The 103,275-nt window shown below is 46.0% G+C and overlaps 2 protein-coding genes and 1 pseudogene across 4 annotated transcripts; all 3 read left to right on the plus strand.

Moving 5' to 3' along the window:
- Positions 1-18,552: 18,552 nt before the first annotated feature.
- On the plus strand, positions 18,553-49,022 carry LOC100086252 (E3 ubiquitin-protein ligase TRIM21-like). 3 transcript variants are annotated; one of them, XM_029070066.2, is made up of 5 exons: positions 18,553-18,696; positions 39,438-39,533; positions 40,436-40,666; positions 44,350-44,372; positions 48,408-49,022. In XM_029070066.2, exons 1-5 carry the CDS (start codon positions 18,604-18,606, stop codon positions 48,415-48,417), a joined length of 453 nt encoding a protein of 150 aa, XP_028925899.1. In that variant the 5' UTR covers positions 18,553-18,603; the 3' UTR covers positions 48,418-49,022. The 3 variants fall into 3 exon arrangements, with proteins under 3 accessions (XP_028925899.1, XP_028925900.1, XP_028925901.1); XM_029070067.2 differs by having other exon boundaries at positions 48,418-49,022; XM_029070068.2 differs by lacking the exon at positions 44,350-44,372 and having other exon boundaries at positions 48,418-49,022.
- Positions 49,023-76,340: 27,318 nt separating this feature from the next.
- ORNANAV1R3189 (vomeronasal 1 receptor ornAnaV1R3189) lies at positions 76,341-77,300 on the plus strand. The gene has a single exon (NM_001253581.1). It carries the CDS (start codon positions 76,341-76,343, stop codon positions 77,298-77,300), a length of 960 nt encoding a protein of 319 aa, NP_001240510.1.
- On the plus strand, positions 97,906-98,775 carry ORNANAV1R-PS3100 (vomeronasal 1 receptor ornAnaV1R-ps3100 pseudogene; annotated as a pseudogene).

Raw genomic sequence — 103,275 nt, forward strand, 5'->3', positions numbered from 1 at the left:
TCTCTGTTGCCGAATTGTACATTCCAAGCGCTTAGTACAGTGCTATGAACATAGTAAGCGCTCAATAAATACTATTGAATGAATGAATGAATGAATGGAAAGAAAGTGTTAGAGGAAAGGGGGCTGGGGGAAGAAGCAGAGAGCAGAGAGTGCCAGCAGTGGGCTGAGTGGGAGATGCCCTCTTTTTTCTGGCAGGGCTCTCATGAGACTGAAAGCAGCTTAGCTTCTGGGACACCTGGTAGGCTGGCCCCAAGATGGGCAGGGGGGCAGAGTGAGTGGTGTCTGAGGGGTAGGTTGGGGGGGCAAAGTCCCTCTGGGTGGTCAGTGCATCCCAGTGGGCAGCTTGATAATGAGGGTGATGGGAGCTGGGCTGGAGAAGGACGCTGTGCCAGGAGGCCAAAGGGCACAATGGAGAGTAGTGGGCATGGCTACCTCTCCCTTTCACTCATTCATTCATTTAATCATATTTATTGAGCACTTACTGTGTGAAAAACATTGTACTAAGCACTTAGGAGAGTACAATACAACAATGTACAGACACATTCCCTGCCCACAGTGAGCTCACAGTCTAGAGGGGGAGACAGACATTAATACACCTAAGTGAATGAATAAATTAAAGATATATATATAAGTGCTGTGGGGCTGGGAAGGGGAATGAATAAAAAGAGGAAGTCAGGGCAATGCAGAAGAGTCAGGACAATGCACAGTCAGGAGTCCCCGCCGCCCAGGGGCAGGTCCCTGCTAGGGCAGCTCAGTGTGTGTGGCACATCCCCAAATGGGCAGTCCTTGGGCCTGCCTCAGTGCCGGGGTGAGTGTTGAGAAGACCCTTCCTGTAACTGCTCAGTGGTGGTAGTGCAGCAGCAGCAGGGTTGAGGGGTTGGCAAGAGAGGTATGGGATGGACCTCTTACGTTTCATTCATTCATTCAATTGTATTTATTGAGCACTTACTGTGTGCAGAACACTCTACTAAGCACTTGGAAAGTACAATTCGACAACAGATAGAGACAATCCCTACACAATGGGCTCAGTCTAGAAGAGGGAGACAGCCAAAAAACAAGTAGACAGTCTTCAATACCATCAAAATAGATAAATAGAATCCTAGATATATACACATCATTAATAAAATAGAGTAATAAATATGTACAAATATGCACAAGTGCTGTGGGGAGGGGAAAAGGGTAGAGCAGAGGGAGGGAGTCAGGGCGACGAGGAGGGGAGGAGAAGCAGAGGGAAAGGGAGAGCTCAGTCTGGAAAGACCTCTTCTCCAACTCAAGATGATGTGACCCTCCCCTGGCACCCTTTCCCCTCCTAACAGAGTCCCATTGAGAGCCCATCTATTGGGGTGGGTGGGTCTCAGTTCTGCTGTGCCCTTTCCCTCCTCCAGTCTCTGTGGCCGCTACTCTGACTCTGGCCCTGGGCACCGCCCCTACCTCCTCTCTGCCACCCCCTTGGGACATCACACTCCCCACTGGAAGTTCAGAGCACTGCCTCTACTCCCACCTCTGAGCACAGAGCCCATTCTCCGACCACAGCCCAGAGCCCCACCTTTAATCAGGTAACGTCCAAGGCAGAGGGAGTAAGGCCCAGAAAAAAGTGTAATCATTGTGGTGCCCCGAGGAAAGGCACAGGGCTACCTGTTCAATGTTCAGCTGGTCCCTGGAGAACTGGGCAACTGGGAGGTTACTATGGGTCATTCCTCTTGCTTGGAGGCTGACAGAATAAATCTCTTCTCTTTTAGACTCTTGCACTTGCTTGCAGCCTTAGCACAATCCCTAAGGGCCTCTGCCCTCTTGGGAGGCCCACTGTTCTCTCCCTGGTGCCTGGTTGTCCCATGTGGAGGATAGGCAAGGGCTGACTCTGGCCCCACCGCCCTCCTCTCCCACCCATCATGGCAGGGCTTATTGCCATTGTTCTTGTCTGCCTGTCTCCCCCGATTAGACTGTAAGCCCATCAAAGGGCAGGGACTGTCTCTATCTGTTACCGATTTGTACATTCCAAGCGTTTAGTATAGTGCTCTGCACATAGTAAGCGCTCAATAAATACTACTGAATGAATGAATGAATAAGAGGATTCTGGGAAGCTGAGATGAGGCTAGGCTAGAGCAGCCACTCTAGAGCAGCTAGGTGGAGGAGAGGAATGCCTAAATTTCCATGTCCTTTGCTCATCCACCTTTGAGTTGGCTCAGCTGGCGATAGGGCCAGGATCCAGGGGCAGCCTATCTTGAGACTGGAAGAGGTGAGGGGCACAGGGAAAAGAAGAGGTGTGGGAGAAAGAGAGGCCAGAGAGATGGAATCCTGGGGAGGGACTGGGCCCCACAATCTCCACCATCCTCCACTCAATCCCTTGCCCTCTCCTCCCTTCATCTGTGTTATACCACCAACCCCCCCCCCCCCCAAGTCCCTGGGTAACCCCTAGAGTCCAATTCCTTCACTTTCAGCCCTGAACAACAAAAGAAGCTGGCTGTGTTCTCGGCTCTGGGATGGCTTCTGACATTGCAAATTTGCTGTGTCCTCCAGTAACTCAGTTATCTCCTTTGCTCTACAGCTCTTCTATTTCTGTCTCACTAAGTCCTTTGCCCACAGCCCCTTTCAACTTCTCCAAACTTTTAACTCTCTCCTGGAGTCCTCAGAGGCAGGAAAGTCATTGATGAGACTGATGCAGTAGTCAAAGTGGGATACAATGAGCACTTGATCAATGTGATGGAGTTTGGATGGAAAGAAAAGGGCAGATTCTGGAGATTTGTTTTTTTAATGATATTTATTAAGCACTTACTATGTCCCAGGCACTGTACAAAGCAGTGCGATAGGTACAAGATAATTGGGTTGAACACAGTCCCTGTCTCACCTGTCGCTCCCAGTCATTTTACAGATGAGGCAACCAAGGCACAGAGAAGTGAAGTGATTTGTTCATGGTCATGCAACAGGATTAGAACTCAGGTCCTCTGTCTTCCAGGTCTGGGCTCTATCCACCAGGCCATGATGCTTCTCATTAGGTCACACTGCTTTTGTGGAGGACATTTAGGAGGAAGGATTTGGTGACAGCAGCCAGTGCAAACAACCCATGCTAGGAATTTGTACAAGCATGGTAAGAGGGAGATGGGATGGTAACTGTAGATGCCACCGGGTCAAGGGAGAGTTTCCTGTAGAATACGGGAGACATGGCAATGTTTGAAGTGAGAGAGGAATAAATCATCAGAGACCGTGTGACTGAAGACGGCGGTCAGGGAGGGGAGAAGGATGTGGGCAAGTATTTTTAGAAGGGGAATAGAGATGGGGGTCAGCGGCATAATAATAATTATAGTACTTGTTAAGCGCTTACTATGTGCCAAGCACTGTCCTAAGCACTGAGGTAGTACAAGTTAATTAGGTTGGACACAGTCCCTGTTCCACATTGGGCTCACACTCTTTATCCCCGTTTTTTACAGATGACGTAACAGGGGTATAGAGAAGTGAAGTGACTTGCCCAAGGTCATACAGCAGACATGGGGAAGAGTCATGAGAAGAAGCATGGCCTAATGGAAAGAGCCCGGGACTAGGATTCTGAGTTTCAATTACGGCTCTACCACTTACCTGCCATATGACCCTGGACAAGTCACTTCATTTCTCTGTTCCTCAGTTAGTTACCTCACCTGTAAAATAGAGATTAAATTCTCCTCTTTTGACTTAGACTGTGAGCTCCATGTGGGAAAGGGATTGTGTCCACCACGATGATCCTATATCTATTTGTACCTATGATATGTAGTAAATGCTAAACAAGTACCGTGAAAAAAGTGGTATAGTGGAAGGAATAGCTTTTGGAAGCAGATGAGATATCTCTTGAGAGATGACTGAGGATGAGAGTGAATGGGGGATAAACGAAAGCTGGGAAAGTGAGGGGAGAGATCAGTGGGAGTTCACATCTTACAGTTTTGACTTTGTCAACTAAGCAGTTGTGAGGTCATCAGGGCAAGAGAGAGGGGAGGTTTAAGGAATAATTTATTCGAGCAATGGACATGGGAGTCAGCATGGCTGTAGGGGATGTTGTGCCCTGCCTCTGACCCACCAGAGTTTCAAGGCCAAGGCTGTGTTTTCGTGGTTATGGTATGCACCCTGGACATGCGCAGATCGAGCTGGTAAACACCTTATCTAAGCTGTTTTGCTTTTGTAGTGATGTCATGTGGCATATGAAGGGGTGGCTCTAGTTAGGCGGGGCATGGTGTGTCTCCTGTGCCCCGCCGCCACCCAGGGCTGTCCTGTAAGTAACTTCCCCAAATAAACCACTTTTATATAGATCTCACTAAGCCTGACTGGTGTGGTCTGCTTCCTTTTCCAGAATCTGGGCAACTCGACGGCATGTGCCGTTACAATTGGCATAGTCAGCAGGATTCCGGAAAAGGAAGCATGGGGAAAGGGACGTTGCCAGGGAGAGTCCCGGAATGGCTGGCCACTTCGATGTGGACGAAGGCAGCCCAACTGATTGATGGGTGGGGCCCCCCACGGGAGGATGGGGAGGGCCCTAAGATCCCCGTTAGGTTAGTAAATCTCTTGACGGAGGGGGCGGGGATGGTGCCAGCGAAGGAATGGCACCGAGGGGCCGAGGCCAAGGCCTGGCTTCTCTTGTGGGCTGTCAGACTAATTGCGGAGGCACAAATGCGGGCGGAGGTCTGCATTACTGCACTAGAAAGTGAAATAGCTCAGAGACAAACAAATTAGCCCAGGAACGGGATGTGAGTACAACTACCCCCGGCTAACCTCTGAGTCATTGGAAAAGTTGGAGGAGCAGGGGAGAAAACTAAGGGATTTAGCATGTAGGTTTGTGTGGGCCGAAGCCCGGATGATTGCACTAGAAAGTGAAATAGCTCAGAGACGAGACGAATTAGCATGGGAACGGGATGTGAGTACGTCTACTACCCTGCTAGCCTCTGAGTTATTGAAGAGGCTGGAGGAGCAGGGGAGAAAACTAGGGAACTTAGCATGTAGGTTTGTGCGGTTAGGAGGCTGCAGGATGCCCCACCCATGGGTGCGCACGATTATTGCGCCCCCGGGGTGGGATGCAAAGGCCTGGAAGCCTTGGGAGGCGGACAGTGAGGATGGAGGAAGAAGAAGTGAGAGTAACTGGGGAGGGTGACCGACCCTGCCCTGGTCTGTGCCCGCCGATGGCATGCCTCATCGAGATGTGCAGATCTGAGGGACAGCGCGTTGCTGAAAATGGGGGTAGGGATCGGAATAGGATGGAGGGGAATGTAACCGCTTGGGATTACTCCCCGTCAGAGCTGATAGAGCTTGCCTCTCTGTTCCAACAGAAGGGGCGAGAGACTCTAGCTGCCTGGCTAGTGAGTGCGCCAGCGAGATTGTGGGGTGGATCTAGGTGAGGTGGAGCGGACAGGAGGAGAGCCGGGACGGTCATGTCCACGGGATAGACCGACAGGTCCCAGGACCTACCCCAAAGCGGGAACGAGCAGGGGTGCCGTGAGGGTCAGCCCTACACAGAGGTGGAGCGATCTCCTTCGTGTGGGTACCCTGCGAGAAAGGATTGATCAACAAACTAATGTAGTCACAGTGAGCTGGTCGAGACGGCTAGGCCCGCCACAGCATTGTCTACCCGTAGATTAGGATTCATTCATTCATTCAATAGTATTTATTGAGCGCTTACTATGTGCAGAGCACTGTACTAAGCGCTTGGAATGAACAAGTCGGCAACAGATAGACAGTCCCTGCCGTTTGACGGGCTTACAATCTAATCGGGGGAGACAGACAGACAAGAACAATGGCAATAAATAGAGTCAAGGGGAAGAACATCTCGTAAAAACAATGGCAACTAAATAGAATTAAGGAGATGTACATTTCATTAACAAAATAAATAGGGTAATGAAAATATATACAGTTGAGCAGACGAGTACAGTGCTGAGGGGATGGGAAGGTAGAGGGGGAGAAACAGAGGGAAATGGGGGGAAAAGAGGGTTAAGCTGTGGAGAGGTGAAGAGGGGGAGGTAGAGGGAGTAGAGGGAGAAGGGGAGCTCAGTCTGGGAAGGCCTCTTGGAGGAGGTGAGTTTTAAGTAGGGTTTTGAAGAGGGGAAGAGAATTAGTTTGGCGGAGGTGAGGAGGGAGGGCATTCCATGACTGCAGGAGGATGTGGCCCAGGGGTCGACGCCGGGATAGGCGAGACCGAGGGACGATGAAGAGGTGGGCGGTGGAGGAGCGGAGCAGAGTGTGGGGTGGGCAGTAGAAAGAGAGAAGGGAGGAGAGGTAGGAAGGGGCAAGGTGATGTAGAGCCTTGAAGCCTAGAGTGAGGAGTTTTTGTTTGGAGTGGAGGTTGATAGGCATCCACTGGAGGTATTTAAGAAGGGGAGTGACATGCCCAGATCGTTTCTGCAGGAAGATGAGCCGGGCAGCGGAGTGAAGAATAGACTGGAGCGGGGCGAGAGAGGAGGAAGGGAGGTCAGAGAGAAGGCTGACACAGTAGTCTAGCCGGGATAGTAAGGTACCGTTTGGATGGAGAGGAAGGGGCCGATCTTGGCGATATTTTAAAGGTGAAACCAGCAGGTCTTGGTAACGGTTAGGATGTGTGGGGTGAACGAGAGAGACAAGTCAAGGATGACACCGAGATTGTGGGCCTGAGAGACAGGAAGGATGGTCGTGCCATGATGATGATGTTGGTATTTGTTAAGCGCTTACTAGGTGCAGAGCACTGTTCTAAGCGCTGGGGTAGACACAGGGGAATCAGGTTGTCCCACGTGGGGCTCACAGTCTTCATCCCCATTTGACAGATGAGGGAACTGAGGCCCAGAGAAGTGAAGTGACTCGCCCACAGTCACACAGCTGACAAGGGGCAGAGCTGGGATTCGAACTCATGACCTCTGACTCCAAAGCCCGTGCTCTTTCCACTGAGCCATGCTGCTTCTCCACAGTGATAGGGAAGTCTGGGAGAGGACCGGGCTTGGGAGGGAAGATGAGGAGCTCAGTCTTGCTCATGTTGAGTTTTAGGTGGCGGGCTGACATCCAGGTGGAGACATCCTGGAGGCAGGAGGAGATGCGAGCCTGAAGGGAGGGGGAGAGGACAGGGGCGGAGATGTAGATTTGTGTGTCATCTGCGTAGAGATGGTAGTCAAAGCCGTGAGAGCGAATGAGTTCACCAAGGGAGGGAGTGTAAATGGAGAACAGAAGAGAGCCAAGAACTGACCCTTGAGGAACTCCAACAGTTAAAGGATGGGAGGGGGAGGAGGTGCCTGCGAAGGAGACCGAGAATGACCGGCCAGAGAGATAAGAGGAGAACCAGGAGATTCTAGGATTGATCAACAACCTAATGTAGTCATAGTGAGCTGGGCACAATGGCTAGGCCCTCCACAACAGTTGTTGACCCTTAGATTCTGCCCAGCCCCGGCTCCTCCCCATCTCCCGCGATGGTAGGAAAGGGGGAGGTGGCTGAGGAGGGCTCATTCTCACCCCAGCCCCTCTCCTGGGGATGGAGGCGGAGGAGGGCTGGTTCTTAGCCCAGCCCCTCCGCTAGGGGTGGACCCATGGTCTTTCCCCAAGTGCAGGCCCTGGTGGGAGACCTGAGGCTCCCATGCAGAGATGGTGATTTACTGGCCCCGCACCACTAAGCAGCGGGTCCTAGCCCTGGTGGACACTGGGGCAGAATGTACCTTAATCCATGGTAATGTGTTTTGTTTTCCACTGAACCCAGCACAGGCGTACCCTTAGACCCCAGGTTTCAGGACCAGTTTGCCTTCACGTGGGAAGGGTGACAATGGACTTTCCAAGTTCTCTCCCAAAGATATGTCCATAGCCCCACCATTTGCTGTAAATTGGTGGCCAGAAATTTGGAAAGGTTCCCATTCCATAGTGACGCACCCTGGGTGCGTTATACTGTGGACATCATGCTAACTGCGGACAGCACTTTTGTGTTTACAGGATGTATCGAGCGCCCTCGCGGCACACCTGCGAACTCAAGGACAGGAGGTAAAACCTGGACCAAATCCAGGGGCCCAGAACATCGGTCAAGTTTCTGGGGGTTGTCTGGTCGGGTAAGATGCAGGTGATGCCATGGACTGTCATTGATAAAATACAACAATATCCGATCCCTACAACTGTCAAAGAGGTATAAATGTTCTTAGACTTAGTGGGATTCTGATGGAGCTTTGTCCCTCATCTAGAGCAAACCTCCCACCCCTTGTATCGACTGGCAAAGAGGGGAGCCCAATGGGACTGGGAGACTACACAACAGCAAGCATTTGAGAAAGTTGAAGTGCCAGTAGTGTAAGTACAGGCCTTAGGCACCTGTATGCCTGGAGTCCCATTCTCTCTGGATGACCATGTCGATGATGCTGGCATGGGCTGGGCCCTATCGTATACTGTCCCGGAGGGCCATATCCCCTTGGGTTCTGGTCACAGGTATGGAAGGGGACCGAGGGACGGTAAACTGCCATTGAGAAGCAGTTGAATGCCATATACCTGGCCTTACAACATGTAGAGTCCTTGACTGGGGCTACTGAAGTCACCGTGCGCACAACCTACCCCATAGCTGGGTGGGTGCATGCCTTATTTGGATGTCTTTCATCAACCATAACTCAGGCACAGACGCTGTTAAAATGGCATGCATATTTAGAATAAAGAGGACAATTATCACGCAGCCCCCTCTCCATGGAATTACAACACCTACTGGGGCCCGTGCGGTTTGTAGACCCGGAGGTGCCACCCACTCCAGGGGATATAGAACCTCCACCTCGGGTCCATGAGGGTATAGGGACTATTCCTGAGATGGCATGGTATACTGATGGGTCATGTAGAGGTAACCCCCCGCGTTGGTCAGCTGTAGCCATACAACCCTGCTCTGATATCGTGTGGTTGGAATAGGGGGATGGTAAGAGTAGTCAGGCTGAGTTGCATGCTGCCGGGCTGGTTCTTACCCATGAGCCATTACCCTTATCTCTTTGTACGGATGGCTGGGCAGTGTATCGAGGTCTTACTATGTGGATGGAACAGTGGAAGCGTGAGGCATGGTCGATCGGGAGTAAGCCCTTGTGGGGAGCAGATATGTGGAGCGACATTTGGGCCCTGATAGCCGCTGCTGCAGATGATCTCATGGTATATCATGTCCCGGTACACGGTAATACAATGTCCCCTGGTAATCAGGAGGCAGATGCTACTGCCCAGATGCGCATTATAGTGCCCTCTAGCCAGACAGAAATGGCAGACTGGGTCCACCATTGTAGTGGACATAGAGGAGCCAAAGCGGGATGGCGGATTGCACAGGCTTACCGCTCACTCTCGGTGCGCTGGAAGAAGCGGTTGCGCAATGTCCGGTGTACTCTAGCCTGAGACCTAGAGCTGTCCCCAGGGGCTTGGTCCATATCTACTGCTGTGATACACCTACTCAGGCCTGGCAAGTTGATTACATAGGGCCCCTGCCAATTAGTGAATGGCAGAAATATGCCTTTACTTGTGTGGACACAGCCACTGGACTTCTACAGGCATTCCCTTGTGGGAAAGCTAATCAAAATGCTACCATTCCGAGTCTCTGTTGGATCACCCCTCACTCAAGGGGTGGACCAAAGTGTTGCCCAAAGCACTGCAGGTCATCAATATGGCCCCTAAGGGGGACGTCAGCATATGCCTTGTTGCACCAGTCAGCTCCCCCCGTGGACATGGCAATCAAAGCAATTCCGACAACAAGTCCCTGAGAGACGGGGAAGACTGTCCTACTCGGGTTCCGCCTAACATGTTGTCTTTTTGCCCTTAAGCTTAGCACTCCTTGTGGCTTGGCTTGTGCCAGCTACAGGGAACGTCTTCCTTCAATGGGTGAGCACCCATGGCCTCTGCGATGAACCAATCTGATTGCTGGGTGTATGCCCACCTGCCAGTGTCCAGTGTGTCAGGTATCCCGTGGTGGGTATCTCAGGTATCCCGTGGTGGGAATCCCCTCTGCGTGGGACCCACTGGACTGCGGTGCAAGCCTGGGATGGAGTGGTGGCCGCCAGCCTGTAGCCAGTGGAGAGCCAAGGACCTGGACACAATCGCACCTTCAGCAGTGGCCAAACCTGTTCCGAGGCCCAGCTGTGAGCCCGAGACCTGCTCAACACCACTCAGAATTCGGATACTTACCAACTCTGGATGGGTCGGATGTGGGTGACAGTGGGATCCGGGCAATTAGCGCTTCTGCCATGCTCTGTTGAGAACAGCAGGAGGACCTGGTATGGTGCTTAAGTGTAGCAGGGTCACCCCGTTGCCCCATGCCTCCCTTAGGGGTGGGTTGGAGCCCCCAGGTGCTGTGCAACTACACCTGGCAGGTGAATGGTGCATATTGGCCAGGCTCAAAGAACATGTCTGAGTCGACTTTGGTCCAGTTGGCCCCAAACGGGACACAGTGGAGCTGCGGACCGTATCTATGGCCATGGCTACCTGCAGGTTGGGTAGGCCGATGCACCATAGGATATGTTTTTTTCCCAAGGGCACGTACATAGGCACCTGCCAGCTGCAGTTTCAAACCTGACCCTTGTACGGGCTCATTGGACCAGGGAGGTATTCCACTGGTATCACCAACTCCTAAACGTATTTACTCCCAGGATAGGTCTAGAATTAGTAATGACGCAAGTAGAAGCTTTGAACGCTTTTACGCAAGCTGCTATAAATGGTAGTTACCACGGTCTGTTCCTCCTTAACATCGAGGTGGCACATATGCGAAAGGTAGTGTTACAGAACCGCATGGGCCTTGACATTCTAACTGCTGCCCAAGGGGCAACTTGTGCTATAGTAATAATAATAATGTTGACATTTGTTAAGCGCTTACTATGTGCCGAGCACTGTTCTAAGCGCTGGGGTAGACATAGGGTTATCAGGTTGTCCCACGTGGGGCTCACAGTCTTAATCCCCATTTTACAGATGAGGGAACTGAGGCACAGAGAAGTTAAGTGACTTGCCCACAGTGACACAGCCAACAAGTGGCAGAGCTGGGATTTGAACTCATGAACCCTGACTCCAAAGCCCGTGCTCTTTCCACTGAGCCACGCTGCTTCTCTAGTACGTACCACATACTGTGTATACATTCCAGATGAAGAGGGTAATGTGACTCATTATTTAGAGCTCATGCGGCAGGAAATAGAGCACTTTCTGCTCCCCAGGACAAGATTGACAAGTGACTGCAGGCGTGGGGAGTGGGCTGGAGTCGTTACATGCTTTATGTCCTCTGTGCGGGAGGTATCTGCTCCTCACTTGCATGGGTATATATTGTTGTTGTGGTATATACCTCCAGTGTGTCAACTTTTGTGGGGCACAAATCGCCTCCCTGATGGTGAAGCCCCTTGTGAACCGCTCAGGGACCTCCGTGGAAGATTATCGGGCTAAGATTGTATGAGCGGGTCAGAAGGGGTGGAGTGTAGGGGATGTTGTGCCCCGCCTCTGACCCACCAGAGTTTCAAGGCCAAGGCTGTGTTTTCATGGTTATGGTATGCACCCTGGACATGCGCAGATCGAGCTGGTAACCTTATCTAAGCTGTTTTGCTTTTGTAGTGATGTCATGCGGCATATAAAGGGGTGGCTCTAGTTAGGCGGGGCGTGGTGTGTCTCCTGTGCCCTGCCGCCACCCAGGGCTGTCCCATAAGTAACTTCCCCAAATAAACCACTTTTATATTGATCTCACTAAGCCTGACTGGCGTGGTCTGCTTCTTTTTCTGGAGTCTGGACAACTTGATGGCATGTGCCGTTACAATGGCTTAAGTGGAAAGAACATGGGCCTGTGAGTCAGAAAGTCATGGGTTCTAATCCCGCTCTGCCACATGTCTGCTGTGTAACCTTGGACAAGTCACTTCACTTCTCTGGGCCTCAGTTACTTCATCTGTAAAGTGGGGATTAAGGGTGTGAACCATATTAGGGACAGGGACAACAGGGATTGTGTCCAACCTGTATTCATGCACTTAGTACAGTGCTCTGCACACAGTAAGCACTTAATAAATACGATTGAATGAATGAATGAGTTAATATGAGAGAAGTAGTGTTGTTGGGCAAAGGAAGGGGCAGAGTTAAAGCAGGTGAGGATTAAGATAGACGGATTGAGTCAGCCTGGTGTCTGAATTTCCACCAGCAACACTCCACAGCTCGAACACTGCAGAGAAGGAAGCATATTGTGGAGGAGTTCCAGGACTGCAGGTTGGTGGTGCAAGATTGGCAGAGGGATGGGAAGCAAGGGAGTTGAGTTTGGCCGAGAGGGTGTTGAAGGCATTGATTTCAATGTCGAGAGAAGGGAAACTGGGTAGGGAGGTGTCTTGAAATAGGGGCCGCAAGACCTTGGGTTATTTGGATTCTGCAGTACTGTTTGTGAGAAACAGCATAGCCTAGTGGATAGAGCATGGGCCTGGAAATCAGAAGGACCTGGGTTCTAGTCCCGGTTCTGCCACTGTCTGCTGTGTGGCCTTGGGTAAATCACTTAACTTCTCTGTGCCTCAGTTACCTCATCTGGACAATGGGGATGAAGACTGTGAGCCCCATGTGGGACATGTACTATGTCCAACCTGATTACCTTGTACCTACCCCAGTGCTTAGAACAGTGCCTAGAACATAGTAAACGCTTAACAAATACCATAAAAAAAAGAGATGCAAAGATCATAATATACAAAATACAGTTAATAAGACAAGTCTTTAACTTTATAGTACTAGACTCCAGGGCTGCAAGAGGGATTTATTAGGATAACTGCAGCTCATCCCTATACACATAGGAGAATAGGTCATAAAGACATAAGTGTAAAGTAGGAATAATATCATAGCAGCATCCTTCTGGCTTGAGGGAGCTCCAGGTTCTCAAGCAGATCTCTGCTCTCACATTGTTTCACTCTGTCAGGCAATCGAGTATTTGTTGAGTGCTTACTGTATGCAGAACACTGCTCTAAGCACTTAGGGCAGTACATTAAAATAATAGACTCATTCCTGGCCCACAGTGAGCTTACAGTCTAGAAAGGGAGACAGACGTTAATATGAATGAATAAATTACAATTATGTACATATAAGTTCTGTGGGGCTGGGAGTGGGGTTGAATAAAAGGAGCAGGTCAGGGTGACCCAGAAGAAAGTGCAAAAAGGGAAAGGAGAGTTTAGCCAGGAGAAGCCTCTTGGATAAGATGTCCCTTCAATAAGACTTTGAAGCAGGGAGAGTAATTGTCTATTGGATACAAGGAGGGAGTTCCAGGCCAGAGGCAGGATGCGGGGGAGAGGTCCACGGATATGAGGAGAGAGGTGCAGGCGGGAGGCAGGATGTAGGGGAGTGATATAGCTGAGATTGAGGTACAATGAGAAGGTTAGAATCAAAAGAGCAAAGTGTGCAGGCTGGGTTGTAGTAGGAGACTAGCAAGGTGACGTAGGAGGGGGCAATGTGATTGAGGGCTTTAAAGCCAATGGTGAAGAGTTTCTGTTTGGGGAGGAGTTCTGGTTTGATGCGGAAGTTTCTGCTTAATGGGGAAGTTTCTGTTAAATGGGGAAGTGTCTGTTTGATGTGGAAGTTTCGGGTTGCCTGTTGTTAGCTGCAGCATTTCTGGACCTAAGGCTCACTAAATCTTTCCATGGTCTTATATACCATATGACTGTCCAGTTTATCCAGGAGGCTGGGCCTCCAAGACTTATCAATTGATTCACATCTCTTCCTGCCCAGGGCCCATTGACTGTGTGCAGGACTGGTAAGTGTTTTTCTGTAAGGCCACAAATCAAAGTGTTTATGTAAATTGTGTGTTGGGCCCCCCAGGATGTGTGGTCAGCTCTCATGCACAATACCTCACATTCCTCTGGCTAACCCTATTTTTTCCTACTCTTGAGGAAAGTACATTGTTCTAGCACTAGGCTGACAACAATATAGAAGAGATTTTTTTTTAGTATTTTGTAGGTATGGTATTTGTTAATCTCTATGTGCCAGGCACTGTACTAGGCACTGGGGTGACCCAAGCTAATCAGATTGGATAAACCTGGGTTCTAATCCCAACTCTGCCATTTGCTGTGTGACCATGGTCAAATCACTTCATTTCAGGTTGAAGAAATAAATTATTATTATCATTATTGTATTTAAGTTTTAATATCGTTCAAGTACTGTTCTAATTAACGGGGTAGATATAAGTCATTCAGCTCAGACACGGTCCCTGTCCCTCATGGGGCTCACAGTCTAAGTAAATCAGTATCAATCAATTAATCTATCAGTGGTATTTATTGAGCTCTTCCTGTATGCAAAGCACTGTATACACTCTTTTTAAAATGTTTTATGGTATCTGTTAAGCACTTACTGTGTGCCAGGTAATATACTAAGAACTGTGATAGACAAGAGTTAATCAGGTTGGATAAAACTGGGTTCTAATCCCGGCTTTGCCACTTGCCTGCTGTGTGACCTTGGTCAAATCACTTTATTTCCAGTGGAATAAATAAATTATTCTTATGATTATGGTATTTGTTAAGTTCATTCATTCAATAGTATTTATTGAGCGCTTACTATGTGCAGAGCACTGTACTAAGCGCTTGGGATGAACAAGTCGGCAACAGATAGAGACAGTCCCTGCCGTTTGACGGGCTTACTTCTTACTATGGTTCAAGTGTTATTCTAAGCATTGTTCAGAGCACTGTACTAAGCTCTTTTTAATGTTTTTTTATGGTATTTGTTAGGCGCTTAAAATGTTCCAAGCATGTTCTAAGCACTGGGTTAGATAAAAAATAATCAGGTTGGACACAGTCCATGTCTCACATGGGGTTCATAGTCTTAACCCCAATTTTCCAGATGAGGTAACTGAGACAAAGAGGAGTTAAGTGACTTACCCAAGGTCACATTGCCCAAGGTCACACTCTTGGGACAGTACAGTACAACAGAGAATTGGTAGACACACTGCCTTCCCACAACAATCTTATACTCTAGAAGGGGAAATAGATATTAATGAAAAGAAATAAATTATGGATCTGTGCAAAAGTGCTGTGGGATGGAGGGTGGAGTAAATATCAAGTACTAAAAGGGTGCAGATTGAGGTATTTGCATAGTAATATTAATGATAATAATTATTGTCTTTATTAAGTGCTTACTGTGTGCCAGGCACTACACTAAGCACTGGGGTGGGTACAAACAAATCGGGTTCGACACAGTCCCTGTTCCACATGGGGCTCAAAATCTCAATCACCATGTTACAGATGAGGTAACTGAGGACCAGGGAAGTGAAATGACTTGCCCAAGGTCACACAGCAGACAAGTGGCAGAACGGGGATTAGAACTCATGACCTCCTGACTCCCAGGCCCATGTTGTATTCATTATGCTATGCTTCTTATTATTATGTACCAGTCATTGTACTAAATGCTAAAGTAGATACAAGATAATCTGATTGGACACAGTCCCTGTTCCACACTGGGCTCACAGTTTCAATCCCATTTTAGACATGAGGTAAGGGAGGCACAGAAAAGTTAAGTGACTTGTCCAAGGTCATGCAGCTCACGAATGTGGAGCTGGGATTAGAACCCAGTTCCTATGCTCTTTACATTAGGCCTTGGCACTCCTCAGCCTGATTAATTGCATCTACCTCAGTGCTTGACACATAGTAAGTGCTTAATATCATAATAATAATTTAACCCATTAGGAATTAAACATGTCTGAAGGGGGCCTGCTCTTCAGGTCCATGGGGACAATAATAATAAAATTATAGTATTTGTGAAGCGCTTACTATGTGCCAAGCACTGCTCTAAGCACTGGGATACATACAAGGTAATCAGGTTGTCCCTTGTGGGGCTCACACTTTTAACCCCCATTTTACAGATGAGGAAACTGAGGCTCAGAGAAGTGAAGTGACTTGCTCAAGGTCACATGGCAGACAAGTGGCAGAGCTGGGATTAGAATCCATGCCCTCTGACTCCCAAGTCCGTGCTCTTTCCACTAACCCACGCTGCTTCTCTGGATGGCGTCCAGAGTGTGAAGGATCTAGGCCTCACTCCAGGGAAGGAAATAGAAACCATGGACTCTCCTGTTAGCCAGGTTTCACCCCCGACCGTGCCCTCCAAACCTGGGAAAACAGGCTGGGAAACGTACCTGCCCAAGGCATCCCTCACAACCTGTGGAGAAAGAAAAATATGGTGAGACCGCAGAAGACTCAGAAGGGCCCAGGGGCTCTGACCTTGGCAGCTGAGGGCAACACCAGGGAGCTACAGGTCAATCAATCAAACAATCAGTGGTATTTATTGAGCATTTATTGTGGGCAGAGCACACAATTGTGTTCTTGGGCATATCATTTAACTTCTCCAGGCCTCAGTTACCTCACCTGTAAAATGAGGATTGAGACTGTGAGCTCTAAGTAGGACAGCGACTGTGTCCAACCTGATTTGCATGTATCCATCCCAGGGCAAGTACAGTGCCTGGCACATAGGAAGCACTTAACAAATACCATAATTATTAATTATTCAACGCTTGAGAAAGTACAATATAACAGATTTAGTAGACATGTTCCCTGTGGATCTAACCCAGATGCATGGTGGAGAGCATCTGTGGGGACTATCAGAATGGGAGTAAATCCCCATTCTGTCCACGAATGCCTCTTTAAGCAGCTGTGATTGACATGAGGGCTTCTGGGATCTGAGACACCCCTCACCCCCCAAAACTGTGTCAGAATCAACCAAATTCTTGAGCACTGACTGTGGGTAAAGCACTATATGGGTGACTACAGCCTGCAGAGTGCTACACATTGGTGTAATAATTCATGCTTAATAAGCACTAATGCTTATTAAGGGATTTGGAATTACCAAAAAGGAAGCGACACATTCCCTGTCTACAAGGAATTTATACTCTAATGTGGGAGAAAAGCATGAAATTAGAGGGGAGTTTACAGTTTAGCCACACAAACTCTGTCCTCCCTGTCTTTCTCATCACTGTAGATACCACCACACTCCTTCTGTGTCACAAGCCTGTAAACTTGGCATTATCCTCAATTAATCTCTCTCATTCAACACACATATTCAATCTGTCAACAAAGCCAGACAATTATATATTCATAACATGTCTAAAATCTGCCCTTCTGTAGGGTATAATGGGGAGTTTGGCTTATTTTTTATGACTTGGTTAGGATCTTACTATGTGTCAAATACTATTCTAAGCACTGATGCAGGGGCAAGTTAGGTTGGACACAGTTACTGTCCATATGGAGCTCACAGTCTAAGTAGGAGGGACAACAGTATTTAATCCCCATTTTACAGTTGAGGAAACTGAGGCACAGAGAAATTAAATGATTTGCCCAAGTTCACACAGAATGCAATTGGCAGAACAGGGTTTAGAACCCAGGCCTTTTCCATTAGGCCATGCTGTTTGCTCATGGTTTTCCTTCTATTCTCTTCCAACTATTGTTAATATGATGGAGTTGTTTATTACATATCAGTTATGATGTCTCTTGATTAAAATGGTCCTTTAAAGTTGAGATACTGAGAATTTTAGGTAGTTCTATTAAGGATTACAGACAAGAAACTAAAGCGTACACCTTTCCAAATTGGGGCAGGTGCAGGGGCAGGGGCAGGAATGTATGATGAATCTACCAATTAATCAATCATCAAATCTGTTGCATTGTACTCTCCTAAACACTTAATACAGTGATCTGCACACAGTAAGCCCTTAATAAATTCTATTGATGATGATGATTTAATAAGTGCTGCATGCAGAACCCCCTCTCAGGGTGGCAGCTGGAGAGTTTCCAGTTCTCTACCAGTCTCAACAACAGGAGGGATAGTCACGCGTGGGCATATTCATTCCATTCCTAGTTTGGCTAGTGAGTGGAAGGCAATCCGCTACAAATCAGTACTCACCTGTGCTGGCAGCAGCATGGGAGAGAGTTGAGAGTCATGTTTACTGTGCAGAAGTAGGCAAAATGCTAAACCACTTCTGTATTTTTGTCAAGAAAACTCCACTGATAAACTACCAGAACAATTGCAGATGGAGGTGGGGCATTCTGGGAGAGATGTATTCATGGCATCACTATGGGCTGGAGATGACTCGACAGCATAAAACAAGACAAATATGCAGAACACTGTAGTGAGCACTTGGTAGAGTCCAATACAACAGGGTTGGTAGACATTCTACCAACAGAGAAGCAGCATGTTTCAGTGGAAAGAGCACGGGTTTAGGAGTCATAGGTCATGGGTTCTAATCCCGGCTCCGCCACCTGTCAGCTGTGTGACTGTGGGCAAGTCACTTCTCGGTGCCTCAGTGACCTCATCTGTAAAATGGGGGTTAAGACTGTGAGCTTCATGTGGGGCAACCTGATTACCCTGTATCTACCCCAGTGCTAAGAACAGTGCTCAGCACATAGTAAGCGCTTAACAAATACCAACATTATTATTATTTCCTGTCCACAAGGAGATCACAGTGCAGAGGATCAGTGTTTGGGGCATGTTATTCCAACATGACTGACTCCATTTTAAAGAGAGGCCCCTATTTCAGAACCCTCAGGCTAGTAAACCACTTACCCATGCAGTTAAACATCTTGTTCCTGTGGTTTCTGAGTTCCTCAAAAATAGGGGGCCAACTTCGGTAGCCAACCAATCAAAAGCTACCACAACTTTTGGCTCTAGATGATCCACTCCCCCCACAAATCTGGTTCCTGCAGACTCATGCTGAGGATGATCTTGGGTCACCCCATAGCTGAGTGAATGGTTGATTTGACTCTCGTGGACATGTTGGGGGACTCCATGATGAATGCAGGAGCTGCAGAAACACTGGCTCATTGTTTTCTGGTGATTTCTGTGAGTATTCCCCTTCCCCTTCCCTGAACTGCAGTTAGATTTTGCTTAAGGTTTTGTGGTTTCCTGTGGTTAGATGCACCCCTTCAGTTAGATCCCCCTAATGAACTGCCCCACTTCCATGCTAATCAGGAGGTCCTGGTGATCAATCTGTAGATCCTTGATCAATTAATTTAGTACTGCTTTTCTTTGTTGCAACTTTTAGAATAAACCTCATTGGCAGACACTCATGGGTTTCCATCATCCTGACTCCTGATTATCTTGATCTCGATACCCAGATGAACCCTACTCTGGATGCGAGAGGAAACCAGGAAAAATCGTAGACACAAGAAGCTGTGTGAGCCTTTCGTGGTGATTTTGAAGCAGTGTGGCTTAGTGGAAAGAGGACCGGCTTGGGAGTCAGAGGTTATGGGTTCTAATCCTGGCTCTGTCACTTGTCAGCTGTGTGACTTTGGGCAAGTCACTTAACTTCTCTGTGCCTCAGTTACCTCATCTGAAAATGGGGATTAAGACTGTGAGCCCCACGTGGGCCAATCTTATATCTAACCCAGTGCTTAGAACAGTCCTTGACATATAATAAGTGCTTAAAAAATATTAGTAGTAGTATGAAGTGCACCCTGGTGTGCAGGCTAGTGTTCTATACATATTAGTGCTCAGTCGAGTGACCTGTGGCAGCTACCACACCAGGGACGGGGGCTAATATTTTGGGGTGGTGATCAAAGTAAGTGAGGATGATTTAAAAAAATAAGTGTTGGGGGCATAGTCTGGCTATCTCTCTCCTTGTAAAGCTGAGTTGGCAATTTAATAATAATAATAACAACAACAATGTAAAATTTGTTAAACGCTTACTATGTGCCAAGTATTGTGGTAGATACAAGCTAATCAGGTCCCACAGGTCCCACAGTCTAACTAGGAATGAGAACACATTGAATCCCCACTTTGTAGATGGCAAAGGCAAAAAGAAGTGACTTGTCCAAGGTCACAGGGAAGGTAAGTGTGGAGGTAGAATTAGAACCCAGGTACTCTGATGCCCAGGCCAATACTGTTTCCAGTAGGCCATGCTGATTCTCTCATACACTTCTGTGAGCAGTTATTAAGTATCACAAGGACAGAACTGTATTAAATTTTACTGATTATGTCTGGGTGCCCAATCCAGCTGGTACCGATCAGTCTAACAATTATATCAATCAATGGTATTTACTGGGCACTTACTGTGTGCTGAGGACTGTTACTAAGTGAGTTTGCGAGTAAAGAAAGTAACAGAGTTGATAGACATGTTCCCTGCCTGCAAGGAGCTTACAGTCTACTAGAGGAGGAGCTTAGAATGTTCGTGTATTTCGAAGATGACATAGATTTTGTCCAAGATGCCAGGTGGGATATACGCACATTAACGTGCCATACAGACCTAGAGAAGTGAGCATCGCTCAGCTGCTGCCTGGGGAGCTGGACTTGGTGTGAACTGTGATGTGGAAACTGCAGAAAAGGGGCTGGTACTAGTAGCCCACCCCGGACCAGGGGGAATGGACATCACCACTATCTGGATGAAGATAAGGACTTCAGGAACAAAAGGACATTTTGACATTGTTGTTTTAAATCCCATCCTCCCCCTCTCTTAGAGACTTAGAGACTTCGGCTCTAATCCCGCTCTGCCACTTGTCTTCTGTTTGATTTTAGGAAAGTCACTTCACTTCTCAGGGTCTAAGTTGCCTCATCTGTAAAATGGGGTTAAAAACCAAGCCCCACTTGGGACATGGATTGTGTCAAACATGATTAGCTAAACCCCAGCGTTTAGTACAGCCTCTAGCTCATAGTAAGGACTTCACAAATACCACTGAAAAGATAGAAGCTGAAGGGAAGGAATCCATGGAATAATCAGTCTCCTCTTTATCTCTTCCTTCCCCCCTTTCCTCTAGGCTGTAAGCTCCTTTTGGGCAGGGAACGTATCTACCAACTCTGTTGTAGTGTACTCTCCCATGTGCTTAAATCAATGTTTAGCACACAGTAAGCCCCCAGGACATACCATTGATTGATTGATTTCCACTCCCAGTTATCCCTTCAGTGCGGGCTCCTTTCCTGTGCACTGGGCTCCTTGGAGCCCCCTGCTCCACTTGGGTCACAGGAAACTCCTTAAGGGGAGGGGGCCCTAACACGGAGAGGGTTGGGGAATGAATCTGGGGTGGGAATCTAACACCCCATACCACAAGGTGGCGCTGGGGAGCAGGACTATTGAACAGGGTGGACAAGTAGCCCAGTAGCCCAGTTCCTGGAACTAGCCCACAGGAAACACTTGGAAAAAGGAATAGTGCTTTAGTCAGGACTTTGTCCTTCCCTAGAGGATCTGCCCAGCAGGACTGGATCAGAGCAGTGCAGTTCCCCAGGGCTGGCCTGCCTAGGGCCGTGACACCAAGTGGCTGTCTGTGGGTTGTTCCCCACTGGGGCAGTGGGTCCCCAGACCTGCCTGCCTGACCACCTGCCCTTCTGATACCCAAGATGAGATCAAGTGCTGTTACCTGGATCGATCAATCTCTCTCTCTGATCTCCCTTCCTCCTCTTTCTGCCCGCTCCAATCTATTCTTCGCTCCTCTGCCCGGCTCATCTTTCTGCAGAAACGCTCTGGGCATGTCACTCTCCTTCTTAAAAACCTCCAGTGGCTGCCTATCAACCTCCGCACGAAACAAAAACTTCTCACTCTAGGCTTCAAGGCTCCCCATCACATTGCCCCTCCTAGGACTCCTCCCTTCTCTCTTTCTACTGCCCACTCCGCACTCTCTGCTGCTCTGCAGCCCACCTCCTCACCGTCCCCCGTTCTCGCCTATCCCACCGTCGACCCCTGGATCACGTCCTCCCGCGGTCCTGGAGCGCCCTCACTCCTCACCTCCGCCAAACTAATTCTCTTCCCCTCTTCAAAACCCTATTTAAAGCTAACCTCCTCCAAGAGGCCTTCCCATATTGAGCTCCCCTTTTCCCTCTGCTCCCTCTCCTCCCCCTCTACCCCCTCTTCACCTCTCCTCAGCTAAGCCCTCTTTTCCCCTCTTTCCCTCTGCTCCTCCCCCTCTCCCTTCCCCTCCCCTCAGCACTGTACTCGTCCGCTCAACTGTATATATTTTCATTACCTTATTTATTTAGTTAATGAGATGTACATCACCTTGATTCTATTTATTTGCTATTGTTTTATTGAGATGTTCATCCCCTTGATTCTATTTATTGCTATTGTTCTTGTCTATCTCTCCCTATTAGATTGTAAACCCGTCAAAGGGCAGGGACTGTCCCTATCTGTTACCGATTTGTACATTCCAAGAGCTTAGTACAGTGCCCTGCACATAGTAAGCGCTCAATAAATACTATTGAATGAATGAATGAATCAATCAATCAATCATTATCTAGATCTTATTGTGTGCAGAGAACTGTACAAGCGCTTGGGAGGGTACAGTATAACAAAGTTAGTAGACACATTTCCAGCCCACAATGAGCTTACAGTTTAGAGGGGGAGACCGACATTAATGAAAATATATAAATTACAGATATTCATTCATTCATTCGTCGTATTTATTGAGCGCTTATTATGTGCAGAGCACTGTACTAAGCGCTTGGAATGTACAATTTGGCAACAGAGACAATCCCTGCCCAACAATGGGCTCATAGTCTAAACGGGGGAGACAGACAACAAAACAAAACAAAACAAGTAGTCTGGCGTGAATATCACCAAGATAAATAGAATCATAGATATATACACATCATTAAGAAAATAAATAGAGTCACAAATAATATATACAAATATGCACAAGTGTTGTGGGGAGGGGAAGGGCAGAGGGAGAGAGTGGGGGGAAGGGGGGGAGGGAGGGAAAGGGAGGGCTCATTCTGGGAAGGCCTGGAGGAGGTGAGCTCTCAGTAGGGCTTTGAAGAGGGGAAGATATAGACAGAAGTGCTGTGGGGCTTAGGGAGGGGCAAATAAAGGATGAAAATGCAAGTTCAAGGGCACAGAAGGGAATGGGAGAAGAGAAATTGAGGGATTAATAATATTAATAACAATAATAATATTTGGTATTTATTAAGCATGTACTATGTGCCAGGCACTGAACTAAGCACTGTGGTGGATACAAGAAAATTGAGTTGAACACTGTCCCATTGTCACATGAGGCTCACAGTCTCAAACCCCATTTTATAGAAGAGGTAACTGAGGCACAGAAAAGTTAAGTGACTTGCCCTAAGTTACAAAGCAGACAAGAGGCAGAGCTGGAATTAGAACCCAGGTCCATCTGTCTCCCAGGCCCGTGTTCTATCTGCTAGGTCATGCTGCTTCTTTTAATCGGGCTTAGTCAGAGAAGGCCTCTATCAATCTCCTGTTAAGAGAGGGGTCAACATCTGGAACTCATCCGGTGAGTTAAGGTCCAAACAAAAACTCCTCACTCTAGGCTTCAAGGCTCTCCATCACCTTGCCCCTTCCTACCTCTCCTCCCTTCTCTCTTTCTACCGCCCACCCCGCACGCTCCGCTCCTCTGCCGCCCACCTCCTCACCGTCCCTCGGTCTCGCCTATCCTGCCGTCGACCCCTGGGTCACGTCCTCCCGCGGTCCTGGAACGCCCTCCCTCCTCACCTCCGCCAAACTGATTCTCTTTCCCTCTTCAAAACCTTACTTAAAAATCACCTCCTCCAAGAGGCGTTCCCAGACTGAGCTCCTCTTCCCCCTCTACTCCCTCTGCCATCCCCCCTTTACGTCTCCGCAGCTAAAGCCTCATTTTCCCCTTTTCCCTCTGCTCCTCCACCTCTCCCTTCCCATCCCCACAGCACTGTACTTGTCCGCTCAACTGTATATATTTTCGTTACCCTATTTATTTTGTTAATGAATTGTACATCGCCTTGATTCTATTTAGTTGCCATTGTTTTTACGAGATGTTCTTCCCCTTGACGCTGTTTAGTGCCATTGTTCTTGTCTGTCCGTCTCCCCCGATTAGACTGTAAGCCCGTCAAACGGCAGGGACTGTCTCTATCTGTTGCCGACTTGTTCATCCCAAGCGCTTAGTACAGTGCTCTGCACATAGTAAGCGCTCAATAAATACTATTGAATGAATGAATGAATGAATGGAATCAATCAATCAATTTATCTGTAATATTTAGTCAGCACCTACTGTACTATACTACAGGGATGGTGATTGTCTGACTCTCCCACTACTGTTCATTCATTTATTCAATAGTATTCATTGAGCGCTTACTATGTGCAGAGCACTGTACTAAGCGCTTGGAATGTACAATTCAGCAACAGATAGAGACAATCCCTGCCCATCGACGGGCTTACAGTCTAATCAGGGGAGACAGATGGACAAAAACAGGACAACTTAATCGCAATAAATAGAATCAAGGGAATGTACACCTCATTAACAAAATAAATAGGGTAATAAAAATATATACAAATGAGCACAGTGCTGAGGGGAGGGGAAGGGAGAGGGGGAGGAGCAGAGGGAAAGGGGGGAAAGGGGGCTTAGCTGAGGGGAGGTGAAGGGGGGGCAGAGAGGGAACAGAGGGAGCAGAGGGAAAAGGGGAAGTTCAGTCTGGGAAGGCCTCTTGGAGGAGGTGAGCTCTCAGTAGGGCTTTGAAGAGGGGAAGAGTGTTAATTAAAAATATGGAACGCTTCACGAATTTGCATGTCATCCTTGCGCAGGGTTACCTTTGCTGCCCTATCCTCCAGTTCAGAAACTGCCCCTGCCCCTCAGTCCTGTCCTAGACCCCACCCTTATCCCCCAATCCACTTTTTGCTATGTGGCAGCAGCTTCTGCAAGACATTTCTCCCCTGTGTTCCTGAGCAGCAGTCCCCATGGCAGGAGAGGTTTCAGCAGCCCTGGGCACTGCCACTCCAGGACCTCTCCTGCTGTGGGCACCATCAATTGCCAACCTGAGGACTGGGGATGAAGACAGGACAATGGAGGCTGCAGAGGGACCCCCACCCCTAGCTGAGCAGAGGGGAAAGGAGTGAGGAGAGAAGAAGGGGTGTGGTCCCAAGGGGAGGGCAGTGGGAAGGATGAACTTTGTGGAAGAGGCAGGGATAGCTGGTGATGCAATGGAAGCAGCATGACATAAGGGAAAGAGTCCGGTCCCCCCAGGTCCAGGCTCAGAGGATGTGGGTTCCAATTCTGGCTCTGCCACAATTCTGCTGTGTGACCTTGGGCAAGTCACTCAATACCTCTGGGCCTCAGTTACCTCATCTGTAAAATGGGGATTAAGATGTGAGCCCCATATAAGACATGCACTGTATCCAAACCGATTAGTTTGTATCCACCCCAGTGCGTAGTACAGTTGTGTGGTACATGGTAAGCACTCAACATATTGTTTTATCTTAGAAAAATGAAAAAGCAAGGAGTGGGGCCTGTGCTAGAGGCATGGCCTGCACAGGAAGTGGGGGCCATGCAGTGGGTGGGGCCTGTTCAGAGTGCTGGGGCTGTGCAGTAGGTGAGGCTCACACTATGGGTGGGGCCTGTGCAGGGGGCCGGGCCCGTTGCCAAGGTCCGACTGTACTGGAGAGATTTCCTCTCCTTGTGCTCCTGTGGCAGCTTCAGTGGTCCAAGTTCTGTGTACAGGTTGTTGGTACTCTACAGCGTCTGCTTGCCTTGTTCCTGGATGTCCAGATGGAACCTGGGGGAGGACCCAGGGTCAGCCCCTGGGAGATGGGAGGTTGGGTACACACACACAAGCACCAACCCCTCTCCCCGCTCTCCACTTGAGCCTTTCCTGCCACTGTGTCACTTGTTCCTCCTCCAGTCAGTGTAGATGTATAGACTGATCTCCTCAGACTTGACCTTCTCTGAATGCAGCTTCGAGGAAAATTAGGATTAGCCTGGTCAGGGCCATTCAGAACTCCCAGGATCCTCTATTCCCCATCCCTCATTCCCCTTCTGCCCTGCTCACCTTTTCCACATCAAAAGGAAACTCCTTACCATCAGCTTTGAGGCACTCAATCAGCTTGCCCCCTCCTACCCTACCTCACTGGTCTCCTACTACAGCCCAGCTCACACACTTCACTCAAACGCAAACCTACTCAGTGCATCTCGATCTCATCTATCTTCATACCAACCCCTTTCCCGCATCCTCCTTCTGGCTAGGCCCCCTTCCTATGCAACAGATCAGCATTCTCCTCATTTTCAAGGACCTCCTAAAATCACATCTTCTCTAAGAGGTCTTCCCTGACTAAGCCCTCATTTCTACCCCCAGTTCACTCTACCTTGTGCATCGCCTCTGGATTTGGCTGTGTAACCCTGAAGTACTTTGATACTACTACTAATAATTGTGGTATTCTTGAAGTGTTTCCTTTGTGCCAGGCACTGTACTAAACACTGGGGTGGATCCAAGAAAATCGGGTTGGACACAGTCCCTGTTCCACACTGAGCTCACAGTCTCAATCCCCATTTTACAGATGAGGTAACTGAGGCACAGAGAAGTTAAGTGACTTGCCCAAGATCACACAGCAGACAAATTGCAGAGCCAGGATTAGAACCATGACCTTCTGACTCCCAGGCCCTTGCTCTATCCACTATGCCATGGTATTGACCTCACCGCCATCCCATGGCACTATGTACTTATTCAATGATGTTTTACCAAACTGTAATTAATTTAAATAGCTATCTCCCCTCTCTAGACTGCAAGCTCTTAGTGGGCAGGGATCATATCTACCAACTCTACTGCATGAGCTAATGGATAGAGCACAAGCCTGGGAGCCAGAAGATAATGGGTTTTAACCCCTGCTCTGCCATGTATCTGCTGTGTGACCTTGGACAAGTCTCTTACCTTCTCTGTGCCTCAGTTCCCTCATCTGTAAAATGAGGATTAAGACTGAGCCCTATGTGGGATAGGGGCCGTGTCCAACCCAATTATCTTGTACCTACCCCCAGTGCTTAGTAGAGTGCCTGGCACATAGTAAATGATTAACAAATGACATAATAATAATTATTATTACTCTCCCAAGCACTTTGTACTAAGCTCTGTGCACAATGAGCACACGATACAAAAAAATGATTGATTAATTGCTGAACATCTCCACCGTTGGCTGGTGCTGAAAAAGGTGGGCTCCATCTCTGCCTCCCAGTCACACCCATCAGTCACAGACCCAGTTTTAGCCACAGCCAGTCATAACCACAGTCTCAACTACAGACTCAGTCTGAGTCACAACTCCACCTAAGTCTCAGCCATAGATACAGTCACAGCCTCAGCTGCAGCCTCAGCCTCAGGCACAGCCCCAGCCCCCTCAGTCGCAGCCATATTCACAACCTCAGCTTCAATATCAACTCTACCTCAGCCTCAACCTCAACCTCAGTCTCAGTGGCAGCCACTGCTGCATCATTTCAGCTCTACCTCAGTGTGTGCTCTCAGGTGGGTTCCAAAAATAGTGTTCCACTTGAAAGATCTAAACAGTAGGTTTACAATAGGAAATCATGTTTTAAGGAAATATCTTCTGCCTGGAAGGAGGAGTAACAACTGCACTTTGACTCCCTCCTGCCCCATCTGTTTCTTCATTTCCTCTTCCTCCTCCAGATGTCCTACCCTTTGTCCTCTCCCTCATTTACATTCTTCTCTGCTTCCTTCAGCCTGACAGGGCCCCGCTGAGATTTAGGGGCAGGGAGTACTGAGGGGCAGCTAGCACAACTGGAGGCATCAGGAGAGAAGCAGCCATGGCCTCGGAATTCCTAGTAGAATCACTTTGTGACCAAGTTACCTGCCCATCTGCCTGGACTACCTGAAAGAGCCTGTGAACATCAACTGCGGCCACAGCTTCTGCCTTAGCTGCATCTCTGAAGTCTTGGAGAAATTGGAAGGAAACCCCCCGGCTGAGAGTTATTCCTGTCCCCAGTGCCAGGCCAGCTTCCAGCGGGAGAACATTCAGCCCAATAGGCAGCTGGGTAACGTGGCGGACACTCTCAGGACCCTGGGGATTGAGCCGGGAGCCAGCCTCCGGCAGAACTTGTGTCAGCTGCACAAGGAGAGCCTGAAGCTTTTCTGTGAGGAGGATGGGAAGACCATTTGTGTGGTTTGTGATAAATCCCAGGAGCATCGCAGGCACAACACTATCCTTATTAAGGAGGCTACGCTGACATTCAAGGTAGAAAATCTCGGCCTAGACACTGAAAGGAAAGGAAGTCTCTAGCAGAGACAGGGACAAGAATAGATTTTTTTCTACTTTGGTTGGGGTCACCAGGGACATATTTTGGCCACATTCCATGACCCCTTCTCCAGTCCCACTCATCTATATTTGGGTTGGCACACACTCTCTTCTTCAGTTGTTCTAGACTTAACTTCCTGTGGGCAGAGAATGTGTCTAACAACTCTCTTGTGTTGGACTTTCCCCAAGCAGGTGGTTCACTGCTCTACATGTGGTAAGGACTCAATAAATACTATTGATTGTTTCAGTTTTCTGCTCCCTTTACACCATCTCTCCCACCCTGCTCCCGAGCAGCATGAGATATGAGTAGCAAGGTGAATAATCACCTGCAAGACTGGGAGATTTGCTGAGCTTTCTTTTCTGGGCAAGGACACAGGTAGTTGAGGGAGAAGCTATGGCCTAATCAATCAATGGTATTTATTGAGCACTTACTATGTGCAGAGCTCTGTACTAAGCACTTGGGAGAGTCCAATGTAATGGAGTTGGTTTGTTCATTCATTCATTCAATCGTATTTATTGAGTGCTTGCTGTGTGCAGTACATTGTACTAGGCTCTTGCAAAGTATAATTCGTGACACCAACCCTGTCCAAATATAACATCATCCTGTATGGCTTGGTTCTCCAGAAGTTCCAGCCCTTAGTGGGCTTGCATCTGGGTCTTTAGCCATCCCACTGGGTGTATTGGCCCAAAAGAGCCTCTGCCCCAACTGACACTCATTCTGGCCTCTGTTGGAAAGATACCCCTCTCTCCTAGTTCTCCTAACTGTGATCGCTCCTACTCTATCTCCCCTAATCATCAAACACTCTATCAAACAATCAATGGTATTTATTGATTATCTACCTTGTTACTTCATTCATTCATTCATTCATTCATTCATTCAATCAATCATATTTATTGAGCACTTACTGTGTGCAGAGCTCTGTACTAAGCATTTGGAATGTACAATTCGGCAACAGAGACAATCCCTGCTCAACAATGGGCTATCAGTCCAAAAGGGGAGACAGCCAGCAAAACAAAACAAGTAGTCAGGCATCAATACCATCAAATAGAGTTATAAATAATATACAAATATACACAAGTGCTGTGGGGAGGGGAAGGGAGTAGAGCAGAGGGAGGGAGGAGGGGAATAGGGAGGGAGGAGAGGAGGGGCAGAGGAAAAGGGAGGGCTCAGTCTGGCGAGACCTGCTGGAGGAGGTGAGGTCTCAGTAGGACTTTGAAGAGGGAAAGAGAGTTAGTTTGGCGGATGTGAGGAGGGAGAGCATTCCAGGCCAGTGGTAGGATGTGGGCCAGGGGTTGACAGCGGGATAGGCAAGAACGAGGCATCATGAGGAAATTAGCACCAGAGGAGTAGAGTGTACGGGGTGGGCTGTAGAAGAAGAGAAGGGAGGTGAGTAGGAGGGGGCCAGGTGATGGAGAGCATTGAAGCCAAGAGTGAGAAGTTTTTGCTTCATGTGAAGGTTGATAGGCAACCACTGGAGGTTTTTGAAGAGGGGAATAACATGCCCAGAGTGTTTCTGTAGAAAGACAATCTGGGCAACGGAATGAAGTATAGACTGAAGTGGGAAGAGACAGAAGGATGGGAGGTCAGAGAGTAGGCTGATGCAATAATCCAGTCGGGTTATTATGAGAGATTGTACCAGCAAGGTAGCAGTTTGGATGAAGAGGAAAAGGTGGATCTTGGCGCTGTTATGAAGGTGAGACTGGCAGGTTTTGTTGACAGATTGGATGTGTAGTGTGATAGAGAGAGCAGAGTCAAGGATGACATCAAGGTTGTGGGCTTGTGAGATGGAAAGTTTGGCAGTGCTGTCCATAGTGTTGGGAAAGTCAGGGAGAGGACAGGGTTTGAGAGGGAAGATAAGGAACTCAGTCTTGGACATGTTGAGTTTTAGGTGGGGGGCAGACATCTGGGTGGAGATGTCCTGAAGGCAGGAGGCGATGTGAGTCTTGAGGGAGGGAGAGACAACAGAGGAGGAGATGGAGATATGGGTGTCATCTGCTTAGAGATGATAGTTGAAGCCATGGGAGAGAATGAGTTCACCAAGGGAGTGAGTATAGATGGTACAGCATTCACACACAGTGCTTACTTACTGTCTTGAAGCGCTACAGTAGGTACAAGATAATCAGGTTGGATATAATCCCTGTCCCACATGGGACTCACTCTCAGTCTAAGTGGATAAAGTAGGATTTAATCCTTATTTTATAGATGGAGAAACTGAGACACTGAAAAGTGAAAGGACTTGCCCTAGGGCTTAAGCAGTCAGGTGGAGGAGCAGGGATTAGAACCCATTTCCTCTGACTCTCAGGCCCTGTTTCTTTCCACTAGGTCACACTACTTCCCACAAGGAGCTTACAGTGTGGAAAGGAACCCCTGTTCTCTGCCCACAAGGAAGTTACATTCTAGAGAAGAGCTGTAGACTGTAGGCTTAAGGTCACTGTTCCTTTCTGCCCCCCCAAAGTGGGGGACACAAAGGGCTCAGACTTCACCCGTCTACGTTCTTGCTTAAGGGAGTTCACCTGGTCACAGAGTCCAGTAACTCTCAATCCATCAGTCAGTGGTATGTATTGAGTGCCTTTTCTGGGTAGGACACTGTTCTAAGCACTTGTGAGAGTCAATACAATACAGATGGGGATAAGTTCCCTGCCCACAGGAAGCTGTCAGTTTGAAAAGGAAGAAAGGGGAGAAAAATCCACCCTTTTCTTTCCATACAAATTGCTACCTTACTGATCCAAGAATTTATCTTATCCTGACTTAACTCACAACATCAGCCTCTTCACTGACCTCCCTGCCTCTTGTCTCTCCCGGCTCCAGTCCATACTTCATTCTACTGCTCAGATCATTTTTCTACAGAACTGTTCAGTATGTTTCCCCACTCCTCAAGAACCTGCACTTGGTGCCCATCCTTACCGATATCTTTAAAGCCCTCAACCAGTTTTCCCCTTCCTAGATCCTATCTAGAGAAGCAGCATGGCTAGAGAAGCAGCATGGCTCATTGGAAAGAGCCTGGGCTTGGGAGTCAGAGGTCATGGGTTCTAATCCTGGCTCTGCCACTTGTCAGCTATGTGACTTTGGGCAGGTCACTTCACTTCTCTGTGCCTTAGTTACCTCATCAGTAAAATGGGGATGAAGACTGTGAGCCCCTCATGGGACAACCTGATCAACTCCTCCCACTGCTTAGAACAGTGCTTTGCACATAGTAAGCACTTAACCAATACCTTCATTATTATTATCTCACCTCACTGTCCTTCTATAGCCCAGGACACACACTTTGCTCCCTTAATGCCAGTTTCTTCACTGTACCCTGATCTCATCTATCTCACTGCCTACTCCTTTCGCAAGTCTTCCCTCTGATTTGGAACTCCCTCTCCCTCAATATCCACCAGATCACCCACTCTCCCCACCTTCAAAATCTTATTAAGGTTACATCTCTTCCAAGAGGCCTTTCCCAATTAAGCCCTCTCTCCCCCTACTCCCTCGACCTTCTGTGTTCTTTATGCACTTGGATCTGTGACCTTTGGCTTTTTGGTATTCACCACACCCTTGGCTTCATAGCATATATGTATATATCTGTATATTATTTATTTATATTAGTGTCTGTCTCCCCCTTGGGACTGTAAACTTGGAGTCGATACAAGCAAATCAGGTTGGACACAGTTCCTGTCCCATATGGGCTCACAGCCTTAATCTCCCACCCCAAGTCAAAACCTTTCCCATGCCCACACCTGTGCTCTTCCTCTTCCTCCCCTGCCCCCCTGAACTATGGTCTCTCCACAGATGGGGCTTGGGAACCCTCAGAAGGAGGAGCGGGGGGCATAGGAAAGCAGTGTGGTGTAATGGATAGAACCCAGGCCTGGGAGCCAGAAGGACCTGGGTTCTAATCCTGCCTCTGCCACGTATCTGCTGTGTGACCTTGGGCAAGCCACTTCACTTCCCTGGGCCTCAGTTACCTCATCTATAAAATGGAGCTTAAGATTGTGAGCCCCATGTAGGACAGGGACTGTGTCCAACCTGATTAACTTGTATCTATCCTATTGCTTAGAACTGTGCTTGGCATCTTTAAGCACTTAACAAGTACAATAAAAATAATAATGATGAGGTAATTGAGGCACAGAGAAGTGAAATTTTATTCTGTTTGTTTTGTTCTGTTTTGCTTTGCTATCTCCCCTGATATTGGGCAGGAATTGTCTCCATCTGTTGCTGAATTGTACATTCCAAGTGCTTAGTACAGTGCGCTGCACATAGTAAGTGCTCAATAAATACAACTGAACGAATGAATGAAGTGACTTGCCCAAGGTCCCCAGCAGACATGTGGCAGAGCTAGTGCCCGGCCTCCACCATCACTTGTTCTTGATGACTGTGCCAACTAATTTGTTGACAAAATAGAAGGCATCAAGTCTGGGCTCCCCAACATCTCTGCTTCACCTCCCAATTCATACCCATCCCACATCCCTCCTCTCTTTCAAGATGAAATTGCCCACCTGCCTTTTAAATACTCCTTCTCTATCTATGCCTCTGACCCCTGTCTTCTCACCTCCCACAGACTTTTATGCCCAGTCCCCTTCCATCCCAGACCACTGTCTTCAACTACCTGCTCACAGATGGACTCTTCCCCTCTGCCTTCAAACCTCCTCACCACTCCATTCCACTAAAAAACCTCTTCTCTGGATCCCTCAGTTCCCTCTAGCTACTATGCCACCCCCCTGCAGTCTGGCTTAGTGGAAAAAGCAAGGCCTGGGATTCAGAGGACCTGAATTCTAATATTGGCTCCAACACTTAACTGCTGTGTGAACTTGGGCAAATCACCTCACTTCTCTGTGCTTCAGTTCCCTCATTTGCAAAATGGGGATTCAATGCCTGTTCTCCTTCCTACTTAAAATTTGATCTGCATGTGGTACCTGAATATCTTTCACCTACTCCAGCCTTAGTACAGTGCTTGGTATATAGAAAGCACTTAACAAATACCACAGTTAGTATTGTTATTATTCCTGTCCAAACTCCTCAGTTAGATTTTATACACCTACTGCTTCCAATTCCTATAACTCCTAGTCTCATCTTGACCCTCCACTCTGTTTTTGGACCCTTTCAGTCCACTGGGACCTCTTAAGGTCACCATTGACTTCCTGCTTGACAAAGCAGTGTGGTATAGCAGAAAGAACATTGGCCTGGGAGTCAGAGGATCTGGGTTCTAATCTCCCCTATGACACTGTCTGCTGTATGACCTTGGGCAAGTCACTTAACTTCTCTGTGCGTCAGTTTCCTCATCTATAAAATGGTGACTAAGAATGTGAGCCCCACTTGGGACATGGACTGTGTCCAATCTTGTTTTTACCCCAGTGCTTCATAGAGTTCCTGGATTTTACTAAGAGCTGAGAAAATGCCATTTAAAAAATGGGCTTTCATATCCTTTATAATATTTCATTTCCTCTTGCCCCCAGTATATAATGATAATAATCAATCAGTGGCATTTACTGAGGACTTCTTTGTGCAGAGCACTGTACTAAGTGCTTGGAAGAATCCAATACAACAGAAATGGTAGATACGCTCTCTACCCACAAGAAGTGTATAGTTTATAATCATTTATTAAAGCATTTGTTAAATCTTAACTCAGTGCCAAATACTGAGGTAGATATAAAATTTTCAGACCAGTCACAGTCCATTTCCCACATGGGGTTCAAAGTCTGAGAGGAAGGGAGAACAAGTATTTCATCTCCATTTTACATGTAAATAAATGGAGGCAGAAAGTTTAAGTGACTTGGCCAAGATATACAAGCAGGGAGTGGTAGACCTAAGATTGTATTTCATGGTTCCTAGGTCTATGATTTCTTTTTTTTATGATATTTGTAAACACTTGCTATGTGTCAAGCTCTGTTCTAAGACCTGGGGTAGATACACATTAATTAGGTCAACTATCGTTCCTGTCCCATATGAGACTTGCAGTTTAAGGGGGAGGGAGAACAGGTATTTTATTGCTATTTTACAGTTGAGGGAATTGAGGCCCAGAGAAGTTAAATGACTTGCTGAAGGTCACATAAAAAACAAGTGGTGGAGCTGGGGTTAGAAGCCAGATCCTTTGGCTCCCAGGCCCAAACTCTTTCCACTAAGCCATGCTGCTTCTTAGCTTTGCTCCCAAATGCTCTCTTCCACCTAACTTCCCCTTCGCAATTGACGACACCAAAATCCTCCCTATTTTTGAGCCTGCAACCTCATCATCATTTCTGATTCTTTTCATTCTTTCTACTTTTATATTAAATCTGCCACTAAATCATGTTTCCTTCCACATCCTTTCCCAGACTTGTAAGCCCTTGTGGGTAGGGAGTGTTCCTACTGTATTGGAATTTTTGTAACAGGAAATGAGTCGCAAAACCCTGGGTTACTTGGATTCTGAAGTACTGTATGTGTGAAATGGAAATGCAAAGATCACAGTATACACAGTACAATCGAGGAAGCATTTGACTTTATAATACTACTGCTATAGGGATGCAAGAGGGATTCTTTAGGGTAATTGCAGTCAAATCGTATTCAGATAGGAGAATAAGACACAGAGAGCTAGAAATCAAAGATATCATAAATATAAAAGATACCATAGCAGCATCCTTTTGGCTTGAGGGAGCCCCGGGTTCTCAAGTGGACCTTCTGCTTTTGCACTGTTCTGCGTTGCCTGGCATCAGCTGTAGTATTTCTGGACCCAAGGCTAAGGCTCAACTTCCTAGATCTTGCGGTATTTCAAGCATACATTTGCAGATGGGACTCCAAAGCTTATCAGTCTCAAGACACATCACCTGATAAACATCACTTTAGTGAGTACTGGGTTAGATACAAGTTTCTCAGGTTGGACATAATCCAAGTCCCACATGAGGCTCAAAGTCTTAATCCCCATTTTACAGATGAGGTAACAGAGGCCCAGAGAAGTGAAATTCACTGAAGTGGCGTTCACAGCAGACAAGTGGTGGAGCTGGGATTAGAATCCAGGTTCTTCTGCCTACCAGGCTTGTGTTCTATCATTCATTCATTCATTAAATTGTATTTATTAAGCACTTACTATGTGCAGAGCACTGTACTAAGTACTTGGGAAAGTACAATGCAACAATAAAGAGTGATAATCCCTACCCAGACAGACATCAATACAAATAAACAGACAGCATACAAATAAATAAAATTACAGATATATACATAAGTGCTGTGGGGCTGGGAGAGGGGGGAAGAGCAAAGGGAGCAAGTCAGGGTGATGCAGAAGGGAGTGGGAGATGAGGAAAATTGCGGCTTAGTCTGGGAAGGCCTCTTGGAGGAGATGTGTCTTCAGTAAGGTTTTGAAGTGGAGGAGAGTAATTGGTGAATTTGAGGAGGGAGGGCATTCGAGGTGAGAGAAGCACTTGGGCTGGAGGTTGGGGGTGAAACAGGTGAGATCGATCCACAGTGAGAAGGTTAGCACTAGAGGAGCAAAGTATGAGGGCTGGATTGTAGAAAGAGAGAAGCAAGGAGATGTAGAAGAGGGCAAGGTGATGGAGTGCTTTAAAGCCAATGTTGAGGAATTTTTGTTTGATATGAAGGTGGTTAGGCAACCACTAGAAATTTTTGAGGAAGTGGGGTGAAATGTCCTGAATGTTTCTGTAGAAAGATGATCCAGGCAGCAGAGTGAAATATGGACTAGCGTAGGGAGTACATGTCCAAGATTGAGATCCTTATATTCTCTCCCAAACTCTGTCCTCTCCCTGACTTTCCCATCACTGTGGATGGCACTACCATCCTTCCCGTCTCACAAGCCTGCCTCCTTGGTGTCATTCTTGACTCTGCTCTCTCATTCACCCCACACATCCAGTCCGTCATCAAAACCTACCAGTCTCACCTTCACAAAATCACCAAGAACCGCCCTTTCCTCTCCATCCAAACTCTCATAATCTCCCAACTGGATTATTGCATCAGCCTCCTCTCTGATCTCTTACCATCCAGTCTCTCCCTGCTTCCAACTATACTTCACTCCGCTGCCCAGATTATCTTTCTACAGAAACGTTCTGGACATGTCACTCCCTTCCTCAAAAACCTGGCACCCTCCCACCTCATCTCCCTTCTCTCCTTCTACAGCCCAACCTGTACACTCTGTTCCTCTGCTGTTAGCCTCCTCATGATGCCTCGTTCTCACCTGTCCTGCCATTGACAATTGGCCCACATCCTACCACTGGCCTGGAATGCCTTCCCTCCTCACATCTGCCAAACTAACTCTTTTCCCCTCTTCAAAGCCCTACTGAGAGCTCACCTCCTCCAGGAGGCCTTCCCAGACTGACCCCTTCCTTTTAAAAATAATAATGTTGGTATTTCTTAATAATAATAATAATAATAATAATAACAATAATGTTGGTATTTGTTAAGCACTTACTATGTGCCGAGCACTGTTCTAAGCGCTGGAGTAGACATGGGGAATCAGGTTGTCCCACGTGGGGCTCACAGTCTTAATCCCCATTTTACAGATGAGGGAACTGAGGCACAGAGAAGTTAAGTGACTTGCCCACAGTCACACAGCCGACAAGTGGCAGAGCTGGGATTCGAACTCATGAGCCCTGACTCCAAAGCCCATGCTCTTTCCACTGAGCCACGCTGCTTACTATGTGTGGAGCACTGTTCTAAGCGCTTGGGGGGGTACAAGGTAATCAGGTTGTCCCACATGAGGCTCGCAGTCTTCATCCCCATTTTACAGATGAGGCAACTGAGGCCCAGAGAAGTTAAGTGACTTGCCCATAGTCACACAGCTGACAAGTGGCAGAGTTGGGATTTGAACCCATGACCTCTGACTCCCAAGACCAGGCTTTTCCCACTGAGCCACGTCCCATTCTCTCTACTCCTTTCCCCTGCTCTATCCCCTTCCCCTCCCCACAGCACTTGTATGTATTTGTATATATTTCTATTACTCCATTTTATTAATGATGTGCTTAATTATATGATTCTGTTTATCTATTTTGATGATATTGATGCCTGTCTACTTGTTTTGTTTTGCTGTCTCTCTCCCCATTTTAGACTATGAACCCGTTGTTGGGCAGGGATTATCTCTGTTGCCAAATTGTACATTCCAATCGCTTAGTACAGTGTTCTACATACAGTAAGCACACAATAAACACAACTGAATGAATGAATGAATAGGGAGAGGCAGGAAGTTGGGAGGTCAGCAAGGAGGCTGATGCAGTAATATAGGTGGGATAGAATGGAGTAGGATAGAATGAGTATTAACATGGTAGCAGTGTGGATGGAGAGGAAAGGGTGGATTTTACCCATGTTGTGAAGGTGGGACTGACAGGATTTGATGATGGATTGAATATGTAGGTTGAATGAAAGAAAGAAGTCAAGGATAATGTCAAGGTTATGGGCTTGTGAGACCGGAAGCACGGTGGTGCGGTCTACAGTGTTGGGAAAGTTCAGGAGAGGAGACAGCTTGGGAGGTAAGATAAGGAGCTCTGTTTTGGACTTGTTAAGTTTGAGGTGAAGGGAGGACATCCAAGTAGAGATGTCTTGAAGGCAGGAGGAGATGCGAGCCTGGAGAGGGAGAGGGAGATTAGGGGAGGAGATGAAGATTTGGGTATCATCTGCATAGTTGAAGTCGTGGGAATGAATGAGTTCTCCACGGAGATCAGTGTAGATGGAGAATAGAAGGGAATCCAGAACTGAACCTTGAGGGTTAGTAGGTTAGTGGGTTAGTGGTTTAGTGGGTTAGAGTGTGTGGGTGGGAGGCAGAGGAAGAGCCCGTGAAGGAGAGTGAGAATGAACGGCCAGAGAGATAAGAGGAGAATTAGGAGAGATCAGAGTCAGTGAAACCAAGGTTGGATAATGTTTCCAGGAGAAGGGGGTGGTTCATAGTGTCAAAGACAGCTGAGAGGTAGAGGAGGATTAGAATGGAGAAGAAGCCATTTGATATGGCAAAAGGAGATCATTGGTGACCTTTGAGAGGGCAATTTCAGTGCAGTGAAGGGGACGGAAGTCAGATTGGAGGGGGTCTAGGAGAGAATTGGAGGAGAGGAATTTGAGACAGTGGGTGTAGATGACTTCCTCAAGGAATTTGGAGAGGAATGGTAAGATGGGGTGATAACTGGAGGGAGCTGTGAAGTCCAAGGAGGGTTTTTTTAGGATGGGGAGACATGGGCATGTTTGAAGGCAGTGGGGAAGAAACCGTTGGAAAATGAGTGGTTGAAGATGGCTGTTAGGGAAGGAGGGAGGGGGCCAGAGCTTTTATAAGTTGCGAAGGAATGGGGTTCAATTTACATGTGGAGGGAGTGGCATTTGAGAGGAAGCAGGATATCGCCTCTGAAGATACTGCTGGGAAGGATGGGAAAGTTGAAGGGGGGCCAGGAGGGATTGAGGAGATGAAGGGGTGAATTTAGGGAGCTCACACCTGATGGTGTTGATTTTCTTGATAAAGTAGATGACCAGGTCACTGGGGATGAGGGATAGGAGAAGTGGGGTGACAGAGGGCCTGAGGAGGGAATTAGATGTCTGGAACAATGTCTGGAAATGTCTATCCACTAGGCCAAGCTTCTTCTCTGTGTCCTGGGCCTGTCTGACTGTCTGCAGGACTGCTAACTGCTTTTGTGTAAGGCCAAATATCGAAGTGTTATGTAAACCGTGTGGGGGACCCCCAGAATGTGTAGTCAGCTGTCAAGTACAACAGACCACATTCCTCTGGCTAACCCTATATTCTCCTTTTCAAGTTCAGTGTTCTTGCACTAGACTGATGCCAACTATACCTACCAATTCTGTTACATTTGTACTCTCCCAAGAGCTTAGTACAGAGCTCTGCACACAGAAGGAGGTCCATTGATTGACTGATTGCTCCTTCCTATCTAGTCTGTTGGTTATCATCCTGCTTCAGCTTGTTGTCTAAACCCAATATGGGTGACTGTGTCAGACTCCTCTCTGGTTTTCCTTCCTTTAGATTATCCAGTCTCCCCTCTCTGCTCTCAGGATCATTTTCCTTAAAACATCATTATGCACACATCTCCCAACACTTCAAAAACCCTGACAAGCAGCATGGTCTAGTGGAAAGGGCCCAGATCTGGGAGTCAGAGTCTAGGGGGGAAGACAGATATCAGTACAAATAAATAAATTAAGGATATGGAAATAAGGGCTGTGAGGTTGAGGGAGGAGTGAACAAAGAATGCAAATCCAAGTGCGAAGGTGACACAGAAGGGAGTGGGAGAAGAAGAAATGAAGGCTTAGTCAGGGAAGGCCTCTTAAAGGAGATGTGCCTTCAGTTAGATTAGATGGGGAAAATGGTAGTCTGGCACATGTAGAGGGGGAGGGAGTTCCAGGCTAGAGAGAGGATGTGGGTGAGAAGTCGGCAGTGAGATAGACAAGATTGAGGTACAGTGAGTATGATGGCATTAGAGGAATGGAGTGTGTGGGCTGGGTTGTAGTAGGAAATCAGGAAGGTAAGACAGGTTAGAGCAAGGAGACTGAGTGCTTTAAAGCCGATGGTAAGGAACTTCTGTTTGATGTCAGGGATGGATGGGCAACACTGGAGGTTCTTGAGACATGAAATGAATATCTTTTTGGAATAACCATTCTGCCACATCCTCCTGGAACCAAACTCCATCCCGAGGCTGACAGAATCCTTATCTCCTGCAGGAAAAACTCCAGGGAGCTGTGGATCAGCTGAAGAAGAAGCGGGAGCGGGCTCTGCAGCTGGAAGCCACAGAGAAGGAGAAACAAGCCTCCTGGAAGGCAGGTGTCAGTCCTGGGGCCTGGATATGAAAGACACAATCCTGCCCTTCCTCTCTTCCGCATTCCCTGTCTCTCAACTTGTGGGCCCCTGTCACCTGGCTGTGCACCATGGCGTCCCCAAGACCTCAGCCATGGGGGCCTGGGAGGAGTTGGGCAGAAGCCGTACCCTGTACCTCCTTAGATTGGGAGCCCCTTATGGAACAGAGGCTGTGTCTGACCTGATTATCTTGTATCTACCCCACCGCTTGGTACAGTGCTTGACACACAGTAAATGCTAACATGCTGTGTGACCTTGGACAAGTTACTTGAGGACTAAGACTGTAAGTTCCATGTGGGACATGGACTGTAATGATTACCTTGTATCTACCCCACACTTAATGCTTGACACATAGTAAGGGCTAATACTCCATGTGACCTTGGGGACCAAGATAGTGTGCCCCATGTGGGACATGGACTGTGTCCAATCTGATTATCATGTATCTGCTCCAGCCCTTAGAATGGTGCCTGATACATAGTAAGCACTTAACAAATACCATAAAAAGTGTCATTATGATTATTATTATTTATCATTACTATTTATCAGCCCCTCACCAAAGTCAGGTTTCCTCTGGGCTGATTCTTGGGCACCCGGTGGGACTCAGTGCTGGTGAGAGCTAAAGGGAACGGAATGTTCATTCATACATTCAATCATATGTATTGAGTACTTACTTTGTTCAGAGCACTGTACTAAGCACTTGGAAAGTATAATTCAGCAACAAATAGAGACAATCCCTGCCCACTGCTCCCAGCCTCTCTCCTGGTAACCACATCATCAGTCTGGTTTCCCCTGCCCTATGGGGACCGCCCCCTCCCACCAACACTAGAGATAGAAGCCCTTCCCCATCAGCTTCTCCCTTCTGCAGTGGAAGCTGACAGTGCAGAAGCAGACATTGGCAAGGGAGTTTGAGAAGATGCATCATTTCCTGGCTGATGAGGAGCAGCGGCAGCTGCAGGAGCTGGAGCAGGAGGGGAGACAGAACCTGAAGAGATTGAGGAAGAGTGAGGCCATGTTGACCAAGTCAAGCCACACCCTGGAGGAGCTGATCACAGATCTGAAGAGGAGGTGCCAGGCCCCAGCAATGGAGCTGCTGCAGGTGACACCAGGGGTCACTCACCCGGGGTGGGAGTGTCAGGCTGGGTGCCAGAGAGGCCCGAAACTGACTCTGCTTTCAGGGATTAAAGTGGACCAGTGGATAGAGCCCGGACCTGGAAGTCAGAAGAACCTGGCTTCTAATCTTGGCTCTGCTACTTGTCCGCTGGGTTACCTTGGACAAGTCATTTTAGAGAAGCAGCGTGGCTCAGTGGAAAGAGCCCGGGCTTGGGAGTCAGAGGTCATGGGTTCTAATCCCGGCTCCGCCGCTTGTCAGCTGTGTGACCTTGGGCAAGTCACGTCACTTCTCTGGGCCTCAGTTTCCTCATCTGTAAAATGGGGCTGAAGACTGGGAGCCCCACATGAGACAACCTGATTACCCTGTATCTACCCTGGTGCTTAGAACAGTGCTTGGCACATAGTAAGCGTATTAACAAATACTCATCCTCTCAACTGTATATATTTTCATTACCCTATTTATTTTGTCAATGAGATGTACATCACCTTGATTCCATTTATTTGCTATTGTTTTAATGAGATGTTCTTCCCTTTGATTCTATTTATTGCGATTGTTCTTGTCTGTCCGTTTCCCCCAATTAGACTGTAAGCCCATCAAAGGGCAGGGGCTGTCTCTATCTGTTACCTATTTGTACGTTCCAAGCGCTTAGTACAGTGCTCTGCACATAGTAAGCACTCAATAAATACTATTGAATGAATGAAAGATGAAACAATAAAAATGCACAAAAAATGAAAGACAAAGATAATGATAAATGAAATTAGAAAAATTGGCTACTGTGGTGAGAGTAGAATTTCAGGCTCCTCATAGCTCTGGCCAATACGCAGAGCAGTCACAGCCACAGCAGCAGCCACAGTCACAGCCTTCCTAGGACTTTCTCAAGTTGAAAAACGCTTGTACTGCTGGTGCCTCTCTATCCCTTATGGACAGCACACTCGATTGGTGAACTTTCTTCCACAACTCTTGAAAGGAATCTTCTTCTGGTGTTTTCTCATTAGGTATTGACTGGGCACGAGCCGAGTATTTATACTGGTAGTGTTGGCTTGCTGTCTGTTCTGTGTCCGCATGACAGAGTGTGTCTAGAATTCTCAGGATTCCCAGAGTAGTGTCCAGTCAGTCCTGGAACAAGGCAAAAGCAAGAGTGAGGCCTTGAAGTTGTGAGGGAAAGCAGTGGGGCCTAGTGGTTAAAGCATGGGCCTGGGGGGAGTCAGAAGGATTTGGATCTAATCCCATCTCTGCCAATTGTCTGCATGTGACCTTGGGCAAGTCAATTCACTTCTCTGCTCCTCAATTATCTTATTTGTAAAATGGGGAATAAGACTGTGACCCCTTTAAGAGACATGGACTGTGTCTAACCTGATTATCTTATATCTATCCCAGCGCTTAGAATAGTGCCTGACCCATAGTACGTGCTTAACAAATATCATAAAAACAGAGTTTGGAAATAACCCCCATCACCCTTCTGCCCTTTCCCCCACCAGCCACTATTATCGGAAGAGGGTTTTCCACAGATCTGCACTACTGTCTGCAAGCACAGCATGGATCTTTCAAACTTTACATAGAGTCCTTAATGTTTGAAGGACAGATTAGTGTTCAGCTGTCTAGCCAGTTTGATGCCACATCTTTTCATTTAATAGAACTTATTCACCACCCACATTGTGCAAAGTACTGTATTGGGTACCTACTGTGCTCAGAGCACTGTAATGGACTCCTACTCTGTGCAGAGTGCTGCACTAGATCCCTGCAATGTGCAGAGTCGTATGAGTGGTGCCTAGAGAAGCAGCATGGCTGAGAGAAGCAGCGTGGCTCAGTGGAAAGAATCCGGGCTTGGGAGTCAGAGGTCATTGGTTCGAATCCTGACTCTGCTCCTTGTCAGCTGTGTGGCTGTGGGCAAGTCACTTCACTTTTCTGTGCCTCAGTTCCCTCATCTGTAAAATGGGGATAAAGACTGTGAGCCTCACTTGGGACAACCTCATCCCCCTGTATCTACCCCAACCTCATCCCCCTGTATCTACCCCAGCGCTTAGAACAGTGCTCTGCATGTAGTAAGTGCTTAACAAATACCAACATTATTATTATTAGGATGTGGCAAGAATTGTTGTGGGCAACTCCTGTCTTGGATGCCTCCTAAGCAGAGAACACCCTCCTGCAAGCCAAGAACCAAATCTACTGGGCAGGATTATAATGGTTCACTGCTGAGATGCACAGCAATTACCAGAGACCCAGGACATTCCTGAATCTCATTCCTTGTCCAACTGTCCCTCACAGCCTGCCTGGAGGGACACATCTATGATCTGTCTCCCCCTCTAGACTGTAAACTGATTATGGGCAGAGACCAATCAATCAATCAATCAATCAATCAGTGATATTTATTGAGCACTTACAATGTGCAGAGCACTGTTCTAAGCACTTAGGAGAGTACAATACAACAGAATTAGAAGAAATGTTCCTTGACATTAATGAATTTACTATGTCTGTTAATTGTGATGTATTACTCTAGAAAATCCTCCAGAAAGCCCACCTTCCCCAACATGCCTATCCAGCTTAACTTCAGGATCTCAAATCTTCTAAACCTCTCATTGACCCAAAGAACTTCCACACTGCCTTATCCCCATCCTCAGCAGTATGTTCATTCAGTTAACTACTCAGTTTCTAATTTCATGCTTAATTCCCACATTAGAGTATAAGCTTCTTGTGGGCAGGGAATGCATCTCTTCCTTTTTTTGTACTTCCAAAACTCTTAATAAATATCATCACCAATGTGTAGTGCTCTGTAGGGGACAGGCACCCCATATAGTGCTCTACCCATAGTTGGTGCTCAGGAACATGGTTGATTCTGACATATGGAGGGGGCGGTCTCAGTCCTCATAAACCCCCTGTTTCAATCCCAACTGTTTAAGGAGACATTGGAGGACAGAGTGGGGATTTACTACCATTATGAAAAACCCCATCACTGCTCTTCACCATGCCCCTGGGTTGTATCCACAGAGAAAGTGTCTACCAACTTTGCTATATTGTACTCTCCTAAATGCTTAGTACCATGCTCTGCACAAAGCCAGTGCTCATTGAATGCCACTGATTAACCGATCTATCCAAAGCATAGGTCCTTGGTGTTTCCCTCAGCAGCACTGGCCATTGGGCTGCAGAAACTCAGAGCACCTGAGCCCTTCCTGGAGCCAGAGGAATAGCCCAGAGTGTGGGCAACTCATTCCGTGGGGGGAGACAGGGTAGAGCTGAGGGCAGAATCAGCTGTGTGGGCAGAGAAGCAGGTCTTCCTGGAAGAATTTCACCATAAGGCCGGAGACTCCCCTCACCTACTCAGCACCCAGACATGCAGAGCTTGGGAACAGCGGGTTCTTGGGAAGTCATCCCAGACCCAGCATTCCACGGATCCCTTCCCTGGTTGCTGATTCACACCCCCAGAAGCCCCTATCTACTCCTGCCCTCTCCCCTGTAGTAAATCACTGAGCCCAAACCAACTCAGGGTGGGTGGCTGAGTCAGAGACCAGAGCTGAATTTGCCCTACCCCTGCCACAGGTCAGACAATGGCCAACTCCCAGGCCCATGCTGGCAGCCTAACTCCAGCCCCAAGCTTCCTCCTGGGGAAGAGAGTCTTATGGGAAGGGATCCTGAATCTCCTGGGGTCTCACCATGTTTTTCTTTCTCCACAGAATGTGAAGGATGCCTTGGGCAGGTATGTTACCCAGCCTGTCTTCCCATGTTTGGAGGGCATGGTTGAGGTTGAAATCTAACAGGAGGGTCCATGGTTCCTATTTCCTTCCCGGGAGTAAGGTCTGGATCCTGCCCACCCCAGACAACATCCCCACAGACCTGAAGAGCAGCATCCAGATTCCAGGGCAGAGGGAGATGCTGCTGACATTCTCAGGTGATCCCCACCTGCATGGTGCTGGGCAGCATGGGTCCAGGGAAATATCCCCCATCTCTGTTGTCCTTTCCTGAGTGTGATGGTCCCTCCAACCAGGAGCCTGGACCCGGCTCCCAGGCAGGATTACTCAGGCCATGTTGCCCCTGTGGGGTCACACTAGCTGGCAACCCAATGTGGCAGGGGGGAAAGGGATTGAAGGGGTTGGTTGGGAAATGTAGGAGATGCAAAACTGAGTCAGGAATTCCCAGAAAAACCCTCTCCTACTCCTGCCCCATGTGGTGATGAGGGTGGCTGCTGGTCCCTGAAGGGAAGCATCTGGGAGCCCCATGTGAGACAGGGACTGTGTCCAACCAGCTCATCTAGTTTCTATTTCAGCGCTTAGTACAGTGCCTGGCCCATAGTAAGTGCTCAACAAGTACAATAATTTTTTAATGGTACTGGTTGAGTACTTAGTATGTGTCAAACTCTATTCTAAGATCTGGGTAGGTACAGGTTAATTAAGTTGGCCACAGTCCCAATCCTTAATCGGGCTCACAGTCTAACAGAGGGGAAAACAGGTATTGAATCCCCATTATGCAGTTGAGGAAACAGGCACAGAGAAGTGAAGTAATTGCCCAAGGTCACACGGCAAGCTATTCCCAGAGCTGGGATTTGAACCCAGGTTCTCTTACTTCCATTCTGGGGCTCTTTCCACATGTTGTTTTCCTTATTATTAATTATTAGGTGTTGCTGGTTAATCAGTCCATTAATTCATTCAGTTGTATTTATTGAGCGCTTACTGTGTGCAGAGCACTGTACTAAGCGCTTTGAAACTACAGTTCAGCAACAGATAGAGACAATCCCTACCCAACAACGGGCTCACAGTCTAGGAGGAGGGAGACAGACAACAAAACAAAACAAGTAGCCAGGCATCAATAGTATCAATATAAATAAATAGAATTATAGATATATACACATCATTAATAAAATAAATAGAATAATAAATATGTACATATACACACAAGTGTTGTGGGGCGGGGAGGGGGGTAAAGTAGATGGAGGAAGTAGGGGCGATCAGGAGGGGAGGATGAGTACAGGAAAGGCCTCTCTGCTGTATTTACTCTGCCCCTCCTGCATTGTAAACACTGTAATAAGTACCCAGAAATGCTCCGTCTTATTAAGGGGCCCATGAAGGCATTCAAGGTTAGAGGGAGACTTTTAGTTCCACATTGGGTATACTTGTCACCATACCATGCTGATGGTCCAAGGGGCCACCATGTAAGGTCATTTCACCTTACTCTCAGTTTTTCACCCCCTGAACAGCACTATAAACCTCCAACCCCTTTCCCTGTATCTCTATGGACCCTCGCCTCTGCACTGTTCTTTGAATCCATGCTCTATCCCATCACCTTCCCCGATCTCAGCCCTCAACCCACACGGGTTCCCATAGTTTGGGGGATCCTGAGAGCTAACAGGTTTGTATCAGCCTGACCTTGGTTTTTAAAAATCAAAGAAAGATCAGGGTGGGGCCTATGTGGGAGAGGTTGTGGAAAAGGGGGAATTGGAGAGCACTGGGGAAGCTCACAGGGGCCACAGGTTGAGAGGAAAAGGTGGGAATGGCAGGAGAGGGAGGTTTTGGGTTTTTTTTGGGTATTTGTTAAGTGCTTGCTACATTCCAAGCATTATACTAAGTGCTAGTTTTTTTTAAATATATAAAATACTTATTGGCAAATATATCACTTCATGGTCTTACATGGTAGTCACTCAGGAAACTCAGTGTGTGAGGAGGGATACAAAATTACTTCCTGCACTTGTTCCACATGTCAACTGCTCCTGTCCTGACCCTGTGACCCTCTTTACAGCAGACATGTCTCTGGATGCCAAGACAGCGAATCCTTACCTGGTCCTGTCTGGGGATGGGAGAAGTGTGAGCTGTGGAGAGACAGATCAGGATGTGCCTGCATCACCAGATAGATTTAGTCGGTATTCAGCTGTCCTGGGCAGTCAGGGCTTCACTAAAGGGAGATATTACTGGGAGGTGTCTCTGGCCGGGAAGACACAGTGGCACCTGGGAGTTTGCAGGCATTCAGTGGACGGGAAGGGGGAGGTCACTCATCGTTCCCAGGATGGATACTGACTACTGCTGCTGAGGAAAGGTGGAGAATACAAGACCTCTACCTCTCCTTCCACCCTTCTCTCCCTGCCAGAGCCCCCTCAATCCATAGGGGTCTTCCTGGATTACAAGGCTGGAGATGTCTCCTTCTACAGCGTCACTGATCAAACCCACATCTTCACCTTTTCCGGTTGCTCCTTCCCTGAACTGCTCCGCCCCTATTTCAATCCTGGTCTTTCTGACAATGGGAAAAATTTGACTCCTTTAACCATCTGCCTGGTTGGGAGGAGGGGAAACTGAGGCAGCTTTGGGCCTAGTCTGGATTCTGCGGTGATCCGTCCAGAGGACAGTCCATCCTCAGAGCCAATGTCTGCCCTTCGGCCCTCACTCGCCATTATCATCTAGGCCTCAGTGCCCTCCTCACCCTTCCCCAACCCTCTGGGATCCTTGGCATGCTAACTGCCCTATGCTCAGCTCTGATCTATAACCTCCATATCCAGAGCTCACAGCATGCATCAAGAGATGGCCTGTTAACCCAAAGGGAAATCTGGGGAAACTGAGGCACCAAAACATGCTGATATTTGATTAAAGTTGCCCCGACCAGGTTCCATCCCCACCTTGCCCTACCCTGTTAATGAAAAAGGAAACTGCGGGAGTGATGGCTTTTTGAATTTCTGCTTCAAGGGAACCAGGACAGGAGGGCAGGGGCAGGTGGTCAGAACCAGATCTTGATCTCCTTTGGGACTTAATAATAATGATGACACTTATGGTGTGTCAAGCACTGTACTAAGTGCTGGGCTAGATTTATGATAATCAGTTCAGACACAGTCCCTGTCTTCCATTGGACTTATAGTCTGAGTAGGCGGGAGAATGGGCATTGAATCCCCATTTTGCTAATGAAGGAACTGAAGCATAGAGAAGTTAAGTCATTAGCCCAAGGTCACACAGCAAGCAGGAAGCAGAGCTGGGATTAGAACCCAGGTTTAGCCGTTCTTGGTTTCACTGACAGTGTCCTCTTAGGGTCCTCCTATCTCTCTGACTGCTCTCTCTCAGTCTCTTTCATGGGCTCCACTTCTGCCTCCCACTCTCTGACAGTGGGGTACATTCCCTCAAGGCTCAGTTCTAGTTCTCCTTGGGACAGGCCCAAGGCTTGGACTCCATTTTGTTTGGCCAACACTCAGTTAGCTCGAAGTGGGCCCGGCATATGCACCACTATCCTTGCATTAGCAGATGTTGTTGTTGTCCTCATTCATTCATTCATTCATTCATTCATTTATTCATTCATTCATTTATTCATTCGTATTTATTGAGTCTTACTGTGTGCAGAGTACTGTACTAAGTGCTTGGAAGAGTACAATACAACAATAAGCAGGCACATTTCCTGCCCATAATGAGCTTGTAGTCTAGAGAGGAGAACGGTAGCTACTGACCCTGAAGGACTGTGGATCCTGAAGAGGGAAGATAAGCAAGTGGTATTCGCCCACACCCCTGAGCTAATGAGGAAAACAAGACAGAGTCTAGAAATTACCCCAGTTGGGCTTGGACACATACCCTTATATAAATCAGGACACCTGCTCTCTGGTGGCACTGTTAGTATAGTCAAGCCTTAATCAAGCTCATGTGTATAGGTACTTAGCAAATACCATTATTAATTATTATTAGTAGTATTACTGTTACTGACTATGTTTAGTGATTAGCTCATGTATATGCATTACTGTCACTGAATATGTATACTCATTCATTGTGTTGAGTCCCATCTAGGTAAACAGTGACTGATTAGGCCAGGATCCACCTTATCAGCACCCTTAGCAACAACCAATCACTGACTGCTGGTGTAATCCCAAGACTCCCAAATTGTCAACAGTGAAATTCCTGAAGACCATCTGCAGTCTTAAGACCCCAAATTATCAGCAATCTTGTCAACAGTGAAATTCCTGAAGGCCACCCACAGATAATTTGAGACCCCGAATTATCAGCAATACTGTCAACAGTGAATTCCTGGCCATAAACCCAGAGCCTTGAAACTTAACACCTGCATTTGCTGAAGACTTCTTGCTGAAGACTTCTTCAGACACAGAGTGTCCGCTCGATGACCTAAAGCCGAAAATGAAGGAGCTCGGTGTATAATGAGAGGCTAATGAAGACAACAACAAACGGAGGCGGGGAGGCACGTGATATGCCAATCCAACAGACGAACAAATGGGACTTGAGGGGAGGGGTCGGACTAGAGGGAGGGACTTGGTGCTGCGTCACCCAGGGAAGGGGGACCAGCGGGAAATATAAGGATGGATGCATCCTCAGGTCTTTGTCTTTGTCTAACAAACAGTCACTGACCTTTTGTTGCAACAAAATGAATAAAAGGCTGGCCTAACCCGATTGGTTATTTGGGATGTTTTCCAACACTAGGAAGAAGGGACACCTGGTTAGTTGTCATTTGTATGTGAACCCTGCTTTGACCAGGATGTCTGTCCTGCCTGCTTCCACCAGACAGGGCTTTACATAGCCTAAGGAGTCCATACTATCTGCTGCTTCCAGGTGAGGTTTTAAGTAGAAATAAACTAAATGAGCTCGGCCTAAAGGCCATATTGTAATGAATTCTCTTTTGGCAGGTAAATTGGGGATATGATTCCAGTTCTAGCTCAGTACCTTTAATGCATTATATTTGGCCTGTAGTATGTGTGTTGGCAGGGGAGTGCCTCAGAGCAGTCCAGTTAGGCTTACACTGTTGTTCATGCTTTGTGTAAAGGCCAGGAGTGGAATGAATGTAGGCGTTGGCTTACTACAAGGACATTGTATTTGAGAGGGAAAATATGGGGTTAGCTAGGGGAATGAGGGGTGTTGTGTCTGAGAGCTGACCACACATCCTGGGAGCCCAACACATAGTTTACATAACACTTTGATTTGTGGTCTTACGCAGAAGCACTTATCAGTCCAGTAGACAGTAGAATGGGGCCAGGTCACGAAGAGATGTTTCTCAGTTGATAAGATTTGCCTATTGATTTATTTCCATTAATGTCAGCCTCTCCCTCTAGGCTGTAAGTTCATTGTGGGCAGGGAACGTGTCTGCTTAGTGTTATATTGTACTCTCCTAAGCACTTAGTACACTGTTTTGCACACAGTAAGTACTCCACATTGCTAAAATCATCCCTCCTCTTCATCCAAAAGGTTACCACGTTAATACAATCATTCATTCTATCTCACTTGGATTACTGCATCAGCATCCTTGCTGGCCTCTCAACCTCCTGTATTTCCCCACTCCAGTCCATACTGAGGTGAACTCTGCTGCCTTGATAATTTTTCTACAGAAACGTTGAGGACATGTTTCTCCACTCAAAAACTCCAGTGGTTGCTCATCCACCTCCGCATGACAAAAAACTCCTCACTCTTGGCTTCAAAGCACTCAATCACCTTGTCCCCCGGCCTCACCTTGCTATCCTCTTACTACAGTGCAGACTGCACACTTCACTCTAATGCTATCCTTCTCACTGTGCCTCAATCTCATCTGCCGCCTTCTATTTTCCATCTACAATCACTCCCTTGGAGAACTCATTTGCTCCCATGACTTCAACTACCACCTCTGTATGGATGATACCCAAATCTACATCTCCACCCTGATCTCTCTCCCTCTCTCCAGGCTCACATTTCCTCTCTTGCCTTCAAGATTTTTCTAATAATGTTGGTATTTGTTAAGCGCTTACTATGTGCAGAGCACTGTTCTAAGCACTGGGATAGACACAGGATAAACAGGTTGTCCCACGTGAGGCTCACGGTCTTAATCCCCATTTTACAGATGAGGTAATTGAGACACAGAGAAGTGAAGTCACTTGCCCACAGCCACACAGCTGACAAGTGGCAGAGCTGGGTTTTGAACCCATGACCTCTGATTCCCAAGCCCGTGCTCTTTCCACTGAGCCACGCTATCTACTTGGGTATCCTTCCATCACCTTAAACTTTATGTCCAAAACAGAGCTCCTAATCTTCCCACCCAAACCCTGTCCTCTCCCTGACTTTCCCATCACTGTAGATGAAACCACCATCCTTTCCATCTCACAAGCCTGTATCCTTGGCGTTATCCTCGACTCCTCTCTCTTTCTCTCTCTCTCTCTCTCTCTCATTCATTCATTCATTCAGTCGTATTTATTGAGCACATACTGTGTGCAGAGCACTGTACTAAGCCCTTGGGAAGTACAATTCCACAACAGATAGATATAATTCCTACCCAACAACTGGCTCACAGTCTAAAAGGGGGAGGCAGACAACAAAACTAAACAAGTAGACAGGCATCACCTCCATTAAAATAGATAAATAGAACAATAGATAAATGCACATCATTAGTAAAATAAATAGAGCAATACATATGTACAAATATATACAAGTGCTGTGGGGAGGGGAATGGTGTATAGCAGAGGGAGGGAATAGGGGCAGTGGGAAGGAGAGGAGGAGCAGAGGGAAAGGGAGGACTCAGGCTGGGAAGGCCTCCCAGAGGAGGTGAGCTCTCAATCCGTCACCATATCCTGTCGGTCCCACCTTCACAACATTGCTAAAACCCACTCTTTCCTCTCCATCCAAACTGCTACCACATTAATACAATCACTCATCCTAACCTGCCTAGATTATTGTGTCATCTTACTTGCTACCCTCCCAACCTTCCGTCTCTCCCCCCTGCAGTCCATACTCCATTCACTCCACTGCCTGGATCATCTTTCTACAAAAATGTTCAGGAGAGGTCACTCCCCTCCTCAAAAATCTCCAGTGGTTAACCATGCACCTCCATATCAAACAAAAACTCCTCACCATTGGCTTCAAAGCATTCCATCACCCTACTCCTTCCTACCTCACTTGGCTTCTCTCCTTCTATAACCCAGAACATATACATCACTCCTCTGATGTTAATCTTCTCTCTGTGCCTCGATCTCAACTGTCTTGCTACTGCATCCTGTCCCTGGACTGAAATGCCCGCCCTCCTCACATCCAACAGACAATTCCTCTCCCTGCCTTCAAAGCCTTACTGAAGGCACAGCTCCTCCAAGAGGCCTTCCCAGACTAAGCCCCACTTTTCCTCATCTCCCACTCCCTTCTGTGATGCCCTCACTTGCTCCCTTTCTCTTCCCCGCCTCCCATCCCCAAAACACTTATGAATATATCTGTAATTTAATATACATATCCCACCCTCTAGCCTGTGAGCTCATTGTGGGCAGAGAATGTCACTATTTATTGTTGCATTGTACTTTGCCAAGTAGTTAGTACAATGTTCTTCACATATGAAGCACTTAATAAATAAGATTGAAGGAATGAATGAATGTTATAAAGCCAAATACTTGCTTGACCATACCATGTGTATTGTGATTTTTGTATCTCCATCTCACATGAACACTACTTCTGAATCCAAGCCACCACTTCTATTCTTGACCTATGCCCACTCCCTTGGAAAACTCATTTGATCTCATAGCTTCCACTACCATCTCTATGCAGACGATTTTGAAATCTACATCTCCAGTCCTCCCCTCTCTCCTTCTTTGCAGTCTCCTAATTCCTCCTGCCTTAAGGACATCTCTACTTAGATGTCCTGCCAAAACATTAAACTTAACATGATCAATCTAGAACTCTGCATCATCCCACCCAAACCTTGTCCTTCTCCTGCCTTTCCCATCTCTGCAGACAAATCACTATCCACTGTATCTCACAAGCTCATATTGGTGGCATTATTCTCAACTCATCTTTCTCATACACCCCCATATTCAGTCTGTGACCAAATTCTGTTGGTTCTATCTTCGCAACATCACTAAAATCCACCCATTCCTCTCCATCCAAACTGCTATTATACTGATCTAAGCACTTATGCTATCCCACCATAATTAGTGCAACAGCCTCCTTGCTCACCTCCCTTGCCTCCTGTCTCTCCCCACTCCAGTCCGTACTTCACTCTGCTGCACAGATCATTTTTCTAAAAAAAGTTCAGTCCATATCTCCTCATTCCCCAACCTCCAGTGGTTGCCCATCCACCTCCCACTGAATTTACCATCAGCTTCAAAACACTTAGTCAGCTCAACCCCTCCTACTTTACCTAGCAGCATGATGTACTGGATAGAGCACAGGCAATGGGAGTCAGAAGTCATGGGTTCTAATCCTGGCTCTGCCACTTGTCTGCTGTATGACCTTGGGCAATTCACTTCACTCATCTGTGCCTCAGTTATCTCATCCATAAAATGGGTATTGAAACTTTGTGTACCATACGAGATAGGGACTGTGACCAACCCAGTTTGCTTGTATCCACCCTAGTGCCTAGTACAGTGCCTGGCACATAGCAAGTGCTTAATAAATACCACAATTATTATCATTATTACTATAGCCCAGCCCACACACCAGGACCAACTTCCTCACTGTGCCCTGATTTAGTCTACCTTCCTGCTGACCCCTTTACTACATGCTCCCCCGCAGCCTGGAACACCCTCCCCTTCCATATATGCCAGATGACCTAAGTGCTTAGTACAGTGCTTTGCACACAGTAAGTGCTCAATAAATATGATTAATTGCTTGATTAAAAAAATGACAAAACTCAATTGATCTGTTGTAGTCTCTTATGTTGTTTTAATGTTTTATTGTTTCATTGCTCCCAACATGTCTGTCTCCCATCCTCTCCCCTACATTATTCATAGATTATGAGCCCCATTTGAGGAACAAGGCCTGTGTTTAATTCTCAACTGTGTAATTGCTTATTTAATACTATTACTAAGACTAGCTTCTTCATCTGTAAAATGGAGTTTTAATACCTGCTCTCCCTCCCCATTAGTCTGTGAGCCCCATGTGGGACAGGGATTGTGTCTGATTTAATTATCTTGGGCATGCCCCAGCTCTTAGTACAGTGCTTGGCACACTGTGAGCATTTAACAAATTCCACCACCATCATTATCTTAACTATAAATATTTTATGTCTGCCTGTCTTCCCTATTAGATTGCCAGCTCCTTGAAGGCAGAGAATGTATACCTTACCGATGTTGGACTCTTCCAAGTACTCAGTACTGGGTTTTGCAGTCCATCAACCTTCAACATATACCACGGATTGATTGACTGATTGATTGACTGAGGAATTGATTGGGCCTCACCCATGGGCCTGCTTTTCAGTGAGAAGCATAGCATTCATTCATTCATTCATTCAATAGTATTTATTGAGCGTTTACTATGTGCAGAGCACTGTACTAAGCGCTTGGGATGAACAAGTCGGCAACAGATAGAGACAGTCCCTGCCGTTTGACGGGCTTACAGTCTAATCGGGGGAGACGGACAGACAAGAACAATGGCAATAAATAGAGTCAAGGGGAAGAACATCTCGTAAAAACAATGGCAACTAAATAGAATCAAGGCGATGTACAATTCATTAACAAAATAAATAGGGTAACGAAAATATATACAGTTGAGCGGACGAGTACAGTGCTGAGGGGATGGGAAGGGAGAGGTGGAGGAGCAGAGGGAAAAGGGGAAAAAGAGGGTTAATCTGCGGAGAGGTAAAGGGGGGATGGCAGAGGGAGTAGAGGGAGAAGAGGAGCTCAGTCTGGGAATGTCTCTTGGAGGAGGTGAGTTTTAAGTAGGGTTTTGAAGAGGGAAAGAGAATCAGTTTGGCGGAGGTGAGGAGGGAGGGCGTTCCAGGACCGTGGGAGGACGTGACCCAGGGGTCGACGGCGGGATAGGCGAGACCGAGGGACGGTGAGGAGGTGGGCGGCAGAGGAGCGGAGCGTGCGGGGTGGGTGGTAGAAAGAGAGAAGGGAGGAGAGGTAGGAAGGGGCAAGGTGATGGAGAGCCTTGAAGCCTAGAGTGAGGAGTTTTTATTTGGAGCGGAGGTTGATAGGCAACCACTGGAGTTGTTTAAGAAGGGGAGTGACATACCCAGATCGTTTCTGCAGGAAGATGAGCCGGGCAGCGGAGTGAAGAATAGACTGGAGCGGGGCGAGAGAGGAGGAAGGGAGGTCAGAGAGAAGGCTGACACAGTAGTCTAGCCGGGATATAACGAGAGCCCGTAACAGTAAGGTAGCCGTTTGGGTGGAGAGGAAAGGGCGAATCTTGGCGATATTGTAGAGGTGAAACCGGCAGGTCTTGGTAACGGATAGGATGTGTGGGGTGAACGAGTGAGACGAGTCAAGGATGACACCGAGATTGCGGGCCTGAGAGACGGGAAGGATGGTCGTGCCATCCACGGTGATAGAGAAGTCTGGGAGAGGACCGGGTTTGGGAGGGAAGATGAGGAGCTCAGTCTTGCTCATGTTGAGTTTTAGGTGGTGGGCCGACATCCAGGTGGAGACATCCTGGAGGCAGGAGGAGATGCGAGCCTGAAGGGAGGGGGAGAGGACAGGGGCGGAGATGCTCTGGATAGCAGAGCAGGCTGGCCTACCACATCTGGAATCCAGATTCTCAGCTCTGCTGCTGGAGTCAGTGATGGTGGTGGGAAGGTCAGGTCAGAGACACCACCCTGATTGGGAGCGTGACTGGTGTCCCAGAGCTGACTCTAAAGCCTAGGAATTCTTATCCTTGTTTTTCTGTTCTAGGAGAGAAGTAACATGGCCTAGTGGGAAGAGCATGAGCCAGGGGGACAGAAGACCTGGGCTCTTATCCCGACTCTGCCACTTGTTTGCTGTTTGATCTTGGACAAGACAGTTCACTTCTCTGTGCTTCAGTTCCCTTATTTGTAAAATGGGGCATCAGTTCCCACTCTCCCTCCTAATTGGATTGTGAGACCCATGTAGGAGCTGACTATCTTTTATCTAACCCAGTGCTTAGTACAGTGCATGGCACATAGTAAGCCCTTAACAATAATCACAGTTACCCTCTGTAATATTTCCAGCTCAGGAATAGACTAAAACTCCTCATTCCCACAGCCTGTTACAGTCAAGTTAGAAATGTCTTGGGGCTGAAAGCTCGGGCACTCTGAAATTGCCCCAGGACTTGGTTGCATCCATTCTGTGGCTGGTCCGGGGAACCATTGGCAGATCGAGTAGTATGCAGGCTTCTGCTAGTTTGTCCTGCATCCCTCAAGCTGGCAGCTGAGGCTTGGGGGAATATGGGAGGGACATTGTTGTGTAAGGTGCTTTGGGCTGGGCATTTAACTACATGGAGAAGGCACTCTGCTAGATGTCTGGTGTGTGAGGACCACTGCCCTGCCAAGGTTGCCAACTGATGAGAATGATGTTAAAAACTATATGTGCTAAAATTACTGACAAATGGGAAGCGGTGGAGAAATAAAGAGTAAGTGTTCTCCAAGGAGTGGGAAGCCAGCCAGCCTGTGGACAGATGCTATAAAAACCATTCTCAGCAGCTGTCAACTCTCACAAAGCAGGCATCCACCACTTCAAAAGAGGCAGCTGTAGTCAATCAATGAGGTAACGTTGGAGGGGCAGAGTTGATTGAGTGTTTGAAAGATGATGTTGAGGAGTTTCTGTTTGATGTGGAGGTGGATTCATTCATTCAGTCATTTATTGAGAGCTTACTGTGTGCAAAGCACTGTACTAAGTGTTTGGGAAAGTACAATATAGTAACAAAAACACATTCCTGCCTACAACAAGCTCACAGTCTACAGGATGGACAACCACTAGAGGTTCTTGAGGAGTTGGGAGATGTGGCTTGAATGTGTTTCTAGAAAAGTGGTTCGTGCAGCAGAGCGAATCAATCAATCAATCAAATGCACTAAGTGCTTGCTGCATGCAGAGTACTGTAAATGCTTGGGAAAATTCAATATAACAGAATTGGTAGAGATATTCCCTCTCTTTTGCATTTAGCAAGTGTTCACCTAGTACCATCGTTTGATGAGCACCGATTCTGAGTGCCTATTGGTGAGCAGCACTGCCCTGGGCCTTAATGTTTGGGAAGCACTGCACTTGACTTCTATTTTGTTCATAGCTTAGTGGAAGGAGCCCCGGCTTGGGAGTCATAGGTCATGGGTTCTAATCCCTACTCCTCCACTTGTCAGCTGTGTGACCTTGGGCAAGTCACTTAACTTCTCTGTGCCTCAGTTACCTCATCTGTAAAATGGGGATCAAGACTGTGAACCCTAAGTGAGTCAACCTAATAACCTTGTAACTCTCCCAGTGCTTAGAACAGTACTTGGCACATAGTAAGTGCTTAACAAATGCTATCATTATTATTATTTCCGAACTGGCCAAATTGGAGCAGTAGTGCACAGTTACTAATCCATGAAGTTGCCTCATTTAATAATATGCTAACAACTTAGTGCATCCCAGCCCCAGTCTCTGGGGTATTTTAGCCCTGCCTCTGGAGTTTAGGCCACTTGGATCCCAGTCAAGATCACCTGCCCTCAGGCTGATAAATGTCCCAAATCAAATTCTTCCCACCCTATAGGAAGAATCCAGGCCAGATTTCACTTCTCACTTTTCTAGACTCCATTGTCATTTTAGGAGTCTGCCAAAAACATTGATCCACCTATTTGGATTCCCAGGGTCCCTGGTGTTTGAGCCATTCCTGGCATTACAGTCCCCCCACAACATTTCTGGCCTCATATTGGACCTCACACATTATGAACCAACTAAATCTAGGTACCTGACAATCCCTGTTAAGAATAAAAAAATGTTTTTGGTATCCTGAACTTTCACTCTTACTACTTACTGGGTTCCTCTGTTGGTTGGGGGCGGGGAGGGCAGGGAGTCTCACACCAGTAACACAGGATCATTCTTCACAAAAGTAATATTCTCATAGGGTCCATGAGGACAGATCCATTTCCTGGGTCTCACAGGATGCATGGCAAATCTCCAGATCCATTTCCTGGGTCTCACAGGATGCATGGCAAATCTATTCCTAGACTTAAAATCCCCTTTCCTGTCTGATTTTACCTGAATCACGTTTGCGTAAAGAATTCCTTCATTCTTTGCTGGATTGCCAACATTTCTGCCACTCTCTGGGTGGTAGCAGGAATGGAAAAGAGAGACTGAAGGAACTCTGGATAATAATATTAATCACTGTGGTTTTTGTTATTAATAATAATAATAATAATAATGGTATTTGTTAAGCACTTACTAAATGTCAGGAACTGTGAGGGAAAGTGCTGGGGTGGATACAAGCAAATCTGGTTAGATACAGTCCCTGTTCTATGTGGGGCTTACAGTCTCAATCCCCATTTTACAGATGAAGTAACTGAGGCCCAGAGATGTGAAATAATTTTCCCTAGATCATCCAGCAGGCAAGTGGTGGAGCCAGAATTAGAACCCATGACCTTCAGACTCCCAGGTTTGTGCTCTATCCACTACATCATGCAGCTTAGGCACTGTACAATGCGCTAAGATGGATATAAGCAAATCAGGTTGGACAGAGTCCCTATCCCACGAGGGAGTCCCAGTTTCAATCCCTATTTTACAGATGAGAAAACAGAGGCACAGTGAAGTGAAGTGACTTGCCCAAGGTTACAGAGTAGACAAGTGTAGAGCTGGGATTAGAAGCCAAGCTCTTCAGACTCTCAACCCTGGGCTCTATCTACTAGACCACTGGCCACGGGAGTGACTGACATCCCTTGAAGCAACACCCCCAACCATTCCTCCCCAGGCTATGGAACTTGGGGTGAACTGGCTGGGCTTCCACCCGACCTCTGGCCTGAGTAGCCTCCACCCAGCGGGGTCCAGTTCAAGAAACACTCTGGCAGTAGCACTGTTTGCCACATATTTAAACAGTCAGGAAAGTAACCAAATCGGTCTGGATATCAACCCTACCTGTCAGGATCTAGTTCAAGTTTTCTCAGAGAAAAATCTGTCCTCCCCATACCTGGCAGAATGGGTTTCTGTAATAGTTCCTTGTGCCAATCAGGGGAAGCAGCATTCAAGAGTTGAGAAGCAGCATAGCTCAGTGGAAAGAGCTAGGTCTTGGAAATCAGAGGACGTAGGTTCTAATCCTGGCTCTGCCACTTGTCCGCCGTGTGACCTCGGGCAAGTCACTTAACTTCTCTGTGCCTCAGTTACCTCATCTGTAAAATGGGGATTGAGACTGTGAGCCCCATGTGGGACAACCTAATTACCTTGTATTTACCCCAGTGTTTAGAACAATGCTTGGCACATAGTAAGCGCTTAACAAATACCATAATAATATTTTTAAGAGGTTCAAAACAATGTAGGACAAAATCTATTAATGGGTCTGTTTTCCTCCAGCATCTACTACAAAATCGTCTCAGCTATGTGACTGGGTGGAAAGTGCCCGCACCTGGAAATCAAAGGACCTGACTTCTAATCGTGGCTCCATTATGGGTCCGCTGTGTGACTTCAACCAAGTCATCATTTCATTTCTCTGGGTCTCAGTACCCTCATCTGTAAAATGAGGATTCAATACCTGTCCTACCTCCTACTTGGACTGTGAGCCTTGTGACACAGACACTGTGTCTGACCTGATCATCTTGTAGCTTCCCTGGCTCTTAGAGCAGTGCTTGACACAGAGTAAGCACTTAACAAATACCATTATTATTATTGTTATTTCTTATAGCTTCAACATAGATTTTTCCACCCCAGTCAACCACTTGGGAATAGGATCCCATTCCATCAGAACCATTCCTAATTATTTCACCAGAGCCCTGTGATTACCTGATGACAGAACATTCTTAATGACTTCCTCCTTCACCTCCTCCTTCCTTGAGGACCCAAACTCCCCCTTGGTATTACTTTTAGAGTGACAGCCTGCCCTCGGGGAACTTTATGAAACTCAAGTCTGGATGCCCTACATATCACAGGCCTTGTCCTTCAGGTTACTGGCACAACTGGTGTATTCCACCCCACACCCGCTATGGGGTCCTCTAAATAAGATACATCTGGACCAGCTGGGTAAGTGGAGAAAAGATGAAGATGTCATTTGCAAATGAAAAGAGCCCATCACCCTCCCACAAACACCTTTCCCCTTCCCTGAACCACATGCCTGATGCCCTTTCAATTCTGCCAGAAGCCGAGAGAACTTTACCTTGAGATTTCCTTTATTTCCCACCTCTTTTCTTAATGACATTTGTTAAGAGCTTAGTATGGACCAGACACTATTCTAAGCACTGGAGTAGATATAAGGGAATTAGTTTGGACACAGTCCTGGTCCCACCTGAGTCAGGCAATCTTAATCCCCATTTACAGATGAGGGACCTGAGACACAGAAGAGTTAAGTGGCTTGCCCAGAGTCATATAGCAGACAAGTGATGAAGCCAGGATTAAAACTCAGGTCCTTCTGATTCTCATGCCTGAGCCCTATCTAGGAGGCTATGTACCTTCATCCATCACTTTCTATCTCTTGGCTTGGGACGTTAACAACATCACAGAGGGGTGAACCAAGATCATCAATTGATTCGCCAAGGCGACGTCTATGGTTTCTCACCACAGAACACTGTAAATCAGCATGACCTAATGGAAGGAGCCCTGGCCTGGAAGTCAGAGGATCTGGGTTCCAATCCTGCCTCCACTACTTATCCCCGTGTGACCTTGGGCAAGTAACTTAACTTCTCTGTGCCTCATTTCCCTCATCTGCAAAATAGGAATTCAATCCCTGTTCTCCCTCCTACTTAGACTGTGAGTCCCATGTGGAACCTGATTATCTTGTATCTACCCCAGTGCTTACTTCAGTGCTTGGCATATAGTAAGTGCTTAAAAAATACCATTGTTATTATTACTAGAACTTGGCTTGCCCCAGTAAAGCTTACATCCTGCTTGAGAAGCCTAAAGCTTGCTGGAGAAGCAGCACAGCCTAGTGGAGCGAGCCCAGGCCTGGGAGCCAGAAGGACCTGGGTTCTAATCCTGACTCCACCACTTCTCTGGTCTGTGACTTTGGGCAAGTCACTTCACTTCTCTAGGCCTCAGTTACCTCAACTGTAAAATGGGGATTAAGACTGTGCTCCCCATGTAGGACAGGAACTGTGTCTTACCCAATTTGCTTGTATCTACCCCAGAGTTTAGTGCAGTGCCTGGAACAAACACTCTAATTATTATTATCAAAACTCCATCCAACTTCTTATCAATCATTTTTTTATGGTACTTGTTAAGCATTTACTATGTACCAAACACTCCATTCTGTTTTCCATCTGTTCTCCATTTACACTCACTCCCTCGGTGAACTCATCCGCTCTCACGGCTTTGACTGCCATCTCTACGCAGATGACACGCACATCTACATCTCCGCCCCTGTCCTCTCCCCCTCCCTTCAGGCTCGCATCTCCTCCTGCCTCCGGGACGTCTCCACCTGGATGTCGGCCCGCCACCTAAAACTCAACATGAGCAAGACTGAGCTCCTCATCTTCCCTCCCAAACCCGGTCCGCTCCCAGACTTCTCTATCACCGTGGATGGCACGACCATCCTTCCCGTCCCGCAGGCCCGCAATCTCGGTGTCATCCTTGACTCGTCCCTCTCGTTCACCCCACACATCCTATCCGTTACCAAGACCTGCCGGTTTCACCTCTACAATATCGCCAAGATCCGCCCTTTCCTCTCCACCCAAACGGCTACCTTACTATTACGGGCTCTCGTTATATCCCGGCTAGACTACTGTGTCAGCCTTCTCTCTGACCTCCCTTCCTCTTCTCTCGCCCCGCTCCGGTCTATTCTTCACTCCGCTGCCCGGCTCATCTTCCTGCAGAAACGATCTGGGCATGTCACTCCCCTTCTTAAACAACTCCAGTGGTTGCCTATCGACCTCCGCTCCAAACAAAAACTCCTCACTCTAGGCTTCGAGGCTCTCCATCACCTTGCCCCTTCCTACCTCTCCTCCCTTCTCTCTTTCTACCGCCCACCCCGCACGCTACGCTCCTCTGCCGCCCACCTCCTCACCGTCCCTCGGTCTCGCCTATCCCGCCGTCGACCCCTGGGTCACATCCTCCCGCGGTCCTGGAACGCCCTCCCTCCTCACCTCCGCCAAACTGATTCTCTTTCCCTCTTCAAAACCTTACTTAAAAATCACCTCCTCCAAGAGGCGTTCCCAGACTGAGCTCCTCTTCCCCCTCTACTCCCTCTGCCATCCCCCCTTTACGTCTCCGCAGCTAAAGCCTCATTTTCCCCTTTTCCCTCTGCTCCTCCACCTCTCCCTTCCCATCCCCACAGCACTGTACTTGTCCGCTCAACTGTATATATTTTCGTTACCCTATTTATTTTGTTATTTTGTTGAATTGTACATCGCCTTGATTCTATTTAGTTGCCATTGTTTTTACGAGATGTTCTTCCCCTTGACGCTGTTTAGTGCCATTGTTCTTGCCTGTCCGTCTCCCCCGATTAGACTGTAAGCCCGTCAAACGGCAGGGACTGTCTCTATCTGTTGCCGACTTGTTCATCCCAAGCGCTTAGTTCAGTGCTCTGCACATAGTAAGCGCTCAATAAATACTATTGAATGAATGAATGAATGAATGAATGAACACTGTTCTAAGTGCTGGGGTACATACAAGTGAATCAGGTCGGGTACAGGGGCTGGGACTCACAATCTAAGTAAGAGGGAGAACAGTTTTTGAATCCTCAGTTTGCAAACTGAGGCTTAGAGAAGTGAAGTGATTTTATTCATTCAATCGTATTTATTGAGTGCTTACTATGTGCAAAGCACTGTACTGAGTGCTTGGAATGTACAATTCAGCAACAGATCTAGACAATCCCTACCCGACAACGGGTTTACAGTCTAGAAGGGGGAAGGCAGGTGACAAGACAACAACAATAATAATAATAATAATAATAATAGTGGTATTTGTTAAGCGTTTACTATGTGCCAAGCACTGTTCTAAGTGCCGGGGTGGATACAAGGTAATCAGGTAGTCCCACATGGGGCTCATAGTTTTAATCCCCATTTTACAGATGAAGGAACTGAGGCACAGAGAATAATAATGGTATTTGTTAGGCGCTTACTATGTGCCAAGCACTGATCTAAGCGCTGGGGGAGATAAAAAGTCATGAGGTTCTCCCCCGTGGGGCTCACAGTCTTCATCCCCCTTTTCCAGATGAGGTCACTGAGGCCTAGAGAAGTTCAGTGACTTGCCCCAAGCCACCCAGCCAATGAGTGGCAGAGCAGGGATTAAAACCCACGCCCTCAGCCTCCCCAGCCAGGGCTCTTTCCGCTAAGCCTCGCTCCTTCTCAACGGACAGGCAACATCCATGCAGCACTCTGTGCAAGACACTTGGGAGAGGGCAACGAAGAGGAGGCTGACGTTCAGTCACTGCGGGGGGGGGGGGGGGGGGGGGGGGGGGGGGGCCCCGTGCGCCCCCCGGCTCGCCCCCCCACCCCAACGGTCCGCCAGCCTGGCCTCGTGCGTTCCTTCCCCACCAACCACCCATCCCTGGGCAATGGCACATCCCCTCATCCCCTCATCCCCTCATCCCCTCATCCCCTCATCCCCGCAAGGAAATATTTGCCCAAGGTCCCACAGCAGACAAGTGGTGGAGCAGGGATTAGAACCCAGGCATCTAGCTCCCAGACCTGTGTTTTATCCACTGGGCCATGCTGCTTCAATGGTATTTATTGAGTGCTTACTGTGTGCAGAATACTGTACTAAGCACTTGGAGGAGTCCAGTGCAACAAAGTTGGTAGGTGTGCATTCTGCCCACAAGGAGTTCAGAGTCTAGATGGGGAGCTTACAGTCCCACTGTATGTTTTCAGAATGCTTCCTGAGGACTAACTGGAGACCAGTCTGATATTTGAAAGAATTTGAGGGGATGGAGATCAATGTTTATCTCTCAGATCATCTCCTGGAAAATCCTGTGCTTTATGTGTCTGTTACCCTGATCCCTCCCCACAAAATATTGGGAAGAGATAGAAGGATAGCTGCCTACAAAGAAGAAAACAGCTGCTTGTGTCCATAGCCAAATGATGGCATTGGGTGAGTTCTTCTGGATCAGCCACTGCTACCTGCAATCTCTCCTCCTTCATCCCTCCCATTGCCTGCCAAACACCAAAGGGATTTTCAGCCCTGGAAAGCAGGACCTAGCTTTCAGCAAGTTCCAGCAAGTCAGGGTAGTAGATATGGAAGTTTTTTGGGTCAAAGCCCAGAGACTCTCAGCTTTTCGGGACTTCAAAATCCACATAAATGTTCTGGATGATCCTTCTGCTGACTGCCTTCTATCACTCCTCAACTCCGCTGATCTCCAGCTCCACCCCACCTCACTCACTCACCGACTTGTACACAAGCTCAATCTCATCATCTCTAGCCACTGTACAATCTCTACCCTACCAACTCTGAAATCCCTCTACCTAGCCTTAACATCCTAATTTGCCTCCTCTCCCACACACCTCCTCCCCATAAATTGGTACTATTCCCTTAAAGAGAACTCTGATCTTTTGACCCCATTCAATTTTCTCATTTTCTCCATACCCAAATTACCTTCCCTTGATGAACAACTAGACGCTCTCAACACCATCATATCTCCTGAACTTAACTCACTTGCTCCCCTATCCCTTCAGTGATTTCATATCACTAATCCTCATCCCTGCAATGCTGCTGCCATCCACTTCCTTTGCTCTTGTACACTAGGGATACTGCCAGGAAAGATGGGAGAGTTGAAGAAGGGGAAGGAGTGGGGAGAGAATGGGGAGGAGCAGGGGAGATTTTAGGATGATAACACCTGATCATCCTAAAATGATCCTGAGAAGCAGCGTGGCTCAGTGGAAAGAGCACGGGCTTTGGAGTCAGAGGTCATGAGTTCGAATCCCAGCTCTGCCACTTGTCAGCTGTGTGACTGTGGGCAAGTCACTTAACTTCTCTGTGCCTCAGTTACCTCATCTGTAAAATGGGGATTAAGACTGTGAGCCCCTCGTGGGACAACCTGATTCCCCTGTGTCTACCCCAGCGCTTAGAACAGTGCTTTGCACATAGTAAGTGCTTAACAAATACCAACCTGATAATATAAATTTTCTTAATAAACTAAGTCACTGGGGGCAAGGGATGGGGAAGCGGGACAGGGTTTGAGGAGGAATTTAAATGTCTGGAACAGCTGGCGAGGGTGATAGGCATGGGTGTGACTAAGGGTGAAGAAATAATTTTGCCAGGAAGAAGAGGGCGTGGGCAAAGATGGTGGCTTTAATTGTAGGGAGGAAGGGGAAAAACTGGCAGGACTTGGAGACAGACCACTGAACCTCCTCATTTCGGTCCATCAGATTATCTTCCTCTTCACAGTCCCTCCAGGCTGTCACAGTCTGAGTAGGGGAGGAAAGATACACAAGACAATAACAACAAATGAATGTCTGCCCATGATTGTCCCTGGTAGATCCATTGGAAGCCGATAACTATAGGGAGAATTAATTAGGGAAGGCAGTCTGGGCACTTCCAGAGATTTCCCAATTGGAGTGTCAGAATGAATTAAGGTAGTGATTAGCTCATTCCAGCATGCATTAATTGCCCCCGAGGGAAGGAATTGATTAAAAAAGCATGGATAAATGCTGTTTGAGCCCTGAACTATGAGAGATTGACTGTACCCATGCTACCATCCCAGCCAGCACAAAGGGCAAAGATGAGTGAGTATGATAAACCCTCTTTTTTGTTCAGGGGGTTTTGGGATCAGGGGTCTATGAACTTTTGATTGGAAGTCTGAGTAATGCTGTATCTGGTCTTTTTCTCAAATTCAATCAATCAGTGGTATTTACTGTGTGCAGAGCAGTGTCCTAAGAGCTTGAGAAAGTATAATATCATAGAGTTGGCAGACATGTTCCCTGTCAACCTTAAGCTTACAGTCGAGATAGACAGACATGAATATAAATAAATATTATGGATATGTACATAAGACCTGTGGGTTTGGGTGAAAATCAAGAGTCCAAGGGGTACAGATCCAAGTTCAGAGACAATGCAGAAGGGAAAGGTAGTTGGGGAAAAAGGACTTAATTGGGAAAGGCCTCTTGGAGGAGATGTGATATTAATAACACCTTGAAGGTGGTAGAGTGGTGTTCTGGCATAAATGGATGGGGAGGGATTTCCAGCTAGAGGCTCCATCCATATTCCCATTCCATAGGACCTTTGGAGAAGAAGCCAAAGGTTTCTCCTCAGCATTGTATTGAATCCTTCTCTCTCTCTAAATGCAATACATATATGGTAATTATTGAGAACTTACCTCATACAGAGCACTCTAAGTAGAGCTAGGGAGAGTAAAATACAACAGAGTTGGTGGACACGTTTTCTGCCCACAATGAATTTACAATCTTGTCTTGTTTTAGGCTGTCGAGTTGTGTCCGACCCATAGTGACGCCATGGATGTATCTCTCCCAGAGCACCCCACCTCTGTCTGCTATCATTCTGGTGGTGCTTCCATAGAGTTTTCTTGGTAAAAATAGAGAAGTGATTTACCATTGCCTCCTTCTGCGCAGTGAAGTTGAGTTTCCACCCTAACTGTCTCCCATGTCGCTGCTGCCCAGCACAGGTGAGTTTTGACCTGTAGCAGATTGCCTTGCATTCACAAGCCACTGGCCAAGCTAGGAATGGGATGGGTAAGCCTCTGCTTGACTGTTCCTCCCATAGTCAAGACAGGTAGAGTACTGGAAACTCTCCAGATGTGACTCTGAGTGGGGAACTTACAGTCTACAGTCTATATATATATATATGTATAATAATGCTGGTATTTGTTAAGCGCTTACTATGAGAAGCAGCGTGGCGCAGTGGAAAGAGCACGGGCTTTGGAGTCAGGGCTCATGAGTTCGAATCCCAGCTCTGCCACTTGCAGCTGTGTGACTGTGGGCAAGTCACTTAACTTCTCTGTGCCTCAGTTCCCTCATCTGTAAAATGGGGATTAAGACTGTGAGCCCCACGTGGGACAACCTGATTCCCCTGTGTCTACCCCAGCGCTTAGAACAGTGCTCTGCACATAGTAAGCGCTTAACAAATACCAACATTATTATTATGTGCCGAGCACTGTTCTAAGCGCTGGGGTAGATACAAGGTAATCAGGTTGTCACATGTGAGGCTTACAGTTAATCCCCATTTTACAAATGAATGAGGTAACTGAGGCACAGAGAAGTTAAATGACCTGCCCACAGTCACACAGCTGACAAGTAGCAGAGCCGGGATTCGAACTCATGATCTCTGACTCCCAAGCCTGGGATCTTTCCACTGAGCCACGCTGCTTCTCTTTTATATATATATATATAGTTCTTACAATTTCAAGAAGATAACAGGGACCATGAAGTATGTGTATGATATTGTCCTGGGAAAAAGGCAATGTAGGATCCACTGTGCTGGCCACACTGGGCACACAAAACCATTGCCCCTTGTGGTATTGTATTTAATGTTTGTTATGCCTGGTGCTCTTTTCTTTTTTGCCTCCTTGTCTCTCTTTTCATATGAAGCTTTTCTTAAAGAGAGCTACTCCTTTAAAAAAAATGATTTTGTTAAGTGCTTAGTGTGTGCCAATAGATACAAGATAATCAGGTTGGACACAGTCTGCTTCCCACATGTGGTTCATAAACTTAATCCCCGTTTTACAGATAAGGTAACTGAGACACAGAGAAGTTACATGACATGCTCAAAATCACTCAGCAGACAAGTGACATGATAAAACAAAGCATCAAGAGTACTGAATACCAGTGGAAAACTAGTGGCCAATTACTGAGAACTGTCCAGCGGCTAATAAGATGAGAGAAGAAGCCAGCAGCAAGGAGTAGTGGAAAGAGCCTGGGTCTGGAAGTCAGAAGACCTGGGTTCTAATATTTTCTCTGTCACTTTTTTAAGGGTGCTTTTTTCATAGTATTTGTTAATCAAATTTAATACTATATATCAAACACTTCTAAGTGTTAGGGTAGGTACAAGTTAATTAAGTCAGATACAGTCCCTGTCTTGCAGTCCAAGTAGGAGGGAGAACAGGTATTTAATACTTATTTTACTGTTGAGGAAACTGAAGCACAGAGAAGTTAAGTGACTTACCCAAAGATACAGATTAGAATCCAGGTCCTCTTACTCCCAAGCCTATTCTCTTTCCACTAGTCACACTGCTTCTGTTGTATTGTGCTCTCCGAAGCACTTAGTACAATTCTGTGCATGCAGTAAGCACTCAGTTAGCACCACTGAATGATTGATTAATAGGGGCTTGAGAATTGTTGAGACAGCTGGGGAAGACAGGTGGCAGGCAGGGCATCAGCTACACTCCTAGGGAGAGAGAACTCGGTGGAAAGAGCAGGGAAAGGGATACAGTCAGGGCAGGTGTCAAAATGGCAGTGGCTTTTCTCTCCCCACCACATTCATTCCATTTAATCAATCAGTGGAATTTATTAACTGCTCACTGTCCGCAGAGCACTGTACTAAGATCTGAGGATAGTACAATGCGACCAAGTTGATAGAAGCAATCCCTACCCACAAGCAGCTTGCAGTCTGCAGGGGGAGGCAGACATAAATTACAAAAAGGGGAAATGGGAGGATGTAAGGATATGCATTTAAGGGCTGTGGGACAGATAGATAGATAGAGACCCAAAGCATGGAATGAAGAATTCTATATTTTTAGGAATGAAAAATGATGAAATAAAGGGCATTTATTATTTTGATTATTCTGTTGCCAGTCACATTTGAAAACCAGTGATCTAGTAGCATTTTGGCCTAGTGGAAAGAATCCAGGCCTGGGAATAGGAGGTTCTAATCCTGACTCAGTTCTCTCATCTGCAAAACAGGAATTCAATACCAGTTCTCTCTCCTACTTAGATTGAGGCACATGTGGAACCTGATAATTCTATATCTACCCCAGTGCTTAGTATAGTGTATAGCACATAGTAAGTGCTTAACAAATACCATTATTATTATTATTATCATTATTATCTTGGGCATAGCGCAAAAGTGGTCTTTTTCCTTCCATATTTGCTCTTACCTAAGACTGAGAATTCTTCCCCACTGCTCCTTTCCTTCTTTGATTCCCTTTGCCATAAGACTGGGGTCTTTCTCTCATCTACCCTTTTAGAATGAGAAAAACCTTCATGACTCTGGGAGCATCCTGTCAACGATATTATTTAGCAACCAATCCAGGAGAGGGCCTGGCTAGTATCTGGCCAGAAATGGAGAACAAGGAGGCACCATGAATACTGCTACACTCTGATGGTTTTTTAATTCATTCAGTGACATTTATTGAGCATTTACTGTGTGCAGAACACTGTACTAAATGCTTGGGAGAGAGCAATACAACAATAAACAGACACTTTCCCTGCCCACAACAAGCTCAAAGTCTAGAGGTGGGGGGGACCAACATTAATATAAATGAATGAATAAATAAATAAGTTACGGGGGATGAGTAAATGAATCAAGTCAGCGTGACTCAAAGGAAAGTGGGAGAAGATAAAAGGAGTGCGTAGTCAGGGAAGGCCTCTTGGAGGAGATAGACCTTCAATCAGGCTTTGAAGTAGGGGACAGTAACTGTTTCTCAGCTATAAGAAGGAAGGGTATTCCAGGCAGGATGTGGGTGAGAGGTTGGCAGCAAGATAGATGAGACTGAGGTACAGTGAAAAGGTTAGCATTAGATGAGTGAAGTGTGTGGGCTGGGTTGTAATAGAAGAGTAGTGAGGTGAGGTATGAGGAGGCAAAGTGATTGAGTGCTTTAAAACCAGTGGTGAGGAGTTTTTGTTTGATGCATAGGTGGATGGGCAACCACTGGAGTTTCTTGAGGGGTGGGGAAAATGTAGGAAAATGATCCAGGCAGCAGAGTGAAATACGGATTGGAGTGGGGAGAAACAGAGGACTGGGAGGTCATCAAGGAGGCTGATATAGTAATCAAGGCAGGAGGGGATAACATAGCAGCAGTTTGGATGGAGAGGAAAGGGTGGCTTTTAGCGATGTCATGAAAGTGAAACTGACAAGATTTAGTGACAGATTGAATATGTGGGTTGAATGAGAGAGATGAGCTAAGGATAAAGCCAAGGTTACAGAATTGTGAGACAGGAAGGATGGTGACTGTGAGCCCATTGTTGGGCAGGGATTGTCTCTATCTGTTGCTGAATTGTACATTTCAAGCACTTAGTACAGTGCTCGGCACAGAGTAAGCGCTCAATAAATATGACTGAATGAATGAATGAATGATGTCATCTACAATGGTGAGAAACTCAGAGGAGAGGACAGGGTTTAGGAGGCAAGATAAGGAGTTCTGTTTTGGACATGTTAAGCTTGAGGTGACAGGAGGACACCAAAGTAGAGATGTCTTGAAGGCAGGAGGAATGCGAGGCTGCAGAGAGGGAGAGAGATCAGGACTGGAGATGTAGATTTGGGTATCATCTAAATAGAGTTGGTAGTTGAAGCCATGGAAGTGAATGAGTTATCCAAGGGAGTGGGGGTAGATTCATTCATTTATTCATTCATTCAATCATATTTATTGAGCATTTACTGTGTGCACAGTACCATAGTAAATGCTTGGGAGAGTACAATATAACTGCAAAGACACATTCCCTGCCCACAATGAGCACACAGTCTAGAAGGGGCGGCAGACATTAATATGCAGTGTAGATGGAGAATAGAAGAGGACCTAGAACTGAACCCTGAATGAACCCCACAGGTAAGGGTTGGGAAGCAGAGGGGGAGCCCCCAAAATAGATAGAGAATGAGAATGAGAGATAGGAGGAGAACGAGTAGAGAACAGTATCAGTGAAGCCAAGCCTGGATAATGTTTCCAGAAGAAGCGGGTGGTCAACAGTGTCAAAGGCATCAGAGAGGTCAAGGAGGATTCAGATGGAGTAGAGCTGATTGGAGTTAACAAGAAGGAGACCACTGGTGACCTCTTAGAGGGCAGTTTCTGTGAAGAGAAGGGGCTGGAAGCCAAATTAGAGGGGGTCAAGAAGAGAATTCGAGCAGAGAAAGTTGAGACAGAGAGTTTAGGCAATTCTCTCATGGACCTTGGAGAGGAATGGTAAGAGGGAAATGGGGAGATAACTGGTAGAAGCCATGGACTTAAGGGAGGTTTTTTGTTTTTTTTTTCAAAGAGGGGAGATTTGGGCATGCTTGAAAGCAGTGGGGAAGAAGCCATTGGAGAGCAAACAATTGAAGATGGCAGTTAGGTAGGGAAGAGGGGAGGGAGAAAGTATTTTGATAAGGTGCAAAGGAATGGGGTCGCATGTGTAGGTGGAGGCAGTGGATTTTGAGAAAAGCCAGAGATGTCCTCTAGAGACAATGCTGGGAAAAATTGGAGACTTGTAGAAGGGTAGGGAATGGAGAGGAATTGGGGAGAGGCAGGGGTGATTTCAGGGAGCTCATCCTTGAAATAGTCAATTTTCTTAATATATTAGCTGGCCAGGTCATTGGGGGCAAGGGTTAGGAGAGGAAGGGGGACAGAGGTTTTGAGGATGGAGTTAAACATCTGGAACAATGGCAAGGGTGATGGGCACGAGTGTCAATGAGGATGGAGAAGCAATTTTGCCAGAAAGAGGAGAGGGCAGAGTTAAAGCACACAAGGGTAAACTTGAAGTGGACAGAGTCAGCCTGATATCTAGATTTCTGCCAGCAGCGCTCTGTGGCTCATGCACAAGAACGAAGGAGGCAGATTGCACAAGTCATCCATAACTGTGGGTTATTGTTGCAAGATCAATGAAGCGATAAGGATAGAGAGTGAATTGAGTTCAGTAGAGAAGGTGATGTTGAGAGCATCAATTTAATCAACAAGGGAAGGTAGTTTAGGTATGGAAGCTAAATGGGGCATAATGAGTTGAGAAATTTTGGGATGGGGTCAAAAGATCGGAGGTCTCTGTGAGGTAACAGTACAGATTTACGGGGAGGAGGCATGTGGGAGAGAAGGCAGTTGAGGAGGTTGTGGTCAGATAGAGGGATTTCAGAATTGGTGAGGCTGGGGATTGTGCAGTGGCTAGAGATGAGGAGATCAAATGCGTATCCAAATTGGTGAGTGGGTGAGGTTGGGTGGAGCAGGAGGCCAGTGGAATTGAGGAGTGATAGAAGGCAGGCAGGGATTGCCTTTCTTCAATCAATAAGTTGTATTTGTTAAGTACTTCCCATGTGCAGAGAGCTATACTAAGTGCTTGGGAGAGTCCAATACAATACAGTTGGTAGACCCATGAATGGTGATGATGGTTCTATCTTTGAGATCCTGTGGCATTTCCTGTGTTGAGGAAGAGTTTATGCATGTGGTTAAGCTGGTTCTCTTCTCCATGTTTGAAGATCTCAGCAGATATTTCATCTATGTATAGGTGCTTTACAATTTTCCTGGGTCTGACTGCTGTGGTGACTTCTTTGGCAGTTGATATGTGCCCTGTCTTCACACATCAAACAGAAACCCCTCATTATAAGCTTTAAAGCTGTCAGTCAGCTTGGCCCCTCCTCATTTATCCCCCTGTTTTTCTAATACAACCCAGTTTGCACTCTTAGCTCACTCTACCTCCATCTTGTGACATCTCCGCAGACATCTCGCCCATTTCCTACATAAGGCCTGGAACTCCCTCCCTCTTCCCATCCAGCAGCTGACCACCCTTCCTACCGTCAAAGGCTTATTAAAAGCATATCTACTCCCAGAGGTCTTCCCCATCCTTGCACTTGGCTTTGCACCCTTATTCACCCCTCCCGCAGTTCCAAAGCATTTAGGTACATTACCATATCTTATTTATTTATATTAATGTATGTCTCCCCTTCTAGACTGAAAGCTCATGTGGGCAGGATACTTCATTCAGTCATATTTACTAAGTGCTCACTGTGTGCAAAGCACTGTACTAAGTGCTTTAGGAGAGTACAAGGTAATAACAAACAGCCACATTCCTGCCCACAACGAACTTACAGGCTAGAGGAGGAAACAGAAACTAATATAAATAAATAAATAAGTAAATAAATAAATTACAGATATGTACATATCTGCTGTGGGGTTGGGAGGGAAGATGAATGAAGGAGCAAGTAAGAGTGGCACAGAAAGGAGGGGGAGAAGAGAGGGCAGCTTAGACAGGGAAGGCTTCTTTGAGGAGGTGTGCCTTCAGTAAGATTTTGAAGTGGGGGAGAGCAATTATCTGTCTGATATGAGGAGGGAGGACGTTCCAGGCCAGAGGTAGGATGTGGGCTAGAGGTCGGCAGCGAGATAGACAAGATCCGGTTACAGTGAGAAGGTTAGCATTAGAGGAATCAAGTGTGAGGGCTGGGTTGTAGTAGGAGAGTAGAGAGGTGAGGTAGGAGGGGGCAAAGTGATTAAGTGCTTTAAAGTTAATGTGAGGAGTTTTTGTTTGATGCAGAGGTGGATGGGCAACCACTAGAGTTTCTTAGGAAACGTGGGAAAAGATGGTCTGAACGTTTTTGAAGGAAAATGATTCGGGCAGCAGAACGGAGTATGGACTGGAATTGGGAGAGACAGGAGGCAGGGAAGTCAGAAAGGAGACCGATACAGTAATCAAGGTGGGATAGGATAAGTGCTTGCATTTATGTGATAGCAGTTTGAATGGAAAAAAAGGGGTGGATTTTGGCAATGTTGTGAAGGTAGAATTTACAAGATTGAGGAATGTGTCTACCAAGTGTTACATTGTACTTTCCCAGGCACTTAGTACAGTGACCTGCACACAGTAAGCACTCATTGAATATGATTTATTGATTGATTGATATCAGGATGTTTTGTATGCTTTATATTAGATTGAAAAAATGGTTCAGAAATCATATTTAAATCATATTTAATCCCAATATGAGAAGACAGATGTTATTACCTGGATTGTCTAGAGGCTTTCAGTGAGTGATTGGCAGGGAGGAGTAGGGCAGAGAGAGCTGTCTGTACACCACCTGACTCTGGAGAGCAACAGTGGAATAAGATTGGAAGACTGGGATATAGGATAATAATAACTCAGAATTGAGACGCAGCGTAGCCTAGTGGAAAGTCATGGCCTGGGAGTCAGAGGACCTGATTCTAATTCAAGTCTCACCATATGCCTGCTGCATGACCTTGGGCAAGTTACTTAACTTCTCTGTGCCTCAGTTTTTCCATCTGAAAAATGGATATTCAATACCTTGTTCTCCTTCCTACTTAGACTGGGAGCCACATGTGGGACAGGGACTGTGGCCAACTTGATTATCTTGTATTTACCCTCAATGTTTAGTACTGTGCTTGGTACATAGTAAACACTTAATAATTAAATTGATAATAATAATAATGGCATTTGTTAAGCACTTTCTATGTGCCAAACACTGTTCTAAGCGCTGGAGTAGATACAAGGTTTCAGGTTGTCCCAAATGGGGCTCACAGTCTTAATCATCATTTTACAGATGAGGTAGCTGAGGCCCAGAGAAATTAAGTGACTTGCCCAAAGTCACACAGCTGATAAGTGGCACAGCCAGGATTAGAACCCACGACCTTTGACTCCCAAGCCCGTGCTCTTTCCCCTAAGCCATGCTGCTTCTCAGTAATATTGTTGACAACATTATCATTATTATCATTGATCATAATAATAATAATAATATAGGGTGGAATAATAATAATGGCATTTGTTCAGCTCTTACTATGTACCAAACATAAACCTCTATTGAATAGTGGTGTAGAGTCACTCAATTCAAACAGGCTCATTTTTTGAAGCCAGGCACAAATGTTGTAAATTCTTTTGATGTTCAGTTGTTGCAGCCTCAGTAATAATCAGTTTAGAATCAGGAGCAGAAGGCAACACTCAAAGACATAGGCTACAAAAGAAATGCAACTCTCTTCTTAGGGATCAAGATCATGGTATCAACCAGTAGTAATACCATATAATGAATAGTTTCATTAATTTCTAGCTCATATATTAGCATGAGCTGTTTCCATGACAACCTTCTTTTTGTCTTGTGCTGTTGAGTCATCTCAGACCCATAACAACTCCATGGACACACCTCTCCCAGCCCTACCTCCATCTGCAATTATTCTGGTAGTGCATCCATAGAGTTTTCATGGTAAAAACACAGAAGTGGTTTACCATTGCCCTCTTCTACCCAGAAAGCTCAATTCTCCACTCTCAACTCTCTCCCATGCTGCTGCTGCCCAGCACAGGTGAATTTTGAGTTGCAGCAGATTGCTTTCCTCTTGCTAGCCACTGCCGAAGCTAGGAATGAAATGGGTATCCCTCTGTTTGACTTTCCCTCCCATAGTTGAGACAGGTAGAATACTGGGAACTCTCCAGATGCGATATTGAGAGGGGTAACTCTCCTTTAGCAAAAAGAAGTTACTTGTTATGAATGTTTCATTTATATTTACTCTACATAAGTGGGTTGATCCTTTCCATAAACGAACTCTCTTTTTGCAAACAGAAATTCTATTTTGAATGGTTTCAATGATTTTCAACGTATATAAACTGGTTGATCCTTCCTTTTCTACTCCATCAGGAGAACTCAGTATCACTTTTCATAGTGCTCTGAAGGTGATTTGGCAGGGGTCTCTCCCCAATAATCTAGTGGAGCAAGAGTGTGGGCATCTAGGGAAAAGGATGGTTGGCCATTTAAGCTCCTCCTTCTCAATTAATTAATCGATCACTTGTATTTTTTGAGCACTGACTCCTGTGTGCAGAGCAATTTGTTCACTGTCCACAAGGAGCTTACAAGTCTAGAGAGGGAGACTTACTTTAAAATTAATTACAGGTATGGACAGAAGCGCTGTGGGGCTGAGGTGGGATGAATAAAGGGTTCAAATCCAAGAGCAGGGGCAACCAAGAGGGAGAGGGACTAGGGGAAGGGAAAGGCTTCTTGGAGGAGGTGATATTTTAATAGGGCTTTGAGGTTTGGGAGAACCTATCAGATATGAAAGGGGAAGGAGTTTGAGGCCAGAGGCAGGATATGGGCTAAAAATTGGTGGTGATATCAGTGAGATCGGAATACAGTGAGGAAGTTGGTGTTAAAGGAGTGAAGTTCTTCAACTGGGTTGCAGGAAATCAATAAGGTAAGCCAGGAAGGGTAAAGTGTTGGAGTGCTTTAGAGCTGATGTTAAGGAGTTTCCATTAGACCACGTGAATGAAAAACCACTGGAGGTTCTTGTGAAGTAAGAAAACATGGACCGAAATTTTTCTGTAGAAAAATTATATGGGCAACAGAATGAAGTATGGTCTGGAGTGAGGAGAGACAGGAGTCAGGAAGTTCAGCAAGAAGGCTGAGGTAGAAATCAAGGTGGGATAGAATAAGTGCTTGTATTAAAGTGGTAGCAGTTTGGATGGAAAGGAAAGGGTGGATTTTAGTGATGTGAGGGTTGAACCAACAGGATTTGGTGACAGATTGAATATATGAGTTGAATGAGAGAGGTGAGTCAAGGATAATGCCAAGGGCTTGTGCGACAGGAGTATGGTGGTGCTATAAGTGCTTAACAAATGCCACTTAAAAATAAAAGTTAAAGTCCAGGGGCCCCAGGCTGAGGCTGTGGGAGGCAAGCACCCTACAAAGCCACACCATTTTAACCCTTGACACACCAAAAGCCACCCTCAGAGCAGACCAAGGGGATACTTTTATCCCCAGGAATTTCGCTTCCCACCCATTCATTCATTCATTCATTCAAATGTATTTACTGAGGGCTTAATGTGTGCAGAGCAGCATACTAAGCACTTGAGAGAGTACTATATAACAATAAACAGACACATTCCCTGCCCACAGGAATTTTCTCTCCTTCTTTCCACTCTGGTGATTGCTTGGCAAACAGCCTATGCATGGGTGGGAGAAAGTGAGGGCAGGTGGGGAGGGGTGATGGGAAAGTGATGGCACAAGGAGAGGGTATTTATTAATTTTGGCTCAATGAACTCACTCTCTCTCCCCCCTCACCCCTTTCTCTCCCTCTTTCCCTTTCCCTTCCCTTTCCTCTTCCAGGTAGCTTTAAAGGAGACCTCTCTTTCTAACAGAAATTTCAAGAGAATGAACACCACTGAGATCTCTTTTGGGATCGTGATGCTATTCCAGGTCATCCTTGGGGTCTCAGTGAATGTGTTCCTCCTTTTATTTTATACCCGCATGGTTTCCACCAGCCCCAAGATCAGCTCCTCCGACTTGATCCTCGGTCACTTAGCCTTGGCCAACACCATAATTCTCCTGACCAATGCAACCCCAGAGACCATGTCTGCTTGGGGCCTGAGAAACTTCCTGGGAAATGTTGGATGTAAAATCTTCTTTTATCTTTATCGAGTGGCACGGGGTCTGGCCATCTGCACCACCTGCCTCTTGAGTGTCTTCCAAGCCATCACCATCAGTCCTGGCACCTCCCAATGGGCAGGCATCAAAGCTAAATTACCCAAATGCATACTCCCTTCCTGTGTCCTCTCTTGGATTATTAATCTTCTCACAGAGTTTGATACAGTGATGAACATGACAGGCCCTCAGAATGGCAGCACAGTTAGAATCATTTTGGACCTCAAATATTGCTCTAAAGTCAGCAAAAGTGAAGAAATCGCCCTGGTCATTGCGACTGTGCGTTCCCTCCGGGATCTCTCCATCGTGGGGCTCATGAGCCTGGCCAGCATCTACATAGTATTTCTCTTGCACAGACACCACAGGCAGGTCCAGCACCTTCATGGACCCAGACACTCTCAAAGGGTGATGCCTGAGGTCAGAGCGGCAAAGAGAGTCGTTGTCCTGGCTACTCTTTATGTCCTCCTCTATGGACGACAGACAATCATGCTAAGTATTTTGCTAAACATGAAAGAAAGTGCTCCTCTACTGGTCAGCAGTCACATGATTTGGTCACCCACCTTCTCAGTCATTAGTCCATTCTTGATGATTCAGAGTGACAGGAGACTGAAAATCTTCGGGAAAACAGAATCTCCTAGGGTTCCAAGGAAGCTTTCTGTCCACCCACTCAAACCTACTGGGGTAAGATGACCAGACATCCTGACTGGAGCAGCACTGCACCAGTATGGGTTCTGTGCCATGATCCCACGATTACTCAAGTCTTAGGTAGAAACCATTAAGGGTGATTTGGTGGTTATGTTGGCTGTTGCCCACAGGGTCAGAAATGAAGTCTCAGGACCAATCAATCATATTTATTAAGCACTTCAGCATTATCCTGACTTGCTCCCTTTATTCATAACCCTTCCCAGCCCCACGGCAATAATGTACATATCTGTAATTTATTTATTTTTATCAATGTCTGTCTCCCCTTCTATACTAGTGTACTCACTATGGGCAAGAAACACATTTATCAACTCATATTATATTCTCTCAAGCACTTACTACAGTGCATTGCACACAGCAAGTGCTAAATAATTATGATTGACTGACTGACTTCAGAGCACTGTACTAAGTGCTTGAGAGAATATAATATAATAGAGTTGGTAGACACATTCCTTGCCCACAACGAGCTTACAGTGTAGAGGTGGAAACAGACAATAAAACAAATTATGGATAAGGAATTAAGTGTTCCGCTGTGAACTTATGTGGGCTGAATGATTTTTGAGAAAAAGGATCTGGGCAGCAGGGTGAAGTATGGACTGGAGTGGAGAGAGACAGGAGGCAAGGAGGTCAGTGAGAAGGCCGAGGCAGTAGTCAAGGAGGGATAGGATAAGTGCTTGGACCAAGCAGAGAGACCCATGTTTTTCCTACTCAGAATCCAGCCTCATGTTCCCCCCACGGATTCTGGATCATGATGATAGTAGGTCACAGGGAAAGAGGGAGAGAGCCAGCTCTCCCCTGATGCTCCTGAGGGATTCTGGAATGGACACATCCTCCAGTAACAACATTTCCATCAGCCTTTGCTCCAGCCAAGAAAGACTCCAGCAGTGTCATCAGCCCTTCACCACCCCCTTACTTTTGACCTCTGGGGCTCATTGGCGGAAGAGAAGCTACTCCAGCCCTGTGCCATTGAGTTTCTCATCATTCATTCAGTCATTTATTCAGTTGTATTATTGAGCACTTACTGTGTGCAAAGCACTGTACTGAGTGCTTGGGAGAGTAAAATACAACAATAAACAGACTCATTCCCTGCCCACAATAAGCTTACAGTCTAGAGGAGGGGACACAGGCATTTATATAAATAAATTACAGATATATACATAAGTGCTGTGGGGCTGGGAAGGGGGAAGAACAAAGGGAGCGAGTCAGGGTGATGCAGAAGGGAGTGGGAGAAGAGGAAAAGGGTAATTTAGTCAGGGAAGTCCTCTTAGAGGAGATGTGCCTTCAATAAAGCTTTCAAGCGGGGGAGAGTAATTGTCAGATTTGAGGAGGGAGGGCATTCTAGGCCAGAGGCAAGATGTGGGCAAGGCGTCAGCAGTGAGATATATGAGTTAGAGGTACAGTGAGAAGGTTTGCATTAGAGGAGTGAAGCGTGTGGGCTGGGTTACAGTAGGAGAGTAGCAAGAAGAGGTAGGAGGTGGCAAGGGGATTGAGTGTTTTAAATCCAATGGTGAGGAGCTTTTGTTTGATGTGAAGGTGGATGGGCAACCAATGTTTTTTTTTGAGGAGTGGGGTGACATGTCCTGAACGTTTTTGTAGAAAAATGATCTGGGCATCAGAATGAAGTATGGACTGGAATAGGAAGACACAGGAGGCTGGATCATCAGTCCCTGATCCAGCCCAGGAAGGACTTAAATGGAAGTGGCACATCTTTTCAACTTTCAGAACCCTGATAAAGTCAGTGTGTGGCTCCAGGTGTGACTTCTGGGACTGCTGCTGTACTCACAATGGCCTAATGCCCCTTTCCTATTTAACTTTATTTTTTGTATTTGTGCAATCTTTCCTTTTGTGTCTTGTGCCAATCCCTAATTCTGTTTACTCTTTGACTGTGAGCTCCATGGGGGCCATGGACCATGTCTATATCTCTTCCAGGTACTTTCCTCCAGTGCTTAGTGCAGTGCTTTACATACAGTACGTTATTAATAAGTACTGTTGTTACTGCTGCTGTCAGGAGCAGCCTCTACTGTAAAGAAGTACAATGCTGGATATTCCCAATGAAGTCCATCAGCCGACTGCTTCTTCTTCCCTTTCAGTTATGTCAATCAGCTTCTTCCCATTTCAGCTGCAAACCAACTTGAGCAGAGGGAAGAGACCCCCAACTCCTTCGTCCACACTCCCTCCAACCCCTCTATGCACTGGGGGCTTAAAATTGCACTTGAGAAGGGGACACTGGAACCCTTAATCCCCTTCCCCCCATTCATGCACCCGGGACCTAGGACTGCATGATGAAGGAATCACCAATCTCTCCACCTCCACCCCTTCACAGACCATGACCTGGGCACCCCACCAAAGAAGCAGGACAGCGACTCACCAAGGAAATAACATTTACCTTTTCACAACTTGCAACTTGTTAGCTGTTGCCCATTCCTTTCACTCTAGACAGCCATTATAAACAGAGAAGCAGCATGGTGTAGTTGATAAAACATGGGCCTGGGAGTCAGAAGATCATGGGTTCCAATCCTGGCTCCATCAATTGTCTGCTGTATGACCTTAGACAAGTCATTTCACTTTTCTGGGCCTCAGAGATCTATACTTCATCAGTATAATGGGGATTGAGACTGTGAGCCCAAGTGGGACAGGAACTGTGTCTAACTTGATTTTCTTGTATCCACCCCAGCGCTTAGTACAGTGCCTGTCCCATGGTAAGTGTTTAACAAATTGTGGTGAGCCCACAACAAGCTGCCTTATTAGTGACTGTTTGTGATCCGGTAAACAGCAAAGAAGAGACTGGTGAAGACACTGATGGGCTTTACCTGAAACAGGTAATTGCTGGCCTGGAAGGATGGAGCATGGAGGGAAGTGTGGCCTTCTCTCCTTGTTCTACCCAGTAACGGGCTTGGACCAATCAATGACTGCATGTAGAGCCTCAGGTGTGACACCTATGGCAGATATAAGGCGCTCGTTTTGAATCTCAAGAGGCATGCAAAGGGCATGCAGACAGAGACATGCAGAGAAGCAGCACAGAGACATGCAAAGAGCATCAGAAGCAGCAGGAGAACAGCAGCAGAAAGAAGCATTGGTAAAACAGGCTCCTTTGACCACAGACTGGTATTGAACCTTTGAGTGGTGGAGTGAATGAGTCTATGTATGTGTCACTCCCTTGCAAGTTTGTAAAACTAAGTAAAAAACTTTCCTAAGTAACGTTGGTGATCAGAGGTGTGGTTTGACTGTACTACGTGTCACCGAGGCTCCCCTGGTCCAGGAATGTCCTGGTTGGTACAAACAGGGGACTCGCAACATACAAATACCATTATATATTTGCTAATCGCAGTGTAGGATTCATCGAGGCCCTCCAGCTGGGAGCTGCTGAGTCCTCCATATGTAGAGCTCTGCATTGACCACTGGGCTCTACAGATTAACTGCTGCAACTCTGGATTTTCTTTTTCCTATGCCCTACTCTCATGTGCCCTCAGTCCCTTCCTTCTGACACCCCCACCTGTGCCTCTAGCACCCAGGACCCATCCTCTTCCCTCTCCACACATGCCAACACCTCAAACTAAACATGCCCCAAACTGAACTCCTTATCTTCCCAACTGAATCCTGTCCTCTCTCGTCTTCCCTATCACTTGTACACAATGCTACCACCGTGTGTATCTCACAAGCCTTTAACCTTGCCATTGTACAAGAGTCATTTCTCTCATTCCACCTACATATCCAATCTGTCACCAAATTCTGTCCATTCTGTCATCACAACACTGCCAAAATCTGCCCTTTCATCTCTATCCAATCTGCTATCAAGCCGACCCAAGCACTTATCTTATCCAGGCTTGACTACTGCATATATCCCCAAGCTGACATCCGTCTCCTGTCTCTCCCCAGACCAGTCCATACTTCACTCTGCTTCTTGGATCATTTTTCTAATAAAAGTTCAGCCATTATCTCCCCATTCCTCAAGTACCTCCAATTGCTGCTCATCCACCTCCACCACAAACAGAAACTCCTTATCATCAGCTTGAAAGCATTCAATTAGCTAATCCCATCCTACCTCATCTCACTGATCACCTATTACAGCCCAGTTCACACACTTTGCTCCTCTATCACCAGATTATTCATTGGACCCCGATCTCAACTTCTCACAGCCAACACCTTTCCCACATCCTCCCCTTAGCCTGGAACTCCCTCCCCCTCTATATTCATCAGACCACCATTCTCCCTACATTTAAACCTTCATTAAGGTCACAGGTCCTCCAGGAGGCCTTCCTGGATTAAGTTCTCTTTCTCCCTGAGGTGTTGTCTATACACTTGGATTTGTGATCTTTGAGCTTTGATATTTGTCCCAACCACAACTCCACAGAACTTAAGCACATATATTTAAATTATACATTATAAATTATTTATTCGTTTATTCCAATTAATGTCTGTCTCCCCTTCTCATTTCTTCTCACTTCTTAGTGAGAAGCAGCATGGTCTAGTAGCAAGATCATGAGCTTGGGTGTCAGAAGTCCTGACTGGCACTTGTCTGCTTTGGACTCTGGGCAAGTCTCTTACTCCTCTGTGCCTCAGTTACATTATGTGTAGAATGGGGATTGAGACTGTGAGCCCCATGTGGGACAGGAACTGTATCCAACATGATTACCTTGTATCTACCCCAGCGCTTAGAACAGTGCCTGACATGGAGTAAGCGCTGAGCAAATACCATAATTATTATTATTATTTATAGAAATGGAAGAGTGATGTCTACAGTGATGAGAAAGACAAAGTGAGGACAGGATTTGGATGGGAAGATAACTCTAAACTCCTTGTGGGTAAGGGAAGTGCCTATCAACTTTGTCAAACTCTTCTAAGTGATTAGTATAGTGCCCTGCCCCAAAAAACACTCAATAAAGGACATTGATTGTCTGATTGATTGAATCCTCTGCATCTTATCCCCTAACTATAGGAGTTCCTCAAGGTTCAGTTCTGAGTCCCCTTCTATTCTCCATCTACATCCACTTTCTTGGAGAATTCATTTTCTCCCAAGGCTTCAATTACCATTTCTATGTGCATGAATCCCAAATCGACATCTCAAGCCCTGAAATCTCTCCTTCTCTGCAGTCTCATATTTCCTCCTGCTTTTACTACATCTCTACTTGTAAGTCCCACCTTCACCTCAAACTTAATGTGCTCAAAACAGAACTCCTCATCTTCCCAACCAAACCTTGTCATCTAATGGCCTTCCAATCACTGTAGATGGCACCACCATTCTCCTTATCTCACAAGTCCATTACCTTGGCATTTTCCTAGACTCATCTCATTCAACCTACATACTCAACCTGTTACTAAATCCTGTTGGTTCTACCTTGAAATTATTGCTAAACTCCTCACTTTCCTCTCCATTCAAACTGCTACTAAACTGATCCAAACACTTAAACTATCTTGTCTTGACTAATGCAGCTGCCACCTTGCTGACCTCCCTGTTTCCTTCCCTCACCTCTCTAGTCCATACTTGACTCTGCTGCCCAGATTATTTTTCTAAAAAAGCCATTCAGGCCATAGTTCCCCTACTCCTCAAGAATCCCAGTGGTTGCCCATTCAACTCCAAGTCAAAAAGAAACTCCTTACCACTTGTTTCAAAGCACTCAGTCGTCTTGCCCCATCCTATCTTACTTTTCTGATTTTCTAATGCAACCCAGCACATTCACTTCGCTTCTATTACACCAACCTATTCACTGTACCTCAGTCTGGTCTATCTCATTTATTCATTCAGTCATATGTATTGAGTGCTTACTGTGTAAAGCACTGTATTAAGTGCTTGGGAAAGCACACTGCAACAATAAACAGACATTTCCTGCCCACACTGAGCTTTCAATTAAGAGGAGGAGGAGACAGACATTAATATAAATAAATAATAGATATTTACATAAGTGCTGTGGGGTTGGGAGGGTAATGAATAGTCAGGGTGATGCAGAAGGGAGTGGAGGAAGAGAAAAGGGGAACTTAGTCAGAGAAGGCCTCTTGGAGGAGTTGTACCTTCAGTAGGGCTTTGAGGGGAGGGAGAGAAATTGTCTGTCGGATTTGAGGAGGGAAGATGTGCCAAGCCAGAGGCAGGTCATGAGCCAGAGGTTGGCAGTGAAATAGATGAGATCAAAGTACAGTAAGAAGGTTAGCATTAGAGGAGTGAAGTGCGTGGGCTGGGTTTTAGAGGAGAGTAGCAAGGTGAGGTAGGAGGGGACTGAGTGCTTTAAAGCCAATGGTGAGGAGTTTTTGTTTGATGCATAGGTGGATGGACATCACTGGAGTTTATTAAGGAGTGGGGAAACAAGTCCTGAACATTTCTGTAGAAAAATGACCTGGACAGTAGAGAGCAGTATGGACTGGATTAAGTAGGGACATTAGGTTGGGAGGTTAGCAAGGAGGCTGATAGAGTAGTCGAGGAGGGAGATTGATTATATAACAGTGATTCTATAATATGGTAGCAGTTTGGATGTACGGGAAAGGGGGATTTTAACGTTGTTGTGAATTTGGAACTGACAGGATTTACTGATGGATTGAATATGTGGGTTGAATGAGAGAAAGGAGTCAAGGATAACGCCAAAGTTATTGGGCTTATGAGACAGTTACCTGATCTGCAAAATGGGGAGTATAACTGTGAACTCCATGAGGAACAGGAACTGTGCCTGACACAATTATCTTGTACTTACCCCAGTGCTTAGTACAGTACCTGGCATATAGTAAGTACTTTAAAAATACCATAAAAAGAATTGTACCTTGAAAATTATTCTTCAGTAGGTAAAGAAAGCAGGGATCAAGACTTAGTACAGAGCTCTGCAAATAGTAAGCACTCAGTAAGTGTCACTGATGGACTGTGCTAACAGATGAAAAACATTTGGGATGTGGGACTGATATAAGGGAATAATCACCAATCAATTAATGGTATTTATTGAGTGCTTATTGTACATTTGGGAGAGTACAATACAACAGAGTTGATAGACATGTCAGAGGTCATGGGTTCGAATCCTGCATCTGCCACTTGTCAGCTGTGTGACTGTGGGCAAGTCACTTCACTTCTCTGTGCCTCATCCCTCATCTGTAAAATGGGGATTAAAAAATGTGAGTCCCACGTGGAACAATCTGATTACCCTGTATCTACCCCAGTGCTTAGAACAGTGCTCTGCACATAGTAAGCACTTAACAAATACCAACATTATTATTATTATTATTACCCACTAGGAGCTTACAGTCATTTTCCCATCCAAACTCTGTCCTCCCCATGTCTTTACCAACAATGTAGACAACACTCTTCTCTTTCTATCACAAGCACAGAATGTTGGCATTATCCCTGATTCATCTATTTCATTCAAACCACACATTAACTTTGCTACCAAGTCCTATCAGTTCTACCTCCATGACATCATTAAAATTTATCCTTTCCTCTCCATGCAAATTACTTCTTTGCTGATCCAAACTCTGGAACACCCTTCTTTCTTAAATCTGTCAGACAATTGCTCTCCCTATCTTCAAAGCCCTGTTGAAGGCACATCTCCTCCAAAGGCCTTCCCTGACTAAACCCACCATTCCTTTTCTCATACTCCTTCCTGCATCCCCCTGACTTCTTCCTTTCATTCAACTCACTCCCAGCCCCACAGCACTTACATACATATTTGTAATTTATATATTTATATTTATGCCTGACTCCTAGACTGTAAGTTCATTGCGGGCAGGGACTTTGCTTAATGTTGTTTTGTACTCTCCCAAGTGAATAATACGGTGCTCTGCACAAAGAAAGCACTCAAAAAATTCATTTGAATGAATTATCATATCCTGCCTCGGTAACCCCTTGCTGCCTTCCCTGCCTCCTATTTCTCTTCACTCCAGTCTGTACTTCACTCTCCTACCCACTTCATTTACCTAAGGAAATGTTCAGTCCATATTTCCCCACTTCTCAAGAACTTCCAGGGGTCTCCTATCCACCTATGGACCAAACAAAAACTCCTTGCTATAGACTTTAAAGCACTCAGTCAGCTTGCCCCCTCCTACCTTACCTCACTGATCTTCTACTGAAATCCAGGCAGCACAATTTGTTCACTGTGCCCTGATCACATTTATCTGGCCCTGACCCCTTTCCCACATCCTCCCACAGACCTAGAACTCCCTCCCACTCAATACAGGCCAGGCCGTCACTCTCCCTACCTTCAAAGCCTTACTAAAATCCCATTTCCTTCAAGAGGCCTTCTCTGATTAATCCCTCTTTCCCCTTGCTCCCTCTCCCATGTGTTGTCTATGCATAGACAACCCTTGAATCAGTTCCTTTAAGCACTTGATATTCACCCCACCCTCAGCTCCACAGCACTTATGTACATATCCTTAATTTATTCATATTAATGTCTATCTCCTCTTCTAGACTGTAAGCTCCTTGTGGGCAGGAAATAAATTGGATTGTACTCTCCTAAGGGCTTAGTACATTATTCTGCTCTCAGTAGTTGCTTGATCAATGCTATTGATTGATTGATAAATTTGTTTGAGGTACAGTAAGTAAGTTGTGGTAGAGGAGCAAAGTGTATGTGCTGGGTTGTAGTAGTGAATTAGCAAGGTAAGGTAGGAGGGGGCAAGCTGATTGAGTTCTTTAAAGCTGACTGTAAGGCATTTCTGTGTGATGCAGAGGTGAATAGGTAACGACTGGAGGATCTTAAGGACTGGGGAGATATGGGCTGACCTTTTTTAAGAAAAATGATACAGGCAGCAGAGTGCAGTATAGACTGGAGTGAGGAGTTACAGAAGGCAGAGAGGTGAGAAAGGTCAGCAAACGGGGATAGGATAAATGCTTGGATCAGCATAACAACAGTTTGGAGAGGAAAATGTAGATTTTAGCCATGTTAAGAATGTAAAAGCGATGGTATTTCATGATAGATTGTGGCCAAGGAGCCAGAAGCTCTCTGATGCTTTAGTAGCTGTCTGTGGAGATGGGCACCTTTTTTTAATAATGGTATTTATTAAATACTTACTATGTGCCACTTCACTTCTAGAAGGGGGGGAACAGGGGCCGCTGGGATTCAGCACTTCCATCCCCCATCCCCAACTCTGGACAAACAGAGAGTTTCTTTGGACCTAAATGAGATGCTCAGTTGCAGTGATTCAAATCTCCCAGAGTCAGTCAGTCAGTCAGTTGGATTTATTGAGCACTTACTGTGTGCAGAGCACTGTACTAAGCACTTGGGAGAGTACAACATAATATTACATACACATTCCCTCCCTACATTGACTTTTAAGTCTAGAGGGAGCTTACAGGGAGTTTGGCAGGTTGAAGGGCCCTTTATTCTGAAATCTCATTGCTTTTTTACCATCTGTTTTTCAGAGATGTGCAACTAATTTTTCATTGATTCCTTGTTTCCATGTTTGAGTCTTTGTTTACTTCAAGTAGTCCTTTGAAATATTAATCAATCAATCAATCAGTGGTATTCATTGAATATTTACTGTGTGCAGAGGACTGTGCTAACTGCTTAGGAGACTACATTACAACACAGTTGGTAGACATATTCCCTGCCTACAAGGAACTTACAGTCTAGACTGGGAGGTAGACATAAAAATAAATCACAGACATGGATCTAAGTCCTGTGGGCATTGTACTCTCCCAAGTGCTTAGTACAGTGCTCTACATATAGTAAGTGCTCAATAAATTTCACTGATTGACTGATTAGGACTGAGGGTGGGGTGAATATCAAGTGCATAAGCCACATAAGTGGGAGAGGAAATAGGGAAATGAGGGATAATATTAGATAGAAGAGATTTTAAAGATCCATCTTTTGGCTTCAGTTCTGAGTTACAGTACTCAACTCCAGTCCCTCAATTTTATTCCAGTTTTAGTCCCAAAGATGGTCCAGCATGAACCATCACAACTACTGCAGAAACAACTTGAGGTCATGTTCTGCAGGGGTCAGAATATACCTTTCCCATAATAATATTTGGGATCAAAACATAGAGCCAAAAATGATGCACTTCCATATTTTCAAGGACCTGTGGGCAAATGTACAAGAGATGTACAACCGGCTGGTTGCTATGATGCACTGACACAGGTGGTTTCTGGGCACTGGGGACTACCCATTTTCCACTCACCCCTGAAAGTGTCAGGATTCTGCAAGTGAAAAGAAAATCACTGGCCTGAAGGGAGATGAGCACATGAAACTCTTCCCTATAAATGTCCATCTCACCACTCCACAGGGCCAAGAGTAGCTTGGAATCAATCAATCTCTTCTTGCTTCTTGTTCTCCTTCTTGCTGATTCTATGGCTGGAAAGGAGAGGAGAGCATCTTTTTTGGGGAACCATAGGGGTCAAGGAGACTTGGACTAGGAGAGGACTGGTCAACAAGATCAGTAGGGAATATTATGGTTAGAAGTGGCCATTACCCCACACCCTGACAATGACACCACCACAGCCCACTCTCCAGACAGGAGATTTCCCAACCTGAGTTTTCCTCTCTACTCTCTAGCAGATGGCCTGCTGTACTGAGAGATTTTCCTGCTTCTGGTTGTATCCTGAGTCCCTTTATTGATCATTTTCCTGCTGCCCAACTGTATGTTTGACAGAGGCTTCTCCCTCCCAGATTTAAGGAGCTCTCAGCAGGGGACCAGCTCTTCAGATTTTCAACAAGTCTCTCTAGTTTGTGGTTAAGACAACTCCTGCCTCACATCTCCCTGTCCTTCTGCTGGTTCCAGAGCTGCAGGGTTACCTCCACTGGCCACAGACTGTGCAGAGGAACAGTATGGGTTTTAGGGCCAAAGCCCTAGACTGCATCTTTTCCTGAAATGAAGAGGATATTTCTGCCTTTCTCTTTTTCAATCACTGAGTCACAGGCAAACTCTGTCCCCCAAACACTCTAACACAGAATCTGTGTCTCTCTCACACACACACTCTCACGCACACACACACTCACAAATATATCCCTAGGACTCTGGCAAGTCAATTATGATCTCATTTCATCTCCCACCAGAACCAATCTAGTTCCCCTATAGTTCACTGGATTAAGCTACTCCCCAATAAGCATAAGAATGATTCTATCATTTATATTTTTAGCATTTTCATTAAAGGCTTTGAATAGATTTGAGCAATCTTTCAAGCTGCTCTTTAATCTTAAAGAATCCACTTCTCCATATTTCTTTTTCTCCTGTTTGCCTTGTGCTCTAGCATGTGTGTGGAATATTTTCACTAATTTTTCTTGAATCTGGTTCCTTCCACATCCTTGTTATTTACATCTCCTGTTTAATCCTCAGTGAGTATCCATTTAAACTTTTTGTGATTCTTTCTGTCGATCTGCCTCTGCATATTATAATATCCTGAGGTCACAATGCCATCTCCCCAAAAAGGCCTTTATTTCTCCTCAGTGCCTTTCACTGAACTCAAAAGAGGTTGATCTGACTTGCAGAAATTACTGGTAATTCGGTTATACCACAACATGGTCATTCCGTTTCTCTTTATCATCTTTTATTCTACTGATTTAATTTCTAGATTTGCTGGAAGCTTCATTCTAACAGTTGGTGACAATCCAATTGCTTAAATAGTGATTTGATAAATTGATAATGTCATGAAGTAGTAGAATAAGTCTGGGGTGTGAGTATTCTTTTTATCTTTTTAACAATATTTGTAGAACATACATTCCCTTCTGAACTCTACCAGGGACTATATGACTAATTCAAAGACAAGATTTGCTTTGTGACTGAATTCTAGTTTGTATTCTTTAATCTTATATTGGTGCAACCTTGCTTCATTACACAATCCTATTCAGTCTAGATCAATATTTATGATTTTACTTAATACTTGGCCCAACTTTTAGCTTTCACAAAATGTTCTTTAAATCTCATTTCTTATGTGGACTGGAATCCTGAATGACTTTTTTCCTGGTATGCCCTGGGGTCTTGTGATTGAGCATATGATGGGACAGAAAACTTTCTGAGATCAGCTCTTCTCCAGTCAAAAGTCAGTACTAAATAGAATATGGCATCCAATGGTTCATGCAAGTTTGGGGTGAAATAATAATAGCAATTAATGATATGGCATTTGTCCTGGAATGGTGGTGGAGAATGATGATGGCTCTGTGGAGTTCTGGAGCTATGATATACTTCTGGAAAGGATTAGAAGGTGAAGGGCTCCAGGGAATGTGTAAAGGTGCTGGGGCTACTTCTCTTCTCCTCTCTTTTCTTTTATATGGTCTCTCTTGCCTCATATCAAGTCTTTCCAGGTTAAAGTCAGTTTCTTTACACAATGATGTAGTCTGTAGGTTGGTAGAAGCAGTTTGCTATAATATGTGTACTAACCCTTTCATTCCCAGCTATTAAACTCCCAACACACGTCTACTTAATTCTCTCTCTTTATATAGAGAAATACATATTTTACCAATAGTGTCTGAGTACTTGACCCTGCTGGGTATTTATCTGCCTAGGAGTCCTTTGGTTAGGATTGAACCTTCCTAGAATTTTACAAGATATCAAGGATGGCAATGGGACATTCGGACTTAAAAGACAGTCCCAGCTAAGTGATCATTGGAGCTGCCTGTAGCTTGAGCTGGGATGAAAATGTATGTCGAGAGAGAGAGAAAGCTCAGCATCCCACAGGCACTTTCAGTACATTTGATATCTAGGATTACTCTCCATCAGTGAACCTTCACTTTTTCTGCCTCATTTGTCAAAGGTCTAGATTGGACAGTGTCTGGCTTTGGAATTGAGACTTTAAGGGAAATGTAAGCAATCTTTCCCAAGCCCCAACCCTGAGAGTCCAGTCCCAATTCCCATCTTGGGGCAAACAAGCAATCCATCAACACATTCATTGAGCCTTTACTGTGGCAGACCACTGTATTAAGCGCTTGGGAGAGTACAATATAACAGTTGGTAGACAGTCTCTGCTCACAGTGAGTTTACAGTCTAGAAGGAGAGACAAAAATTAATATAATTAAATAAATTATGGTTTTGTACAGAAGTGCTGTGAGGCTAAGGGAGGAGTGAATAAAGGGTGAAAATCCAGGTGCAAGGGTGGTGCAGAAGGGAGTGCATCCAGTATTAATGCCAGAGCTCTGAATTAGCAATAAAATACTGGTAGTGTCTCACCCTACCTTCACGCACCCAATTTCCAATCCCAAACTGGCCATTTGGATCTGATCCTACAATAGTGACCTTCACATCATCAGAAGGGTATGGGTATAGCAGGTTGGCTTTTCTAGTAGTGGAATTGTGTCCCATTGAGTTGTGCTCAGGTTGCTACAGCTGGATTAATCTCAGACTGTACTCAAATTGTCACCTGCCACATTGAATCATTCCTCTAGTCATGCTCAAATTGTTTAATGCGAATCACTTTCCTCTCTTCTCCTTGATCTCAGTCCTGTGTCCATTTGCTGATCAATACAGCAAGATGACAAGAAAATCCCATGCAGGATTTCTGATCCTGACCCTGAAAGATTTTAGGGCAATAATGACACACCAACAGTTACCGGGCTTCTGATAATAATAATGATAATGATTATGGCATTTTTAAGTACCTACTGTGTGCCAGACACTGTATTAAGTGCTGAAGTGGATACAAGCAAATCAGGTTCTATTTAGTTGCCATTGATTTTATGAGATGTTCTTCCCCTTGACTCTATTTATTGCCATTGTTCTTGTCTGCCTGTCTCCCCCGATTAGACTGTAAGCCCGTCAAACGGCAGAGACTGTCTCTATCTGTTGCCGACTTGTTCATTCCAAGCGCTTAGTACAGTGATCCGCACATAGTAAGCGCTCAATAAGTACCATTGAATAAAAGGTTGGACACAGTCATTCATTCATAATAATAATAATAATGTTGGGATTTGTTAAGTGCTTTCTATGTGCAGAGCACTGTTCTAAGCGCTGGGGTAGATACAGGGCAATCAGGTTGCCCCACGTGAGGCTCACAGTTAATCCCCATTTTACAGTTGAGGTAACTGAGGCACAGAGAAGTTAAGTGATTTGCCCACAGTCACACAGCTGACAAGTGGCAGAGCCAGGAGTCGAACCCATGACCTCTGACTCCAAAGCCCAGGCTCTTTCCACTGAGCCACGCTGCTTCCCAATCATTCAATCATTTATTGAGCTCTTACTGTGCTCAAAGCACTAAAGGTACAATTTGGCAACAGAGACAATCTCTACCCAAAGACGAGCTCACAGTCCAGAAGGGGGGAGACAGACAACAAAACAAAATAAGTAGACAGGCATCAATAGCATTAATATAGAGATAATTGTAGATATATACACATCATTTATAAAATAAATAGTGTAATAAATATGTACATATATACACAAGTGCTTTGGAGTGGGGAGGGGGGTAGAGCAGAGGGAGAGAGTTGGGGCAATGGGGAGGGGACAAGGAGCAGCGCAAAAGGGGGCTCAGTCTGGGAAGGCCTCCTGGAGGAGGTGAGCTTACAGTAGGGCTTTGAAGGGGAGAAGTGTGTTAATTTGACAGATATAAAGAGGGAGGGCATTCAGGCCAGAGGTAGGACACGGGCCAGGGGTCGATAGTGGGACAGGCAAGAACGCGGCACAGTGAGGAGGTTAGCAACTGAGGAGCAGAGTGTGTGAGCTGGGCTGTAGAAGGACAGAAGGGAGGTGAGGTAGGAGCGGGCAAGTTGATGAGAACTTTGAAGCCAATAACGAGGGGTCTTTGCTTGATATGAAGGTTGATAGGCAACCACTGGAGATTTTTGAGAAGTAGGTGACATGCCCGGAGTGCTTCTTTAGAAAGATAATCCAGGCAGCAGAGTGAAGTATAGACTGAAGTGGGAAGAGACAGGAGGTTGAGAGATCAGAAGGGATGTTTATGCAGTAATCCAGTCAGAATATGATGAGAGATTGTACCAACAAGGTAGCGGTTTGGATGGAGAGGAAAGGGTGGATCTTGACAAAGTTGTGAAGGTGAGATTGGCAGGTTTTGGTGACTTATTGATTATGTGGGGTGAATGAGAGAGTGGAGTCAAGGATGACACCAAGGTTGTGGGCTTGTGAAACAGGAAGGATGGTAGTGCCATCCACAGTGATGAGAAAGTCAGGGAGAGGACAGGGTTTGAGAGGGAAGATAAGGAGCTCAGTCTTGGTCATGTTGAGTTTTAGGCTGCAGGAGGACATCCAGGTGCAGATATCCTTAAGACAGGAGGAGATGTGAGCCTGGAGGGAGGGAGAGAGAACAGGGGAGGAGACGTAGATTTGGGTACCAAGTCTCTGACCCGCATGAGAGTCACAGTCTTAATCCCCACTTTACAGATAAAGTAAAGGAAGTTATGTGACTAGCCCAAGGCCATATAGGAGACAAGTGGTGGAGCCGGAGTTAGAATCAGTGACATTCTCACTCCAAGACCTGTGCTGTATGCCATGCAGCTTCCCTTCTCTGATCTTCCTCCCACATACCAGAGGAAAATAAGGACCTACCAAGAGTTTCATAAAACAATCCAACAAACAATAAAAAATGTCCTTGTGGTTTTGAAGTCCTCATCTTTCTCTAGACGATGCCAGTGCCTATATTTCCTAGACCAGGTGGTCTGCTAGGAGCATGCCCCATATCCTGATGCTTTCATATCCCTGCTCAGGCTGACGGTGACCCCAGTGATCACTTAGCTGGGATTGTCCATTAAGGCATATTGTCCCATTGCCATCCCTGACATCCTGTAAAATCCTGGGAAGTTTCAATCCTTACCAAATACGCTAAAAATATCCGGCAGATTCAGGTACTCAGACATGATAGGTAAAATGTGAAACAACTCTTTCCTGATCATATTCCATTTCACAAAATGACTCTTCTTTTGCTACTGCCTAACTCCTAGGAACCCGAATTGTAAAGCTCTCCTGAATCTCTTCAGAAGAAAACCCAATAGCAATAAATAGATATCCAGAATTTTTCTTTGACATTGATTTTATTTGTAGTGTTTGGCATTTAACTCCCACCACCCCTTGTTTTGTGCTGCACCCTTTTCAAAGATAAATTATTCTATAATTAACTATAAATAGACATTTTAAGAGTTGGAGTTGATTGTTTTATTGAGAAGCAGCATGGCGTAGTGGCTAAACCATGAGCCTAGGAGTCCTAGGTTTGGTCATGGGTCCAAATCCGGCTCTGACACTTGTCTGCTGTGTGACTTTGGGTAAGTCACTTCTCTGACCCTCAGTCAACTCATCTGTAAAATGGGAATTGCGACGGTGGGCACTATGTGGGACAGGGACTGTGTCCAACTCATTTTTCTTGTATCTGCCCCAGTGCTTAGTACAGTGCCTGGCACAGAATAAGCACTTAACAAATGCTATAATTAATTATTGTTACTGTAAGTTTGTGGGCAGATGTTACCTGTCACCTGGGGATGGGTTCGTTTGGGAATCGGTATGATGAGAGAGAGAGACAGACTGGGAACAGAAAGCCTGAATTTTATACACAATTTATTCCACGAGGTGAATTGAATTATTTGATTTCTTTGGACACAGAAAATAGATTATTTTAGATGCGGTGAATTGAACTTCCCTTTTGGGAGGAATAAGATTACTTAATGATATTAGAGCTTCCCTAATGGAAGGAATATACTTATATGTTAATTGCATGTGACAAAACACCCACGTCCCACCCAGGAGGAATTGATTTATGCTTTGTTCATACATGGTGAGGCGGCTAGCTCCCGCCCATTTGCACTTCCTACTTGAGAGGAATTCACTTATCGTTACCCGCAAGTGGTGAGGAGGCTAGCTCTCACCTATTGTGCACTTCCTCCTGAGCACTACACACCTATGGTGAAGCACCTAGCTTCCACCCACAAGTACTTCTCACTTGTGAGGAATCCACTTATGCTTTACATGCCCATGGCAAAGCGCCTACCTTCTAGCCCCATGAGTATTCAGCAGGACAGGACACTCACCCAATCCCACAGCTCCTCACTTGCTGCAGGCAGAGCAGGCTTCTCACACTCTGGACAGAGGTGCTGCAGCCAGCTGCTCCAAGTCTCTATCCACTGCACAGAAGGTCAGAGGCTGCAGGTATTTACCACCTGTGCTCCTAGGCCATTCCAGCTGCCGGCCTCAGTTTATCCAATCTCTGCCCTCCTCCTCTTCTCCATACCTATTTTGATTGGCATGGGGGCGAGGGATACCTTCTGTATTCCCATCTTGGGCTGTCAACCTAGCAGTTTTGATTGTGGGGGTAGTATTCCAACCTCACTTCCGTGTTCTGCCTGCTGGCTCGGGCAGTCACGAGATAGCATTTGACCTTGAGATGGTGGGTGGACCCCAGGGTCACCTTGTGACAGCAGGGAACAAATGTACCAACTTTTAATACTATTGTATTCTTCCAAACACTTAGTACAGTGCTCCACATATAATAAGCCCTCATAAATACCACTGATTGATTGATTTGATTGATTATCTCGCTCTAATTGAGAAGATGCCCTTGTTCAACCTTCATCTTTCGCTACTTCACTCTATTACATCTTTACATTATCCCTGTTCTCAGCTTGTCAGCACTTTCGGTGCAAATGTCCTGAGTGGATTTCTACATAACTCCATCTCTCCAAATTTCCTTCCACTATTCCATTCTCTCTCAAGATGTTTCCATCAATCCATTAAACAGTGGTATTTATTGAGTTTATTGAGTGCTTACAGTATGCAGAGTATTATATTAAGCACTTGGGAGAGGTTAATACAACGGTCTAGAATGGGAGGGTGAGTAGCACATCTGGGTCCAGAGGTAGGTGGACTGGTGGTAAATCAAGGGTCTGTGTCCACACTTCCTCCCAGTCACTCCCCAGCAGTTTAGTTTTGCCTGAGGTTAATTCGATAACATTCATTTAATGATATTTGCTAAGCACTTACTGTGTGTCAGTTACTGGAGGGGTGGGAAGGTGGAAATAATCAGGCTGGATAATCAGTCACATGGGGCTCACAGTCTTAAACTCCACTGCACACGTGAGGTAACTGAGGCACAGAAAATTGAAGTGACTTTCCATAGGTCACACAGTCAACAAGTGAGGGACCTGAGATTAGAATTCAGGTTCTCTGACTCCCAAACCTGTACTCTTTCCACTTGTCCATGTTCTTCCTTCCTAATGTTCCCTTCCTAGGTTGGGGCAATCGCCACACCATTCACAGAAGACAGGATAGTTCTGTACTCTCAACAGTTCCAGGTCAATTTCCTTCTGATTCTCTGAGGGCACCAAGGGACGGACTCTAAGAGTTAATCCCTCAAATTGAGCTAAAGTCTCTTAGAGGCCACGGATCTTCTTCATGCACCTTTCAATAACCCCATTCAGCTTCTCTCTTTCCTCTGTCTTTTCCCGTAACTGTGGAGTCGTCAGCTCCATGGCCATCACTAACTGACTCCTGACTGCCTGCTGAGCCTCCTTAACCTCCTGGAGGCCACTGCCTTCTTCTTTTTAAGGCTGTGATGTCCATGCACCTGGCCTCCTTTTACTCCCAGAGGACCCTTATCTCTTCCATTACTGCTTAAAATACAATGGCCCCTTTTTGCCCTTGCTGGCCTTAATACCTGGCAAGCAAACTTCTTCTACTCAATAAGTGCCCCTCTTTTGGAATCCCTTTAGGTTGACATCTAGATCGGGTTGGTCTGTGGTCTTGCCCATCCTTACCCTGTAATCATATCAGGGTCTGGATCTTAAGTTTCAAGATTTTGCTCACAGTGCCAAAATTTTAGACCAAATTCCCAATGGACCCTTCCCCAGAACAGGAAGAGGAGGCTATCATTCCAAATGGAGTATCCCAGCAGGTTGCCTTTCCTGGGACACAGTTCAGCACTGTATTCCACTCCTTCTCCCTGTCCCCAGATTGCTCTGTAAGATAGTGGTATCAGATGGATTTGGCTGGCTGTGTCTCCTCAATCTGTCTACCTAGGCCTCTTCCCTCTTATCTTTCATCTGGTTTCTCTTATCTCCCATCCAGTCCTTCCAGGAAATGGTGGATTCCTTTCCACAGTGATTGGGTCTTCATGTAGAGAGAAGCAGTATGCTACACTATGCACATGAACCCTTTCACTGTCAACATTTCAATCTCAACAGCATTATTTATCAGTTGCTTATTACATGCAAAATACTATGCTAAATTCTGGGGGAAAGTTCACGGATGATATAGATGGGGGCGCTAGGAATCATGAATGAGACACAGTGCTGCCATTGTTTGAATAATCCCCAGCTGGAACAGGGTCCTTTGTGAACCGTGGTTGAGAGTTGGGGGTAGATTCTCTCGAGAGATCAGGTTGATCGCTGTGGAGTTTTGGCTCAGAATACCCCTGCAGCTGCCATACAGCACTGGTCTTCAAATGAATCTTTTGATTTCCAAGTGTCCTCTCAGTTGATTATTTTGACCACATTTGTGGCTAAGTCCTAAGACTGAGGATAACCCAGATCCTAGGGGAGAAGAGGGAAGTCAAATTACATTTCCAGCTTTTTAAATTTGGTCATATAATCTGGCCCGTGGCCCATTTTACCCTTACTTGGTACACTGTGTCTCATTCAAAACCAGACAAGTGAATCACATTAATCTTTTTATGATGAGTGGAATCCCCTCAGCTCTTCCCCTGAAGAAAAATGCCCCCAGAGTCACTTTAGGAGAGGCTAGTCCTGCAATAATGTTAGCTGCATCCTAAAGCCCTCTTCCACTCCCCTTTAACTAACTGGACAGAATTTGAAAGTCAAATAAACCTTCCGAACTGCAGTGGGATTTTCCAGAGTTCTGCCAGTCATCCTCCCTTCTCTCCACACCCCTTCATTAACTTACCAGGCAAATTTGTCCCTTGGACACCCAGCAGCACACTGAGTCTCCACCCTTGCTGTAGAGAAAGGCTTGAGTGCTACTGGATTTTTAACACTTGAACCAAAGGATCTCTAATGAATTAATTAGTTAAAATGAAACGATTCCTATATAAAAATATCTTGGTCTTTCCTTACACATATTTCCCTTCTCCAGAACCTTACCTTCCTGTATGCATCATGGTTTCTTGTCCTTGCCACTCAGCCTCTCCAGGAATCTCAACTTGCAGGTTACACCCTCTCTTGATTTTCTGGGGCCAAGGCAAAAGCCCCAGGGATGGAAGCCTCACCATTCAGGGATCTAGAACTATGGACCACAACATGGAAAATGACATCTCCTATCCCCTTCCCTCCAGGATTGGTCAGTCCTAACTCTAACTTGCAATGGTTAAGGGGTTGTAATAAAATTTAGGCCCATAGAAAATTACTGTGTGCTGGAAGAAAGACAACATAGCATCTGTTTATCAGTTAATTAATCAATGATATTGATTGATTGCTTTTTGTGTGCAGAGAACTGTTCTAAGTGCTTGTTAAGTGTTGCCTACTCATGTGCAGGAATTCTTTGAACTGGTCATTCAGTATGAGGATGTCAGGTAAGCACTGGGCATAATATGTCAAGACCTTCAGAAGGCTTTTGACACCAGTGGTTAATAAAAAATGGATTGTGCAATGACAGAGTAAGCATGATCATTCCCTACCAATTTCAGTGAAATACTCAATTCATTTTGGAGCTTTTGGAAGTTTTCCTTTCCCTCCAGGAAGTAATTCTCATAGTCTCTGGTCCATCCTGATTCCTCCAGGGGCCCTGTGGAAATTTGTACCAACAAGTGATGACCATTGATACAGCTCGGGGCGTCTGTTTCCTCTCCCAGACCAGAGTAGGTATCATGGGGAACTCTTTTCTCATCACACTCTACCTCTCCTTGTTCCTTCTGGGCTCCAAACCAAAGCCCTCAGACCTGATCATCATCCACCTGGCCCTGGTCCACACCGTGATGCTTCTTACCAGGTGGATCAACACAACAGCAGGAATGTTGGGGCTGCACTTAGTACCGAATGATGTTGAGTGTAAGCTGTTTACCTATGTCTACCGTGTCAGCCGGGGCCTCTCCATCTGCACCACCGCCCTCCTGAGCGTGATCCAGGCCATCACCATCAGTCCTAGCACTTCCTAGCTGTTCCAGCTCAAGGTTCAGATTCAAAACATCATCTTCCCAGTCTTAGCCATCTTGTGTATTTCCAACATGCTGATAAGCACCAGCCTTCTGTTCCAAATGTTTGCCTCCCACAATATAACAGGCATTGATACTAGCTGTTACGTAGTACCCATCGACACACTTCTCCAAGGACGGATTCTCACTTTCCTGATTCTGCGTGATGCCCTCTCTCTGGGGCTCATGAGCTGCTCCAGTGCTTACATGGTACTTCTCCTGCACTGACACAGGTGCCAGGTCCAACACCTTCATGGCCCCAGCCAAGCCCCAGAAACATCACCAGAAAGACGAACCACCCAGACCATTGTGTTGCTTGTGAGCAGCTTTGTAATATTCTACTGTGGAGACTTTTTCTTCTCCCTGTTTCTAGGGACATCCATGAAGAATAATGTCACCCTCTTGAATGCTAGCATGTTTTTGGTCAATGGATATGCTGCTGTCAGCCCCTTTGTCTTACCTGTGACACAAGAGTCATCAGAGTCCTAGGTAATTTTCTGAAGAATAAGACCCTCAAATCCTCTCTAGCCATGCTGCTATCTGCAAGCCATCTTTGATATAGAAATAATAAGAGTAATGATGGTATTTGTTAAGCACTTACTATGTTTGAAGCACTTTTCTAAGCGCTGGGGGAGATACAAGGTTAGCAGGTTGTCCCAGGTGGGGCTCACAGTCTTAATCCCCACTTTACAGATGAGGTACCTAAGGCACAGAGAAGTTAAGAGGCTTGCTCAAAGTCACACAGCTGCCAAATGGAGGAGCCGGAATTAAAACCACAATTCTGACTTCCAAGCCCATGCTCTTCCCACTAAACCATGCTGCTTCTCTAAACCCAAGAAACCCAAGTGAAGATCTTTTTTCACAAGCAATTAGGTCTTGGGAGAACTTTATAACCATTAAATGAAGGACATTCCTAGCCCCAGTACCTGGAGATAATCAGCACTTACTGTGGGGGAGGAGTTGCAACACTAAGACTTTCTACTCCAGATGTTCCTCCTCTGGAACCTTTTCCAGTGTTTTGGCTACAATCTCTCCAGTGGCTCTAGCAACTCCCAAAATTCTTTGCAAGATCTCTCTGTAATGTTCGTTGGTTGGGTCTGTCCTCCATTTATCTCTTTGGGGAAGGTAGAATGGCCTACTGAAAAGAGAACGTGCCTGGGCTTCAGCAATCCTGGGTTCTAATCCTGACTCTGCCATTTGTCTGCTGAGTGACTTTGGGCAAATCATTCACTTCATTATAGCTCCATTCCTCAATTATAAAATTGGGATTCAATATCTTTACTCTCTCCTACCTAGACAATGAGTCCCCTGTGGGTCAGAGACTATGCCCAACTTGATTAGCTTGTATCTTGATTAATGAGAAGCAGCATGGCTTAGTTGAAAGAGCTCAAGCTTGGGAATCATAGGATGTTGGTTCTAATCCTGCCTCTGTAACTTGTCAACTGTGTGACCTTGGGCAAGCCAATTGACTTCCCTGGGCCTCAGTTACCTCATCTGCAAAATGGGGATTAAGATTGTGAATGCACCCCAGAGTCAGTTTAGGAGGTACCTGACTCCCAATAATGTCAGCTGCATTTCAAAGCCCTCCACTCTTTCCCTTCATTCATTCATTCATTCATTCATTCATTCATTCATTCATTCATTCATATTTATTGAGTGCTTACTGTGTGCAAAGCACTATACTAAGTGCCTGCGAGAGTACAGGCTTATTGGAAAGAGCACCGGCTTAGGAGTCAGAGGATGTGGGTTCTAATCCTGGCTCCACCACTTATCTGCTGTGTGACCTGGGCCAAGTCACTTAACTTCTCTGGGCCTCAGTTGTCTCATCTGTAAAATGGGGATTAAGACTGTGAGCCCCACGTGGGACAACCTGATTACCTTGTAGCTACCCCAGTGCTTAGAACAGTGCTAAGCATAGTAAGTGCTTAACAAATGCCATAATAATAATGATTATTATCTATCCCAGCACTTAATAAAACTGTCCTTGACACATAAGTAGCACTCAACAAATGCTCTTATCAGAATCTTTGCTATGATTATTATTATTATTATTTAAGAGTCCAGAGGAGTTCTATGGAGTCATGAGATTTGCATACTCATTTCTATTTTTTTTTTTCTGTTATTTCTTAAGCACTAACTACAAGCCAAGTACTGTTATAAGCACTGAAGTAGATACAAGGTAATCAGGTTGGACATAGTCCCTGTCCCAAATGGGGCTCCCAATCTTAACCCCCATTTTACAGATGAGGTCACTGAGGCACAGAGAAGTTATGTGACTTGCCCACGGTCACACAGCAGACAAGTGGCAGAGCCAGGATTAGAACCCACGTCCTCTGATTCCAATACCTGTGCTCTTGCTACTAGGCCATGCTGCTTGTCCTCATCCTTTGCTGTCTACTCCATCATAGGCAAAGAGAGTAATGAGGGGGAATGAGTATTCTATAAGTGCTTACTATGAGTCTAACACTGTGGTAAGCACTCACGGAGACAAAAATTCGACAATACTGCCTGACTCATCATTCTGAACTGAAAGTCTGTTGCCTGGAGCCAGGAGGACCCTGAGAGTTTCCCTTCCTCATACCATTTTCAGGTACTTAGCTTAAATGCTGATATTTTGAATTGCTGAATTTATGATTTAGTTTTTTTTTGTAGTCCACCATAATTGCTCTACATAGCTATCTACCCCAATTTAGATGAGCCTTGTGAGTATAATCTGTCTTGGATTTGCCCTAATCTAATAAAAATAATTATAATAACAATTGTGGTATTTGTTAAATTCTTACTCTCTATCAAGCACTCTCCTAAGTCTGAGGGAGGTAGAAGATAATCAGATTTCACATGGGGCTCACAGTCTAAATAGGAGAGAGAACTGGTATTAAATCCCCATTTTTGCAGATGAGGATACTGAGGCCCATAGATTTAAGCGGCTTGAACAAAGCTATAATACAGGTCTTTTGATTACCAGGATCATCCTTCCACTAGGCCATTAGGCCTTGCTGCTTCTAGCCAGTACTTGGCACATAAATAACATTCTGAATTAATATTAATTTATGATGATGGTGATGATGGTATTTGTTAAGCGCTTACTATGTGCAAAGCACTGTTCTAAGTGCTGGGGGGATACAAGGTGATCAGGTTGTCCCACGTGGGGCTCACAGTCTTAATCCCCATTTTCCAGATGAGGTAACGGAGGCACAGAGAAGTTAAGTGACTGGCCCAAGGTCACACAGCTGACAAGCGGCAGATCTGGGATTAGAACCCATGACCTCAGACTCCCAAGCCCTGACCTCAGACTCCCAAGCCCGGGCTCTTTTCCACTGAGCCACGCTGCTTCTCATTTATTCATTCAATCATACTGATTGAGCACTTATTGTGTGCAGAGCACTCTACTAAGTGCTTGGGAGAGTAAATTATAACAATACCGACACATTCCCTGCCCACAATGAGCTTACAATCTAGAGGGGGAGACAGACATTAATACCAGTAAATAAATTACCGTTATGTACATAAGTTCTGTGGAGACGGGTTGGAGAATGCTTCTTGTAATATCAGGTTTGGGATGTTTGGGTTACAAAGAGACATAGAAGGTGGGTGAGGGATTTGAGGTAATAGATTGTGAACCAAGTAGTTATGGTGGAGAAATAACCTGAAAGAAGCAGTGATTCCAAGCTGGGAAGCAACAGGACCTAGTGGAAAGAGGTTAGGCCTGGGAGGCAGAGTACCTGGGTGCTAATCCTGGATCCACAACTTATTTGCTGTGTGACCTAGGGGAAGTCACTTAACTTCTCTGTGCTTCAGTTACCTCATCTGTAAAATGGGGATTAAACCTTCTTCCATCCAACTTAGACTATGAGTTTCATGTAGGGCAGGGACTGTATCCCACCCAATAAACTTGTATCTACCCCAGAATTTGAATATAATATAATTTTAAAAATTATGAGATTATCTTCAAGTGAGGGGAGGGTAGCAATAACAAAGGGAGCAAAAAAGTAAGCAGGGGGTTTAAGGAGACAGATTATGAACCAAAATAGAAGGGCGGAGGGGACAGCAATTATAAAGGGAACAGGAAGTTTAGGAACACCCCTTCTCTGGACTGTGAAATAAGGGGGTTCTCTGGACACAAAGGTCATCATAACACCTGAACCAGCAGTGACATTTTGAGTCTCCGAGGAGGGAGATGACGGAAGATGGCATCATATTAAATATTGATCAAACAGTCAATCAATGGTTTTGAGTGTTTACAGAGTGCAGAGAACTGTATAAACTGCAGGGGAGTGTACAATTCAACACAGATGGTAGACCTTTTCCCTGCCCACAAGGAAATTACAGTCTGGAGTGAAAGACATTAAAATAAATTACAGATAAGGCTATAAATCTTGTGGGTATTGTACTCTCCCAAGTACTTAGTACAGTGCTCTACACATAGTAAGTGCTCAATAAATACCATAAAACGTGGCAATACCTGGTAATGCCATAAAACGTATTATTGCCCCTCTAGTGCTAACCTTCTCACTGTGCCCCAGTCTTGCCTGTCTCACAGCTGATCCCTGGCACATGTCCTGCCTTTTGCCTGGAATACCCTTCTTGCTCAAATCTGACTCTCCCCCATTTCAAAGCCTTATTGAAGGCACCTCTTCCTCAAGAGGCCTTCCCAGACTAAGCCCCACTTTTCCTCATCTCCCACTCCCTTCTGCATTGCCCTGACCTACTCCCTTTGCTCTTCCCCCTGCCCACCAGCCTCACAGAACTTATATATAGATATATATCTATATGTGCAATTTTATTTATTTGTGTTTATGTCTGTCTCCCCCTCTCTAGATTGTGAGCTCGATGTTGGCAGGGAATGTCACTGTTTATTGTTGTATTGTACTTTCCCAAGCGCTTAGTACAGTGCTCTGCACTCAGTAAGTGCTTAATAAATATGACTGAATGAATGAATTGATTAATTGATTGATTGATTGGGGCTGAGGGTGGGGTGAATATCAAGTG

Source organism: Ornithorhynchus anatinus, chromosome 8 (genome assembly GCF_004115215.2).
Source record: "Ornithorhynchus anatinus isolate Pmale09 chromosome 8, mOrnAna1.pri.v4, whole genome shotgun sequence".
Lineage (NCBI taxonomy): Eukaryota > Metazoa > Chordata > Mammalia > Monotremata > Ornithorhynchidae > Ornithorhynchus > Ornithorhynchus anatinus.

What these genes read in the sequence shown, in the direction of transcription:
- LOC100086252 (XM_029070066.2), top strand. Translation starts at nt 18,604, where the DNA reads ATGGTTGATTTGACTCTCGTGGACATGTTGGGGGACTCCATGATGAAT. An exon ending in ATTGTTTTCTGGTGATTTCT is followed by an intron (nt 18,697 to 39,437) that starts GTGAGTATTCCC and finishes TATCTCCTGCAG; the next exon opens with GAAAAACTCCAGGGAGCTGT. An exon ending in AGAAACAAGCCTCCTGGAAG is followed by an intron (nt 39,534 to 40,435) that starts GCAGGTGTCAGT and finishes TCCCTTCTGCAG; the next exon opens with TGGAAGCTGACAGTGCAGAA.
- ORNANAV1R3189 (NM_001253581.1), top strand. Translation starts at nt 76,341, where the DNA reads ATGAACACCACTGAGATCTCTTTTGGGATCGTGATGCTATTCCAGGTC.